At 45.9% G+C, this 144,179-nt stretch overlaps 1 protein-coding gene across 2 annotated transcripts; it reads left to right on the top strand.

The window, feature by feature from the left end:
• The first annotated feature begins 68,305 nt into the window (after window positions 1–68,305).
• Window positions 68,306–125,801, top strand: PELP1 (proline, glutamate and leucine rich protein 1). 2 transcript variants are annotated; one of them, XM_068274104.1, is made up of 17 exons: window positions 68,306–68,641; window positions 76,775–76,842; window positions 79,053–79,158; window positions 81,641–81,790; window positions 83,570–83,641; window positions 87,115–87,174; window positions 93,474–93,624; window positions 99,040–99,169; window positions 100,106–100,193; window positions 101,457–101,545; window positions 103,540–103,662; window positions 106,023–106,173; window positions 106,583–106,709; window positions 108,879–108,934; window positions 117,083–117,289; window positions 118,346–119,860; window positions 125,332–125,801. In XM_068274104.1, the coding sequence occupies exons 1-17, from the start codon at window positions 68,510–68,512 to the stop codon at window positions 125,416–125,418; spliced, it is 3,312 nt and encodes a 1,103-aa protein (XP_068130205.1). In that variant the 5' UTR covers window positions 68,306–68,509; the 3' UTR covers window positions 125,419–125,801. The 2 variants fall into 2 exon arrangements, with proteins under 2 accessions (XP_068130205.1, XP_068130206.1); XM_068274105.1 differs by having other exon boundaries at window positions 68,309–68,327.
• Window positions 125,802–144,179: the final 18,378 nt, after the last annotated feature.

Here is a 144,179-nt window from a genome sequence, read left to right as displayed (position 1 = left end):
GCTGTTCGGCTTCTCCCAACAAGAGCACAACTTCACTTCAAGCTGAATTCATGACAAAAATATAGGCAGAGATATGAAAGGGACTTCTCATTTTCACCCCCCACCACAAAAAAAAAAACAAAAAACAAAAAACAAAAAAAAAAAAACAAAAACAGTGGAGCCCCAGCGGATCCGTGGTACTGTGCAGGCTGCTCGACTCATTCATCTCTCCTCTCGCTCTTCCTCTGCAGCTCCTCTCTGTCAAGCTCTTCACTGGCTGCCAATTAATGAGAGGATCCAGTTCAAACTCTTAGCTCTAACTTACAAAGCTCTCCATAGTCTCTCCCCTGTACATCTCCTCAGGGTGAGCAAAAGCAAATACACTTTCAGGCCTGGTGCACACCAAAAACCGCTAGCAGATCCGCAAAATGCTAGCAGATTTTGAAACGCTTTTTCTGTAGCGTTTCAGCTAGCATTTTGCGGTTTTGTGAAGCGTTTTTGGTGTAGTAGATTTCATGTATTGTTACAGTAAAGCTGTTACTGAACAGCTACTGTAACAAAAAACGCCTGTCAAACCGCTCTGAAGTGCCGTTTTTCAGAGCGGTTTGCGTTTTTCCTATACTTAACATTGAGGCAGAAACGCATCCGCAATCCAAAATCTGCAGCAGCCCGGGAGTATGCGTTTCTGCAAAACGCCTCCCGCTCTGGTGTGCACCAGCCCATTGAAATACATTACCCTAGCGGATCCGCACCCGCAAGCAGATCGGAAACCGCAGCAGAACCGCTCTGGTGTGAACTACTAGGCCATAGTACCACTGCGCTTCAGACAAGTGTAATACCACAATGTACGTAAGGCTTCCACCAGGAGCTGCTCCAATATATACTCTGGGACCAAAGTAATTGTGCTGGGAAGGAACAGAAACAAAAAAGAAAAAAAGGAGCGCTCTCTGGTGTATTAACCTTTTTAAATTTTTCTCTCTTTCGCAAGTAAAAAATAAAACTCACATGATGCAAATATCAATAAAACTTATCACACTCAAGGTGTATATCACCATGTCCTGGGGATGGTATCGCCTGCTCTTTCGCCTCCACTCTATGGCCAGTAGCAGTGGGAATCCGGAAGTCCGGTAGCGCCAGCGGGAGCAGGAACACGGGGAAGTAACTGCAGCTGCCCTGCGCCTAATACGTCATTGGATTCCCACTGCTACTGGCCATAGAGTGGAGGTGAAAGAGCAGGCGATACCATCCCCAGGACATGGTGATATACACCTTGAGTGTGATAAGTTTTATTGATATTTGCATCATGTGAGTTTTATTTTTTACTTGCGAAAGAGAAAAATTAAAAAAGGTTAATACACCGGAGAGCGCTCCTTTTCTTTTTTGTTTCTGTTCCTCCCCTGTACATCTCACTACTATGATTTCCAGATACCAACCCAACCGCGATCTCAGATCTGCACATGAGCTTCTTTTATCATCTTCTACAATTACCTCCTCACATTCACGTGTACAAGACTTCTCACATGCCCCACCCCTCTGGAATACCCTTCCACAGCACATCAGCCACTCTCCCACCTTTGAAATCTTTAAACACTCCCTCAAAACCCACCTTTTCCGACAAGCATATTCTCTAGCTTAGGCCATGCACCCACTAAATAACCTAATTGCGCATTGCCTGTACATATACTGTATACTTCCCCACCTCTTGTTTCCACCCCATTCCTTTAGATTGTAAGCTCGCAAGGGCAGGGCTCTCACCCTTTTGTGTCATGGAATATTAATGTAATTGCTTGCACTCTGTTAGACATTTATACATTTTAGTTTGTTAAATTTGCTATTGTGATCAGCAGTGCTGTATTTTGTATCAGTGTTCATATTTGATGTACTGTATATTCCTGCGTATACGACTACTTTTTAACCCTTGAAAAATCTTCTGGAAAGTTGGGGGTGGTCTTATGCCGGGTGTCATGCCCTATCCTGTTACAGCCTCTCAGATCTCCCTGCTGAGGGAGCGCAATCTATTCTTCCATACCGCTCTGATAAACAGGTAGACAAGGAGAGCTGACCAGTCTACTTAAGGAGAGTTGACCAATGCAACAAGTCAATTGACTATATACTGTTATATACTGGGTAACACATACAGTACAGCACCAGTATCTGTTCATACACAGCACCAGTACATGTTTTTTTTTAAATTTTAATTTGGTGTGTGTTGGAAGAGGGGTAGTCTTATACGGCGAGTATATCCCAAACTATATTTTAACTGGAAAAGTTGGGGGGGGGGGGGGGGGGGGTAGTCTTATACGCCGGAATATACGGTATATCATTGTCTGTATCCCTTGTTTGTTTTCTTACATTATACAGCGCCACAGAATATGGCGGCGCTAAAATAATAATGTCACCCTCAGGACTTCTGATCCTACAGCTGCAGAACTGTCTGCCCCAATTTCCCTCTACTCCTCCGGTAGAAACTCCTACACCCCCCCCCCCCTACCCCACATATATAAACAATCAGGAGTGTGCCAAGAACCAAGCCCAGAGCAGTACAAAGTCCCAATTGTTTACCTGCTGCGCCACAGACCTACACACGACGCTGGCAACATTTCTGGCACAAGAGATCAACAAATAGTTACAATTATTTACATGATCATTGATGGTGATGAAATGTAATGGACACTTCATGTTCTGCTGTAACAATGATTTGACAGCGGCTGATTACTCCGTCTATACAGAGATAGAACGAGGGCCGCACAGGACTGGATAGGTGACCAGGCTATTTTCCTGTGTCGTGAGGAGGGGCCAAGCAGCCAACGCCAGGACGAAATGTGTTGACTTTGGCAAAACCAGTAAAGTTATAAGAATAGAGTGTTGGGCTTACAGAGCTCTGGAGTGCTGAGCTCCCTGTGTACTCAGGCAAAGGGTTTATTAGTTGTGTGCAAACATTGTTATCCACTTAGCAAGGCTCATTTCCCTTCCAAATACAGCAACTCTTCCACATCCTTGCTCAAACACCAGCTCTGGCCTATTCACATACAGGTAAGAGACCTCAGCAAGGTCATACATCCCACGAAAAACGTCAAACGCACTTCAGGGCGACAGCTGATGCAAATAACTGCGCAATACAAATACAGGGCTGTCAGCCAGCAATAAAGACCGAGGCCTGGGGTCACTACAGTGATTACAGCATGCACAGAGTGCTACTCTGATGAAAGTGGATTGAGACACACACACACACACACACACACACACACACACACACACACACGATTGCCATTTGGTCAAATCACAATTGTGCGCCTTGCTGCATTTTTTGGAGCATTTGTGCTCCAGTGAAATATAGGAGTGTTAAATTTTAAAGAGGAACTCCAGTAAAAATAATGTAATAAAAATAGTGCTTCATTTTTACAATAATTATGTATAAATGATTTAGTCAGCGTTTGCCCATTGTCAAATCTTTTAAATCCCTGATTTACATTCTGACATTACATGGTGACATTTTTACTGCTGGCAGGTGATGTAGCTGCTGCTTGCTTATTTGGCAGTTGGAAACAGCTGTAAACCGCTTTTTCCCACAATGCAACAGGGTTCACAGACAGGAAACTGCCAGGAGTACCATGGTACTCAGAGTTTCCCGTGGGAGGGGTTTTACCACAATATCAGTCATACAGCGCCCCCTGATGGTCTGTCTGTGAAAAGGAATAGATTTCTCACGTACAAGGGGATATCAGCTACTGATTGGGATAAAGTTCAATTCTTGGTCGGAGTTTCTCTTTAAGTACCTGCCAGATCTGATGTCAATTTCCTCTGGCTTCTGGCCCCGCCCCCTCGCAGTCGGTCATTGGCACGTCTATTTGGAAATAGAGAAGTGCCAATGTCCTTTAATTCAAGGGGGCGGGGCCCATACTCCCTACACAATTAAGACACAAGCACAATGATCAACACGACTCCAAGGTTTGGGTCTGGTTCTCACTGCGAGAGCTTTCTAAGCGCTAGTGATTTAAGAAAGCTCTTGCTAATACAATGCTATGGGGGATTTTTATAAAATTCCATCACTCAAGTGGGATCACACCCATAGCATTACATTAGCAAGAGCTCTTAATCACAAAGCGCTTAGAAAAATATCTATTAGCATGAACCAGCCCTAATGAAATCACAGTTACCATTTCTTGATCTGGTCATTTTTCTTCTACAAAGTCACGTCTACAAAACTGACCTGTAAAGCTGGCCCGGCACTTATAGATTTCCACCCATTGCTCCAAAATGTGTTGTACTGCCCACAGTGTTGAACTGTTAGACCACTGGGTCTACCAATGCTCTCACCCCACCCCAGGCTTCTTTTCTGTGGACGTCTGACCTGCTCATCTGTCGAGCAGTTCTGCGTCTCATCTGCCAACCTGAATAGATGCAAATACCTTCTGTTTTATAGAGTAATTTAAAAGATTTTCCAGCAATTCTATAAAAACACTACAAGACCCACAACTGTGATTTCGGGAAATCACTCCCGTGACGTCATTAGCCCAGCGCTTATGGAATCGCTGGCAATTCCAAAGAGTGGCTAAAACAGTCCCGGTGTGACCCAGACCTGCTGCAGATCTGACCCCATAACCTATTTCCCCTCCCTGATAAGAACAGAGTAGTAAGAAGTGGGGAAGGCTAACAGAGGAAGTTTTGTTTTCAACCTATATAAGAAAAAAAAAAAAAAAAAAAATTAAATTAACCAACACGGGTGACGTTTGATAAACTGATTAACAGGTTTCTAGTTTCATAAAGGTGTTATTTTTCTTAAAATGAAGGAAGTGGTTAAAGCCAGAGAGACAGCACCAGCCGCATTTGGAAAAAGATGCGAAATAAAACTTTGACAAGGTTTGCACTATAAAGTATCTGAAGTGAAATTTAACATGTGGCGCTTACTGGAAGGTCTCATATGGCCTTATTTTTATTTAAAAGAGCTGCAAGGTGAAGAGAACATATGTAGATTTACTTACCTGGGGCTCCTCCAGCCCCTAGAGGGCTATCTAGTACCTCGCAGCAGTTCCATCCTCCTCAAGGTAAGCTTTGTAATGACTGCCGACACAGCCGGTGGCTCTGTGCGTACACGCTCCCATCACCAGGTGCATTCTGTGCAAGCACAGTACTACTGCTTTTTACGGCGTCAGGAGCACGAACGTAGGCGGCATGCGCAGAAGACATCAGCAAGAACTACGAGCCTGACAGGAGACTGGAGGAGGATGGAACTGCAGTGACCAGAGTCTTCTAGGGTCTGGAAGAAGCAACTGCATTGGTTATCTTCACCAAGCAACTCCTTTAGAAAATTACTATCCTGCCATGCCACTTTATAAAGCAAAGTACACACAGACCAACTGGATCATCATCTGACTATAATCTGTTGGATGATAATCAGGCATGTGTATGTGTGCATACAACTTGGCGAGCAACTGATAACAGGCAGTTTGCCCGATCCAACTGTCGGATCTATGTTGCTTTGATATCATGCAGTTGGTACGCGTGTACACGTTGTTTGAAAGACTTCTACTTGTTTAGAATGTGTAGTCCGTCAGTCCTCTTGCATGCACAGTATGTTAATTGAGTTGGTTGTTTAGCTGTCTAGGTGTGTGGACGTACAAGTCATGTTTGTCGAGTGGTTGTATGAATGTTGGACGTGTGTATGAGCCTCAATTCCTGACCTGACCACTAGGAAGGAAGTTCAGCTTTGCCTCTATCGATTCCATGCAGTAAGGTTGCTACCCATTCGCTATCAGGCACAGCGGACAGGGAGTCACATTACTGCATGGGAAAGCCAGGCGTCCTTTAGCGAGGACAAGGCATCCGTACTGCACGTGTGCGAGTCCAGTTTGTGCAGGCACAGTTGGGACGCACTGCTCCTTACAACTGCTCAGGAACGTAAATATTTCTGAAGAGCTCTTCAGGCAAGTAGCTAGCCTGGAAGACAGCGCTGGAACGATGGACCAGATGGAGGAACGGGAAGGATCAAGGCTAGCCACAGCCTTCCCTCTACTAACAAGTGTCAAACAGGAAGTAACCTCTCACCTCATGGTTTGCTTTAAACCACAGACCCAAAACAAGTATGGAAATCAGGTACTATGAATAAAGACCACAATGGCTGCACGCTTCTCATGTGTGTGATTCACACACTACTGAAGCCAAATCAGGATAGCCTAGCAATGGTTTAAAAAAGGTAATATGGAAGCCTCCACATCTCTCAGAATCATATTTCGCCAAGCAGGGCTGTGGAGTCGGAGTCGGAGTCGTGGAGTCGGAGTCGTGGAGTCGGGCAATTTTGGGTGCCTGGAGTCGGAGTCGGGAAAAAAATGCACCGACTCCTAATGAATTTGTAACTGTAATTAAAATAGAAAATATGATAAAATGTTCTATTTCTCAGATAATAGTCATTAAAAATAATGTATATATACAGTATATATACAGTAATAGCTGTGCTTAGTCCACAAAAATAAAACAAACCAATCAAAATTAGTTACTTGTGCTGCTTCAATAAAGCAGTCCCCGTATTGTTAAGGTCAGATATACATATCTGATTGTGACTGTATATATGATGTGTACACAGGAATCTCATATATACTAAATAACATCTATGCTGTAAGAATAAAGCCTGATGTGTAGCTGTGTCACTAATAGAGATGGTCAACGAGATGGAAATAATTCTGCATTGATGCTGATTTATGCAAATGTATGCACTCCCTTTGCTGATGAAATCAAATAATTTGATGTGTTATTAAAATTTGGTTTGGTGACTACAAATTAAAGGGTAACTGAGACGGATGAAAAGTTTTATACATACCTGGGGCTTCCTCCAGCCCCCTTCAGGCTAATCAGTGCCTCGCTGTCCTCCACCACCCGGATCTTCTGCTATGAGTCCTGGTAATTCAGCCAGTCAGCGCTTTCCGGCCGCATGCCGCTCCCACAGCCAGGAGCATTCTGCACCTGCGCAATAGTGCTGCACAGGTGTAGTATGCTCCTGGCGGCGGAGTGTGTGCATGCGCACTACGCCTGACTGGCTCAAGTACCTGGACTCATAGCAGAAGATCCAGGTGGTGGAGGAGGACAACGAGGGACTGATTATCCTGAAGGCAGCTGGGGGAAGCCCCAGGTATGTATGAAACTTTAATTTCATCTGTCTCAGGTTTACTTTGTTACACAGTAGTACTATACTCTACATATGCACTCCCCACAGAGCTACAGGGAATCCACTGAGAATGCTGTGCACATTGAACACAGAGGTGTTGTCTGTTTACAATCTCCTCATTCCCCTGCAGAGTACCTGCACATCATTCTTACATGTACCCACACTTACATTGCCTAGGGCCTGATAGAGGTTCTTTGTTCCGGTTTGTACCTTTTACAAGTACTCTTACCAAGGACTAGTTTTAGTCTAAAGGGAATAAATATAGTAGTCTACATATCCTTCTCACTTCAGTTGTCTTGTAAAATTCCTAAGCGTTGGCAGTTAAGAGACGAATTTCATGTTACATGCTTTTAATCAACAAAATTGTAATATGCAAATTAGAGGAGTCGGAGTCGTGGAGTCGGAGGAATCCTAAACTGAGGAGTCGGAGTATTTTTGGACCGACTCCACAGCCCTGTCGCCAAGTACAACGGGGGTTGTACCCGGAATTATTTCTGGCTCTACAGGGTCGGAGATGGTACAAACACATACATGCAATCCAACACATGCAATCAGGTACAGTAGTACAAGTAAGCATATACCTATATATACTCAGTACAGGGTCATCACTAAGATGAAGCACTGCTGGGGTAGATCTTTCTAGCTACGGTATATTTTGTTCATCATGTCACTGCCCCTCTCCATGGTGAACAGACGACCATAACACTTCCTTTGCAAAGTCTGTCAGACTTAGAGAGACTGAAGCGGAAAAAAAAAAAATTATGATATTATGATTTGTATGTGTACTACAGCTAAGGAATAAAACATTAAGATCAGATACATCAGTCTAATGGTTTCCAGTACAGGAAGAGTTAAGAAACTCCAGTTGTTATCTCTATGCAAAAAAGCCATTAAGCTCTACGACTTTCAAAGTCGTGGAGAGGGCTGTCTTCTGACTTTTATTATCTCAAATGTCAGTGAACAATTTTCTTTTTCTCTGCTAGAGGAGAGGTCATCAGTTCACAGACTGCTCTGAAAGAATCATTTTGAATGCTGAGTGTTGTGTAATCTGCACATATTATAGAATGATGCAATGTTAGAAAAAACACTATATACCTGAAAATAAAAATTAGAATATTTTCTTTGCTGCTAATCTTCTAGTAATTATTCATAGTACACAACCAATTCACTATATCTTTTTTTTTCGCTTCAGTGTCTCTTTAAAGTGGAATTATACTCTGGCGTAATAATAATAGCAGTATTTGTATAGCGCCTTTCTCCTGTCGGACTCAAAGCGCTTGCGAGGCAGCCACTAGCGCGCACTGAGTAGGCGGTAGCAGTGTTAAGACGACTTGCCCAAGAAACTCCTTACTGAATAGGTGCTGGCTTACTGAACAGGCCGAGCAGAGATTTGAACCAAGATCTCCTGTGTCAGAGGCAGAGCCCTTAACCATTACACTATCCAGCCACTGCAGTAATAGCCTCTAGACTCCTACCTGCCAGTATAGTTTTCCTGCCTTTACCCAAAAGTAATGTTATCCAGTACAAACAGAAGCATGCAGTAAAGAAAGCATAGTGTTCTGCTGCTTACAATCTGATTAGTGGTCACACACAAGCCCACATAACTGTTCCTCTGCTTGCTCACCTTTATCACGCAAACACTTCTGCATACAGACATTTCTGTTGCCTGCAGGGATCAGGACATAATCCCTTGAGTGACCATTCAGGGATGCATTGCTGTACAGATCCGTAGCTAGTCTCTAAGCTAGCAACCAGTCATACGACTCCAAATGAAACCACCGACTCCAGGTATCCAAAAATTGCTCCAACTCTGCAGCCCTGCTAGCAACAGATAGTGTTCCTGTGAAAAGGGTGGACTGCCAATGGTATGGTGCTTGATGGAGAAGACTAGGTAAGCTAGAGAGCATTACGGCAGGCAGATCGCTCTACAATGGATAGCGGAGAGGGATGGAGAAACTAAGGGCCACTGTGCACACTCTAGGTTCTCCGCACCTGACCAAGAACCGGCTAGTGTTTACAAGGCTTTGAGGTTAATTCACCCAGACAGCTGAGCTACACACATGTTCAAGCTGCCAATCTGCAGTGGCTGGATGGTGTACTGGTTAAAGTGATAACCAGGTGAAAAATAAGCTGATGAGATCATTTATCCTCCTACTCCTAAAAAAGGACTAAAGGTGGCCATACATGGTACAATTTTTCACGATTAGATAATTTAGTTCGATCGAATATAACGATTTTTCCAGCATGTCCGATCAGATTTTTCTCGAGAGGAAAGAAAAAAAAAATCGTTCGAATTTGAGCAAAAAAAAAAAAAAAAAAAAAATTTCCAACTTTCATTCGATTGAACAAACGGGAAAAAAAAAAAAATCGAACGTTTATTGTATCATGTATGGGCACCATAAGTATCCATTTTTTTACTATTTTTTTTTATGTGTGTACATTTACAAAGTAGATTCAATGTTTTATAGTCTAATCAGTGGTAGCCTATTAAGTGTCCCAGACTCAAAAGACATGAACTATTGTCCTTTTTATCTCTCTCCCCTGAGCTCAGAAGTTGTATTCTGCCAGGAAAACTTTTATTGCTGTAATTTGCTGATCAGTGAGGTTTACTGCATTTCCAACAAGGTACCTATAAGGCAGAAGCTGTCACTTCCATGCCTAGAAAGTAACTCTTTCAGGCAGCAAAACAGCCCGGTCATTAATAAGTTTTGTACTGGACAGACACGTTTATCTCATGCCACCCTGGGTACACTTTAACCCCCTTGGCGGTACAATAAATCCGCCAGGGGGCAGCGCAGCACTTTTTTTTTTTTTTTTTTTTTTTAATAGCATGTAGCTAGCCTAGCGCTAGCTACGTTTCCCCCCCCTCCCTTCGCTATCCCTCCCATCCCTCCGATCGCCGCCGGCGTTTTTACCCTGCAGGGAATCCCGTTCTGAACGGGATTCCCTGTATGGGCTTCCCCGTCGCCATGGCGACGATCGCGATGATGTCATCGACGTCCTGACGTCAGCGGGTGTTCCGATCCACCCCTCAGCGCTGCCTTGCACTGATTGGCCAGGCAGCGCAGGGGTCTCGTGGGGGGGGGGGGGGGGCGGCAAGGCGAATAGGCGGGTGGCAGCAGCGATCGTTATGCACACGCAGCTAGCAAAGTGCTAGCTGCGTGTAGCAAAAAACAATTATGGAAATCGGCCCAGCAGGGCCTGAGCGGCACCCTCCGGCGGCTTACCCCATGTCACACACGGGGTTACCGCTAAGGAGGTTAAGGACTCTGCCTCTGACCTAAGAAACCAGTGTTCAAATCTCAGCTCTTCCTATTCAGTAAGGAGACCTAGGGCAAGACTCCCTAACACTGCTACTGCCTACTGAGCGTGCCCCTTGTGGCTGCAGCTCAAGCACTTGGAGTCTGACACACTTGAGCTATACAAATGTTTGCATTAATGGATTCAGTTGCAGGAATGGCAGCGATTGTAATGACAAGTGTCAGGTTGACACACAGTGCAGATACTGAACAACAATTAACATTTGTAAAGCGCTTTTCCCCCGTAGGACACAAAGCACATATGCATGGATCAGACCAAGGATTGGTTGATTGTGGTAAAGAGGAAGAACTATGTTCGGTATGGCTTTTCAGTCTTGATTTGAATAACTTCAGGGAAGGGGCTGTCTTTACTGTGAATTGGTAGGGACTGGAGTTCCAAAGGGTAGGGGCAGCATGACAGAAAGCTCTGGCTCCAAAGGTTTCGAGGTACTGAGATAGCACCTAGTAAGTGGCTATTACCAGCACAGGTGCACATGCAGGAATGGCCACACTCCCACCGCCTGGTCCATGCAGATGCAGGGAAGTAGTGATCAGCGATGGACGCACCACTGTCAGACGCCTGTGTGACGACCAATAGATAAAAGGAACGAATTCCTCACAGCAGAATCTCAGGGAACAGCTATGTGACAACTGCCTCCAGGGAGAGAGGAAGTGTTATTAACCATTGCAGGAATACAACACTAGAGTCTCTTCTTAGCAATCATTAGTGTGGCCAATCTATTGGAGAAGGGAAATTGTGACTGCAAATTCACTTTAAAGAGAAACTCCAACCTAGAATTGAACTTTATCCCAATCAGTAGCTGATACCCCTTTTACATGAGAAATATAATGCTTTTCACAAATCGACCATCAGGGGGTGCTGTATGACTGATTTTGTGCTGAAACCCCTCCCACAAGAAGCTCTGAGTACCGCAGTACTCTGGGCAAACTGCCACAATGTAACAATGTTCACAGACAGGAATTAGCCGTTTACAGCTGTCTCTGAGGGCCCTTTCACACCAGAGGACTTTTTCGGCGTTTTAACGCCACAGCCGAAGTTGGCGTTTTCCAAGGTAAAATGAAAGTCCATAGACTTTCATTTTACCTTTCACATCTAACTCGGCGTTTTGGAGCGTTGCATTTCAACGCTCCCAGGAGCTTTTTCAGGGCTGTTTACAGCCGAAGTTGGCTGTTGGCGTTTCAATGATAGTCAATGGAAAACGCCAACTTCAGCGTTTTCAAAGCGTTTTACAGCTGACTTGTTCAGTTATTTTTATAGAAGAAAAAAGTTTTCATATGAGCTGTAGAACGCTTTGAAAACGCTTTGAAGACGCTATGTATTGGCGTTAAAGGGGAACTGAAGTGAGAGGGATATGGAGGCTGTCATATTTCCTTTTAGACAGTACCAGTTGCCTTGCAGCCCTGCTGATCCTCTGCCTCTAATACTATTAGCCATAGCCCCTGAACAAGCATGCAGCAGATCAGGTGTTTCAGTGGTTCAGACTCTGATCTGACAAGACTAGCTGCATGCTTGTTTCTGGTTTAAGGGCTCGTTCCCACTATCGCGAATCCGCATGCGTCCAATGCATGCAGATTCGCACATGTAATGCAAGTGGATGGGCCTGTTTCCACTGTAGCGTTGTTGAGGTGCGTTTTTTTCAGCGGTAAAAAAACGCACAAAAGAGCCAACGAATTCGCCTGCGAGTGGAATGCATGCGAATCGCCGCTAATGTATTGAATAGTAAAAACGCATGCGTTTGTTACATGCGTTTTTACCCGCGATTTCGCACCTTTTTCAATTTTATTTTGCCCTGGCAGTGTCATGGTTAATTTCGCATGGCACCCTGCCATGCGAAATCGCACGCGAAATCGCGGGTAAAAACGCATGTGGAAACGCATCCGCATGCGTTTTTACAAGCGTCGGAATGCCGGCGAAATCGCGTCGCAACAGTGGAAACAAGCTATGAATCAGATACTACTGCAGAGAAATAGACCAGCAGGGCTGCCAGGCAACTAGTATTGATTAAAAGGAAATAAACATGACAGCCTCCATACACCTTTCTCTTCAGTTCCCCTTTAAGCAAAAGGCTGAGTTTCAGCCTTTTCTACCGCAGCCTCTAGTGTGAAAGAGCCCTAACAGCCAGAACAGCGAGGAGCAGCTACATAACCTGCCCACAGTAAAAATGTCACCATGTAATAAATGTCAGAATGTAAATCGGGGAGAGGAAAGATTTTACAATGAGCAAACACTGACTAAATCATTTATACATAATTATGGTTAAAAATAAAGCATTTTTTTTTACTACATTATTTTCACTGGAGTTCCTCTTTAAGAACACACTGCTACCACTCATTCATTTTTTGTGCGCGTGCTTCCAATGCATACTATGAGGCAATATAATGCCTTTGATTGTACAATGTGCACGCCAATTAAAAAAAAATTCAAGCTTACTTGAAACCATAGCAACAGCATAGTATACACAGCCCAAAGCTAGAGACCAAGGTGCTGAAAATATTACTAGTACCCAGGTTTAAATTGATCGATCCATTTTCAAGCTGCATAAATTTGCATCAACTCGGAAACATTTGCATATCTAATCATCCCTAGTTACTAAGGACTTTGTTCCCAGCAATTTTGGTCAGCTTTACCACACCTCCATGTAATAGGAGATCTTACCTACACAAGCCTTTCATAGTACTCAAAATGTTACAACTGGTACACACAATGCAATGTTCCATTAAACCGATGATGAAATCTATCATTTCCGACAGCTTAGTTCTGATTTCCTAATTTTTTTTTTGTATAGAAATGATCGTAAAAATCGATTTGGATATGTCGGAAATAAATCAATTTGCTCAGTCTCCCAGAGGCGATCGCTGCTAGAAGACTGTTAGATGGCAAAACCACCATCTACAGTATGCTGTGATCTACGGCAGCGCTGTACTGTATTCACAGCCAAACAAGGTGATTGGCGGAGGGGGAGGGAGGGCTGGCCACCATATTTAAAAAAAAAAAAAAAAAAAAACCCTCGCTCTCTATTTTATTTAAAAATAGAACAAATTCACACAAAAAAGGAAACATTCTGGGAGCAATCAGAGCCCACCAACAGAAATGAGGGGGGGGGGGGAAAAAAAAAAAAAAAAAAAAAAAATCACTTGTGTGCTGAGTTGTACGGCCCTGCAGCGAGTCCAAGATGCAGTGGCCTATTTAGTATAAGATACACTAGGGGGGTGTAAGCCCAGGGTCCTGAAGTGTCAGCAGTGATAGGCAGCTTCCTGCAACATGCAGGCAGTGACTTAAAATCCAGCGACCGCATCCCCTAGGAATGCTGCAGCTCTCCTGTAAGATGACAACAGCAAGCCCAAGTCTGTAGTGTGGATGTGCTTCTAAACCGGTCACCCTGCAAGGACGGCATCAGGCACATACGACTTCTGGACACTGTTACACTACAGTATAAGGCACAGCATACACCCGGGTGCATACACAGTGCATGCTGCCCCTATACTACACACTGTTACACTACAGTATAAGGCACAGCATACACCCGGGTGCATACACAGTGCATGCTGCCCCTATACTACACACTGTTACACTACAGTATAAGGCACAGCATACACCCGGGTGCATACACAGTGCATGCTGCCCCTATACTACACACTGTTACACTACAGTATAAGGCACAGCATACACCCGGGTGCATACACAGTGCATGCTGCCCCTATACTACACACTGTTACACTACAGTATAAGGCACAGCATACACCCGGGTGCATACACAGTGCATGCTGCCCCTATACTACACACTGTTACACTACAGTATAAGGCACAGCATACACCCGAGCGCACAGAGTGCATGCTGCACCTATACTAGACACTGTTACACTACAGCAGGCATGGGCAAACTTGGCTCTCCAGCTGTTAAGGAACTACAAGTCCCACAATGCATTGCAGGAGTCTTACAGCCAAAATCATGACTCATAAAGGCAATTGCATTGTGGGACTTGTAGTTCCTTAACAGCTGGAGGGCCAAGTTTGCCCATGCCTGCACTACAGTATAAGGCACACTCAACATACACCGGGGTGCATAGACCGTGCATGCTGCCCCCTATACTAGACATAGTTACACTACAGTATAAGGCACACACTCAGCATACACCCGGGTGCATAGAGAGTGCACTGTTGGCACAGGGATAGCATTTGCTTAGATCCTAACAAATGGAGCTACGCAACAGGATTTCGACACCCAGAAGTATAACAAGTAGTGTTGGGACACACAAAGTATACAGACACACCCTTGCATACACATAGTAAACATCTTTGCTGGGACACAGTATATAGAGTACAGCATGCAGGAAAACTATAGAGTAAAGTACATGCACTGCCCAGTAAGGGCCCATTCACACTGGGGAGCTTTCTGAGCAACTTCCGCAGCACTGTGAACCGCTGGTGATCGCTAGTGTAATATATAGTATATGGCAGGGGACTGCAGTGATCTGTGTCTTTCCAGAAACTGCATGCAGCACTACTCAGAGATTGGGGAGCGACCCTGGTTCAAAAGTTGCCATTGCTCAAACACAAACCACACTGCAAAATGCTACAGATATTTCGATCCCCAGTGTGAATGGGCTGTAAGGCCCACGGGAGACGTTTCACCCACGCTTTGTAATCCCCGGTGATCCCAAAAGCGCTAGGCTAATTAAAGTTAATTGGGGGTCCCCCAATTCCAGGTCCTGCAGAAGATTTACACTTCAATTTAGAGTAAATCATGTATTTTAGCTTTTCCAGCAGTTTCTGGCATTTGTCACACTGTGACCAGTACTGAGGGCTGCATTACAGTACAGCAGCGCTGGACAGGAGAATACGCTGTATCCTGTGCTAATGGCAAATGCTGCTCGCCTCACAGAACAGCAGTCTGTACAGTACTTAACTCCTCTAGATTCTATGGGTAAAGCACAAGAAAGTCACAACGCACAGCAGATCTTCAAGCGCTCCTATACTTTCTACACAAATGCAAATAAAGAAGAAAAAAAAATCCAGAATTGACGTTTGCAGTCATGCCAAACTGAATCGCACTAGTGCAATCGTGTACCCCAATCATCATAGAGCCTGCATTCTTGCAGATCACAAACTGTGCAAAATGCATTAAAGCGAGTACAGTGGAAGACCGTCCGTCAGAACGTCCTCTCTGTTCTAAAAGATACAGAATTGCATAATAACCTTTAGACAAAAATATTTGTGTTACAGCTGATACAAATACTAAAATAAATCTTCACCCCTTCTACTTCCTGATTCATGGAAGCAGACATTGGCCTCAATTCACTAAGCTTATCTCCTGTCTTTAATAACTCTTCTAGAGTTGTTACCATGGTGATAAGGCATGTAGTATTCAGGAAACATTTTACCTCAGGCAAACCTAAAGTTAACTCTTCTGTCTTTAAGTTAACTCTTAAATCCTTAAAATAACTCCAGAGTTAAAGACAGGCTGTTTATTAACTGCGTGTGAAAATAACTACAGAGGAGGTAACTTAAAGGGATACTGTAGGGGGGTCGGGGGAAAATGAGCTGAACTTACCCGGGGCTTCTAATGGTCCCCCGCAGACATCCTGTGTTGGCGCAGCCACTCACCGATGCTCTGGCCCCGCCTCCAGTTCACTTCTGGAATTTCTGACTTTAAAGTCAGAAAACCACTGCGCCTGCACGCCCGTGTCCTCGCTCCCGCTGATGTCACCAGGAGTGTACTGCACAGACACAGACCATACTGGGCCTGCGCTGTGCGCTCTTGATGACATCAGCAGGATCGAGGACACGGCAACGCAGGCGCAGTGGTTTTCAGACTTTAAAGTCTGAAATTCCAGAAGTGAACCGGAGGCGGGGCCGGAGCATCGGTGAGTGGCTGCGCCAACACAGGATGTCTGCGGGGGACCGTTAGAAGCCCTGGGTAAGTTCAACTCATTTTCCCCTGACCCCCCTACAGTATCCCTTTAAGGAATGAAGAGATAAAATAACTCTCTCACTGTGTGGAGGTAAGTTATCTCTTGCCTTATCTCCAGCATGATCTTAGTGAATTAACGCGAGTCAAAAGAACGTAATAACGTTATTGGTCAGTGGTTGCCCATTGTAAAATCTTTCCTCTCTGAGTTACATTCTGAAATGTATTACTGGTGGTGACGTCTTCGGTTCTACCAGGTGATCTGTACTGAATGCTCGTTACTGAGAGTTCTATGCACAGAGGGAGATATTGCTTGTTTGGCAGCTGGAAAAAGCAGTTATTTTTCCTTCAATGCAACGAGGTGGGAGGGATTTCCACAATAATATCAGCAATACAGATGTCCCTGATGTATTTACGAAAAGGTAGAGATTTCTCATGTGAAAGGGGCTATCGGCTACTGATTGGGACAAAGTCCAATCTTGGTTTAAAAGGGAACCGAGCTGTGAGACCTATGTAAGCTTTTAGGCTAGTTACACACCAGGACGTTGCGTTTAGGGGACGTTATAGGGCACATAACGTGCCCCTAACGCAACGCCTGGTGCTCTCTGGTGTGGACGTCGGTGTGAGCCGCGTTGTGCAGCTCACTCTGGCGTCCGTGATGCGTACTCTTGGACGCATGCGGCATCACGTGGTCCCACCCGGCCAATCGCCGCACACAGAGCGGCCGCTCCAGGAAGTAAACACTGCACGTCACTGAGTGCAGTGAATATTAATTAGCCATGTGCCCGGCCGCTCTCCCATCCTCCCCAACATGACTGAGCATGTGCAAACAGTCTAAAGCGGCTTAGCCGTGGAGAGCGCACAGCATGCAGCACTTTGCTGCGTTACAATGTAACGCAACGTGGGCAGTGTGAACAGCCCACTTGTGTTACATTGCTGTGCGTTGGGGGAGCGTTACAGGCTGCACTAACGTGCGCCTGTAACGTCCATCTGTGCAAGAAGCCTTAAACAATACTATATCAGTTGCCTGGCAGTGCTGCTGATCTCACTGGTAAGTAGTGTCTAAATATCTAAACTGTTACGAAAATTGTAATATTTTAAACACATACAAATAAGCAGTTCATTTCTTCCAGAGTAAAATGAGCCATACAGAACTTTTCTTCTATGTTGCTGGCATTTACAGTAGGTAGTAGAAATCTGACATTACCGACAGGTTTTGGGCTAGTCCATCTCTCTGTAGGGGATTCTCAGCATGGCCTTTCTTCTTTATAAAGACGTTCCTTGAAAAAGATTTATATAAAGATGCTGGCCAGCCTCCCTGCTCACCGTACACTTTTTTTTGCCAGTTGGACGGAGCAACTGCCATTCACTTAGGGCCCTTTTCCACCAGCGCGTTTGCGCTGGCTGAATCGCAAAAACGCAAACCGCTAGCGATTTTACAATCGCTACGGTTTGCTTTTTAACATAGGAATCGCGGTAGGTCATTTCCACTAACGCGATTCGCTTTTGACGGGAACGCGAACGCGCAGCGGAGCGATATTTGCCGCGATTTTGCTATGCAGTGCATAGCAAAATCGCGGACGCGAGCGTCGGGGAATCGCCGGTTTTGCGATTCAGCAATCGCTAGCGTTCAGCGTGAACGCTAGCGATTGCTAGTGGAAAAGGGCCCTAAGAGCTTTTAAAAATAATGAAAACCCTGAGAAACCCCCATGAGAAGATGGGCTAGTCTAAAATCTGTAGGTAATGTCAGATTTCTACTACTTACTGGAAGTGACAGCAACATAGGATAAAAAGTACTTTATGGCTCATTTTTACTCTGGAAGAAACATACTTCTTATTTGTATAGGTTTACATGTATTTTAAAATTTCGCGACAAGCATGCAGCTAATCTTGTCAGACATCTGATATGCATGCTTGTTCAGAGTCTATGGCTTAAAGTATTAGAGGCAGAAGCAGCAGGACAGCCCGGCAATCTGCATTGTTTAAAATGAAAAACATGTCAGCCTCCATGCACCTCTCACCTTGGGATCCCTTTTAAGAAAGGAAGCTGAGACAGGGGAATAGAAGTAGTTTATATATACACCTGAGGCTTCCTCCAGCCTTCTTCGGCCTGATCCATCCCGATCCTCTGTAAGGGCTCCCATAAGTCTGACCAGTCGGGGCTTACTGCGCTAAAGCACCCACGTGTTGCGCACCTTTGGCTGGGAGTGTTCTACGTCCGCTCAAGTGCTACCGTGCAGGTGCAATAACACTCCCAGTGACGGGAGTGCGCACGGCCGCACTGCACCGACTGGCCCAACTTACAGGAGCCCTTACAAAGGGTCCAGAAGGTGGAGGATGGCGGCGAGGGAGCGAGCAGGCCGAAGGGGGCCCCAGGTATGTATACATGTATTTTCTATCACCCTTCTCAAGTACACTTTAAGGACAACTGAAGTGAGAGGGATATGGAAGCGGACATATTTTCTTGTAAACCATGCACATTGCCTGGCTATCCTGCGTATCCTCTGCCTCTAAAAAACCTTTAGCCACAGCACCTGACCAAGCAAGCAACAGATCAGGTTTTTGACATAGTCAGATCTGACAAGATAAGCTGTATGCTAGTTTCTGGTGTGATGCAGACACTACTGCAGCCAAATACATCTGCAGGACTGCCAAGCAACTGGTATTATTTAAAAGGAAATAAATATGGCAGCCTCCATAGTCTCCTCATAACAGTTGACATTTTAAGATGCACAACTACCTGGCTCTTGTGATTTGGAGAGCCCTGCTTTGCACAATGTACTAGATATTGTGACAGTATTGCCTCACATGCCTATATGTACTGCTACATGATTGCCATAATGCAGGGTACTGTAAATAGTGACAATTTACACACCCATTCACAGAGGACATACAAGACTATCCCTCGTTAATTTAAAAACAAGGTGTAAAGCTACATGTAGTTAACTACAGGCTCCATCATATCGATACATGTTCATATATAGTGGTCTGTCAATGCTATTACAGCCATTCTAAATACTGACAACTCTAAGGGCTGGTGCACACCGAGCGGCTTTTTCAGCGTTTCTGCAGCCGCTTGCGGCTGCGGACCTGCTTGGTCAATGTATCTCAATGGGGTGGTGCACACCAGAGCGGCAGGCGTTTTGCAAAAACGAAAAATGCCTGGGTGAGGCATTTTTTGGATTGCGGGTGCGTTTCTGCCTCAATGTTAAGTATAGGAAAAATGCAAACCGCTCTGAAAAACGGCACTTCAGAGCGGTTTTGCAGGCGTTTTTGTTACAGAAGCTGTTCAGTAACAGCTTTACTGTAACAAGATATGAAGTCTACTATACTGAAAACCGCAGCAGCAATCCGCAAAACGCCATAGAAAAAAAAAAAAAGTTTCAAAAACTGCTACCATTTTGCGGATCTGCTAGCGGTTTTTGGTGTGCACCGGGCCTAAATCAGATAAAAGTCTTTGGAAAATGAAAGATCACGGACCAATTTTACCCCCTTCCATGTAGTATGAGAGCCATACCTATACAGTCTATTCTATTGAGCTGAACTCCCCATCAGCTAAAAATCGTTGCACATGCAAAAGATCAGTATCTGCAAAAGATCAGTATCTGCAAAAGATCAGTATCTGCAAAAGATCAGTATCTGCAAAAGATCAGTATCTGCAAAAGATCAGTATCTGCAAAATGCATTCATAGTCTATGATATCTGCAGATCCTCATACACACCTTGTTTTACGGACATTCATCTGCAGATCAGATCCACCAGGATGGATCTTCGGATCCGCAGACGGTCTGATCTGCAGATGAATGTCCATTAAACAAGGTGTGTATGAGGATCTGCAGATATCAGAGACTATGAAGGCTTTTTGCAGGAACAGATCTTTTGCAGATACTGATCTTTTGTGTCTGTACGGCATCTGTGTGTGCAGCATCTTGCAAAGATTTTTATCTGATGGGGAGTTCAGCTCAATAGAATAGACTGTGTATGGCTCTCATACTACATGAAAGGAAGGAAGTAAAATTGGTCTGATCTTTTATTTTCCAAAGACTTTCATCTGATGTGTGTACTCACCTTAAAGTTACTCTGAGTGACGCTTGTGTAAATTACATGCTGCATTATGGTAAATACTATAACTGTGTCCTATAAACACATTCAGAATCCTCACATTGTAGACTGGTGAATGAACAAAGAACCTTCCTGCGCAGTTATCAGTGCAAAGTAACGTCACACAAATTAGGGCCCGTGCACATAAATAACTGATCAACATGCGTATCAGCTGTGTAGCTGCAGAATCGCTGTATTGTGGGGGAGGGGACAACTGAGGGATGAGGAGCGGCACATGCATGACATCATGTGGCGGGCAACCAATGGGATCGGCGTCGCTGGGGTTGGGTGGATCCATCCGATCACTCGCAGGTTAGGTGTCATCAGGCGCTGTACACATGCTTGATTGTCAGCTGATGCAGTCATTAGCCACCTCAGCCGACTTAAGTCAGCTGTTTCCACGAGGCTTTGGGCCTCTACACACTGAGGAGCGCCAAGTGCAATCGCAGTGCTGTGCAATTGTGTTTTTAATCATAATACTACTTGCCATTTTGTGCATTTGCAATGCAATTTTTCTGTGGGCATCTTTTCCTGGTTTCATGATTTATTTATTTTTTAGTAAACGAAGCAAGCATCACGTTCAAGAGTGGTGCTTAAAAAGCACAGCAGTCACTGCGATCGCACCAGTGTACAACTCATTACGATTTTTCTAAAGACCTTGCAATTAAATGCATGTGATTTAAAAAGATGCAGCCAGTGTGTAAAGGCCTTTTATAGTAGCTTGGGAAGCGCAGTACAATAGATAGTGGAGACATTACAGCACTAAACAATGTTACACAGGGACATTTCAGCGTTAACGGCACGCAAAATAGTGATGTGATGTAACAAATAGCTATGGTACGCAGATTGTACTCTTACATGTACCAGGCATAACAGCCGGCAGAGATCGGGACCCCATCTCCCAGACAGACTGAAGGTGGTCACACACGATACAATTAAATGATGCCATTTTATGGCAATTTAATATGATCAGATCTCGCAAAAAAAAAAAAAAAAAAATATGGATTTCCAGTTTTTCGATTTTTATCGATCTTAAATGCTAGAAACGTCTCTAATTTTACTAAAGATTGTATGATGTGTTCGATTGTCAATACACACCCTAGCAAGTTTCCAACCATCTTATAATTGGGCAGCACGGTGGCATAGAGGTTAGCGCTCTCACCTTGCATCGCTGGGTCCTCGGTTCGTATCCCAGCCAACATCTGCAAGGAGTTTGTATGTTCTCCCCGTGTCTGCAGGGGTTTCCCCTGGGCACTCAGGTTTCCTCTCACATCCCAAAAACATGGATAAGTTAATTGGCTTCCCACTAAATTGACCCTAAACCACGATACATACACTCCATGGTACATAACAGACATAACCATAGTAGGGTTTAGATTGTGAGCCCCTGAGGGACAGTTAGGTGACAAGACTATATACTCTGTAGAGCGCGGCATAATATGTCGGCGCTATATAAATCCTAATAATGATAATAAAAAACCTGGACATTGTATCATTTCAAAAATATGACCAGTCAGAAAAATGGATTGCAATTCTTGAATTGAACAGATAAAAAAAAAAAAAAAAAAAAATTGTATGGTGTGTGGCCACCTTGAGGCTGCACAGGGCCGATGAAGTGGCGGACGAGTGACATCACATGGCCAGAATGCTCTTGACCAGCACTCAGTTGAGCAGATTGCTGGTCAGCTGACACACACTAGATTCTTGGCAGACAGTCATTAGCTGTCCCAGTCGAGTTTCTTCTACCTTGTCTATGCAGCTTTCCACGGGCCTTTAAAACATGGCAGTGAAATCTAACATGTTCAGCATCCAGATGGCACTCATGAGGTCTTAAGCAATACAAATGTTTCTATTATATTCCCATTCAATTCATCTGCTAGGAATTGATACCCTCAAAATGTCCAATCAATGAACTATCAATCCTTTTTGAACAAAAATTGGACAGGACCAAAGATCTATTGGTTGTTTGGTAAAGGGGCATCAAATAAGGTAATGCTGCGGTTCAATAAATCTTCAATAAATTGCCTGCTACGATCTACTAAAAATAGATGGGATGTGTGGTAGGAATGGATTCCTACCCGAATAGAGTCGGATCAGTGAGAAAGCAATCATTTTGCCACATCGGGTGGCAATCTATACGTACGGCCAGCCTAAGTGAATTGAGTAAATCTATGTGAGCACTATAGCCTTTCCGGATCATTTCGTTCAGGAATCTTAAGTGTGTGCAAGTCACTCGTTGCTGGCGTTCCTCCCAGAAATCTGCCCAGTCGGATCCCAATAGCCCATTCCTGTTGTGCCCTGCTGGAACTTCCTGCAGTATGACTACTGTAGGTTCGAAAACCAACCCTCCACCATTGGTGACCACGGAGCCACCCCCAGGGCACTACCCTCATCCACTTCCCCTAGCGAGGACAGGGCCCTTCCAGTACCGTTAGAAGTCCAATCGACCGACGTTCTCGGGAACCTCCGGAAACTGAATCCAAGGAAAGCCTCTGGCCCAGACGGCGTGTCATCCATGTGCCTGAGAACATGCGCTAGCCCCTGTACTGACTGCCATTTTTCAGAACACCCTGGCAAGGGGTAAAGTACCCTCCTGCCTCAAAAGGTCCACCATCTTCCCTGTTCCAAAAAAAAAAAAAAAAAAAACAGGGGACACGGACCTCAACAACTACAGACCCGTTGCCCTGACCCCAACTGTCATGAAGATCTTTGAAAAATTGGTCCTCAGACATCTGAAAGCCTCCACCGATGCTCTCCTAGATCCACTTCAATTTGCATACAGCGCAAACAGGTCCACAGAGGATGCCATCAACATCAGTCTGGAATTCATCATGGAACATCTGGACAGACCCAACACCTACGCTAGGATCCTCTTCTTAGACTTCAGCTCTGCCTTTAATACAATCAGTCCGGTCATCCTGCATAACAACTTAGCGCAACTCGGGCTTGATCGAACTCTCTGCAATTGGATCAAAAAGACTTTCTCACAAATAGGACGCAACGAGTCAAACTAGGCAGCTGCCTCTCCCGAGTGAGGACCACAAACACTGGGGCCCCCCAAGGCTGCGTACTGTCCCCGATCCTTTTTTCCCTATATACGAACGGATGCACCTCAACTGCCGACTGTGTAAAGGTCATCAAATTTGCGGATGACACCACCATACTGGGACTCATCAGCGGTGAGGATGAACGCTCCTACCACAGGGAGATCGAGCGCATCTGCAACTGGTGCAAGGATAACATGCTCGTCCTAAACACGGCAAAGACTGTCGAGCTGGTTGTGGATTTCAGGAAGCGCCCTCACCCACTTAACCCGATCTTCATCGCAGGCACAAAGGTCACCAAAGTATCAAGTGTTCGGTTCTTGGGCACTACCATCACCAATGACTTGAGATGGAGGGAAAACACCACTAAATGCCAAAAGAAGGCTCAGCAACGGCTGTTCTTCCTAAGACAGCTAAGGATGTTTGGCATGCCGCAGGAGCTGATGTCAAGCTTCTACACTGCCACCAGCGAGTCAATCCTGTGCTCCTCCATCATAGTCTGGTATAGACTACATAGAGTAATCAAGGCCGCAGAAAGGATTATCGGTACACCCTTGCCACCACTGGACCTCCTTCATACTTCCAGGCTGAGAACAAGGGCAAATAGGATCACGCAAGACCCCCTCCGCCCCAGCAGTCGCTTTTTCAACCGCATGCGCTCCGACCACCGCTATAGAGCTATTTCCACCAAAACCTCCAGACATAGAAACTCCTTTTTCCCCCAAGCAGTGCGCCTTCTGAACTCGAGCCACGCACACAGCAAAGCTAAATAGCAGGTCTGTCACCCAGACCTAAATAGCCTGTAGGTACTCAACCTGGGGCAATTCATTTCATTGTACTTGCACCTAGGACTAATTAACCAAATTGCAGGACCAGCTGCTACGTTCTACGTCTGTTCATTTTGCACATGTACTTGTACTACTATGTTCCTTGTTCTTCAATGCGTTTCTGTATTGCTACTTGCTAGTTATGTTCGGATGTTGTTCTTGCACTATGCTCTATGACAATGTGTACCAAATAATTCCGGGTGCGGCAACCGCTGCACTTGGCGAAATAAATTGATTCCGATTCTGATTTTCTGTGCCCACAGGAGTACATACTGTTTGGCTGGAGCTGAACAGCATGCCTGTACACAGATCATTCCAAAACTGCCACCACATACAATCTCTAAAGATCATTTTGCACAACAGAGCATTGGACTGAGTATGTAGCTTTAAATTTACAGGAGGTATGCCCTTCACGAAAACATGTGTCATTACTTATCGTCACGTTCCAGCACCCCCAATACCCTTGCGTAACGCATGTTATCTTAAAATAACTTATGCAAGTTAAAGAAAATACCTGATCTTGCAGATTATGTTTCAAATGTACGCAAAACAAAACATGGGAAGTAAAAAAAAAAAAAAAAAAAAAAAAAAAAGAAGAAGAAGAAATGCCTGCATAGTGACAGAAAGCACAAGTGCATAAAGACAGAGCATTATAGGCAACGTCCACATGCATGTCAGTTTAGAGCACTGCCTACAACACAGCCACCAAATCAATACTTAAGGGGAACCTAAAGTGAGTAAAATTATTTGAAACACACACATGACGTAGCTGCAAATGAATATTACATGCTAACCTCACCATCAGTTCCTTTCAGAAGCTCACCATTTTTTTTTTCTTACAGCAATCCTCTCCAGTTCTGACAATATTTTGTCAGAACTGAAATGCACCAGTTGCTGTCAACTAAATATCAGCAGCTGTCAGTTACAACTGAATGTGCAAGGTAATGTCCATGTTTCCCTATGGCTCAAGTGGGCGATATTAAAGTTTAACAGTGTGCTGACGAGGAAGCTGTTATGGGGTAACAACCATTTTTAAAACGGAGGACGGAGAATTCCATTGATCACATTGGACAAATGGGATGCAGGAGAGGAGAAAGATTATACAGGAGGAAAGTATGACCTGTGCATGGTTATTTTGACATTTTTATTTTCAGTTCAGGTTTTCTTTAAAGATGCACATACAGGGAATTGCATATTCATACAGCACAGTATGGGTCACAAAAGCATAAGGTATTGGCTTTAGTATGCGCAAACAGTACACACCCTGTAACGGGACACAGGTACACAGCACAAACATGGTGCAGTACTGTACTGAGAAAACTCATCTATAGAGCAGGGCAGTAAATAGTGCACACAGTATATAAAACAAACAGTATATACTATAGCTGTATGCAGTGTATATGCAGTGTATATGCAGTGTAGCTAGTCTAAGTCTAGGACAAAATAACCAGTTAAAGCAGTGTAAAGCAAATGTAAACATTACATTATAGCAGTACACACTGCATATTCAGTATAGTGCAGCATTGTACAGGACAGCAGTACACACAGTAAATACACAGAAGTGTAGAGCAGAGGCACAAAGTACAGAGCATAATGACAGTTTATAGAACGTGCACTACAAAGGTAATGGGCAGAGGTAAATGGTGGTACACAATGTACAGTCAGTAAAAATAGAGATAGAGAGTGTGTAAACAGTATAGGGCAGATATACACAGTACAGTGTATAATGACACATACAAACAGTATATATGTAGTGCAGTGCCGGGTATAGTGCAAAGATACAAAGTACATAGGGGTGCAGTGTAGATGTACACAGTGTGACGTACACAGTATAATATAGGGCAGAGATATATGGTACATAGTGGTCCAGGGTATATACAGTGCAGTGTAGGACAGAGGTACACAGTATAGTGACACTATATATACAAAGTGCAGTGGAATGTATTGTGCAGGGGTACACTGTATAGTCAGAGCAGATACACAGCAACAGTGTATAGTGATACACAATGCAGTGTAAGGGAGAAATACACAGTATAATGACATACTGTACATACACACACAGTGCAGTGTGAGGTATAAGGCAGAGCTACACAGCACAGAGTCTAGTAATACACATACTGTACACACTGTTGTGTAAGGCAGAAATACACAGTATAGTGATACAGACAGTACATAGTAGCACCCAGGGCAGTGTAAGGCAGAGATACACACAGTGTGGGGCAGAAATACACAGTATAGTGATACAGACAGTACATAGTGGCTCACAGTGTAAGGTGTAGGGCAGAGTATGACATACTGTATACACAAACACACACTGCAGTGTAAGGTATAGGGAAGACATACACAGCACAGAGTACAGTGATACACACAGTACACAGTATAGGGCAGAGGTACAGAGATACACACAGTACACAGTGGGTGGTACACAGCATAGGGCAGGGGTACACATATACAGGGCTCGCTATAGATAAAGGCATGCCCCCGACTCACCGGGTTCCCGCTCTCTCCCCCATCATCCCGTCCCTCCGCTTCACCCACACGGGATCGAGCGCTCTGCCTTCCTCCCTTTCGGGAGCGCGCACGGTAGCCCGCTCGGATTGTGCAGGCGACGCGCCTGACCCGTCCCCGCCCTTCCGCTGTGCTGATTGGCTGTGGGCATCTCCGCCCTCCTCCTCACCCTCACTCGCACTCGCACGAACCGCACCCTCCCCTGTAGAAGGTGTGCGCGCCGACGTCATGGCGTTAGAGCGATGAAACGTACGAGATGCGATTGGCTTGCGTGCTTTTATGTAAATCAGCTCATCGGAGCCGCCTTGTCATTGGATGAACTCGAGCTGCGCCCTACCTGTCAAAATAGAGCCTTGTGCGCGGGCCGATTGGCTGGGGGTCTGCATGTGACGCGCACCTGTTCCTGGCTCACCTAGTGGCGCTGATATTCTGTGGGCTGGACCATTATTTATTGATATGGGGGGGGGGGAAGCATAGATAGTTACATGGACATGAGGGGTAAGGACTGTAATAAGAATGCACATAAGCTAGAGGGGAAAGAAGAGGGGAGACACAATTTTGTTTTACAGAGTAACCAAGCAGCTCAGGGTGACCCAAACTACTAGGAATGTATAGGGGGATAAAAGGGACCAAAAAGCCCTCCAACTAAAAACAGCAAAGTTTGGTTGCCCTCTTAAAACAGAAGGAAATCTGTATTAACTCAGCTATAAGTGAACATTTGTGGTTACCCGCAATGCACTACTACTGAATATGCAAATTATCCCTTTTCACCCTTGGTAAGCCAGCAAGCATCCAGAACCGCTGGTGTGTAGCAAGCCTATAAAGCGCCAACACATACCGTGGAGCTGTGCAAAGTAAGGAACAAACATGCGGTACAAAACAATGCGTACAATGATATACACCAATATATAAAATCATGGACGTCCGCAGAACATTTTCCAGGGGGGGGGCAAAAAGGTGGATAAGAAATAGCGCGCCGAAGACTTCGGTGAAGTTGTGGCCTGAAAAATATGAGGGTTAAGTTGTGCACTGTGCTGAAAAATGGGTGTGGCCATGGACCAGAATGTGGGTGTGGTCACGGGTGGAGACAAATTTACATAAACTTAGCAATGGTGGGACATTAGATTAGGACAGCGGTGGCAAACCTTTTGGAAGACGAGTGCCCAAACTTCAACCCAAAAGTCACTTATCTATCGCATAGTGGCAACAGCAATTTAAACTAAATACAAACGTTTTAACTCATACATGAACATTATAGAAAATCCAAGTTGAAAATAAACTGTAAACAATTTCATCCATCCTACTCCTGAAAAATGTATTCATCTTTTTAGAACCTCCCAGTTGTATTTTTTGTTTTAAAAAGCTAAAAAAAAGTACAGTAGGTTTAATGCTATTGTCTCCTATGATGATGATTCAGCTTTTCCCATAGTCTCGCAGTTAGCAACCATGTGACCCCCAACAAGACAAATTCAGCAATCATGAGACCCCCATCAAGACAAATTCAGCAATCATGAGGCCCTCAACAAGACAAATTCAGCAATCATGAGGCCCCCAACAAGACAAATTCAGCAATCATGAGGCCCCCAACAAGACAACTTCAGCAATCATGAGGCCCCCAACAAGACAAATTCAGCAATCATGAGGCCTGCAACAAGACAAATTCAGCAATCATTAGGCCCCCAACAAGACATATTCAGCAATCATGAGGCCCCCAACAAGACAAATTCAGCAATCATGAGGCCCCCAACAAGACCTATTCAGCAATCATGAGGCCCCCAACAAGACATATTCAGCAATCTTGAGGCCCCCAACAAATCATGAGGCCCCCAACAAGACAAATTCAGCAATCATGAGGCCCCCAACAAGACAAATTCAGCAATCATGAGGTCCCCAACAAGACAAATTCAGCAGTCATGAGGCACATACATAGACAGCATTTCACATAAATAGGCAGAATGCCCCCTTAATATGGTAGACACCTCTCACCTGGCTTCTGAATTCTCCTCTACTGGCTGCTGTACCTGGCAATACTGTTTTTGGCTGGATTGGGGATGATGTGTGGGCTGAAAGGCCTTGCGGTGATGCTGTGGCCTGGCTGGCGGTGATTCTGAGCCTGGCTGGCGGTGATGCTGTGGCTGGGTTGGCGGTGATTCTGAGCCTGGCTGGCGGTGATGCTGTGGCTGGGTTGGCTGGCGGTGATGCTATGGCTGGGTTGGCTGGCAGTGATGCTGTGACCTGGCTGGCGGTGATGCTGGGCTGTGCTTGGCTGGTTGAAGTAAATGCTGGCCTGACTGGTGGTGATGCTGTGGCCTTTTTGACAGTGATTCTGTGCTGGTTGGCTGGTGGTGATGCTGGGCTGGCTGGCCTGGATAGTTTAGGTAGTGACAGGTGCCCCCTAGTTTAGGTAGCACCAGGAGCCCCCCAGTTTAGTTAGTGACAGGAGCCCCCCTGTTTAATACAATAATAATACAATAACATTTGTAAAGCGCTTTTAGTGACAGGTGCCCCCTAGTTTAGGTAGTGACAGGAGTCCCCCAGTTCAGGTAGTGACAGGAGCCCCCCAGTTCAGGTAGTGACAGGAGCCCCCCAGCTCAGGTAGTGACAGGAGCCCCCCAGTGTATGTAGTGACAGGTACCCCCCAGTTAAGACAGGGACCCCCAGTGTATGTAGTGACAGGAGCCCCCAGTTTAGGTAGAGACAGGAGCCCCCAAGTTTAGGTAGTGACAAGCGCCCCCCCCCCCAGGTTAGGTAGTGACAGGGACCCCAGTTTAGGTAGTGACAGGAGTCCCCCAGGTTAGGTAGTGACAGGGACCCCCATGTTAGGTAGTGACAGGTGCCCCCCAGGTTAGGTAGTGACAGGAATCCCCAGTTTAGGTAGTGACAGGTGCCTCCCAGGTTAGGTAGTGACAGGGACCCCCAGTTTAGGTAGTGACAGGTGCCCCCCCAGGTTAGGTAGTGCCAGGGACCCCCAGTTTAGGTAGTGACAAGAGCCCCGAAGGTTAGGTAGTGACAGGGACCCCCAGTTTAGGTAGTGACAGGGACCCCCAGGTTAGGTAGTGACAGGGACCCCCAGGTTATGTAGTGACAAGAGCCCCCAGGTTAGGTAGTGACAGGAGTCCCCCAGGTTAGGTAGTGACAGGTGCCCCCCAGGGTAGGTAGTGACAGGGATCCCCAGTTTAGGTAGTGACAGGTGCCCCACAGGTTAGGAAGTGACAGGGACCCCCAGTTAGGTAGTGACAGGTGCCCCCCCTCACCTTGACAGCCAGCGTCAGACCTCAGTAACAGCCGGCGACCCGACCAGTTAGAGCGGGCGCACGGACACACCACGCTGTATATGAGGAAGTGATGTCACTTCTGCATATCAGTGTGGTGTGCTAGACCCAAGCGCCCGCACTATTGGTCGCCGGTTGATCGAGGTCTGACGCTGGCAGCGGGGACGGGAGCATCGGCCTGGGGGGGCAGCGGCCGCCAGGGGGGGGGGGGCAGCGGGCGTCCGGGGGCAGAGGCCCCAATTTGCCCGACGTGCGGACACCCGTGTATAAAGTACGGAATGGTACAAACTACAGAATTGGCAATTATAGTGACAAAAATAACATGATTAATGGACCTCTCCAGTGAAAAAATTAAGCAGTTAAAACAGGTGCGTAACTAGAAATCCCAGCCTCCCTCCTGCAAGAATTTGGATGCCCCCCGGGCTCAGGGCCGTTTATGGGGGGCCAGAGGGGTCGCAGCATGAGGAGAGAGCATGGGCACACATCAGCAGGGAGGGGGGACACCTCAGGATTTCCCCTCAGCGCTCCCTTCCAGCATCTATCAGGGGAAGGAACACATACCTCCATCCACCGCGTAGGTCCGCTCTCTAATAGTGTTGTCCGGATCATGAACGATTCGGATCTTTGATCCGAATCTATTTTGTGAGTCGAATCATCCGAATAATCAAAATGAGTGATTCGGATCGCAAAAGGGGCGGGGCCAGGAGCAACACGCCCCCTCTCAGCGGGCAGCGGGGTCCTGGAAGCAGAGCTGAGATGGATCGCTCTGTTGGATGGGAGCCAGCCTTGCAGGGACAGGTAGATGAGAGAGAGGGGACATGGGTGCCACTGCCAGATATGTGTAGAGCACACATACTGGCTGAAATGTGTCTGTTCATAGTTGTGCAGTGAACACATTGGAAGCTTTTGGATCAGCTCAGCACAGCTCAGTAACTTTGCAGGCACTGTGATTGCAGCGCAATATGATCCTCCTGCACTGCTCTAAACAGCTGCACTTTACTTCTGGGAATGCTTTGGGGAATGCTTTCTTTCACTGTGCGACGTTTGCATTCAAAGTACACAGATGAGCATATAGGTGAAATACATGTAAAGCATATGATTTCAGCATGTGGGTATTGTGTGCAAACATTTCTGCTCTCTGCTCGTCCCTCCTCCCTTCTCTGTCCACTCCCTGCCCTCTGTCCATCTTCTCCCCTTCTCTCTGTGTGTCCACCCCCCTCCCCTTCTCCTGTCCACAGCAGGGAAAGACCTGTCCTGCTATTCATTTCACCCCCGAATGCTTCGGTAGTAAAATGATCCGAGATTCGGATCAAAGATCCGGATCTTTTCAATGATCCGATTCGAATCATCCGGAACATTGAAAAGATCCGAACTTTCCATCTCTACTCTCTAAGTGCCTCACGCTACTTCCTGTTTAAACAGGAAGTAGCAGCAGACATTTAAAGGAACCTCAGGCGGTGGAACGCATGTATGTATGTGTTCCTGCCTGCTGCCGCTGATAGATGCTGGAGGGGAGAGAGCTTCTTCCCTCAGGCGGTAGCCATGCTTAATGCAGAACCACGCTAAAACTGCTAGGACTTGAAAACCTTACAGCACAGAACTAATAATGAACACACTTGTCACCCTGTGCTACCACTTTAACTAATATATACAGTCCTTGACTTGTAATATCTATACTGTCTGTCCTTGTATCGTATCACTTGTGTCTTAACCTCCCTGGCGGTACGTAGATGCAGTGGTTGCGTCCGCGGGAGGGATTTTTTTAATTAAAAGTGTTTTTTCATGTTAGCTAGCACTAGGCTAGCTAACTATGTGGCCCAAGTCCCCCGGCTCCTCTCTGACCCCCCCCCCCCCCCGCTGCCCCAATCGCCGCCGGCAATACATACCGGTCTGCGATCCCGCGAGAGCCACAGCTTCCCAATTAGCTTCACTCGTCGCTATGACGATCGGACATGACGTGATGACATCATGCGCAGTTCTTATCCTCCCCATAGCGAAGCCGGGTGCTGATTGGGAGGATGCGCCATCACGGGATCCCTGGGGGGTATGTATTGCAGCGGCGATGGGTGGGGACTGGAGGCACTAGTGGGGCATAGTTAGCTAGCCAAGTGCAAGCTGAAAAATATAAAACAAATTTTATTTTAAAAAATCCTCCCGGGGCGATGCGATCTCCTGCGGCATCTAGCCCAACACTGTGTCGGGCTTACCGCTAGGGAGGTTAAGCAACTGCCAAGTCAAATTCCTGTGATTGCAAATGTATTTGGCCAAATATAATTCATTCAGATTTGGAGGAAATATACTATTTATATTTATGCACAGTGCAATTCCAACAGTGAAGCATGGTGGTGATATCATCATGTTGTGGGCAGGGGTGCTCGGATACCCCTTTTTAAAATCTGAATTGATTTGGATCCGGATACCCAGCTATCCAGATCCGATTCGGATATCCGAATCCGAACATTTTGGTATCTGAGTAAACTCGGATATCCGAACCCAATATCCGTCCGGATTTGGATATCCGGATAGAAAACCGGAAGAGACCAGAAAATGGCTTAAAATGCTTCCAAAAGCCTCTTCAAATGGCAAAAACCCCTTTTGGAGGTCTCTCTTTCTCTCTCTCTCTCTCTCTATCTATCTCTCTCCCTTCGAAAGGGATTTTTGCCATTGAAGGTGATTTTGGCTTCTGCTCAGATATCTGAACTAACTATCCGCCTGGATTTCGGATTTCAGATGGGAAATCCGAGTTTGCTCGGATAGTCTATTCGGATTTTAAAAAATATCCGAATTGCTTTTTAAAGTTCGGATAGTGGAAAAAGTATGGATTATCTGGGTAGTTCGGATATCCGAAATCTTGCTGAGCACCACTGGTTGTGGGTTAATTTTTCTGTGGTAGGGACTAGGGACTGTCAGACAAGTAAAGGAAAGATGAACTGAGTGAGTGAAAATCTGTTCTACAATACTGTGGACTTCAGACTGAGCCAGAGGTTTAATTTCCAACATGACAATGACATTAAGCACAAAGCAAAGACAAAGCAGAAGTGCCTGAAGAAAAACTCTAAAATGTTCTTCACTTGAACCCAGTGAAACACCTCCACAGATGGTCTCCATCCAGTCTGACAAAGCTTGACACGGTTGCAACCAAATGTAGGTGTGCAAATCTTGTCACATCATATACATAACGACTGCGGACTGTGGTCACTACCAGAGATTGCAACTGAGTAAAGAACCAAGTTGACATTTCAGTTTGTTAATTAAAAACTGTGCAATTCAAAAAAATCCAATTACTGAGGTTAACACAGTGTAGTAAGATAAGTAAAATACAAACCTGAACTACCCCCATATATCTGACTTTATTCATCACTAAAGGGACCCATACACTCAGCCGATTTTTTGGCCGACCGATCGATCGATCGATTGATCGTTTGCAAATCGGTTGGCCAATCGACCGATCGGTGGCCAATTTCGATGGATTTCGATGGATTTCCATCGAACTGGCAGGGTGAAAAATTTAGGTCGATCTGATGAGATTGCTTATCAGTTTGCATTGGCCTTAATGGAAAGCTGATGGCAAAAAAATGCCATCAGATCGAATTTTAATAGATTTCAAACTGAAATCTATTGGAATTCTATCCTGGTAAAAAATGTTCTAAAAACGCATCAGATAGATCATCAGATGCATTTCTTATCTATCTGCTGCCAATCTGACGAGTGTATGGGCACCTGAGCTCAGGACCAGGCTGGAAAGGCACCAGCCTCTAGGCGCACAGCCATGAGGGCGCAGCACTAACCCCCTCCCGGCGATAGCTTTTATCACTGTATTGTGCAATGTGTCCATGCACATTTCTTTTCCCATAAAGAGAACTTGGTACAAAAAAAAAAAATGCACAAAACTTGCTAAAATGTTTTCTCTTTGCTATTACAGGGTATGAAGTGTTGCAGAACTATTATTATTATAAATATAGAGAACACCATCATCTGCTGTGACGCTGTACCAAGAAAAATGGGTACATAATACAAAGGTTGTAACACCATAAATGTGACAATAATAGTATAGCATCTAATAAAACCTGCAGCAGTTACAAGAAACAAAGACGGAGGAACCTTGTCCTGACAATATCATTTCCTCCCTGCCTCTTTATGAGTACATATGAGTAGGCTGTGAGTTTCCTGTGTTATATTCTATAGGAGGCAGAGCTGGCCAGTGAGTGAAGGTTAGATTATACACTGATCAGCTAAAACACTTAGGGCTTGATTCACAAAGCCGTGCTAACTGTTTAGCACGGGCGTGCTAAACAGTTAGCACGTAAAGTGCCGCTCGCTGACTTTTGCGCGCACAAAGTGCTGCGATCGAGCAATCGCAGACATTTGCGCGCAATAATGCGGACTTTTGCACGTGATCACACAGACTTTTGCACGCGATCGGTCGCCGATCACGTGCAAAAGTCCACGTTATCTCGCGCAAATGTCTGCGATCGCGGCACTTTGCGCGCGCAAACGTCCGCGAGCGGCACTTCACGTGCTAACTGTTTAGCACGCCGATGCTAAACAGTTAGCACAGCTTTGTGAATCAAGCCCTTAAAGGACAACTGAAGTGAGAGGTATATGGAGGCTGCCATATTTATTTCCTTGTAAAGGAAACCTGAATTGACGTAAAAAAATAAAGAGTTTCACTTACGTGGGACTTCTGCCAGCCCCCTGCAGTCGCCCTATGCCTGCGATGTCGCTCAACGATTCTCCGGTCCCCAGCCGCGGCTAAGTTTCATTATTTCCACTGCGCCTGCGCGGCCCTGGCCAACCGCATCCTCATTCGCATTCCCGTTGCTGGGAGCATCCTGCAGGCGCACTACAAGGTTGTCTCATACTGCACCTGCTCAGGATGCTCCCAGCGACGGGAGTGTGAACGAGGACATGTGCAGCCAGGGATCAGCAGGAATGCCAGGCAACTGGTATTGTTTAAAAGGAAATAAATATGGTAGCTTCCAAATTCCTCTCAATTCAGTTGTCCTTTAACCCCCCTGGCGGTCTATGAAAAACCGCCAGGGGGCAGCAGAGCAGTTTTTATTTTTATTTTATTTTTTTAAATCATGTAGCGAGCCCAGGGCTCGCCACATGATAGCCGCTGTGCAGCGGCATCCCCCCGCCCTCTTCGATCAGGAAATCCTGTTCAAAGAACGGGATTTCCTGGAGGGCTTACCCCGTCGCCATGACGACGGGCGGCATGACGTCACCGTCGTCATCGACGTCGTGACGTCATTGGGAGTCCCGATCAACCCCTCAGCGCTGCCTGGCACTGATTGGCCAGGCAGCGCACGGGGTCTGGGGGGGGGGCCCGGCGCGGCGAGCGGCGGTGGCTAATCGGCGCGGAGTGGCGGCGATCAGAGTGCACACCCAGCTAGCAAAGTGCTAGCTGCGTTTTGCAAGAAAAAAGGTGTGCAAATCGGCCCAGCAGGGCCTGAGAAATCCTCCTGCGCGGCATAGCCCGTGCTCAGCACGGGCTTACCGCCAGGGAGGTTAAACTAATGTTGTTTAGATTCCCCCTTTTGCCTCCAAAACAACTACCACTCCTCCAGGCATGTGCAGGCTCCCGAATGGCTGATCACAGCAGTCATGGCCGGGAGCATTTTGTGCATGTACAATTGTTTATAAAAAAGTGATGGTCATGTCTAGGAGAACTCACAGAGAAGCATGTGACTTGTTTGATCAGCTGATGGATTTGCAAAGCTCTGATTTGCTGTGATCACATCCTGCTTTAGCACATGACCATGACGAGCAAATCAGAGAGTTAAATATATATCACCTAAACAAACCAATCACATGCTTCTTTATAAGCTCTCCTAGACATGACCATCACTATTTCTGAGCTGCAGATGCCCAGGATGCACCCCGCCACGGCTGCTGTGCAGACCCAGTTGGGAAGGTGCATGAGAAAAGTATGCAAAGGAGTAAGGGCAGTCACAGCTTTTAACTGGGAAGGAGCAAAACAACTGAGGAGTGGCTGGCAAAGCTTCATTAATGTAGTAGCAGCCTCGCTAGTGAAGTACGGTGGTCGCCAGGGTCGGATTTGTACTTTCCAGTGCCCTAGGCCTGCTGTCACCAAGCGCCCCCCCCAAAAAAAAAAAATTGTCCAACACTCTGACTAGCGATCATCGGTTTGAATGGGCTCATCTCAGTTGTGCTGCTCTGCCTCCCATTCAACAAATAATTCCTGTAATTTGCGCTCCTGCCCGAATGTGCACAGCAGCCAATGGTGTTCTGGGCATGCATACTTGAGAAATGACGCTGATGTATGACCGGTACTTGTCAAGAATGCATAACACTGTACCGGCCTCGGCTGCTGTGCACATCTGGGCAGGAGCGGGAAATTACAGGGAGCGCGAGTGACCAGAGCATGCGCTGCTTCTTTGTCCTCTGTGCGGCTGGCTGCAGTCATAGCCACAAACAGGTGACAGGGAGCGTGAGTGACCAGAGCATGCGCTGCTTCTTTGTCCTCTGTGCGACTGGCTGCAGTCAGAGCCACAAACAGGTGACAGGGAGCACGAGTGGCCAGAGCATGCGCTGCTTCTTTGTCCTCTGTGCGACTGGCTGCAGTCGGAGCCACAAACAGGTGGCAGGGAGCGTGAGTGGCCAGAGCATGCGCTGCTTCTTTGTCCTCTGTGCGGCTGGCTGCAGTCGGAGCCACAGACAGGTGACGGAGCGTGAGTGACCAGAGCATGCGCTGCTTCTTTGTCCTCTGTGCGACTGGCAGCAGTCAGAGCCACAAACAGGTGGCAGGGAGCGTGAGTGGCCAGAGCATGCGCTGCTTCTTTGTCCTCTGTGCGGCTGGCTGCAGTCGGAGCCACAGACAGGTGACAGGGAGCGTGAGTGACCAGAGCATGCGCTGCTTCTTTGTCCTCTGTGAGACTGGCTGCAGTCAGAGCCACAAACAGGTGACAGGGCAGTGCAATGGAGAGAAGCCCATCCAAAACAGAAAACAGGTAAGAAGCAAACATCCTGTCAGGACCCACTTTGGATGTTTGGTTGTAATTACAGTGGACCTGAACTCAGAACTTCCTCTCTGCACTAAAAGATACGCAACAACATAACCTTTCAATAAAAACATTTTTGTTACAGCTGATACAAATCCTGCAATAAATCTGCAGTGTGTCTACTTCCTGCTTTTATGGAAGCAGACATATTTTTAACATCCTGTGCTTTCAAATGAGCTTAGCTGTTGTGGCAGTCGGGTGACACAGTGTAGAGATCAAATTACAACTTGTGACACAGAGGAGGGGGAATTAGACAGGCTCTCTAAATACATACATGGTACATTTCTCTGTTTTCCTTCTGTCCTGTGCAGGAGTTCAGCTCCACTTTAAAGCATCTGAATGACATTTATTTATATTTGCAGAAAAATCTATGCATCTCTTTTGAATGCTGAATGTACATATGGTGGTGTGCTCTAACATACTGACAGTATACGGGAACAAAGTCTGAAGAAGGCTTATTTAAATTGCCTTTAAAACATTTTTTTTAGGGTAAATGAGGCATGTAGCATCATGTTTTTTTAATGATGTGGGGCTTCAAATCCCCCTTTCTCTCTCAGATGGGAAATCCGAGTTTGCTCGGATAGTGCTATTCAGATTTAAAAAAATATCTGAATTGCTATTCAAAGTTCGGATAGTGGAAAAAGTTCAGATTATCTGGGTAGTTCGGATACCCAAATATTGGATGAGCACCACTGCTCAGGTGTATTTAAAATGACAGTTTAGCAATGAAAGGGAAGAAAACAGCATTTTGTATCCTGCAGTCTCATAGATGGTAGGAGCTGGAGGACAGAAAATGAGTCAGGAAAGAGTTAACTATGGAAGAGAAGCGACCACTGCTACTAGGAAAAAAAAAAAGAAAGACCCGTCATAAATTAGGATTAGATAAATTAACAACTGCTGGGGTCAGTGTCAAAGCTGCAAAAAGAGGTGAAGAAACTGCAGAGCTCTCTGATGTTTAGGAATGCCTGCATTAAAACTCAGCGGAACTTAGTTCTATCTGCTTTGTAATGTAAATCTCTGGTATTTCTCACACCGATCTGTAAGTCTATCATACAAAGAAAGGAATGGATTATCAGATGACCGTTATGATTGATCCTGATTTTTTTAACACATCAGGAAGTGAGAGAGAGATGCAGGGATTGGGGAACTCTGGAATTCAGCTATTAGTGCAGAGCAGGGCGCTGGATGGCTGCGCTGCAGGACCAGAAGAGATGATTTACTTTGACATATGACCTCTTCTCTCTCCAAGTCCTGCCGCCCTTTTTATCTTATCTAATTTATCGCCCTAGGCCGTGGCCTTACTGGCCTTTCCAGAAATCCGGCCCTGGTGGTCGCGCTACAGCACATCACGCAATAATCACAAGGATAGCGCATAACTAAAGAGCACACTCTACGCAACAAGACCGCACGTAGTGTGCACGTGCTAACCTTTACCGTGCTGCACGTTAGCTTAACCACTTCACATTCAGTCGTTTTCACTTTATGCATCCGAGCAATGTTTACCTCCCATTCATTAGCCTATAACTTTATCACTACTTATCACAATGAACTGATCTATATCTTGTTTTTTCTGTTACCAATTAGGCTTTCTTTGGGGGGTACAGTTAGCTAAGAACCACTTTACTGTAAATGCATTTTAACAGGAAGAATAAGAAAAAAACTGAAAAAAATCATTATTTCTCAGTTTTTGGCCATTATAGTTTTAAAATAATACATGCCTCCATAATTAAAATCCACGTATTGTATTTGCCCATTTGTCCCAGTTATTACACCATTTAAATATGTCCCTATCACAATGTATGGTGACAATATTTTATTTGGAAATAAAAGTGCATTTTTTCCGTTTTGCATCCATCACTATTTACAAGCTTGTAATAAAGAAAAAACATAGAAATATTTCATCTTTACATTGATATTTAAAAAGTTTAAACCCTTAGGTAAATATTTACGTGTTGTTTTTTTTATTATTATTATTATTGTAATTTTTTATTTATTATTATTAAACATTTTATGTGGGTATTTTTGGGAGGGTGGGATGGAAATAGTATTTTTTTATATAAATATATGTGTATTTAATTTTTTTTTACATTTAGATGTAGTTTTACTTTTTGGCCATCAGTTTGTTTACATGACATCACTCTAAGTGTAACATGTACGCTTAGAGCGACGTAGGGGGATGCAAGAGGCAGAAAAAGCGAGGCTTCCGAGAGAAGCTGACACTTTTTCTGCAGGGGAGAGGAATCAATCATCGGGCACCATGTTCCGATTGATTGATTCCTGGGCTAACGATCCGCGGCCGGGAGCGTGCGTGCACGCACGTGGTCGGCCCCAGGAGCGCACATGGCCTCCTGGACGTAACTTTTACGAAGCTTACGTCCAGGAAGCTTAAATGGTTAAACAATAGTAAGTGAACCAACCTAAAGGGGCCCATACACTCAGCCTATTAGCAGCCGATCAATCGATCGAAATCGATCGATTGCGAATCGATTGCCCGATCGCTCGATTTGTGGCCAATTTTGATCAATTTCAATCGATCTGACATGCTGGAAAATTTAGGTCGATCTGTTGAGATTGCTTATCAATTTGCATCGGACCTAATGGAAATCTGATGGCAAAAAAATGCCATCAGATCGATTTTCAATAGATTTCATACTGAAATCTATTGGAAATCTGTTCCTAGTAAAAAATGTTCCTAAACACATCAGATAGATCAGAAAATCTATCTGATGATCTATCTGCTGCTAATCTAATGAGTGTATGGCCACCTTAAAAGGGAGGTCCGCACACCACAGGAGCTTGCATATATTGTTCAATCACCATAGATATCCGACTGTATTGCCAACGATCCTTTCGGTACCACATAGGGTCCCCTTTGTCAAGGCACAGTACAGTATCTCCACTGTGCCTTGACAAAGGGGACCCTGCATGACCCCCAAAACTTTGTTAGAAATATGGTTGGATGTGTATGGTAATGGAACAATAAATGCAAGTCATGGCTGAGCGAGGCAGAGGTGAGAGAGGCTCCAGCCTCAGGGCGCAGTGTAGGAGGGGGCACACAACTCACTCAGCTATCATTCCCCTACATGGCAGTGAGTGCAAGCCAGATAACTAGAGATTAAAGCGGATCCGAGATGAAAAACTAACTAGAACAAGTAACTTGTCTATATCTCTTATCTAAAGTTTAGATAGTTTACACAGCAAATCTAGCTGCAAACAGTTTTAATAGAAAATTATTATTTCTTCCTGTGATACAATGACAGCAGCCATGTTGTTTGTAAACATTACACAGAGGCAGGCTTATCTGTATCTTGAGCACTCAGCCTGTGAAAAATACCTTATCCCCCTCCTCCCTCCTCCCCTTTGCCTCTGAAATCAATGGCTAGTAACACCTCCTCCTGCCCAGACTGAGCTCCCATGAGCCCTTGCTACTGCCAAGGCTCTCTGAAAACCTGTGGGCGTGGGTTGTTTAGTTTATAGGGAATTAGAGTATTAAAACAAAAACAAAAAAAGTATTTGGCTTGAGGAATGCCCTATAAACAATAGGAAAGAAACACAATTATGCAATGAGTAAAAGTTCATCTCGGATCCACTTTAAGGTGTTGGGGGTTGGGGGCCCTGGGGTGCCTCTTAGGGCCCGTTCAGATCACAAATGCGGATGGCCATGCGTGCGGAACGCGTGCGGACCGCAACGCGTACGAACGCATGGCCAGCCGCGTTTGTGTGCGTTGCGTGGCTGATCCCATCACTGAAAAGTGAATGGGACAGCCACGCGTTTTAGCAAAATCTGCGTGCAGATCCGGAACGCATGCAGTGTGAGCATCAGACGTTGCACTCTATGCAATGTCTGATGTCGTGCGTATCGGCCACCTGCACGCGTTTCCAAAACGCGGCTGGAAACGCGTGCAGTGTGAACGGGCCCTTAGTCTAATAGCAATCAGTGTGTGATGGCTGGGGTGGGAAGGATGGAGGGGCGCACTTTGGTGTCTCAGCCTTGGGTGCTGGAGGACCTTGTCTCGGCTGTGATGCAAGTTCTTAACCTCCCTGCCGTTATAAAAATTTGCTGCGCACGGCAGGGAGGGTGTTTTTTTTGCAATTTATTTTTTGTTTAGCATGTAGCTAGCCTAGCGCTAGCTACATGCTTCCCCCCTCCCTGCGGCGTCCCCCCGAATGCGCCGATCGCCGCCGGCGCATATACCCATTCTGAACGGGATTTCCATGAGGGCTTCCCCCATCGCCATGGCGACGGGCGCGATGACGTCATCGACGTCGTCGAAGTCGTGACGTCAGAGGGAGTCCCGAACCACCCCTCGACGCTGCCTGGCACTGATTGGCCAGGCAGCGCACGGGTCTCGGGGGGGGGGCACCCTCTGATGCGGCGGGTTGCGGCGAATCGGCGCGGAGTGGCGGCGATCGTAAGTTACACGCAGCTAGCAAAGTGCTAGCTGCGTGTAACAAAAATAAATTATGCAAATCGGCCCAGCAGGGCCTGAGGAATCCTCCGCGGCAGGTTACCCCGAGCTGAGCTCGGGATAACCGGCAAGGAGGTTAAAGGGACACTAAAGCGAAACAAAAAACGTATGATATAATGAATTGTATGTGTTGTACGGATAATTCATAGAACATTAGTAGCAAAGAAAGGAGTCTCACATTTTTATTTTCAGTTATATCCCTTTTTTTCTATAACGTTGCATCATTCTCTAATATTTGCAGTTTACAAATTACACTCTGTATTTTAAATGATGAAACAGAGCAGAGCTAATGACCTTTGAACTTCCTGGCAGAAAAAAACTTAAACAAACAAGAAACAGTGAGAGACAGCTTGAGATAAGTGCTTCAGAAAACAGCACTGTAGCCACCCAAGTTGGGTTGGAGAGCTCAGAGAAGCTCTTTTGCATGAAGTTTCTTAACTCTTCCTGTACTGGAAACAACATGAGACATATCTGTGCTACTAACGTTCTATTTCTTAGCTGTACTACATATACAAATCATTATAAGTTTATTTTCAATTCAGATTCCCTTTTAGGCCTGGGGCCCACTAGCAACGCTTTTCTAAGCCTTTTCTAAGCGCTTGTGATTTAAAAAGCTCTTGCTAATATACAGTAAGGCTGTGGTGGATTTTTAAAGAAAAATCACATCGCTCCAGTGGGATGACACCGATAGCATTACATTAGCAAGAGCTTGTCATATTACAAGCGCTTAGAAAAGGCTTAAAAAAGCACTGATAGTGGGGTCCAGGCCTAAGGGCTCAAACCCACTAGCAGCCTATTCTCGGCACTAGTGATTTGAAAAAAGCTCTTGCTAATGCACTGCTATAGGAGATTTTTTTTTATAAAATCACATCCCTCAAGTGGGATCCCACCCATAGCAGTACATTAGCAAGTGCTTTCCAAATCACAAAGCGCTCAGAAAAGCGCTCCCAGTGAGGTCAAGGCCTAAGGGCTGGAACCCACTAGAGCGATTTTTTGAGCGTTTAGGGAGCGATTTAAAACACTATCGATTTCCCTAAACGCTCAGCTAATGTTAATGGATGGGCCAAATTCCACTGGAGCGATTGCAATTAGCAAAATCGCTATCGCAGGATATGCAGCGTTTTGGTGGCATTAGCGTTTGTGTTTCTGCAATGTCAAGTACATAAACGCTGTCGTAATCTCTCATGAATCACTGCGCATAGCGATTTGAGTGCAATTTTAAATGAATGCAAACTGCAAATAAAATGATGATACATTGAAATCAAAATTAAAATCGCTAATCGCAAATCGCTACACCAGGGCTTTTCAGCCCTGTCCTCAAGTACCACCAACAGGGCATGTTTTGCAGAAAACCACAAACATGCACAGGTGAGGTCATTAGTGTCTCAGCAGAGCTGATTATCTACCTCTGTGGACTTCCACAAAACATGCATTGTTGGTGGCACTTGAGGACAGGGTTGAAAAGCCCTACGCTACACAATCGCTGGCAAAAAGTTGACACTTTTTAAAATCGCTAACAAAATTGCCAGGAAACGCTCAAGAAATCGCTTACAAAACGCTCATTAAAAACGCTAGCGATTGCGATAGGGATTTGTAGTGGGTTCCAGGCCTGAGAGCGTGTTGTGTGGACCTTATTATCTTATGCTTGACAAAGGGACACTTGCAAGATGTGTTTTTGAGAAGATGAAGATGTATGTATGAGGGAAACATACTCTGAATACTTTCTAAATGAAATCAATGTACTGTATGAACACGACAAAATGAATACTGAAGGTGAATCAACGACCAGTATAGTTTCCCTTTGACTAAACCGACTCGTGCTGCAGAGGTCATCAGTTCTCACGCGCCCCAAAATATGGGGGAAGTAGCTGAGGCTGGTGATGAAAACGTGTGTGGGTGGCTGCTTCCTCTGCTTCTGCGACGCTTCCTGAATCGATTGCGCTATGGGCCTGTGTGTGTAACAGCCACCCCGTGCTGCGATTACCACACTTGTCAGAAACAGCCCTTGCCCTGTCACACAGGCTGTTACTGGGCGATCGCTCGTTAGTCACGCATTGTCCATCATTTATGGTACATTTATAATCCTTGATGTGGGGAGAAAATAGCCTGTAGCAGCAGACGTGTATGTGGAAGTGGCGGAAACAGGAAGTCACAATGCACTATGCCCTTCAGACTCCCCAGAGGGACACCTCTATACAAGACCATCCAATAGTTCCTCTTTGGATTACATTATTGTATGAGGAAGTGCAGAGGGAAATGTGGCAATTCTCAGCACAAGCTGAATTCTGTTAATGGCTAATTTAGGAAGTAAACTCTAGCAATCCGCTATGAGGACATAGTCCAGAACCTGTCCAAAGCAGGGGCGGAACTAGAGGGGGAGCAGCCCATGTGATCAAAGGGGGGGGGGGGACCCCACTCACTGCCTATGTTAATTAAGGGCGTCTGGAAATTCGGGTGCGCAGTAAGGCCGATTATTAAATACCGATATTTTACTATAAAAGTGTACAATATCAATAGTAAATACCAATACTATGGTCAAACCTAACCTTACTCTCACACAAAACCCTCCCCTCCGACGCCTAACCCTTAAATCCCCCCCCCCCCCCACACACACACACACACAAACTACCTACGTAATGCCTAAAACTAGTTGTGCTCCCCCCCCCCCACTACCAACCTTAGAGCCTAAAACTAACCCCCTCCCCCCACACACACACACTTCCTGCCTGGTGCCTAAAACTAACCCCCCCCCCCCCCCCCCCGAAACACACTACCTGCCTGATGCCTAAAACTAAACCCCCCCCCTCCCCCCTCTTAACACACTACCCATCAGAGGCCTGGTGCACACCAAAAACCGCTAGCAGATCCGCAAAATGCTAGCAGTTTTTTAAACCCTTTTTCTTATTTTTATGAAGCGTTTCAGCTAGCATTTTGCGGTTTTGGGAAGCGTTTTTGGTGTAGTAGATTTCATATATTGTTACAGTAAAGCTCTTACTGAACAGCTTCTGTAACAAAAACGCCTGCAAAACCGCTCTGAACTGGCGTTTTTCAGAGCGGTTTGCGTTTTTCCTATACTTAACATTGGAGGCAGAAACGCCTCCACAATACAAAAAATGCCTCCCCCCGGGAGTATGCGTTTCTGCAAAACGCCTCCCGCTCTGGTGTGCACACCCCCATTGAGATACATTGACCAAGCGTTTCCACATCCCAAGTGGATCTGAAAACGCACAAAGGGCTGGTGCACACCGAGCGGGTTTTTTGGAGTTTGAGCAGCTGCTTGCGGCTGTAGATACGCTTGGTCAATGTATTTCAATAGGCTGGTGCACACCAGAGCGGGAGGCGTTTTGCAGAAACACATACTCCCGGGCTGAGGCATTTTTTGTATTGTGGAGGCGTTTCTGCCTCAATGTAAAGTATAGGAAAAACGCAAACCGCTCTGAAAAACGGCAGTTCAGAGCGGTTTTCCAGGCGTTTTTGTTACAGAAGCTGTTCAGTAACAGCTTTACTGTAACAATATATGAAATCTACTACACCAAAAACGCTTCCCAAAACCGCAAAATGCTAGGTGAAACGCTACAGAAAAATAACAAAAAGCGTTTCAAAATCTGCTAGCGGGTTTTGGTGTGCTCCAGGCCAAAAAGTGTGAAATATCGGGCGCAGCAAGATATTGGCATTTGGGCGTCCACGGTGCCTGATATATAACGGGCACTGTAGCAGAGCACGCTATTTACCAGGCGCCCAAATTTCCGCTTCGGCTCCTAAATTGCAATATTTTCTATTGTCTACGTCCCTGGTCCAAAGGATGCAGAGACCAGGGCTCAACCTTACATAGTTACATAGTTGGATTGAAAAATGACATACGGTACGTCCATCGAGTTCAACCGGAAAATAAGGTACAGCCCTATCCTGCATCGTCCCATAGAACAGATGATCCAGAGGAAGGCAAAAAACCCTTACAAAGCTTGGACTAATTACCCCTAATAGGGAAAAAAAATCCTTCCCAACACCAGACAAAATCCCTGGATCAACACCACCAGGAAATGCCTAGTTATTATAGCCGTGGATGCCCTTCAATGCAAAGAAAGCATCTAAGCCCCTTAAATGCCGATGTACAATTTGCCATAACTACTTCCTGTGGTTATACATTCCACATTTTCATCACCCTTACGGTAAAGAACCATTCTCTGAACAGATGGCTAGAACTTATTTTCCTCCATACGCAGATCATGTCCCCTCGTCCGTTGCACAAGCCTAAGGAAAAAAAAGCTTATCTGCCAAAACTGGTTGGTGTTGCTGTATATTTCTGATCCTGGTTACTGTGCGAAACGTTTCACACGCCTTGTATGTGGAGGTAATTGAATAGAACGGTAGAGGTGGTAGCTCTACCCTATATCAGGTGTCAGCCAGGGCTGGTTCTAGGCGTTTTGCTGCCTGAGGCAAACTTGTGAGGATGCGCCACCACCCCCAATTTTGGAATGATTGCACAGCACCAGACAATTTACTCTGCTTCATTTATTGTTCTCACATGACATGCTGCAGCTTAACACAAGAGCACACTGGCTGGCTGTGAGTCTGTGACAAACAAACTGCTCACCCTCAGCCACTCCATTCCTCCTCAGTTAGGACAGCAGTGCCACCTCCTCCCTTGTGCTGTGCAAGTCAAATGAAACACTGCTGCTCTCCTGCCTCCCCCCTCCTCACTCACTGTCAGACTCCTCACACAGCACAACAAGCTGCTTTTCCACAATGATGACCTCTTCACCTCACTCTCCTCTCGCTTCTCCTACTCTGACTAGATGCTGTTAATGTAAACATGGCGGCCCTGTAATCTCTGCGCCTGGTGCAAATGTTTCACCTTGCTTCATGTGAGAACCGGCGCGGTGTCAGCTGTTTGATTACTATGTTGAATAAGGATAACAATTGGATTTGTATGGCAACCACTCTTCTGGGGGAAAAAAGCTCATCTGCCAAGCTTGTATATTGCCCTGTGATGTATTTATACATGTTAATTAGAGAGAAATTCTGGAGGCGTGCATGAGACTGGGTGATGCGGGGGGGGGGGGGGGGGGGGGGGGGGGGTCAGGCAAAGTTCATTGGAGGAGCGGAGTAATGTGGTGCCCAGAACTGAATTCCATATTTCAGATGTGGCCTTACAAGAGAGCTAGACAGTGGCAATATTATACCAGCATCTCAAGTTTTCATCTCTCTTTAAATGCATCCTAAAATATAATTTGCTTTAGCTGCAGCTGCTTGGCATTGAATACAATTGTCTAACTTGTCAGCAAGTACTCCTCTACCCCTCTCCAAGTATGATGACCCCATCTGTATCTATTTTGTATGGTTCTAGACCGCTGGTACAGCCAGGATGCACGACGATTTTTCAACATTGAATATAATCTGCCTTTTACTTGCCCATAGAGCCAGATTCTTCTGCGGTATGTCACTATTTTCCTGTGTGTTCAATTCTTTTACAACTTTGTATGATCTGCAAAAATAGAAACATTACTTTTTACTTCCTCTATGAATAAACGTTCTACTTCCTCTATAAATAAATTAAAGAGTACTGGTGAGGAAATTATTTCCTTATATTGTGTCATTACACAGCGATGCACCAACAGGCCACCTTAACGTTTCAGGCAGATGGTCATGGAGCATCTGACAAAGGGCTTATCTGCCTGAAACTTGTTCGTGAATTTCGGTGTAATGGCAATAAAAGGACATTTTCCTGAACAAAGTTGAGCCTCGGTCTCTGCATTCTTAGGACATTGGCCTCAATTCACTAAGCTGATCTCCTGTCTTTAATAACTCTTCTAGAGTTGTTACCATGGTGATAAGGCATGTAGTATTCAGGAAACATTTTACCTCAGGCAAACCTAAAGTTAACTCTTCTGTCTTTAAGTTAACTCTTTAATCCTTAAAATAACTCCAGAGTTAAAGACAAGCTGTTCATTAACTGCGTGCGAAAATAACTACAGAGGAGGTAAATTAACTACAGAGAAGGTAAATTAACTACAGAGGAGGTAAATTAACTACAGAAGAGGTAACGTAAGGAATGAAGAGATAAGATAACTCTCTCATTATGTGGAGGTAAGTTTTCTCTTGCCTTATTATCTCCAGCATGATCTTAGTGAATTGAGGCCTATGTCTTAAAGGATACCCGAAGTAACATGTGACATGATGAGATAGACATGGGTATGTACAGTGCCTAGCACACAAATAACTATGCTGGGTTCCTTTTTTTCTTTCTCTGCCTGAAAGAGTTAAAAATCAGGTATGCAAGTGACAATTTCTGTCCCGGTCAGTCTATAGCGTAACCCTCACTGATAAGGAATTACAGCCATAAAACACTTCCCTGGCAGAAAACGGCTTCTGAGAGCGGGAAAGAGATGAAAAGGATCAATAGTTCATAGATTTTAGCAGAGCCGGATCATCCACAAGGCAAACCTAGGCAGTTGCCTAGGGCCTGGAGAAACTGGGGGCCTGGTGGATGCTAGCACCCGCCAAATCTTATTTAACCATTTACTGACATCCTAACGTATTAAAACGTCATGCTTACCGCTATTAACGGCAACATGGCGTTTTAATACGTCGCGCGTTCCTGCCGCTGCTACCGCCGTGTGCGCGCTGCTGCCGCCACTGTTTCCGTCGGGATCCCGTGCTGGGTGATTGGGGAAGAAGACCAATCGCAGTGCCTGGAGTGAATGGACGTGACCGCGAACAGCGGCTACGTCCATTCACAAAAACAAGAAATATAACAAGTAAATAAAGTGTAAAAAAAAAAAGTGAACACTTCCTATAACGAGTGTTCACTAGCGCCATCTTGTGGCCAAAAAGTATATTACACCTACAAAATACATACAATTTCAAGTACATACACATTACACTTCCAACCCTCCCCCCCCCCCCCCCCCAAAAAAGAGAGATAGAGACTCAGCTTTTTTAATATATATTTTATGGGGGAAAATTATTTTTAATTTATTACATAGGGGCTTGTAATTATGGCCAGAACAAAAAAGAACAAAACAGAAAAATAACACTTATATTTCAAAATAATATACTGTCGCCATACATTGTGATAGGGACATAATTTAAACGGTTTAATAATCGGGACAACTGGGCAAATAACACGTGTTTGTTTTATCCACTGGAGAATGTTAAATTTTAAAACTATAATGGTTGAAAACTGAGAAATAATTATTTTTTTTCTTTTTTTCTCATTAAAACGCATTTAGAATAAAAAAATTCTTAGCAAAATGTACTATCCACAGAAAGCCTAATTGGTGGCGAAAAAAACGAGGTATAGATCATTTTCTTGTGATAAGTAGTAATAAAGTTATTAGGGAATAAAAGAGAGGAGCACTGACAACTGAAAATTGCTCTGGTCCGTTAGGATAAAAACCCTTGGGGGTGAACTGGTTAAAAAATAAATAAATTTAAAAAAAAAGTGATCATCAGCTGTGAGCAAAAACTGCCCATTTCCTGAACTCAGAATGCCCTCTCTGCTCTAAAAGATACACAACAGCATAATAACCTGTAGACAAAAAAAGCATTTCTTTGTTACAGCTGATACACATCCTGCAATAAATCTGCACAGTTTCTACTTCCTGATTCATGGAAGCAGACATATTGTTAACCTCCTGTGCTTTCAAATAAGCTTATCTGCTTGTTTGCCATAGACAGTCATATGACACAGGGGAGAGATCAGATTACAACTTTTGATTAGACAGAAATGAGGGGGGATTAGACAGGCTAAACTCTCTAAAGACATACAGGGTGCATTTCTCTATGTATGTATCTATGTATTTCTTCAGTCCTGTGCAAGAGTTCAGGTCCACTTTAACCCTTTTCTGGATTTGAGCTCTGCCATTCTTCAATTAATGTGTCATTGATCAGAGACAATGAAGCAGTCAAAACTTAAAAAGTAGATAAAAAAAATGATAATAAAACTGTGGGAAATCTAAACAAGTCATTTTTAGGAGGAAGATAGATACAATTGATATCTCATCAGTTAATTTTCACCTCGTGTTTCTTTTAAGGCCTTGGCCGGGGCCTTTATGCCGGTGTAGCTCCCGACCAATCACTCATTAAAGGACATCTGAGGTGAAAATAAACGAATGAGAAAAACAATTGTATCTATCCTCTTTCTCTTATGCTGGGGATACACGGTACGTTTCTGTACCGTGTATCGACCAGCTGATCCGGCCAGCTGATAATATTCAGCTGGTCCGATCACGCCGCTCGACCCCCGCCTGCTCGATCCCCGCCGGCGGACAATGGCAGGGAATCGAGCGCTGATAAGGAAGCGCCGGTGGGGACGAGCGGTAATAGATCCGCGTGGACGAGAGGGGACGCGGCGGGGGTCGATCCGGGGGCTAATCGCCCGCTGGATCGACCCGTGTATGCCCAGCATTAAAAAGGCCTTTTTTTTAAGATATTGCATTTTATATTTAAATCTAGTTTTTAGGTTTTTACTATTCCATTGTCTCTGCTCAATGACACCTTCATTGAAGTATGCCAGAGCTCACATCTATGAATTCTTGATCCTTGTTATCTCTTTCCTGCTCCCAGAAGCAATTTACTGACAGAAAAGTGTTTTATGGCTGTAATTACTTATCAGTGAGGCTGCATTTCCACTTGTGCGGTGCGAATCGCCGCGGTAAAAATTTGCATGCGGATGCGAAATTCGCATGCGGGTCCATGCGAATTTTCATGCGTATTCGCACGCGAATTTGCATGGATGACGATGTATGCGAATTTAACCATGGCAGTGCTGGTGTGCTTTTCCATTGTTTCTATGCGAATTCGCATGCGAATTCGCATGAACATTCGCATGCCCAAACCTCATGCGAATTTCCTATTAAATACATTGTATGCGATTCGCATAGCGGTATGTGATATGCGAATTCTGATGGCTCTGCCATGAGAATTTTTTCTGCACAGAAAAACGCAAAGGAATCCTGACAAGTGGAAACTGTCCCATTCACTTGTATTACTATGCGAATTTGCAGATGAAAAACGCATGCGAATTCGCGATAGTGGAAATGAGCCCTAATGCTAAAGTCTGGCCCAGTCCGGCCCAGTCCAGATACAGACAGAAACTGTCACTTGCATATCTAATGTTTAACTCTTTCAGGCAGAGAAAGAAAAAAAGCAACACAGCCTAGCTATTTGTGTGCTTGGCACTGTACATAAACATGTCTATCTCATCATGTCACATGTCAACTCGGTTGTCCTTTAAAGAGGAACTCCAGTGAACATTTTAGTGTTGGCAGGTGATGTAGCTGCTGCATGGTTTTTGGCAGTTGGAAACAGCTGTAACAGCTATTTCCCACAATGCAACAAGGTTCACAGACAAGAAACTGCCAAAAAAGTACATACTTTTCTTGTGGGAGGGGTTTCTTGTGGGAGGGGTTTCACCACAATATCAGTTATACAGCGCCCCCGATGGTCTGTTTGTGAAAAGGAATAGATTTCTCATGTAAAAGGGGGTATCAGCTACTGATTGGGATAAAGTTCAATTTTTGGTCGGAGTTTCTCTTTTAAGTAGGAATCTGCAGAATCAGTGTGTTTTCTAGTCCTGAACCTGTCAGATTTATAATACCCAGGGTCGGTTCTAGACTTTCTGCCGCCTGAGGAAAACTTGTGAGGATGCCCCCCCCCCGATAGGTAGTATAATTGCCCCCTGTATAAGTAGCCTAGTGGGGGTAGCAGGCAGGAAGTGGAGCAGCAGGCACAGTGGTGGTGGTGGTGGTGGGGGTCGGCCCACTGTACAGTACAGTGGGCGGCGTTCAGGAAGTGATGAGAGGTGGAACGCACACGCTGGAACGCGGAAGGTGAGTCAATCGCTTCCCCGCCGGCTGCCTACTACACTGACTGCGGTAATAGCTGGAGGGGGGGGAGTGGTCTGACCACCCTCCCTGCCGCTGCCCCCTTCCTGCCTGCTATACCCTCCAGCTCGGTGCCCCTCACACACACACACACACTTCTGTCGCCTGATGAACCCGCCTCACCCCGTCTCATGGGCGGCCCGGGGCTGATAATACCCACTGTAAGTGACAGTAACACAGGAAAAAAGTAACAGTCATAAGCACGCCCATGTAACACCACATGGAGCGCGTGTATGCGGATTTCGAACACAGCCCAGAGCCAGTGGTGGACACGGACAGGTATATTGTCCCGGGGGTTACATTTTACATTGCAGGGGATATGGCTGGTGGTTTCATCATGTTCGTTGCTCGTCTCGATATCGCCCACCGTTCCCGGCGTGCACCTGATTGAGCATGTGGTCCTACATCTTGCAGCATGTCCGATCCATACATGCAAACAATTCAGGTCCGAAATCAGTCGCATCGTCAATCGTGCATGCTCTTGTCGGCACCAATTTTCATCCATTCAGATTACAAAAATCGAATCAGATGGTCGCCTGGCTGCCAAATCGCCTTATGTATGGCCATCTTTAGTTTACATGAAATGTTATGTAATTAATTTGACATTTAAATGCAAATTTTTGCATTTGGAATGAAAAAATTTGCAATTCCTATTGACTTGCATGATCGGCACAGAAAAAAAAGCATTAAGGGCTCACTTCCACTAGTGTGTGTACTCACATTACACCAAGTGCCGGTGTGTGTCTAACATGAGTTCACATAAACGCAATTCCCATGCAAATTCTGTTATGTGCAAAGCAGGGGGGCGCACTTATCAAAAATTGTTAACGGTTTCTGCGCTATTAAGTGTGAACCATGCTTGAAGGTTTTTGTGCCAATCCCAATACTGTCAGCCATTTCCCAACTGTTCAGTAAGTTGCATAATGTGGCTGCAAGCTCCTGTTTCCTGTTCACATTTACCCAACACTGACAGGCCGGAGGACAGACCATGCTGCAATCTCACGCCTAGCACATACTTACATATAGTTACTTAGTTATTTGGGTTGAAAAAAGACATACGTCCATCGAGTTCAACCAGTACAAAGTACAACACCAGCCGGCTCCCTCACATATCCCTGTTGATCCAGAGGAAGGCAAAAAAACCCTTACAAGGCATGGTCCAATTAGCCCCAAAAGGGAAACATTCCTTCCCGACTCCAGATGGCAATCAGATAAAATCCCAGGATCAACATCATTAGACATTACTGATAAGGTTACATGGTTAGATTTGCTAAAAAAACAACAACAACTGTTCATCAAGATGAAAAAATAAATATGAAAATGAACACAAAGGAGGTAAGAGGTGCCCAGGAATGTATAAAACGGAGTTAAAGTGTAACTGTCGGGCATAAAATAAAAAATCAATTCTTTATTTTTATCTGGTAATCAAGTAATACGGATGGACAGCAGGAAAAGAGTGAGGGACGCATCCATGCTTATGGGCCTGGAGGAAGCCCGGGGTAAGTAAAAAAAACTGCCTTATGACTTATCTCTGAGTCTCTTTAAGTACAAAACAAGTTTCTGGCCTGCCTGTGCTCTGGCTGGCTGACTGTGTGTGCGTCCGGGGACCCCCCCCCCTTGCTACATAAAGTTGTCAGTGCACTTTGCTGGACGTGTGTACGAGACTTTAGAAACAAGCCTGACAAGAATTACAGGGATGTTTGAAAAACATTTAAAGAGAGACTGAAGTCTCCCAAAATACTGTATATTCCTGCGTATAAGACTACTTTTTAACCCTTGAAAATCTTCTGAAAAGTTGGGGGTCGTCTTATACGCCGGGTGTTATTGACGCCGGGTGATACGCCCTATCCTGTTACTGACTCTCCGATCTCCCTGCTGAGGGAGAGCAATCTATTCTTCCATACCGCTCTGATAAACAGGTAGACAAGGAGAGCTGACCAGTCTACTTAAGGAGAGTTGACCAATGCAACAAGTCAATTGACTATACACTGTTATATACTGGGTAACACATACAGTACAGCACTAGTATCTGTTCATACACAGCACCAGTACATGATTTTTTAATTTTTATTTTAATTTGGCGTGCGTTGCAAGAGGGGTAGTCTTATACGGCAAGTACATCCCAAACTCTATATTTTAACTGGAAAAGTTGGGGGGTCGTCTTATACGCCCAGTCGTCTTATACGCCGGAATATACGGTACCTGTTTTTCTTGTAAAATCATCTTTAATATCATTGCCCTAACTGAAACTCTGCATCCCCGCGGCTGAACGCTAACTAAATCCCCCCAAACTCCCCAGGGCACACTGCGGGAGCGCTTCCGTGAAGAGGCAGAGCTTTGGGCTGTAGCTCTGCCTCTACACGAGTCCATCTGCACAGATCACCACCTCTCCCCGCACCTCTCAGTCTTCTTTCACTGAGAGGGGCGGGGGAGAGGCGGAGATCCGCCGGCAGATTGATGCACATGGAGGCAGAGCTACAGCCCAAAGCTCTGCCTCCATAGGGCAGAAAAATCCACAACCAAGAAAGTTGTGGATTTTTGCCCGGCAGTTTGGGGTGATTTAGTTAATGTGCAGCCGCGGGGATGTGGCATTTCAGTAAAGCCCTGTTCAGACTGTCAGCGTTTGCAGAATGCGTATAAATTGAAGGAAACGCAAGATAAAAAACGCATGCGTTTGCATGCATTTTCTATGCGTTCCAATGCGTTCGTGACCCGGAAAACAGAAAAGAATTATGGGAACCGCAAAGGGAAACGTACGCTAAAACCGCAATAGTACGCGTTTTTGATACGTGTCCATAGACTTTCATTGCCTCCGTTTCTGTGCGTGACGCACAGAACTGCGTGCAGCAATGCGGATGAGAAACGTATGCGTCTCATACGCATACATGTGAACGAGGCCATTAGAAAACATTAGTAGCCGTTTATATGCGCAAAATCTGTCTGTACGCATTCTTACAAAACGGCTAGGAACACACATAGTCTGAACAGGGCCTTAGGGCAATGATATTAAAGATGATTTTACAAGAAAAACCTGAATTTTGAGAGACTATAGAGTCTCTTAAACACAGTTATGAAGTACTCCTAACAAACATATGTGTGTCAAGAGTTACTGGAGATGATGTCACCACTACAGGCAGTACTGAGCCAATACAATCATTAGAAACACTGATGTAAATCACACATCTTTTGATACATTTCATATATGTGCAGCTTCGCCCTCTAGTGGCATGCTCGGTTATCACAGCCATTAAAGGACACCCGAGGTGACATCAGAATCAGAATCAGTTTATTCGCCGAGTACGACAGGTATCGCACCCGGAATTTTTTGTGGTACACACGGCATGGAAAAGTTTGTTACATGTGAAAGGGGCATTTAGACAATAGACAGACAGAGAATGCAAGATAATAATAATAATGACATCTATATTGTTTAAGCAACAGCGAGATTACATAACAGGTAAAACTAGATAGAGGGTGCAACTTGATTTGGGCCGCAGTGCGAGAGTATCGTGTTTCGTGAGGGTGGTAGCTCGAGTTCAGCAGGCGGACGGCTTGGGGAAAGAAAGTGTTTAAATGTCTAGTGGTCTTGGTGGGGATGGATCTGTAGTGGCGACCCAAAGGCAGGCGGTCAAAGTAGTGACTGCCGGGGTGGGAGGGGTCGTTCCGTATTTTATTTGCTCTCGACCACAGTCTAGAGGTGTGTAGGAGGTCCAGAGGTGGAAGGGATGACATGTGACATGATGAGATAGATATGTGTATGTACAGTGCCTAGCACACAAATAACTAGGCTGTGTTCCTTTTTTTTCTTTCTCTGCCTGAAAGAGTTAAATATCAGGTATGTAAGTGGCAGTTCCTGTCTGGGTCAAGACTGGGTCAGACTACAGTGTGACCCTCACTGATAAGAAATTACAACTATAAAACACTTTCCTAGCAGAAAATGGCTTCTGAGAGCAGGGAAGAGATAAAAAGCGTCTACAGTTCATAGATTTTAGCTCTGGCCTACTTCAATGAATGTGTCATTGAGCAAAAACAATAAAACACCAGTAAAAACTTAAAAAGCAGATTTAACCACTTCCGGGTTTCGGGTGGTTTGGATGATCTGTGCTGCGGGGGCTCTTCAGCCCGCAGCACAGATCAGATAGCAGGCAGGGCGATCAGACTTCCCCCCCTTTTTTCCCCACTAGGGGGATGTCCTGCTGGGGGGGGGTCTGATCGCCGTCGCGCCGCTGTGCCTAGCGGGGGGAGCTCCTCAAAGCACCCCTCCGCAGCGCTATTCCTCCCTCTGCCTCCTTCCCTCCCTCCCCTCTTCATTATGGGCTGCGCAGGACGGAAATCCGTCCTGCACCGCCTCAGATAGGCTTCAGCCTATCAGATGCCGGCGATCCCCGGCCAATCAGAGGCCGGGGATAGCCGATCTCCTCTACGGCGCTGCTGCGCAGCAGCGCCGTATGTATGTAAACAGCGGGGAAGATCTTCCCCTGCATGTTTACATTTACCCTGCGAGCCGCGATCAGAGGCTCGCAGGGTGTTCACGGAGACACCCTCCGTGAACTGACATGGAACGTGAGCGGCCGTTTCCATGAAAACCGCTTCAGGATTCAGGGGCGTACTTATGCGTAAGCAGAATCCTGAAGTGTTTAAATATTAAATAAATGGAATAACTTAAAAAGTAATTTTTATGAGAAGGATAGAAACAGTTGTTTATTTCATTAGTTTATTTTCACTTCAGGTGTCCTTTAAAGAGACACTGAAGCGAAAAAAAAATATGATATAGTGAATTGGTTGTGTACTATGAATAATTACTAGAAGATTAGCAGCAAATAAAATATTCTCATACTTTTATTTTCAGGTATATAGTGTTTTTTCTAACATTGCATCATTCTATAATATGTGCAGATTACACAACACTCAGCATTCAAAATGAGTCTTTCAGAGCAGTCTGTGAAGTAATGACCTCTCCTCTAGCAGAGGAAAAGTAAATAGTCCAGGAACAGTTGAGATAATAAAAATCAGATAACAGCCCTCTCCGACTAACTTAGTCGGAGAGCTTAATGGCTTGTTTGCATAGAGATAACAACTGGAGTTTCTCAACTCTTCCTGTACTGGAAACAATTAGACTGATGTATCTGATCTTAATGTTTTATTTCTTAGCTGTACTACACATACAAATCATAATATCATCATTTTTTTTCGCTTCAGTGTCCTTTAACCACGTGAGCCTATCTGGACGAATATGTTCGTCCAGATAGCGGCTGCCTGAGGTGCGCGGTCGCATGCCCTCCCACCACCTGCCGTTAGCCCACAGATATAATATAACTCCCATTCATCGATCTAAGTCTACCGCAGAAAAACCAACGGCCTCCTATCAGAGGCTGCGGTCTTTATGCATAAAAAAAAGTTCCCATCCTCATTCTAGTTCCTGGAAGCGTGATCCTTCCAGGACTTTTTGACTGTGGCCATCTTGTGGCCAAATAGTAGAACTACACCCACATACATTTTTTAATAAATGAATACATTATTTTACATTTAAAATGAGCTGTTTACCTCCCACAGCAAAAATTACCCAAATAAAATTTTTAATAAAAAAAATTAAAAAAAAACTAAATAACATAAATAGTTACCTAAGGGTCTGAACTTTTTCAATATGCATGTCAAAGGAGTATATTAATATAATTTTTTAAATTATAGGCTTGTAAATAGTGATGGACGCAAATTGAAAAAATGCACCTTTATTTTCAAATAAAATATCGGCGCCATACATTGTAATAGGGACATAACTTAAATGGTGTAATAAGCGGGACAAATGGGCAAATAAAATACATGGGTTTTAATTACAGTAGCATGTCATAATTTCAAACTATAATGGCCAAAAACTGAGAAATAATGATTTTTTTCCATTTCTTTCTTAATCTTCCTGTTAAAATGGATATAGAAAAAAATAATTCTTAGCAAAATGTACCACCCAAAGAAAGCCTAAATTATGGCGGCAAAAACAAGATATAGATAATTTCAGTGTGATAAATACTGATAAAGTTATTGGCGAATGAATGGGAGGTGAAAGTTGCTTGGATGCATAAAGTGAACAACACTGTAGGTTGAAGTGGTTAAAGGATACCCGAGGTGACATGTGACAGGATGAGATAGACATGTGTTTGTACAATGCCAAGAACACCAATAACTAGGCTGTGTTCCATTTTTTCTTTCTCTGCCTGAAAGAGTTAAACATCAGGTATGCAAGTCACAGTTTCTATCTGTGTCCGGAGCGAACTGGGTCAGACTATAGCATAACCCTCACTGATAAGTAATTACAGTCATAAAACACTTTCCTGTCAGTAAATGGCTTCTGAGAGCAGAAAGGGGATAAAAATGGTCAATAATTCATAGATTTGAGCTCTGGCATACTTCAAAGAAGGTGTCATTGAGGAGACAATGAAACAGTAAAAACTTAAAAACTAGATTTTAAAGAGACTCTGTAACAAATTTTTCAGCCTTAGTTCTTCTATCCTATAAATTCCTATGCCTGTTCTAATCTGCTCTGGCTTACTGCAGTCTTTCCTAACTGCACTGTCTCTGTAATAAATCAATGTATCTTTCCTCTGTCCTGTTTGTCGGGCTAAAGCTTGATTGTGTGGAATGTGCAGGGCTGCTTGTGATTGGTAGAAGTGATACACACCCTCTGCAGGCCCCCTGCATACTCTGAATGACTCATACACTATGCTTAGCTGAGCCTATTAGAAGCTGGTTAGTTTGTTTGTAAACACTGCCTAAAACTGTTAATTACAAGCCAGGATTGCAGCAGAGAGTGACAGAAACAGCACAGAGGGGCACAGGAGAAAATAATGAATAGAATGGTATGCTTTTTATTGTAAGAATATTAGAGTACAGATTCTCTTTAATATAAAATAGAACTGTGAGATATCTAAAAAAAAGGTAATTTTTAGGAGAAGGAGGACAGATACAATTGTTTTTCTCTCAGTTTATTTTCACCTCAGATGTACTTTAAAGTGGACCTGAACACTTGCAAAGAACAGAAGGAAAACAAAGAAATGCACCCTGTATGTATTTAGAGAGCATAACCTGTCTAATTCCCCCTCATCTGTGCCTAATCACAAGTTGTAATTTGATCTCTCCCTGTGTCAGCTGACTGCCACGGCAGATGAGGCAGATATGCTCATTTGAAAGAACAGGATGTTAATGTCTGCTTCCATGAATCAGGAAGTAGAAACAGTGCAGATTTATTGCATGATTTGTATCAGCTGTAACAAAGACATGTTTTTCTGTAAAGGTTATTATGCTGGTGCATATCTTTTAGAGCAGGGAGGAAGTTCTGAGTTCAGGTCCACTTTAAACGAGGTGAAAATAAACTAATGAGATAAACAATTATATTTATCCTCCAACTCTTAAAAATGAACGTTTTTAAAATTTTCTCATGGTTTTATTTTATATTTAAACATGTACAAAGTAGGTTAAATGTTTTACTGTCTATAATCAGTGGCAGCCTATTATAGGAAACCAGAGCTGAAGATTAATCAACGTTTTATACATACCTGGGGTTTCCTCCAGCCCCATGTGCACGGATCGCTCCCACGCCGCCGTCCTCAGCCTTCTCTGTTGCTGGGTCCCATAACCATACCTCCCAACATTTTGAGTTAAGAAAGAAGGACAATTAACAACCTGAATTATCGCAAATTCTTTCTGTTTTAAGAAAGTAAACTTTTGTTTTTCTTAACATCTTAGTAAGGGGGCTTTTAGGACCATTGTAGCCCCTTACACACTCCAATGAGTTCTGGGTCACCATGAGCTTGCTGGTTAGTCTGTACCTCTCGGTGTTACAAGCCCTACTGCATAGAGCCAAATTAATCCATGCCATGCGCTGATGAGGATCAAACAATCCAAAACAGTCTGTATGCATGTTGGATTATTATGGCTCTGTACAAGCTGACACATCATTGCAACTCAGCGGTTCTGGAGGTGTGTTTAGCTTCTAAGGGTAACAATGGTTAATTTGCATATATTCAGCAGTGATGCACTGGGCGACATCTCAAGCTCACGCCAACCTGAATTATTGCAAATTCTTTCTGTTCTAAGAAAGCAAACTTTTGTTTTTCTTAGCATCTTAGTCAGGGGGCTTTTAGGACCATTGTAGTCTCTTACACACTCCAATGAGTTCTGGGTCACCATGAGCTTGCTGGTTAGTCTGTACCTCTAGGGACACTTAAGCCACACTCCTGCCACTCCCTGAATTACGCCCCCGGCATACCCCTAGTCACATATACCATAAAGATTTAATAAGGAAAATTTGTTGTTTTATAATTCAAATCACATTGATCTTTTTTATCCTGGTTCCTTTTCCTTAACAATACCAGGAACAAGCATGCAGCTAATCTTGTCAGATCTGACAATAATGTCAGAAACACCTGATCTGCTGCATGCTTGTTCAGGGTCTATAGCTAAACGTATTAGAGGTAGAGGATCAGCAGGACTGCCAGGCAACTGGTATTGCTTAAAAGGAAATAAATATGGCAGCCTCCATACAACTCTCACTACAGTTCACCTATAAGTCCTGATTCTAAAAGAGGAACAAATGAGGAAGAAAGAGGGACAGTGTTCCCAAAGAGGGACTGTCCCTCCAAAAGAGGGACAGTCGGGAGCTATGCATAATTTCTGTCAGTCGCGGCTAGTCTGCGCAAGAGAAGTGTGCCCTCTACATATCGCTTTGGCAGCTGCTGGAGAGATACGTAAAGAGCGCACTTCTCTTACGTCAGACTGGCCGCGACTGACAGAAGTTACGGGGACCCGGTACCGGCAACAGAGAAGACTGAGGACGGCAGCATGGGAGCGATCTGTGCACATGGGGCTAGAGGAAGCCCCAGGTATGTATAAAACCTTGAGTGATCTTCAGCTCTGGTACTACCTGCCGTCAGAAGTTGTATTCTGCCAGGTAAACTTTTATGGCTGTAATTAGCTTCTCAGTGATGTTTACTATATTCCTGAAAAGGTACCAACAAGACAGAAGCTGTCACTTCCATGCCTAGAAATTAACTCTTTCAGGCAGCAAAATAAAGCAGGTAAAAGAGCCTGGTTATTATTATGTTTTGTACAGTACATACAGATGTCTATCTCATCATATATAGCCTCATCACATATAGCCTCGGGTACACTTTAACAACTTCCACAAGGCAAACAGTTGTGTGGTGCAGTACGTGGGTGGGCAGGCTGTAAGTTACGTGTCAAAAATATAGACTGTTCTTAGAACTGCAGTTTAACAGCCATTTTAATGGTTCTATAAAGCTAGCACAAGGCCAGAATCAGTAAATAGGTGTGGTGACAGTAAAGGTGACAGTTGTTTGCATTTCTTTGCAGGTGGTAATAATCTGGGCTAAGAACACAGCAGAACTATCACCTGTCACAATAAGGGCTTGGTTTTGTCACAGAAAAGTCTATCTGAAGCAACACTGAAAAGAAGAGTGAGATACTCACCTATGTAAAGAGCGCTGGATCTCATACAGCCTGCCGGTCCTTTCTCTGTGCCCTCGGTCCATCGCTGTGTCCCATTGAAATTCTGTGCTTACCCTAGCACACAGAAACTATAACAACCAGCAGCCTGCCTAGCAACCAGAAACTGTAGCAACCAGCAGCCTGCCTAGCAACCAGAAACTATAACAACCTGCAGCCTGCCTAGCAACCAAAACTATAACAACCTGCAGCCTGCCTAGCACACAGAAACTATAACAACCTGCAGCCTGCCTAGCAAACATAAACTGTAACAACCAGCAGCCTGCCTAGCACACAGAAACTATAACAACCAGCAGCTCGCCTAGCAACCAAAACTATAACAACCAGCAGCCTATCTAGCAACCAGAAAATATAACAACCAGCAGCCTGCCTAGCACACAGAAACTATAACAACCTGCAGCCTGCCTAGCAAACAAAAATATAACAACCTGCAGCCTGCCTAGCACACAGAAACTATAACAACCTGCAGCCTGCCTAGCAAACAAAAACTATAACAACCTGCAGCCTGCCTAGCACACAGAAACTATAACAACCTGCAGCCTGCCTAGCAAACATAAACTGTAACAACCAGCAGCCTGCCTAGCACACAGAAACTATAACAACCAGCAGCTCGCCTAGCAACCAAAACTATAACAACCAGCAGCCTATCTAGCAACCAGAAAATATAACAACCAGCAGCCTGCCTAGCACACAGAAACTATAACAACCTGCAGCATGCCTAGCAAACAAAAATATAACAACCTGCAGCCTGCCTAGCACACAGAAACTATAACAACCTGCAGCCTGCCTAGCAAACATAAACTGTAACAACCAGCAGCCCGCCTAGCAACCAGAAACTGTAACAAGCAGCAGCCCGCCTAGCAACCAGAAACTGTAACAAGCAGCAGCCTGCCTAGCAAACATAAACTGTAACAACCAGCAGCCCGCCTAGCAACCAAGACAAGACAAGACAAATAACACTTATATCGCGCTTTTCTCCTGGCGGACTCAAAGCGCCAGAGCTGCAGCCACTAGGGCGCGCTCTATAGGCAGTAGCAGTGTTAGGGAGACTTGCCTAAGGTCTCCTACTGAATAGGTGCTGGCTTACTGAACAGGCAGAGCCGAGATTTGAACCCTGGTCTCCTGTGTCAGAGGCAGAGCCCTTAACCATTACACCATCCAGCCACTGCCAGAAACTATAACAACCTACAGCCTACCTAGCAACCAAATCTATAACAACCAGCAGCCTGCCTAGTAATTGGAAACTACACTAAGCAGAATCCTGCCTAGCAACCAGTCTTTATAGCCGCCAGTATCTTGCTTAGCAACCAGGCTTCATAGCATCTTGCCAAGCAAACATTTGAATCCTATTAACTACAAATGCCCATACATGAAAAAAGATGTGCATGTGCATGAGCCCTTCCTTCCACTGCACATGCTCAGTTCACATGTACTTGTTCATGCCTCAGTGAACGTCCTTTGCAGAGTGGGGAATGGCAGGGACCCTGAAAGCAATGAACAGCAACAGGAGCTTCTCAGGGAAGTGCTTTGGCCCACCACAGATTTTATTCTTTAGTTTCATTACACTTTAGGTGTGCTTTAAACTTCTGGCTGCCGTGCACGAGTTATGTCGTGGCAGACACCTTAATGCAGCTCCGCTGCGGTCGAGTCTACTCACAAAGCCTGAACAGTCACTTTGGACTATACAGGATTTGATAGCAGAAGTCCTTTGCTATCTGTCTTACTTTCCAACACTGCCATCCAGTACGTGATTGCACTATGATACTTCATATTTTGTATTGCTACAGTCTTTGTACTGTAGCTTGAGCCTAAAAATTATTAGCTATAATCAGAGAAAGAACATGTGTGCATCAACCAAGTGAACCTGACAAATCTGGCTTTGCAAATTTGGCCTATTGGCTAATCACGAGACATTGCTCATGCAAATAAGCATTTGCTTTCGCATGCCTAAATATGCAGGGTCAAAACCAAAAACCGCAAAACAATCGCCCTGCGGGAATTGGTTCATGCTATACAGCACTATCCAGGGGCGCCACGAGGAGGCTTCCCATTGCCCCCATACAACCGGGGGGCCGCGGGGGTCCCAGGCACTCTCACCGCCTGGAACCCACACAGCGGCACGCCGGAGGCGGAGGCTGGGGGGTGCAGGCGATCTCCCCAGCGTGGCCAGCGCCGGGAAGAGCCGCCCGCACACACCTCCCAGGATTAAAAACAGGCACTTACCTTAACGTCCATTGCGTTCTGCTATATGCGCATAACCTGGGCGCGACACATAAGGGGCGGACAGGCGTAAATAGCCTGCTCCAGGGCTCTCACCTCCTAAAACAAGCCACTCACTACCTGCCCTCAGAAGAAAGAAATGCAATGCTAACTATAATCAGAGAAAAAGCATGTGTGCATCAACCAAGTGAACCTGACAAATCTGGCTTTGCAAATTTGGCCTATTGGCTAATCACGAGACATTGCTCATGCAAATAAGCATTTGCTTTCGCATGCCTAAATATGCAGGGTCAAAACCAAAAACCGCAAAACAATCGCCCTGCGGGAATTGGTTCATGCTATACAGCACTATCCAGGGGCGCCACGAGTAGGCTTCCCATTGCCCCCATACAACCAGGGGCCGCGGGGGTCCCAGGCACTCTCACCGGGGGGCAATGGGAAGCCTCCTCGTGGCGCCCCTGGATAGTGCTGTATAGCATGAACTAATTCCCGCAGGGCGATTGTTCTGCGGTTTTTGGTTTTGACCCTGCATATTTAGGCATGCGAAAGCAAATGCTTATTTGCATGAGCAATGTCTCGTGATTAGCCAATAGGCCAAATTTGCAAAGCCAGATTTGTCAGGTTCACTTGGTTGATGCACACATGCTTTTTCTCTGATTATAGTTAGCATTGCATTTCTTTTTTCTAAGGGCAGGTAGTGAGTGGCTTGTTTTAGGAGGTGAGAGCCCTGGAGCAGGCTATTTGCGCCTGTCCGCCCCTTATGTGTCGCGCCCAGGTAATGCGCATACAGCAGAACGCAATGGACGTTGAGGTAAGTGCCTGTTTTTAATCTTGGGAGGTGTGTGCGGGCGGCTCTTCCCGGCGCTGGCCACGCTGGGGAGATCGCCTGCACCCCCTGGCCTCCACCTCCGGGGTGCCGCTGTGTGGGTGCCAGGCGGTGAGAGTGCCTGGGACCCCCGCGGCCCCCCGGTTGTATGGGGGCAATGGGAAGCCTCCTCGTGGCGCCCCTGGATAGTGCTGTATAGCATGAACTAATTCCCGCAGGGCGATTGTTTTGCGGTTTTTGGTTTTGACCCTGCATATTTAGGCATGCGAAAGCAAATGCTTATTTGCATGAGCAATGTCTCGTGATTAGCCAATAGGCCAAATTTGCAAAGCCAGATTTGTCAGGTTCACTTGGTTGATGCACACATGTTCTTTCTCTGATTGTAGTTAGCATTGCATTTCTTTTTTCTGAGGGCAGGTAGTGAGTGGCTTGTTTTAGGAGGTGAGAGCCCTGGAGCAGGCTATTTGCGCCTGTCCGCCCCTTATGTGTCGCGCCCAGGTTATGCGCATACAGCAGAACGCAATGGACGTTGAGGTAAGTGCCTGTTTTTAATCTTGGGAGGTGTGTGCGGGCGGCTCTTCCCGGCGCTGGCCACGCTGGGGAGATCGCCTGCACCCCCTGGCCTCCACCTCCGGGGTGCCGCTGTGTGGGTGCCAGGCGGTGAGAGTGCCTGGGACCCCCGCGGCCCCCCGGTTGTATGGGGGCAATGGGAAGCCTCCTCGTGGCGCCCCTGGATAGTGCTGTATAGCATGAACTAATTCCCGCAGGGCGATTGTTTTGCGGTTTTTGGTTTTGACCCTGCATATTTAGGCATGCGAAAGCAAATGCTTATTTGCATGAGCAATGTCTCGTGATTAGCCAATAGGCCAAATTTGCAAAGCCAGATTTGTCAGGTTCACTTGGTTGATGCACACATGTTCTTTCTCTGATTGTAGTTAGCATTGCATTTCTTTTTTCTGAGGGCAGGTAGTGAGTGGCTTGTTTTAGGAGGTGAGAGCCCTGGAGCAGGCTATTTGCGCCTGTCCGCCCCTTATGTGTCGCGCCCAGGTTATGCGCATACAGCAGAACGCAATGGACGTTGAGGTAAGTGCCTGTTTTTAATCTTGGGAGGTGTGTGCGGGCGGCTCTTCCCGGCGCTGGCCACGCTGGGGAGATCGCCTGCACCCCCCAGCCTCCGCCTCCGGGGTGCCGCTGTGTGGGTTCCAGGCGGTGAGAGTGCCTGGGACCCCCGCGGCCCCCCGGTTGTATGGGGGCAATGGGAAGCCTCCTCGTGGCGCCCCTGGATAGTGCTGTATAGCATGAACTAATTCCCGCAGGGCGATTGTTTTGCGGTTTTTGGTTTTGACCCTGCATATTTAGGCATGCGAAAGCAAATGCTTATTTGCATGAGCAATGTCTCGTGATTAGCCAATAGGCCAAATTTGCAAAGCCAGATTTGTCAGGTTCACTTGGTTGATGCACACATGTTCTTTCTCTGATTGTAGCTAAAAATTATTAGAATTGGATACATGACTGTGTAATATTGCAGACTTTTTTTTTTTTTATCGCAATCATGTTTTTGTTTGCCTTTTTTTTACATAAGTCTTTTATTTTTTTTCGTGTTCGATTTCGTAATTGTGCAAAACACGATAGAATTAGCAAAATGTGCGGTATGTAGGGAGGAAGCATAAAGTTGTCTGCAGGAAATGGAAAAATGTAAACGCAAACAAATCCTCATGAATCATGATCAACCCATCGATTTTCATTAACCGTGCGACAGGTGGGATGAAATGCGCATGGTTTTAACAAGTGTGTGCCCTGCCTAAGCGTGCTACTTAAAGAGAGGAAATGCCACTCACAACAAATAAAACTAAAGATTTTAAAATAAATCGGCCTGGAGCACTTGCAAGCCACCAGTTAAAGTGTACTTGAGGCAAACCTCATGTCATAAGTCAAATACTTACCTAAGTAGAGGCTCCTACACTGTCCACTGTTGCCTATCACAGACTACCCAAAGGAATCCAACAAACGCTTGTCAGATTCCAAACTCGGGACTGTGCTATTTAAAGCCTGGTTGCTAAGCAAGATGCTGGTGGTGGCTATGAACCTATTCAGTAAGGAGTTCTTTGGGCGAGACTCCCTAACACTGCTACTGCCTACTGAGTGCGCTCTAGTGGCTGCCTCGCAAGAGCTTTGAGTCTGACAGGATAAAAGCGCTATACAAAAAAATAGAATTATTATTATTATTATGAAGCCTGGTTGCTAGGCAAGATGCTGGTGGCTATGAAGCCTGGTTGCTAGGCAAGATGCTGGTGGCTATGAAGCCTAGTTGCTAGGCAAGATGCTGGTGGCTATAAAGCCTGGTTGCTAGGCAAGATGCTTGTGGCTATGAAGCCTAATTGCTGGGCAAGATTCTGGTGGCTATAAAGCCTGGTTGCTAGGCAAGATGCTGGTGGCTATGAAGCCTGGTTGCTAGGCAAGATGCTGGTGGCTATGCAGCCTAATTGCTGGGCAAGATTCTGGTGGCTATAAAGCCTGGTTGCTAGGCAAGATGCTGGTGGCTAATGGCTATGAAGCCTGGTTGCTAGGCAAGATGCTGGTGGCTATGAAGCCTGGTTGCTAGGCAAGATGCTGGTGGCTATGAAGCCTGGTTGCTAGGCAAGATGCTGGTGGCTATGAAGCCTGGTTGCTAGGCAAGATGCTGGTGGCTATGAAGTCTGCTTGCTAGGAAAGATGGTGGTAGCTATGAAACCTGGTTGCTAGGCAAGATGCTGGTGGCTATATGATGCCTGGTTGCTAGGCAAGATGCTGGTTACTATGAAGTCTGCGTGCTAGGAAAGATGCTGGTAGCTATGAAACCTGGTTGCTAGGCAAGATACTGATGCCTGGTTGCTAGGCAAGATGCTGGTGGCTATGAAGCCTTGTTGATAGGCAAGATGCTGGTGGCTATGAAGCCTAATTGCTGGGCAAGATTCTGGTGGCTATAAAGCCTGGTTGCTAGGCAAAATGTTGGTGGCTATGAAGCCTAGTTGCTAGGCAAGATGCTGGTGGCTATAAAGCCTGGTTGCTAGGCAAGATGCTGGTGGTGACAAAGGTTGTTATGTTTTCTGGTTTCTAGATAGGCTGCTGGTTGGTATAGTTTTTGTTTGCTATGCAGGTTGCTGGCTGTAATAGTGTCTGGTTGCTATACGGGATGCCAGTTGCTGTAATATCTAGTTGCTAAGCAGGATGCTAGTTGTGATAGATTGGTTGCTATACTATATGGTTGCCAGGGATTCAGCTGTTGTTTATACCCAGCATACCTGATAGATGTTTGACTTCCACATAACCATATGATATATCAGTTCTCTATCAGTTATCAATGCACCTCTGGTAACATGACGTGTCTCTCTTTGTCTATGAAACCTGGTTGCTAGGCAAGATACTGATGCCTGGTTGCTAGGCAAGATGCTGGTGGCTATGAAGCCTTTTTGCTAGGCAAGATGCTTGTGGCTATAAAGCCTAATTGCTGGGCAAGATTCTGGTGGCTATAAAGCCTGGTTGCTAGGCAAGATGCTGGTGGCTATGCAGCCTAATTGCTGGGCAAGATTCTGGTGGCTATAAAGCCTGGTTGCTAGGCAAGATGCTGGTGGTTATGAAGCCTGGTTGCTAGGCAAGATGCTGGTGGCTATGAAGCCTGGTTGCTAGGCAAGATGCTGGTGGCTATGAAACCTAGTTGCTAGGAAAGATGGTGGTAGCTATGAAACCTGGTTGCTAGGCAAGATGCTAGGCAAGATGCTGGTGGCTATATGATGCCTGGTTGCTAGGCAAGATGCTGGTGGCTATGAAGCCTGGTTGCTAGGCAAGATGCTGGTGGCTATGAAACCTAGTTGCTAGGAAAGATGGTGGTAGCTATGAAACCTGGTTGCTAGGCAAGATGCTGGTGGCTATATGATGCCTGGTTGCTAGGCAAGATGCTGGTGGCTATGAAGTCTGCTTGCTAGGAAAGATGGTGGTAGCTATGAAACCTGGTTGCTAGGCAAGATGCTGGTGGTGACAAAGGTTGTTATGTTTTCTGGTTTCTAGATAGGCTGCTGGTTGGTATAGTTTTTGTTTGCTATGCAGGTTGCTGGCTGTAATAGTGTCTGGTTGCTATACGGGATGCCAGTTGCTGTAATATCTAGTTGCTAAGCAGGATGCTAGTTGCGATAGATTGGTTGCTAGACTATATGGTTGCCAGGGAGACAGCTTTTGGTTATACCCAGCATACCTGATAGATGTTTGACTTCCACATAACCATATGAATGGTCAGTTCTCTATCAGTTATCAATGCACCTCTGGTAACATGACGTGTCTCTCTCTGTCACTGTGACTGCCAAGCCGCCCTTCGTCCCGTTACCATGGAGACGGCTGGAGACTGAGGCGGTGACGCCACGGCTGAGCCGCGCCGGCTGATGACGCGTGAATTAGTGGCGGCGGTGGCGGGAAGATGGCGGCGGCGTGTGTGGGGGTCCGGATGGTGGAGGCGGCGGTGGCCGGGCTGCTGGACGGGGAGCTGAGTGAGGGGGAGCTGGGGGAGACCATCCGGGGGCTGCGGGAGCACGGAGCGCTGCGGGGAGAGGTGAGAGGAGCGGCCCGGTGCAGCGTGTCCTCATTACTGCGCGCGGCTTTGTGTGTGTGTGACCTGTATGTGTGTGCGCCTCTCCCTTCACTGTGTGTGACCTGTATGTATGTATGTATGCCTGCCTCTATGTACACGTGTGTGCCTGCCTCTCCTTCATTGTGTGTGTGTGTGTGTGTGTGTGTGTGTGTGTGTGTGTGTGTGTGTGTGTGTGTGTGTGTGTGTGTGTGTGTGTGTGTGTGTGTGTGTGTGTGTGTGTGTGTGTGTGTGCGCGCGCGCGCCTCTCCCTTCACTGTGTGTGACCTGTATGTATGTATGTATGTATGTATGTATGCCTGCCTCTATGTACACGTGTGTGCCTGCCTCTCCTTCAGTGTGTGTGTGTGTGTGTGTGTGTGTGTGTGTGTGTGTGTGTGTGTGTGTGTGACCTGTATGTGTGTATGTCTGCCTCTATGTACACGTGTGTGTGTGTGTTGTGCACGTGTGTGCCTGCCTCTCCTTCATTGAGTGTGTGTGTGTGTGTGTGTGTGTGTGTGTGTGTGTTGTGCACATGTGTGTGTCTGCCTCGCCTTCATTGCCAGCCTGTGTACATGTGTGTGTCTGCCTCGCCTTCATTGCCAGCCTATGTACATGTGTGTGCATCTGTCACTCCTTCACTGGCAGCCTGTGTACACGTGTCTGCATCTGTCACCACTCCTTCACTGCCAGCCTGTGTACACGTGTCTGCATCTGTCACCACTTCTTCACTGCCAGCCTGTGTACACGTGTCTGCATCTGTCACCCCTTCACTGGCAGCCTGTGTACATGTGTGTGCATCTGTCACTCCTTCACTGGCAGCCTGTGTACATGTGTGTGCATCTGTCACTCCTTCACTGGCAGCCTGTGTACATGTGTGTGCATCTGTCACTCCTTCACTGGCAGCCTGTGTACATGTGTGTGCATCTGTCACTCCTTCACTGGCAGCCTGTGTACATGTGTGTGCATCTGTCACTCCTTCACTGGCAGCCTGTGTACATGTGTGTGCATCTGTCACTCCTTCACTGGCAGCCTGTGTACATGTGTGTGCATCTGTCACTCCTTCACTGGCAGCCTGTGTACATGTGTGTGCATCTGTCACTCCTTCACTGGCAGCCTGTGTACATGTGTGTGCATCTGTCACTCCTTCACTGGCAGCCTGTGTACATGTGTGTGCCTACCTCTCCTTCACTGGCAGCCTGTGTACATGTGTGTGCATCTGTCACTCCTTCACTGGCAGCCTGTGTACATGTGTGTGCATCTGTCACTCCTTCATTGCCAGCCTGTGTACACGTGTCTGCATCTGTCACCACTCCTTCACTGCCAGCCTGTGTACATGTGTCTGCATCTGTCACCACTCCTTCACTGCCAGCCTGTGTACATGTGTCTGCATCTGTCACCACTCCTTCACTGCCAGCCTGTGTACATGTGTCTGCATCTGTCACCACTCCTTCACTGCCAGCCTGTGTACATGTGTCTGCATCTGTCACTCCTTCACTGCCAGCCTTTGTACACGTGTCTGCATCTGTCATCACTCCTTCACTGCCAGCCTGTGTACATGTGTGTGCCTACCTCTGCTTCATTGCCAGCCTGTGTACATGTGTGTGCATCTGTCACTCCTTCACTGCCAGCCTGTGTACACGTGTCTGCATCTGTCATCACTCCTTCACTGCCAGCCTATGTACATGTGTGTGCATCTGTCACTCTTTACTGGCAGCCTTTGTACACGTGTCTGCATCTGTCATCACTCCTTCACTGCCAGCCTGTGTACATGTGTGTGCCTACCTCTCCTTCATTGCCAGCCTGTGTACATGTGTGTGCATCTGTCACTTCTTTACTGCCAGCCTGTGTACATGTGTGGGCATCTGTCACTCCTTAACTGCCAGCCTGTGTACACGTGTCTGCATCTGTCACCACTCCTTCACTGCCAGCCTGTGTACATGTGTCTGTATCTGTCACCACTCCTTCACTGCCAGCCTGTGTACATGTGTCTGCATCTGTCACTCCTTCACTGCCAGCCTGTGTACATGTGTCTGCATCTGTCACCACTCCTTCACTGCCAGCCTGTGTACATGTGTCTGCATCTGTCACCACTCCTTCACTGCCAGCCTGTGTACATGTGTCTGCATCTGTCACTCCTTCACTGCCAGCCTTTGTACACGTGTCTGCATCTGTCATCACTCCTTCACTGCCAGCCTGTGTACATGTGTGTGCCTTGTGTACATGTGTGTGCCTACCTCTCCTTCATTGCCAGCCTGTGTACATGTGTGTGCATCTGTCACTTCTTTACTGCCAGCCTGTGTACATGTGTGGGCATCTGTCACTCCTTCACTGGCAGCCTGTGTACATGTGTGTGCATCTGTCACTCCTTCATTGCCAGCCTGTGTACACGTGTCTGCATCTGTCACCACTCCTTCACTGCCAGCCTGTGTACATGTGTCTGCATCTGTCACCACTCCTTCACTGCCAGCCTGTGTACATGTGTCTGCATCTGTCACCACTCCTTCACTGCCAGCCTGTGTACATGTGTCTGCATCTGTCACCACTCCTTCACTGCCAGCCTGTGTACATGTGTCTGCATCTGTCACCACTCCTTCACTGCCAGCCTGTGTACATGTGTCTGCATCTGTCACCACTCCTTCACTGCCAGCCTGTGTACATGTGTCTGCATCTGTCACCACTCCTTCACTGCCAGCCTGTGTACATGTGTGTGCATCTGTCACTCCTTCACTGCCAGCCTGTGTACACGTGTCTGCATCTGTCATCACTCCTTCACTGCCAGCCTGTGTACATGTGTGTGCCTACCTCTCCTTCATTGCCAGCCTGTGTACATGTGTGTGCATCTGTCACTCCTTCACTGCCAGCCTGTGTACATGTGTGTGCATCTGTCACTCCTTCACTGCCAGCCTGTGTACACGTGTCTGCATCTGTCATCACTCCTTCACTGCCAGCCTGTGTACACGTGTCTGCATCTGTCATCACTCCTTCACTGCCAGCCTGTGTACACGTGTCTGCATCTGTCATCACTACTTCACTGCCAGCCTGTGTACACGTGTCTGCATCTGTCATCACTCCTTCACTGCCAGCCTGTGTACACGTGTCTGCATCTGTCACCACTCCTTCACTGCCAGCCTGTGTACACGTGTCTGCATCTGTCATCACTCCTTCACTGCCAGCCTGTGTACATGTGTGTGCATCTGTCACTCCTTCACTGGCAGCCTGTGTACATGTGTGTGCCTACCTCTCCTTCATTGCCAGCCTGTGTACATGTGTGTGCATCTGTCACTTCTTTACTGCCAGCCTGTGTACATGTGTGGGCATCTGTCACTCCTTTACTGGCAGCCTGTGTACATGTGTGGGCATCTGTCACTCCTTCACTGGCAGCCTGTGTACATGTGTCTGCATCTGTCACCACTCCTTCACTGCCAGCCTGTGTACACGTGTCTGCATCTGTCACCACTCCTTCACTGCCAGCCTGTGTACATGTGTCTGCATCTGTCACCACTCCTTCACTGCCAGCCTGTGTAAATGTGTGTGCCTGCCTTTATTTCACTGTCAGCCAGTGTACATGTCGGTGAGCGTGTCTCTCCCTTCACTGCCAGTCGGTGAACATGTGTGTGCCTTCCTCTCCAGCTTGTGTGCTGTGTACCTGCCTCTCCCTTCACTGCCAGCCTGTGTATGTGTACATGTGTGTGCCTACCTCTCCCTTCACTGCCAGCCTGTGTACATGTGTGTGCCTACCTCTCCCTTCACTGCCAGCCTGTGTACATGTGTTTGCCTACCTCTCCCTTCACTGCCAGCCTGTGTACATGTTTGCCTACATCTCCCTTCACTGCCAGCCTGTGTACATGTGTTTGCCTACCTCTCCCTTCACTGCCAGCCTGTGTACATGTGTTTGCCTACCTCTCCCTTCACTGCCAGCCTGTGTACATGTTTGCCTACCTCTCCCTTCACTGCCAGCCTGTGTACATGTCTCTTCCTTCACTGCCAGCCTATGTACTTGTGTGTGCCTGCCTCTCCTATATTGCCAGCCAGTGTATATGTGTATGCTGTGTACATGTATCTGCCTCTGCCTTCACTGCCAGTGTGTGTACATGCCTGCCTATTCACAATCGGTGATAATTTTTACCACCTCAATGAGGGCCAGCAGACTTTGAATACTATAAACAAATTGTGTAGGCAAGCTCAATTTAGATAGAAGGGGTAAAATTGGCAAATCAAATGTTGGTGTGCACCAGGCTTACAGTGGACCTGAACTCTTACATAGGACAGAAGGAAATCAGAGAGAAATTGACCCTGTGTGTATTTAGAGTTTATCCCATCTAATTCCCTTTCATTTGTGACTAAGCACAAGTTGTAATTTGATCCCTCAGTTATCAGCTGACTGCCATGGCAGAGAGTTAATTGGTAAACACAATATGGCTGCTTCCATGAAAGCAGGAAGTAGACAAACTGCAGATTGATTACCGTATTTGTATGAACTGTATCAAAGAAATAGTTTTTTTTTTTTGTTCTTAGTTCAGGTCTGTTTTAACACATGTGGTGTAGCGCTGTCACTGTCAGACCCAGAGTACAGATGAGCGATATCTCAAATATACATCACTAAAAAATGTATCTGGTATCTCATACACACCTTGTTTTTTTATCAAATTTTTTTTATTATCAAATACAATAAGTGTATACAAATACAAGAATAAAAGTGGTACAAACTTCTGCATATGAGTATTTGTACACGCTTTGAAAACATACATACATGACATGTTAAGTATATAAAATACAAAAAAACAAACACAAACTAACTTAGAACAGGCTATCAAAACCTCTGCATTAACAGTCACAGGCACTTGGCAATAGATTACAACCTAGCAATGCATACTGCCTCTCTAGATGGCAGTGTCTACAGTATGCCTAATTGTAGGTGGGTGTCGGCAGCACTAAGGCGTCAGTTACCGCCACCCTCAATGGTAACCGTAGGCTGGACTTTAGATGGGTAAGCTAAAACAGGGTCCACCGAGCAGGGGGGGGGGCTAACAAATCGTTGATATGGCCTTGGAAACCGGAGAGGCTAGGTCACATTTGTTCTAAGAGGGAAGGGGGCAGACCACATAGGTTGCCTCTCACTTCCTGAAGAGTCCAGACTAGTGTCTGTACCTGGCACAGAGAAGGAGATCCAAGGAAGAAGCAAGGAAATAGTGAGAGAAGTAGAGAAAGAGTCGTAGATGAGAAGGAAGAGCAGTAAAAGTTAGAGAGGGGAAAGGAGGAGTAAGGGGTGGCCAGCCCTGGCTGCACCAGAAGTCCTGGATGACTGCAAAATGGGCCTTTGGGGAGGCCAAATCATGAGCCAACACTAAAGTGGTACTAGCCCATTAGACTGCTGAGAGGGATGAGGAGAGTCCCTGGTGACCTTGTTTAACGGACAATAATCTGCAGATCAGATCCACCAGGATGGATTTTCAGATCTCCAGATAATTGTCTGATCTGCAGATGAATGTCTGTTAAACAAGGTGTGTATGAGATGTTCAGATATAGACTATGAATGCATTTTGCAGGAACTGATCTTTTGCAGATAATGATCTGTTGCATGTGTACAGCATCTTTGTGTACATCATCTTGCAAAGATTTTTATCTGATAAGTTCAGCTCAATAGAATAGACTAGGGCTGTGGAGTCGAAGTCGGAGTCGGGGCAATTTTGGGCCCCCGGAGTCGGAGTCGTTGATTTCATAAACTGAGGAGTCGGATGATTTTTGTACAAAATCCACAGCCCTGTTAAGTATTAGACTAAGGAGTCGGAGTCGAGGAGTCAGAGCCATTTTGGGTACCCGGAGTTGGAGTCGTGGTTTCATAAACTGAGGAGTCGGAAGATTTTTGTACCGACTCCACGGCCCTTAAATAGACTGTGTAGGTATGGCTCTCGTACTACATGGAAGGTGGTAAAATTGGTCTGTGATCTTAAATTTTCCAAAGACTTTTATCTGATGTGTGTACCCACCTTTATGAATGGAAAAATGCATTAGATGTGATGTATTTTGCAGACATACTGTGTCTTTGCGAATCCATTCACAAAAATCATGCAGCAATCAATGCTGTCACTACAGCTAAGTTAAAAGCTGGGATCTTCCTTACAAGAATAAAGTCTCTTGCGTAGTCCCATACACCGCGTAGAGGTAGCCCAGTGTCGTATGTGTCCTAACTCTGGCCCTGTAACATGCATAGCACAAACATGCACGCATTCAACTCATCAAAACCTATCTAAGAAATAGGTTTTGATGAGTTGAATGCGTGCATGTTTGTACAATGCATGTTACAGGGCCAGAGCTAGGACACATACAACACTGGGCTACCTCTACGCGGTGTATGTGACTATGCAAGAGACTTTATTCTTGTAACGAAGATCCCAGCTTTTAACAGAGGATTTGCATGAGTGTGCGGAAGTTCATTTTGACTTCCCTGTTTTGCTTGCCACACCCCTTCCACCTCCCTATTAAATCTGCAAGTGTTTAAATATCCTAGTTCAAGGTGCGGAGCCTGGATTTTGTGTTTTTTGTTTTTTTTTATATGGTAGGTCCAAACGCATTTTAGTCTGAATCTGCTCTGCCCCATTCAGTGTTTTTAAACGTGGCTTGCGCCACTCGATGAAATGTAGGAGCTTTGCGCTGCCACCTGTGGGTTGCAATAGAGAAAACCCCTTATTGCAGCTCGTCCGCTCCTTTCTTTCTGCGATCTGATTGTGAAGGGTGGGGAGTTGCAGCTTGGTCACCATTCTCCTCCCTGAAGTTAGTGCACCTCTGCTTGGGGTGAGTGGGCTCTCTAAAAACACACAGGGTGCATTCCTTTCAGTTTTCCTTGTGTCCTGTGTAAGAGTTCAGAACCGTTTTAAAGCTAGGTGCAAGTCTGATGGGATGAGAGAGGGAGTCCAAGAGTTTGAGGGCAGCCTTTGAGAAGTCTTAAGATGGCCATACACTAATATATGGCCACTAGATTCGACCATCAGATCGATCCCTCTCAGTTCACTTCTGATCTAAGAGGGATTGAATCCCACACACTGTATGCAGATTTTCGAAAATCTGTGGAGCCGCCTGCTGGACCATCCAGTGAACTTTGCCCCACTGTTTGTTGTCAGCGGAGCTCTCACCGGTGCACTGGCACTCCTCCCTGTGTCTTCTCTCTCTCGGGGCGTCTGGGTCATGTGACATCCACCAGAGACCAAACACTAGAGGTCAGGTGTGTATGCTACGGTGCCTCTAGGGTTTGTCACATGACACAGGTGTCCCGAGAGAGGAAAGCTGCAGCATGGAGAGAAGACACTGGACATGGGAGGAGGCACGCCGGCAGATAGGTGAGAGATAGCTCTGCTCAAACAGTCTGCATCAATTGTCCCAAAACCGGACAACGTTACTGCCGCGCTCCTGACCTGCTGTCTTCTGTCTGCCACAATCGACCTGTTCAATTGATTTTGACTTTAATTGGAATGTCTACGTACCCGATGCTAGAGGAAGTCCCGGGCAATTAGTAGATTTTAAAAAAAAAAACCTCGAACATTTCCTTTTAGATTGGTCAGCACCATTTGTTTGTGCCATTGATTTTAGCAGATTTGATCACAGTGATCGAATCTGCTGGATATCTATGTGAAAAATCAGTGTATGGCCACCTTTAATCTCAGATATAGTGTTCCAACAAAGTATCAACAGGGATATGTGAGGGAGCAGGCTGGTGTTGTACTTTTTCTGTTTGAACTAGATGGACGTATGTCTTTTTTCAACCCAAATAACTAAGTAACTAAATGGGACTTGTTTACACACCCTGGCAGAATTTATGATTTCTCAACCATTTTCTAGTGAGAAAAAATTCATTAGAAAAAAAAACACATTAGAAATCATTTGTAAAGTGTCTATTGTGCTTTGTCCATTATGTTGCTTCAGTGAAGAGGTCCTCATGCGTTTTGTTTAATTGATTAAATACTGATTCTTGTTGATTTTCTTGTTTGCTTGATTCTTGAAATATTGGTCTGTGGATTTTCTAATGCACAGGCTGTACATTACATTTCTCTGGCTTCTAACTTGCTTGTTGACTTTCTCGGATGTTTGCAGGAATGACTCGTTGGTTTGTTGTGTTTTCAGGCATCGGTGGCGGCGCTGCCAGGTCTGCTCTCCAGCTGTAACTCCCGATTGCTGTCAGCAGCTACCAGGTATGTGATGCTTCCGCAACTTATATGTGTGATCTGTTATCTGCGAGTACTGGGGTGGAGGTGTCTGATATCTTGGGGTAGGGCTGCACGATTTTGGGTAAAAATTGAAATTGCGATTTTTCTGTCAGAAATTGTGATTTTGATTTCTTTTTTTCCCCATTTTTCCAAAACAAGCTTTAGCTTGTCCTAGTGTACAGTGTCGTGCGCAGCGGGTTTTGGGGGGGGGGGGGGGGGACTGGGGTGCAGTGGCATAGCTAGCATAGTAGCCCCAATATAGGGAGTTTAGTTGCCCCAGTGTGGCTAGTATAGTGTTCCAGTATAGCTAGCATAGTGTTCCAGTATAGATAGTATAGTGCCCGGCAGTATGGGTAGGTAGTGCCTCAGTATAGGTAGTGCCCCAGTATAGTTAGTATAGTGCCCCAGTATAGCTAGTATAGTGCCCAGTATGGGTAGGTAGTGCCTCAGTATAGTTAGTATAGTGCCCCAGTATAGCTAGTATAGTGCCCACTATGGGTAGGTAGTGCCCCAGTATAGCTAGTATAGTGCCCACTATGGGTAGGTAGTGCGCCAGTATAGCTAGTAAAGTGCCCCAGTATAGCTAGTATAGTGCCCAGTATGAATGGGTAGTGCCCCAGTACAGCTAGTAAAGTGCGCAGTATAGGTAGGTACGCCGTTGCGGCCATGCCCGCGCCTGGCCATGATCCGCTTACCACAGCCGCTGCGCCGTGCCACTGAAGCAGTGCTTATTTATGATGTTAATGAGCCGGGCAGCGGGGGGAGGAGAGTTCAGTCCAGAGCGGCACACAGCTTCTCCAATCGCTGGATAGCAATGGAATGACTGAGGCAGTAGGCGGAGCTGTATGCTTTAGTACAGCTCCGCCTACCGCTGCCGTCATACCATCGTTATCCAGCGATTGGAGAAGCTGTGTGCCTCTCTGGACTGAACTCTCCTCCCCCCCGCTGCCCGGCTCATTAACATCATAAATATGCACTGCGTCAGTGGCACGGCGCAGCGGCTGTGGTAGGCGGATCATGGCCATGCGGCCAAGCACTTAAAGACCGAAAACCGCCGGATCCAGACGATCCCAAAATCGTCTTCACAGGAACCGCGGTTTCGGTTTAAAACCGAGAAATCGTGCAGCCCTATCTTAGGGTTATCTGTCAATAGCTATAACATGAATACAAGAAATGGAGAGGCAAAAGCTTACCTTTCTAGAAGGTTTCACACCAGTTCAACTGGAAAGAAGAGTTTTCAGCACAAAATAGACAACGCGTTTCACGTCGGGTGCTATCCTGCTTCTTCGGTTAGTATAAAATGTGCACATTTTTACTGACCTGAGGAAGCGTAGCACCAGTGAAATGCGTTGTCTAATTTGTGCTCAATAAAAATCTTTCCTGTTGAACTGCTTTGAAACCTTCCAGAGAGGTAAACCGGGCGGCTCCACCCCAGTACTAGTTACCATAGACCTCTATTGGAGGATTGGCTTTTTTTAGATTTTTCTTTGCTGGAAAGAACGGGGGGGGGGGGGGGGGGTGTGTAATAATTGGCGCAGGGTAGCGGGTAGTAGGAGTAGCTAGGGGGACAGGTAGTGTTGTGCTTTTTTTTCCACGGACTGCTCAGCTGTTTGTGGCGCGGTTCAGCCACCCGGCTGCCGGCCACAATCATAATTGAATGTAGCCGAATGGCAGTGTGGGTAACACACTTGGCGGCATTACCCGACGGTGAAAAAACATCTCTTGTTGATCCTAAGTACGGCAACCACAATGCTCAGATGCTACTACAGTGATGGGGGGAGGGGCATGCCTGTCACCGCCTTCATCGCCTTCATCTGCTTGTGGAGAATAGACTTTAGGAGTAGGTAAGGGGAGGGTCAGTGTAAGAAGTAATGACCAGCCAAACAAACGTAGCAACATGCAGATTGCTACTTACCCAGGAAGTAGATTTGGTAACGAGTTAGTAGCAGCATTGCTGATCTACTAGCAGCTTCATCCGGTGGTCAGATTGCCCAGCGCCATTTTCTCATGCATGCTGGGAGGAGGGCCTGTAGGGTGGCGGACAGGCATTGGCCAAGATGATCCACCAGGCTGATCTCTCTCTAACACATTGAGGGGAGTCAGGGCCGCTGTACATACACTAGAGAGGCATTTAGCGCACATGTCAGGCTTTAGTTTTCTCTTCCATGAGGTACCATGTGCTTTCTTGTGTGCAGGATTGAAGGGCTGTCTCTCCTGTCATTGGTTGTGGAGGAGTCTTCTACAGAAGTGTTCCAGCACCATTGCATCTCCTGGATCCGCACCGTCCTGCAGGTCATACAGGTGAGGGGGGAGCGTCCACTGACTGAATAGGACACGTCATGCATCTCTCGCCGGCACAGAGGTCCATGTGAAATATTATAAAGCCTTTATCAAAGGAAACTGAGCACTTGGGTGCGCCAAAGTTCACAACTTAACTACTGAGGGTTTTTTCCCCTTATGGACTAGAGCAATTTTCACCTTTCTGCGCTTCTTCCATTCAATCGACAATAACTTTATCACTACTTTTCACAAAAAAATTATCTCTATCTTATGGGGGTTTTTTTTGCCAGCAATTAGGCTTTCTTTGGTTGGTATGTTTTGCTATGAATAATTTTATCCTAAATGCATTTTAGCTGGAATATTAAAAAAAAAAAAAAATTCTCAGTTTTTGGCCATTATAGTTTTAAAATAATAGGTGCTACTGTGGATAAAACCCACACATTTTATTTACCAGTTTGTCCCGGTTATTACGTTTAGAATATGTACTTGGTACAATGTATGGAGACAATATTTTATTTGGGAATAAAGCTGTATTTTTTCAGTTTTGAGTCCGTTGCTAATTAAAAGCCCTTATTTGCAAAAATAACACTAATATACCCTCATGACATACATATTAAAAAAGTGAAGTCCCTAAGGTAACTATTTATGGGTTGTTGTTTTTTTAAGTCATTTGAGTTTTTAGATATATATAGGGAGGTAAGGGGTTAATTTTAATGGGGAATTATTGTATTTAATGTATGCAGGGTGTAATTTTACTATTTGGCCACTAGATGTGTCTGTGTCCCAGTCACACGATATGACTAGATCAGAACCCAGAGGATGGTGTCAGCGTTACTGCGCTGCCCAGTGGTGGAAGAGTCCCTTCCACCACCCCTATTCCATCACTGAGTGGCACTGTAACGCAGACTCCATCTGAGCCCCGATCACGTCACACCATTTGATCGGAAGCCAGAAGGCGATGTCGGGAGTGCAGTACTGCCATGGGTGGAGAAGAAGCCGTTCGAACCAGTAACCGATACCTCCCTGCCGCTCTGCATAGCCTGCCAGGGTGGGGGAAGCACACTTCCCCAGCAGCAAAAAAAAAAATGTGGCCTTGCAGCGCACGTATAGTTTACTATATGAGGCTGCTATAAGGTTAAAGGACACCTGACCTGAGGCAAAGCTTCCGGAGATGAGCGCCAAGGTCTGTCCATGCTGGATCCACATGCCTCTGTGCATTGTTAGTCTCTTGTCCGCCTTGCTGGAAGAAGTACTGTGCAAAACATGCTCTGAAGAAGCAAGCTTAGTCATTTGGAAGTGCATTAAAAACAAAAGCAAAAAAAACAGATACTTACCTAGGAGAGGGGAGGCTCTGGGTCCTGTAGAGCCTTCCTGCTCCTCTCCCGGTGCCTGTTCCAGCGCTGGCTCCCCCAGTTTGGTCAAATACTGCTATGTCCACTGCCACCGGAGCGCTCAGAAGACATCAGGAGCCAGAGCCGCCTGTCTTCAGGAGGACTCGGCTCCCGTTGACTTCCGAAGTCCCCCGCGGCAGGGAATTCAAACTGGGAAGGTAGCGCTGCACCAAGCGCTCTATAGGATCCAGAGCCTTCCCTCTCATTAGGTAAGTATCTGGCTTTTTTTTTTTTTTAAGAGATTCCCAATGACTTTAACCTTGCGAAAGAACTGTCAGACCTTTGCACCCCCACTGCTTTATACCGCTGTGTCTACCCAGCCAAATTAAAATGACACTGAAGCGGAAAAAAGTGATATAATGAATTGTATGTGTAGTACGCATAATGAATAGAACTTATTAGTTTCTTTCTTTTTTTTTTTTTTTTTTTTTCAGGTATATAGGTTTTTTTTGTTTTTTTTTAATAACATTGCATTATTCTCTAATATTTGCAGTTTACAAACTACTCTCTGTATTTCAATCTATGAAACAGCAGAGCTAATGACCCTTTGAACAGTACAGTACTACAGTAAAACCTTATCTGACGTTATCTTTCATTGTTTTTGATGTATAAGTGCTTTAAAAATAGCATTGCTTTATGACTAAATTAGTCGGAGAGCTCAGAGGAGCTCTTTTGCATAGGTAACAAGTGAAGTTTTAACTCTTCCTGTATTGGAAACAATATATCGTTGCTACAAATGTTCTATTTCTTAGCTGTACTACACATGCAATTCATTATATCATAAGTTTATTTTTACTTCTGATTCCCTTTAAAGGGGTTCTGAAGCAGCAGTGCCTTGATCTCTGTATTTCCTCCATGATTACTTCTGTATGAGAGCACGCTGCAGGTGACCCAGTCCGGCTGATCCATCCCTGCTGCATGCTATTGCTGGTGTGCACTCCTAGTCGTCATGGTTAGTAAAGATGTGGCGTATGTATATAAATAAAGCCTGCCTTCATGAAAGAATTTTGATCTTTGTTTAGCCCTCCCCCACATGTTAGAACTGGAGGTGTCCTGTCTGTATATTCTGCCTATTGCCCTGTACTGATGTCCTTGTATTCTTCTCTCTGCAGTCCCAGGATCCTCCCAGGGTGATCAGCCTGGCAGTGTTTGTCTTACGCTCTCTTCTGGCCCACTCCTCTGCGCTGCCCGAATTATCCCGGGAGATCTCCACCAATCACATCCCAGGACTGCTCACCTCGCTGCTGGGTCTCAGACGCCAGGTAACGCTGTTATTATTATATGCTAGCTGGTTGCCCAGTTATGTATTTGGCTGGTGATGGCCCGCTTTTTCTAACACTAACACACAATTGCGCAATGAGCAAGTTTGTGAGCTTTGCAGTCTTTGGCATCAATAATTTGCATTGAAATGAAACAAATCTGAATGGCTGTGGCTCCACCCCTTTTTCTGAATTTGAACCCCAGTCACCCAATGACCAACTGTACCAGGTTTAAGACTTGTGCCATTAACAGTGCAAGAATGGTAGCAATTAAATATTCCCCTTGAAAATCAATAGGTGAATTTTGATTGGCTTTTGTAGGCTCCACCCACTTTTCTGAATATTAATCCCAGTGACCAACTGGGCAAAGGTTGGAAACCCTGCCATTAACAGTGTAAGAATGGCTGCAGTTTACATTTTCCCAGTGAAATTTGTATTTGTCTCCGCCCACTTTTTAGTTATGGGGATAAAAAGTATCCTTTATGTTATTCCAGGTAATGTACTATGTGTGTGCCAAATTTCATTCAAATCCGTTCAGCCATTGTTGCTTGATAAACAAACATCCAAACGTTCGCATTCATAATATTAGGTATATATAGCCCCATCATCTTCCATGGCACTGTACAAAGTAAGAGCAGAGATGGTGTTAGTAAAGGTGAGTGAATATTCAAAAAAAATACTACCGCATGAGGTAATTAACCTCACATGAAACTTTTGCCAGACAGGTCTTAGTGAATTGGGTCCCATGTCTGCTTTGATTAACCCCCTTGCCGGTCCAATTCCTCCGGCAAGGGGGCAGTGCAGCACTTATTTTTTTATTTATTTATTTTTTTTAAAATCACGTAGCGAGCCCTGGGCTCGCTACATGATAACCGCTGAGCAGCGGCATCCCCCCACCCCCTCCGATCGCCTCCGGCGATCAGAGTAAGCAGGAAATCCCGTTAAGAACGGGATTTCCTGCTGGGCTTCCCCGGTCGCCATGGCGACAGGGCGGGATGACGTCACCGACGTCATGGACGTCGGGACGTCAGAGGGAATCCCGATCCACCCCTCAGCGCTGCCTGGCACTGATTGGCCAGGCTGCGCAAGGGGTCTGGAGGGGGGGGGGGGGCGGCGCTGCGGGTAGCGGCGGATCGGCGACGAGCGGCGGCGATCGAATGTTACAAGCAGCTAGCAAAGTGCTAGCTGCATGTAACAAAAAAAGAAAATGTGCAAATCGACCCAGCGGGGCCTGAGAAATCCTCCTACGCAGGTTACCCTGGGCTGAGCTCGGGATAACCGGCAAGGAGGTTAAGCTACACAACCTAGTATTTCTTCTTTGCTCTAATACATTTAAAGCATATTCTATACTACCACATTTTTTTTCTTTTTTTACTGGAACAGCATTCAATTAAACACAGAGCTTGAAAGTTCAGTGCAGAGAAATCTGGACGCATCCGAACTTTAGATAATGTTATCTTGTGTTTACATAAATGTATCATGAGAGGAATGTGACACATTCTCTGACTGTGCAGAAGCTCACGGGACACAGAGAGACACGGAAAGCATTTCTGCTTTCAATACAACATGAAGAACACCAGTTATGAATAAAATGCCAAGTCAGTTCTCGAAGCAAAAAATGTACTTTTGGGAACTTGTAATTTCTAAATTAATAATACTTATGCACAAAATCAAATATAACCGTATGGCATATAAAAAGTAGGCAAACATGTTTTTATTGAATATTATGTCAGGGTTTTATACCGCTTTAATAGGCGTGTCACTGACTTCTCTTTTGTGCAGTGTCTAATGCCAGCGCTGGAAGGGATCCGGTCGTGCCTGATTGCCTATCCCCGAGCCTGCGGATCCTTACGGGTAACGTATCCATGCTTTCTATGCTGCTCCTGCCAACACAACCCATTACCTCACCTCACAGCATGGTGTCATTTTACTGATGGACACTGGGAAAGATTCATTTGGAACGATTGGCTGAGGCAAGGTGGTCACACTCGGCAAATTTACATGGGCTTTCACATAATGGGAAATCGCACAGAAAAATACAAAGTATTTCCTATGGGCCTACTATGATTTCTGATTGCTTGCAGGCAAACCACACACCAAAGCATAGATGCGCAAGAAAAGCACGTAGCGATCGCACCATTATGCAGTAAAAAAGAAATTGTTTTTGCGATTTGGCAGTTCAAAATATTTTTGCTCCTCCTGTCAGAAATTTTGAACACAGCGGGTCCGCCGTACAGCAGATGGACTGGACAGAAATTGGCACGAACGCAATTGTAGTATAAAATTGGAGATCTGCAAGAATATTGCAGCGCAATCATATTTCTCAGTGGCAAAAAGCCCTTAATATTTTTAGACTTATCATGTGCTGTTTAGATTTGGGCCAGAGATATTCTAAGCAGAAATAGTTCTCCAGCCTCAGGGCACAGTGTAGGAGAGGGGCGCTGGGCGGAGGCAAGAGAGGCTCCAGCCTCAGGGCGCAGTGTAGGAGGGGGTGCACAGATCACTCAGCTATCATTCCTCTATTGTATTTGGTAAAAAGAGAGATACGGAGAGCCCGATATGGTGTAGTATGTATTGGAACAAGGAGAAATGGTGATAAGTAAGTAATATACTCACAAGCATGGGTTACCGCTTAGGTAACCACTGTATATGCAGGTGGGGAGATTAGACCTGTCCCCACTCAGGATTAAGATGTCGCTCTCTGAAGAAGGAAAAGAGGGTGTATCACCCTTCCACCCAGGGTGGATATCTTGATCGATTGGATGTACAGAGGCGCCAAAAGGATAAAATATGCTAAAATGTTTAAAATATTCGGGTGGCGGCGGTGGGCCGACCACTCACAAATAGAGACGATGCTGTCGTTTAAATTTCAGACAATTTATTTACATACTCCAAAAACAATGTCGCAACGCGTTTCACAGGCACAATCCCGCTTCATCAGGCATTAAACAGACGGAGTATCACACTGGAAAATGACAGAGACAAAGGTATATCAGAACACTGCAGGTGTATGGTAGTATCCAGGTATAGAAGTTCATAGTAATTGATTATATCATATCTTGTAGTGGTACAGTGTGTTGCCGGTTGAGAGTGCTATAGCAAGGAATAGCTTTTATTCACTGTGGTAGTAAGCGTGAGTACGTATAGGGCGTGCAGCGGTGTGGGGGCAAAATAGAATATAATGCCGTGGCGTATTGGTCACATAATATAGCGGGTGATAGAGATTGGAATGGTATGGTAAAAATGACATATCATGGCAAATAGTAAGAGACCCAGTGAAGAGAGGGTATATACAAATGTGGAGGGATAATAATCCCATAAGTAATTCCCCTCTGTATATATACATATATCCCCGAGTGCATACACCTGTACCCCTATGCACAGAGGGGACTTCCGGAGGGTGGGGGGGGTGAAGGTTGTATTTGTTACATTGGGAAGCGGGGGCTTATTGAGAGGTAACCATAGTAGCATGTAGGGGAAGTAGTGAGGCGGGAGGATGAGTAGAAGGAAAGTGAGGTAAGGGACATTGCGCAAAACATACATTAACAACATGAAGCACTAGAGGGTAGTAAAAAAAAAAATCATGTGACTTACCAGCTAATGGTCCAATATACGCTTGGCACCTCTGTAGTTACGAGCCAGCGTGGGACCTTTTAAATAGCTGGAATTCAATTGGGTCACGAGTGGTGGGTGTCAGGATGAGGAGTGCTATTGGCCTATGGGTGACTGGGGGGGGGCGAGGGTTAATGGAGTGAAGTCGTGGGGAGCGACTAGGGAGCCGCGTTGCTGAGCGGCAAATGTGAATAGGGGCATGACGTCACGCAGGGGGCGTGTGACGCCGTCCGTGCTCAGAGCGCATGCGTACTGCGTGAGCGTATCCCCGTGTCTCTTTTAGACGGTGGGTAGCTCCTCTGTGTAAAGTGCGCATGTGCATGATCTATCTGGGCGGCTGTGGCCATATTTGTTGTGGGCAGAACTGGCCAAGGAATACCCCCTGTATGGACCCGCCGGCGGCGATCGGAGGGGCTGGGGGGATGCCGCTGAGCAGCGGCTATCATGTAGCGAGACCTCGTCTCGCTACATGAAAAAAAAAAAATTAAAAACCGTATTTGCTGCCCCCTGGCGGATTTTGACAAACCGCCAGGAGGGCTAATGCCTGATGAAGCGGGATTGTGCCCGTGAAACGCGTTGCGACATTGTTTTTGGAGTATGTAAATAAATTGTCTGAAATTTAAACTACAGCATCGTCTCTATTTGGGAGTGGTCGGCCCACCGCCGCCACCCGAATATTTTAAACATTTTAGCATATTTTATCCTTTTGGCGCCTCTGTACATCCAATCTATTGTGTTTGAAGCAGAGAGAAATAAGAAAAGGGGATACATGGCAGTGACTGCAAGCCAGATAACTAGAGAGTAAGGTGTTGGGGGCCCTGGGACGCCCCTTAGTGTAATTGCAATCAGTGTGTGACAGCTGAAGTGGGAGGGATGGAGTCATTTCTTAAGACCTTTCTCCGCACGTAGCTTAAAGGAGACCAGAGACCACGCTAACTGCATGATATATACTTACCTGGGGCTTCTCCAGCCTTATGCGGTCTGTGGGCTCCATTGGTGTCCTCCTCGGTCGCTCTGTTCTCCTGTCCTGAGCTTTTTTAGATTGCCTAGTTGCACTGTTATGCGCATGCTTGGCCATGCTGTTCGTGCTCCTCCTGTCGCACTCCCCCAGGGGGCGTGTGGCCGTGCTCCCTGCACATAAGAGCACATGCATAGAAGAACACGACCAGCCGCACCTGGCCAGACCAACAGATCTCAGAATGGGAGAAAGGAACAGCTGGGGAGGACTGCAATGGAGCCTGTGGTCCTCATGGGGCTGGAGGTGGCCCCAGGTAAGTATGATTCATGCAATTAATGTGCACACAGGTACACTTTATAGTGGTAATATAATCAAAAATGTTTTCCTCTGAAACATAAAAAATACCATAAATCTAAAACGCTGAGATACTATGAAGCTGGCTGTTCCTCTTTGCATACAGCAGAAGCTTTTCTGCCTGTGTACAGTGCAGTGTACACAATTCCAGCACAATCTGATAATTCTGCTCTGCAATGGCTTGTCAATTAGCAACTAAATGAAGTGTAAAGCTTCAGTTTTAACCCTTGAAAACCAGTCAGATGGTTTTAGCTTTTATTGTTATGCTGTTTTTATTGCTTTAGACTGTAGATGAGTTTTGGTGACAATACCACTTTAACATGTTGGTGTCATAAAACAGTGTAATGCTCTTGCTAGTTATTGCTTCTATTGTGAATAATCTCACTTGTGTGTCTACCTGCAGGGCAAGCTCACAGCCTTTCTCCTCAGCCTCTTGGATGAAGAAAATGTGCAAGTTCGAGAGGTAAACTGTTCTCCTATCAAGTTCCAGATCTGTAGCAGAGTTTTATTTCCTCATCGACCATCCTATATCTCCTGCACATGTAGAGACGCCAGTGTGCATCTTAAAGTGCGAGACGAATGTTTAACAAAAATATACTTGCTTAGGTAAAGGCAAGCCTCTGGATTCTGTAGAGCAGGGGTAGGGAACCTATGGCTCGGTTTTGATTGGCTGCATCTGGCTCACAGACAAATCGGTAGGGGTTGACTCACTAAGCTACATTGCTCAAGAAGCGCAGCTTAGTGTGGCAGCGCAAGTAAAGTTTTCAAAGTGGGCACGCTACTGCTGTAGTTTGCACCACTAACTTGCTTGCGCTACCCCCAAAACGAACGGCCGCTCCAATTGTCCCACCCAAGACTTTGTAGGATGAGATCCCCACACTTTGATTGGCCCAATAGGCTGCCTGTCACTTGACAGGCAGCCTATTCGGCCAAAGTGCGGGGATCTCGTCCTACAAAGTGAATCAATACCCAAGTCAGCTAGCTAATTGTACAAGCTGTTAGTCTGTATTTCTCCTGTCTGGCTCTCTGGAAAATTGCTGATGTTGCTGAAACCCAAGAGAAGCTGAAGACGTGTCTGACACTTCTGCTGCCCAGGGGCTCAACTGTATACACATCACCATGGCAACAGGGATGTGAGCCCTACTGTCCCAGTTTGAAACATTGTATGGCTCTCACGGAATTTTAAAATATGTGGCGTTTATGGCTCTCTCAGCCACAAAGGTTCCTGACCCCTAGAGGCTGACTATATTCTTTTGTCCCTGTCACCACTGTGTATGCTACTCTGGAAATTCACAGCCATGCTCCTCCTTATACGCCAGCGCTGCTGTATTGTGTTGCACGAGTAAGGCGCCCTGCACATTGCAAATTCATTTTGCGATTCCGTTTCCGATTTGCAATTCCGATTTTCCCTGAATGCAATCAACAGAAAAACAGAGGTAAAAAAGCAGCATGCAGTAACTATTAAAAATCGGAATCGGATGTAAAAAAAACTATTAAAAATTGGAATCGGAATTGCATGCAGTGTGCAGGGAGCCTAAGGCTGCACCTCTGCAGTAGCACAGAGCCGCTTGTGCACGCTTTTGTCGGAAGTGTTCTGTGGGAAAACTTGTGGCAAAGGTGAGGGTGAGGAGGATGTGGGAGCACTCTGCAGAATCCAATCAGAAGAGAAGATGGGCACAGCTGCTAAAATACCCTTTATTGTGGCTGGGTTGACACAAAAAACCTTACAGCAGGGGGGGGGTTGGACAAGTCTGACAGCTGTTTCACAGGGACTAGCCCTGCTTCATCAGAATCCAGATGCTTTCTGTTTTTTCTGTTTTTTTTATTTAGCCTCAGGTACGCTTTGTAACGTGAAACCGAGGTGAGAGTGATATGAAGGCTGCCATATGTGTTTCCTTTTAAAGGGAACCTTAACTGAGAGGGATATGGATGTTTCCATACAATACCAGTTGCCTGGCAGTCCTGCTGATCTCTTTGACTGCAGTAGTGGCTGAAGCACATGCCTGAAACAAGCATGCAGCTAATCCAGTCTGACTTCAGTCAGAGCACCTGATCTGCATGCTTGTTGAGGGGTTGTGGCTAAACGTATTAGAGACACAGGATCAGCAGGCGATTCAGGCAACTGGTATTATTTTAAAAGGAAAAATGCATATCCTTCTCAGTTTAGGTTCCTTTTAAGCAATACCAGTTGCCTGGCTGTCCTACTGATCTATTTGGCTGCAATAGTTTCTGAATCACACCAGAATCAAGCATGCAGCTAATATTTTCAGATCTGACAATAATGACAGAAACCTCTGATCTGCTGTATGCTTGTTCAGGGTCTATTAGATTTAGAGGCAGAGGATCTGCAGGAAACCAGGCAACTGGTATTGCTTAAAAAATGGGGAAAAAATATGGCAACCTTTATATAACTCTTACCTTGGGTTCACTTTAAGGAGTGTCTCAGAATCCCAGAGCTCTCTAACAAGGGCATACATGACTCTTGCAGCTGCAACAAGCACCACTGTTCCTTGCAACCAAGCTGTAATACTTACAGCTGCCTCATTAAGTATTTGGGAGACAGGGAAGGGGAGGAGCTAACTGGAAGTGTGAATTCTAACCACTGCTGCAATATTTTGCTTCTTTAGAGCACTGCATTATTCTGCACATTCAGAGAAGATTGGTGTGTAGTAATCCTAGGGGTCTGTGGAGAATCAGGAAAAAAGGGTGCAGGTCATGGACAGACACGTCCATCCAGAAAAAATCGCTGCAGACCCAAATTTGTTCGGTAGAACAGTCTAAATGGCAATGTGATTCAGAAATCCATTATGCCACCAAAATGACTGCAGCAGACCCAGTACTTAAGGCTCAGCCACACTATATGCGCTCTAGGGCTCAACACACTAACAAAATAGTCTCTCATTGAGCAGTTCAATATTGTAGTATTGCAATCTTCATAGTATAGCAGTCTATAAATACGCTCAACAGATAAATATGCCAATCAACAAAGATCAGCTAATGCGTTTTTGGCCAAGCCAGTTACGATGCCTTTCTTCCTGCTTGTAATCCTGGATTACTCATAAAAAACAAGACAAAGCACTTATGGTGTAATATGTCTGTACTAGGGCCACTCCAAATTACCCCACACACACAATCTGCTCACCAGATCTTATGGCCAATCGTTAGACCGGCAATCTAACTTTTGGCCCAGCCAGTATGTGGTCCAGATGCCTCTTCTTACTTTCCCAGCAGTCAGGCCCTCAGACGTTCATAGAAGGAAAAAACAGGTACATATGGCGTAGTATGTCACACTATTCACCCAACACAGTGTCCATGCGTAGCCGAATGTGCTCACCAGATAATGTGGATAATCATTCGCATCAACTGTTGCACGGGGAACAAGTGTATCTAGTCTTATGAGACCAGTATGCTTGCCGGTACCTTGTTTCAGCCGGATTGCCCAACGGCTACAGATGAACGTCCTATTAGCAATAAGAGACTGCACACCACTGGCTGCAATGATTTTGCTGTATTGGATGAACAAGTACACTACATGTTACGAATATTACATTCTTCTTCAGGTGTTGGATGAACAAGTACACTACATGTTACGAATATTACATTCTTCTTCAGGTGTTAAACACCTGAGGAAGAATGTAATATTTGTAACATGTAGTGTACTTGTTCATCCAATACAGCAAAATCATTGCATCCAGTGGTGTGCCGTCTCTTATTGCTAATAGGACGTTCAATGTGGATAATCACCCTTAGGGATCAGCAATCTATGTTTCAATAGGTTTTTATTGAACAGTTTTTGAAAATTTTTTACAATAACAGACTTCAGTAATAAGTCATATAACTTTACAGAAAGGTAGTATACTTTACATACATTTTGTACATACTTAATAAAATAAAAACAGTATCTCTTGTTTTTAAGATAGAAACATTAACTAATACACATATATGTGTCTGTTTGGATTGTATTTCCATAGGATTATCTATATGCAGTCCAGAACACCAAGATGTTAAATAAAGCAGGTCTATGAATGGGTTCAGCTCAACCTGGGAAATGGGGGATTAAAACCACCCTACAGAGATCCCAGGGAACCGAAACCATTTTCTGTAGTGTTAAATGTCCCACTATGAACCTAGTTGTCCCTATTAGGCAACTTACCAGCAGCTACCCAGCTAGGGCCCTAAATTATTTTTGTCTGTGAAGAGAACAGTGGGACAGGTGGACTAGGCCACACAGTATATACAGTTATATGGAAATCTAGCCTATATTAATCTATTAGACAAATATCTAAAACAAAAATGATCTAAATCTTATCTTATTCTTTATCCATGTGTTTTTAAAGAAAAACAGAGTATTAATAGCATTAAGTTGTATAAAGAAAGGATTAGCAATCTAACTTGTGGCCCAGCCAGTATAATCCTCACACGACTCTTCATCCAATCCCGTAAACTCACAGCAGGGGTATGATGAAATATACTGCTCATAAAATGACACCCAGGTGCTGATATCCACTTTCCAAGCGCATGTGTATTCCCCCACCACATACACTGCAAGCCTCTCACTGGCTTAATAGAGTTGTTTCCTATGCAGCCCAAGAGGCCAGCGGATTCGTTTTCAAAACATCAGCCTTTAAACTCAGAAAGAAGTTTCTATAGCATAATACCGTTTAATAAAACGGCACGTAAAAAGTAGTGCACTTACAAATTCCGTATCAATATGCGCATTAAAAACAGTCAGTTGCAACAGCTACGTCCAGCGTCTCACGTTCTGCCAGGCTCACCCGACTAGTTTTGTCAATATGACTCATCAGGGGCGATTGCGATTGATTAGCGATTTCTGATCGCTTTTGAATAAATCGCTCCCATTCACTTTCATTAAAATCGTGGTAAAAATTGCCTTTCCTTTCAAATTTCCTTTCAAATTTGATGATTTTGAGCCTCGGAGGACAGGAAGGAGAACGGCAACCGACATCTGGATCCCCCGGGAGGTGAGTAAAAACGCTCGCTGCACGCTATACTCTGCATAGAGCTCCCGGCGCCTAGCCCAAGCGTAGCTCTGGGTTACCGCCAGGGAGGTTAACATAGGATCTATTCAACTCTGTTAGGGTCCGATCTGTTTAGCTCCACTTTAAGGCCAATGTGAACTGGTCCTAAGACATTCATTGTTGATTTCCATAAGGATTGTGATAGTTTTGGAATATAGTCTGTCCAGCATCCTCTGGCACACTGGCAGAACTATGCTCTCTGTTCCATGGAGAGGAAAGGGGGAGCAGAAGCTGTGGGTGGGAACAGTGCATCGCCTGATGAAACCTGGGGCCATACGTTGCTCTTCCTCCTCTATATTGACTGTCGATCTGTCTATCAAATGTGTGATGTCTGTGCAGGGCTCTAGCTTAACCACTTCAGCACCACAGGGTTTTTTGCTTAAAAACCAGAGCAATTTTCACATTTCAGCGCTCCTCCCATTCATTCACCAATAACTTTATTGCTACTCATCAGATGTAAATGATATATATCTTGTTTTTTGCCACAAATTATGCTTTGTGAGGGTGATATTTGCTTTTAGTAATTATGCTATCTGTGCATTTTAAAGGGAAAAATGAGAAAAAAAAAAGAAAAAATACACTATTTCTCCATTTCCATGCACTATAGTTACCATAGGTAAAACCCACACATTGTATTTGCTAATTTGTCCTGGTTATCTCAACATTTAAATAATGTTCCTAGTACAATGTATGGCGATAATATATTAGTTTCTGGTTTGTGTTTTTTGTTTTCTCATTGTACTCTATCAGTAATTAAAAGCCCTTATCTTCATGATTAACATTAATACACTCTCATGGCATACATATTTTAAAAGCGAAGTCCCTAGGGTAACTATGTATTCTCTTTTCAATGCTGTCACTTTTGGTTTTTTTTTTTACAAGTATTTATTTAGAGGTATAGAGTACATGAAAATAACAGTTTTATTGCTTTTCATTCAGTTTTCCGGTAAAAAAAATCACATAACTTAGCCCTCAGTTGTCAAACACCACAAAATCTATTCTCTCACTTGTCACAGTTAAAATGATACCCTATATACATAATCAGATAGCTTATTGGGCATACAGCACACTGTTTACCACAAGTTTGCCTATCTACTCCCCTGAGCTTCAAGTAAAGTTTTGTGGGGTGTAGATAAGCGTAGCAAGGGAGGTAAAGTGGTTAAAGGATACCCGAAGTGACATGATGAGCTAGACATGAGTATGTACAGTGCCTAGCGCACAAATAACTAGGCTGTATTCCTTTTTTCTTTCTCTGCCTGAAAGAGTTAAATATCAGGTATGAAAGTGGCTGACTCAGTCCTGACTCAGGCAGGAAGTGACTACAGTGTGAAGTGTGGAAGTGACTACCCTCACTGATAAGAAATTCCAACTATAAAACACTTTCCTAATCCTAGCAGAAAATGGCTTCTGAGAGCAAGAAAGGGATAAAAAGTGGTATTTCTCATCAGTGAGGGTCGCACTGTAGTCACTTCCTGTCTGAGTCAGGACTGAGTCAGCCACTTGCATACCTGATATTTAACTCTTTCAGGCAGAGAAAGAAAAAAATGAACACAGCATAGTTATTTGTGTGCTAGGCACTGTACATACACATGTCTATCTCATCATGTCACATGTCACCTCGGGTATCCTTTAAAATACAAATGATGTTCACTTTTCCTGTTTGGTTTACGTGACTGATTCATTGCTTCACATAACTTTTTCTTCTTTCTGTCTCTGGTAACAGCTGGCCTGTCAGTGCTTCTCCCTCCTCCCCACCTTGGGATCCGGCTTCTCTCAAGGGGTGAAACACACAGAGAATTGGGAGCGGGAAATCCAGGGAGTGCTGTGCTCCTTGCACTCGGTCTTCCACCAACTCTACCAGAATGCTGAGACTGGTGAGGAGCACTAAAGCCTTATCATTAACTTTACTCCACGCACCATTTTTGTTTGTATTTGCTTTTCAGGAAATCAGACTGAATTTGAAAGCTGGTTAACAAGCTAAGTTGAATAGATAACTCTCATTTTCTAACTCTTCCGTTGCTTGAAAACAGAAAGGGACTTCAGACAGTTTCTTAGTAGGGCTAGTACTACATGTACCTATATTTATCTCCTTGTGTCACATGTTGCTTAAAGGGGAACTGTTGCAAAAATCTTAAAATTTAAAACTCCTACAAATAAGTGCGATTCTTCCAGAGTTAAATGAGGCATAAATTACTTTTCTCCTATGTTGCTGTCACTTACAGTAGGTAGTAGAAATCTGACATTACCGACAGCTTTTAGGCTAGTCCATCTCTTCATGGGAGATTCTCAGCATGGCCTTTATTCTTTAAAAATACATTCCCTGAAAATGACTAACACAAAGATGCTGGCCAGCCTCCCTGCTCGCTGCACACTGTTTTGGCACTTAGTACTTTTAAAAATAAAGAAAACCTTGAAAACCCCCTATGAGAAGATGGGCTAGTCTGATGTTTAATGTGAGTTTTCTACTACCTACTGTAAGTGACAGCAACATAGGAGAAAAGTAATGTATGGCTCATTTTACTCTGGGAGAAACGTACTTCTTATTTGTATGTTTTAAATTTTTAAGATTTTCTCGACAGGATGTAGATGATTGATTGGATATCGCAAGCAAGGGGAAGATGATCACTGATGTAAGTAAAGGGGAGAAGGGTGGGTGCATTATCTCTACAGTATTTAGCACACATTTCTAACTTCCCCTTTAATGCTGGCAAGATCTATCACACCAAAGCACAAGTTCCAACCACAGTTTATAAATGCGCTGCACAGCTATGAAGTGCTCTGCCACATGGTCACCCTCCCCGAGGTCTCTGCTACCAAATCCATAGAACTGTGTCCATTACACTGTGCAGCCTGTCACCCTGCCGGTGGTGATGTATGAGAGCATCCAATCTCTGTGCAGCCTGTCACCCTGCTGGTGGTGATGTATGAGAGCAAGCAATCTCTGTGCAGCCTGTCACCCTGCCGGTGGTGATGTATGAGAACATGCAATCTCTGTGCAGCCTGTCACCCTGCCGGTGGTGATGTATGAGAGCATGCAATCTCTGTGCAGCCTGTCACCCTGCTGGTGGTGATGTATTAGAACATGCAATCTCTGTGCAGGCTGTCACCCTGCTGGTGGTGATGTATGAGGACATGCAATCTCTGTGCAGCCTGTCACCCTGCCGGTGGGGGTGTATGAGAACATGCAATCTCTGTGCAGCCTGTCACCCTGCCGGTGGTGGTGTATGAGAACGTGCAATCTCTGCGCAGCCTGTCACCCTGCCGGTGGTGATGTATGAGAACATGCAATCTCTGTGCAGCCTGTCACCCTGCCGGTGGTGATGTATGAGAACATGCAATCTCTGTGCAGCCTGTCACCCTGCCGGTGGTGGTGTATGAAAACATGCAATCTCTGTGCAGGCTGTCACCCTGCCGGTGGTGGTGTATGAGAACATGCAATCTCTGTGCAGGCTGTCACCCTGCCGGTGGGGGTGTATGAGAACATGCAATCTCTGTGCAGCCTGTCACCCTGCCGGTGGTGGTGTATGAGAACGTGCAATCTCTGCGCAGCCTGTCACCCTGCCGGTGGTGATGTATGAGAACATGCAATCTCTGCGCAGCCTGTCACCCTGCCGGTGGTGATGTATGAGAACATGCAATCTCTGTGCAGCCTGTCACCCTGCCGGTGGTGGTGTATGAAAACATGCAATCTCTGTGCAGGCTGTCACCCTGCCGGTGGTGGTGTATGAGAACATGCAATCTCTGTGCAGGCTGTCACCCTGCCGGTGGTGGTGTATGAGAACATGCAATCTCTGTGCAGCCTGTCACCCTGCCGGTGGTGATGTGTGAGAACATGCAATCTCTGTGCTGCCTGTCACCCTGCCGGTGGTGGTGTATGAGAACATGCAATCTCTGTGCATCCTGTCACCCTGCCGGTGGTGATGTATGAGAACATGCAATCTCTGTGCAGCCTGTCACCCTGCCGGTGGTGGTGTATGAGGACATGCAATCTCTGTGCAGGCTGTCACCCTGCCGGTGGTGGTGTATGAGAACATGCAATCTCTGTGCAGCCTGTCACCCTGCCGGTGGTGGTGTATGAGAACATGAAATCTCTGTGCAGCCTGTCACCCTGCCGGTGGTGGTGTATGAGAACGTGCAATCTCTGCGCAGCCTGTCACCCTGCCGGTGGTGATGTATGAGAACATGCAATCTCTGTGCAGCCTGTCACCCTGCTGGTGGTGGTGTATGAAAACATGCAATCTCTGTGCAGGCTGTCACCCTGCCGGTGGTGGTGTATGAGAACATGCAATCTCTGTGCAGGCTGTCACCCTGCCGGTGGTGGTGTATGAGAACATGCAATCTCTGTGCAGGCTGTCACCCTGCCGGTGGTGGTGTATGAGAACATGCAATCTCTGTGCAGCCTGTCACCCTGCCGGTGGTGATGTGTGAGAACATGCAATCTCTGTGCAGCCTGTCACCCTGCCGGTGGTGATGTATGAGAACATGCAATCTCTGTGCAGCCTGTCACCCTGCCGGTGGTGATGTATGAGAACATGCAATCTCTGTGCAGCCTGTCACCCTGCCGGTGGTGATGTATGAGAACATGCAATCTCTGTGCAGCCTGTCACCCTGCCGGTGGTGGTGTATGAGAACATGCAATCTCTGTGCAGCCTGTCACCCTGCCGGTGGTGGGGTATGAGAACATGCAATCTCTGTGCAGCCTGTCACCCTGCCGGTGGTGGTGTATGAGAACATGCAATCTCTGTGCATCCTGTCACCCTGCCGGTGGTGATGTATGAGAACATGCAATCTCTGTGCAGCCTGTCACCCTGCCGGTGGTGGTGTATGAGAACATGAAATCTCTGTGCAGCCTGTCACCCTGCCGGTGGTGATGTATGAGGACATGCAATCTCTGTGCAGCCTGTCACCCTGCCGGTGGTGGTGTATGAGAACATGCAATCTCTGTGCAGTCTGTCACCCTGCCGGTGGGGGTGTATGAGAACATGCAATCTCTGTGCAGCCTGTCACCCTGCCGGTGGTGGTGTATGAGAACATGCAATCTCTGTGCAGCCTGTCACCCTGCCGGTGGTGGTGTATGAAAACATGCAATCTCTGTGCAGTCTGTCACCCTGCCGGTGGTGATGTATGAGAACATGCAATCTCTGTGCAGCCTGTCACCCTGCCGGTGGTGGTGTATGAGAACATGCAATCTCTGTGCAGCCTGTCACCCTGCCGGTGGTGGTGTATGAGAACATGCAATCTCTGTGCAGCCTGTCACCCTGCCGGTGGTGATGTATGAGAACATGCAATCTCTGTGCAGCCTGTCACCCTGCCGGTGGTGGTGTATGAGAACATGCAATCTCTGTGCAGGCTGTCGCCCTGCCGGTGGTGGTGTATGAGAACATGCAATCTCTGTGCGGATAGTGCCCTTGCTGGTATATGAATCGGGGACCCAGCACTACGAGGCGAGAGTGCTATCCACTACGCCACTGTGCTGCTGGAATGGGTCACAATAGATGGAACACACTGGCCTGGTCACCTCGCAACACACATCGGAAACGTCTTGTATTTGGTTTTAAAGTGTACTTTTGCTGAAGCTCGGGTACAAAATCAAATAACTAAGAGGGAAGCCTCATTAGGATCCAGAGGCTTCCCTCCTCTTGGGTAAGTATGTTTCTGAACACATACTTCAGCTCAGGTTCTCTTTAAGCCCTTTAACCTCCCTGGCGGTAAGCCCGTGCTGAGCACGGGCTATGCCGCCGGGAGGCACCGCTCAGGCCCCGCTGGGCCGATTTGCATAATTTTTTCTTTTGCTGCATGCAGCTAGCACTTTGCTAGCTGCGTGCAGTGCCCGATCACCGCCGCTATCCGTCGCGCCGCAGCCGCCCCCCCCCCCCCCCCCCCCCAGACCCCGTGCGCTGCCTGGCCGGAGGCGTTCGGAGGGGCTGGGGGGATGCCGCTGAGCAGCGGCTATCATGTAGCGAGACTTTGTCTCGCTACATGAAAAATATATTTTTTTTTTTTTTAAACCGCATTTGCTGCCCCCTGGCGGATTTTTAGCAAACCGCCAGGAGGGTTAAAGAGGAACGGTCAGCCATACTACCTCAGAAACCAAAAGCACATACCTTATATACTCACGTATAAGCCTAATTTTTCAGCACAAAAAATGTGCTGAAAAGTTACCCTCTCGGCTTATATGCGAGCAGTGAAGCAGGACAGATGGTGGAGCAAGTTTTGTTACAGGCAGAGGAGCATCAGGATTGTGCACCAGTGATCCTGCTCCTGCCAGCTGGCTCCCTGCTGTGTCCTTGGCCCCCATCTCCTGCAACATGGTGTGCAGAGTGTGCTACTCAAGACTACCTGTGTCCCCTGGCTTGCAGAGTGGAGTGTGCAAGAAACGTGTCAGCGGTGCAATGATCGGGGGTTATTCCTGTGTGGCATTCGCTGTCTCATATTTATGACCCCATCTAGTGGTGTCTTGAGATGCCTATCATCCATGTGGCACATCTAGCTATGGGGCGGGGTGCTGACTTTAACTGGGGGCACATCTGACTACGGGGGGGGGGGGGGGTGACTACTTATACATGAGTCAATCACTTTTTCCTGGTTTCTGAGGGGAAAAGTGGGTACCTCGGCTTATGCGCAGGTCGGCTTATATGCGAGTATATAAGTAGATTAATATTTGTTCTACTTACATATCATATGTATTGCACTGTCTACGTTTTTGATTTTAGTCATTTTTCTATAGTGAAAAAAAAAGAGAAAATCCTTCTTAGGATTCTCCATCTTAACTGTGTCTATCTTGGAGACAATCCTGATGTCATTTCCTCCCTTATTCTCCTCTGCCTGATTGTGTATGCATTGCCCACCCTCCTCCCAGTCTTCAGGCTTTCCCACCCTGCACTGCAATAGAAAGTGCATTGTCTCAGCATGAGAAATATTGGCCAATCCGAGAGGAACAGAGGTGTGGGAGGGGAAAACAGGAGGGAAAGAGGCTTCAGCCAATCAGGCTGCATTAGTTAAGTCCTGAGGGGAAAGTAAAGCAGCAAAAAAGGCAACCCAGCATGCCCTGCAACTTCCTTTGTGTGGCAGATGTACCAAATAAGAGCCATGGAAACTTTGGAATGTTGTTTTATGGATAAAAAAAACTAAGTGATAACTTTTGTGTTGCCTGGTTAGCATCCTTATTACTTGTTTACCAGATAAAAATGAAGAATTGATTTTATGCCCCACAGTTACTTTAAAGCATTATACCTCCATTATAATTTTTAATAACTGCAATTATAACCATTTGTTTTGTCCCATCACAGACACCGCTCATTATGAAGGTCCCGCCTCTGAGCTGGAACTCCCAGCCCTGGACGATGACGGGGCATCCAGCATTCTGCAGCTGGTGAGACGGTTTACAGCGCTGGGGCTGTGCCTGCGGCTGCTGCTCAGGTACTGCAGGCAATACGCATGCATGGCAATCCGGAATATGCTGCACTCCACAGCTTTGTGTTTTCCCTGTTGGGGGTCACTTAGCTTTCTGCTGCGACGATAAGCAATTATATGTTCTTCAGATGTTTGCAATTATATGTTCTTCAGATGTTTTCACCTTAGCCCCACCTCCCCCCAGAACAGCACATGGACATGAAACCAGTGTGGATGGGTAGTGCCAGATCTGTACTGCATAAAATCATTGTTCTATATTTTACAATTTGTGAGATATTAACGCTTTGTAAAGGTCAAAAGTTTACCATTCATATAAGCGTTACCTTATAAACTAAAAGCGAGAATGATTTTTGGAACACAAATGGGCACAAACACAGCACTACCCAAATCATACCAGTTGCATGTCGATGCACAAAACAGCACAGATCTTTTGTAGCACGGATGGGCACAAATGTAGCCACAACCAAACATGATGAAATTTCTATCTGTGCTGATTGTGAAGGGGGGGGGGGGGGAAGCTTCATGCAGCTGTATGCAAAGTCCACAATTCAGTTAACATAATGGCTGCCTGCAGCTGGCCCCGGTGGGATAAAGTGCTATATGCAGCCGCTGAAGATCAGTTGGATTTTATGACATTCACTACCACCAATAACATTCATCAGAGGCTCTGACTGTCATGGCAATGTCCTTGGTATATAGCAACAGGATGAGTCACATGACTTGCCGGCTTCCGTGGAGGCAGGGCAGAAGATGCAGGGAACTCTAGAGAGCTCTCCAGCTTGCTTTCACATGGCATATGTTAATATACATCTTATGATTTGGCTGATGCTTTCGCTTTCTCCTTTTCATCTAGCTGGACTTAAGTTTCTGTTTTTCTGGGCTGTCAATGTCTACTCCTGATTGCACCTCTGCCGTCACTCACCTTCCTTCTTGCTTTTCCAGGGAGCAGTTCCCGGCCCCAGTGCGGGTTCCGGTGTCCGATATTCTGAATCTGGTCTGTCGAGTGGTCAATGTGAGCGCTAAGAACTTGGTAAGTTCCAGCGAGGAGGAGGAAGCTATCAAAGTCCATTTCTTGGCATGGATCTAAAAATATGTAATGTCTGAAAGAGGCACTGCAGTGACATATAGTACAATGCAGTAACTTGTTCAGGATACCCACTTTTAAAGAGACCCTGAATAAAAAAAAGTCTCCTGGGGGGTACTTACCTCGGAAGGGGGAAACCTCAGAGTCCCAATGAGGCTTCCCCCATCCCTGTAGCTGCAGCCAGTCCAGCGCTGGCTCCTCCAAAGCGTCCCAGAATCCGCGCTGGACAAGTCTGAGAAGGCTTGCTATATTTACCTTCCCTGGCTCCAGCGGGTGGCGCTGTTGCGGCTCTCAGCATGGAAATAGACGATTCCAGTCGGGTCCGCTCTACTTTCCAGAGCGGACCCCACTGGAATAAACTACTTCTGTCTATTTCCGAGGCCAGAGCAGCAACTGCGCCTGCGCTGGAGCAGGAAAGGTAAATATTTACATGCTCGCCGTTCCTGGACCCGCAGCAAGATCACGTGGGATGGAGGACGGGGGAAGCCTCGATAGGATCCAAAGGCTTCCCCCTCCCGAGGCAAGTACCCCCTCCCCCCCCCGCCCCCCCCGGGCATATTTTTAATACAGATTCTCTTAAAAAATCCACCCAAAGCAAACTGAGTGCAGGTATATTTTTACTGATGAGGGCCTAACTGATGGGACATCTCATGAGGGGATGAGGGCCTAGCTCATGAGACATTGTATTAAAGAAATGAGGGCCTAGCTGACGAGAAATCTCATGAGGGCGTAGCTGATGAGGCATTGCATGAAGGGATGAGGGCCTAGCTGATAAGAAATCTCATGAGGGGATAAGGGCCTAGCTCATGAAACATTGCAGGAAAGGGATGACTAATGAAGGTCCTCAGATGCGTGCTTGTTGTCCCGCCACCAGTTATATGGGTGCAGGGTGAGTCAATTGACTGCTCTCCCTGCTGCCGCTCAAATCCCCGGCGGCGTTAAATAGTATTCCCCCTCTAGTTACTGGGAGGGAGATGTAATTTGGGGTCTGGCAATCAGGGTGCGTAGCATAGCACCAGTGCTGTGGTGGTGCCCAAGCTTTGCACTGAGTGCTAAAAGGACCTACTTCACCACACCTATTGGTATGTTTTGTTGATCATACAGATTTGAATGTTAGTGTGACTCTGTGTCCAGATTTATTTGTTTATTTTTATTATTTTTGCCATCCAAAAAAATATGGCTGATATTGTCTGCTGTATCTCTCCACAGAGCTGGCAGGGAGAAGAGGCCATCAAGCTGCTGGTTCTACCTAGAGTCCACATGAGTGTCTTGGACATCCTGGAGGCAACCATTCTAGCGTGAGACCTTTACTTATGTCTTCTAGTGCGAAGAAAGGGCCAGCTAATGAGCTAATGTGCTGAGTGTTATTCTGTGCAGCACCTGCACTATTAAGGGATATTGTGTGTTTTGGGAGGCAGATGCTCACATACCTACAGAGCAACAAGAGAAAATATGTGCACACTCTGGTTTAGCTGCCAAATCAAAGTGGACATCTCTTGCATCCAGCAATAGGTCGTGCAATAAATAGGCTCAGATAGTGCATTATCCTAAGTTCAAATGTGGCTTGTGTTTGGGCTCAGGCTGAAATAGCTGAGCCCGATCGGATCCTAATGCACAGGAGCCTGAGCCCAAACAAAAGACGCAAGCGCTCCTGCACAAGCTCTCACTGGATTGTTATGATCCTGGAGCCTGCACAGCCAGGGGCTGTCAGCGCTGGATTGGGGAGGCAGGAGAGGACGGGGAAAGCCTCATTAGGATTCAGTGACTTCCCCCTCTGGAGGTAAGTAGCCCCCAGAGATTTTTTTTTCATTGCAGGTGTTCTTTAGGGCCTTGATAACTTCCAGTTGGACGAAACTGGTCGGTTGTGCTTTAGATAAGCTGTGGGAGGCGCTTGGTCTACGCGGACAAGTGCCATTGCTTTGAATACGGGACCCTCTTTATACCATCTGAGCCTATTTATTGCATGACCCGCCACAAAGTATCAGCTGATCACTGTGTATTTCTCCTTTGAGCCATTGTTGACCAGAGAGGCTTGGGATTTTAACATGAGCGCAATGCTTGACCTTTTGGGATCTCTTCACTCTGAGTGGGGTGAGGTGACGGCATGTTTCTGGAACTGGACTTTCCAGATCGCCGACAGACAAGCACCATGTATTTATTCTCATACCTGGAGTGCATTATTAAAGGAAAACCCAGGCAGTATTTCAAAACAGAGTATGAAAGATACTAAAGGTGGCCTCTAACCGTCCATTTTCTAGCGAAAAATCGTTTGAGTGATCAGGCATTCTGATTGGATTGGTTGTAAATAATCTCTGTTGATGGGTACAATCGATTACGAACTATTATAAAAATAGTCGTCCGATTGGATTGTTAGAGGCCACCTTTAGGAAGGGAGAGGACCTGGATCCCACAGAGCCTTCCCTATCCTGTCTCCATCCCTTAGTTCCACCGCTGGGTCCTGGGGAAGTTCTTCGACCACCTCGGTGGAATATGTCTTCTACCCTCCTCGCTCAGTCGTCACATCCCTCGAGTGCTTCTGAAGACTAGCACTGTGTATGCGTGAGTCCGGCTCGGGCATATGCAGTAGTGATGAATCCGTCCTCAGAGGTACTCTGGGAACCGAGGATATCTGAAGATTTCAGAGGATTCCTGAAGGCACGTGACTTCACCAGGTGGAAAAGCTGTTCAACGAGGGCATGGAGAGTGGACCAGGAAGGCTCTATCGGATCCAGCGCCTTCCTGCTTCTTCTCTATAGCTTATTATCAAACTAATGCTTTTTTTTTTTTTTTGTGCTGCTTCACATTTATTTTAATCTGTAGTGTGGTCATGTGACCTTTTCACCCAAATAGCAGCCGGTACACACGGCACTCCCTGCGAGCCAGTCATTTAAACCGTACCCTCTCTGCTGGCCACACCCCCTACTGTCCATTCTTCCTAGGGCAAGGGAGGTTGAGTCACTGCCTGACCACGCCCACAGCTCTGGAGTCATGACTATATGCAGTGTGCCCCTTCACCCAAGATGAAATGGAGCAACGAGAGTCATGTGATCACACTGCTGATCTTTTTTTATTTAGGCTGTCTCACTTTCATATTTTTTAAAGATGTTTCACATTGTATTATTAGCAGGGGAGCAAGGCATTGAATCAGAAAACGTAAATGGGCTTTTTTTTTTTATTAGACGTTTTTATTGCTTCTCCAAGTATTACTGCTTGTGCTGCAAGGCAAGCTGGACTTCTGTATGGTAATGAATAGTTGTGCCCCTCTTCTGACTGTGAAATGTATCACTTGCAGATGTGGCCCCCGGCTGCTCCCATTCTCTACAGTGATCTGCAGGCTGTTCCCACAGCTCCTCAGCTCCTGGGCAGCAGTTAGAGGGGCGGGAGGATTGCTGCCTGGACAAGAGAGACCCTACAGGTAGGTAACACATTACAGGAAACTAGCAGAGGGGTAAGGGACCTGCATTCTCATAGCTTTATGTGGTTATCTCATTTGGGACAGTCAGGCTCTGGCCCCTTCAGGACCAGAACCTTTTTTTTGTTTGTTTTTCTTTGAACACTGATTGGCTCATAATAATCACAGGATCAGGAGCCAATGAAATTTGCTCCTGACCGTGGTATTGGAGCTCAGCTGTTTTAGACAGCCGAGTTTAGTGAGAGTTATCACTGGTGGTGTGACATCTTTAGTTCTGCCGGGTGATCTGTATGGAATGTTCGTTACTGAGAGTTCTATGCTCAGAGGGAGATGCTGCTTGCTTGGCAGTTGGAAAAAGAGGTCATTTCCCACAATGCAACGAGATTCCCGACAGGAAACTGTCAGTATCATGGTAATGACATCACACTGTGGGAGGGGTTTCACCACAATATCAGCCATACAGACCCCCCTGATGAATCGAATGAGATTAGCCCCTGACCGTGGTATGGAGCTCAGCTGTTTGTAGCCAGCTGAGTTTAGTGCTGACGAGGCAGCACAATCGCGCCCCGTGCACGGGAACTGGTATAGTAAAAACCAAACCACATCCAACCTGGAGGAAGTATAGTGAAAATAACATGATAAAATGTCTTATATGTTTACAGTATTCATTTATAGATTATGTAGTCAGTGTTTGCCCATTGCAAAATCTTTCCCCTCCCTGATTTACATTCTGACATTTATCACTGGTGGTGACAGCTTTTTAGTTCTGCCAGGTGATCTGTATGGAATGTTCATTGAGAGTTCTGTGCACAGAGGGGGATACTGCTTGCTTTGTCGTTGGAAAAGCTGTTATTTCCCACAATGCAATGAGGTTCACAGATGGCAAACTGTCAGGACCATGGTGCTGACATCACACTGTGGGAGGGGTTTTACCACAATATCAGCCACACAGACCCACCTGATGATTTATTTGTGAAAAGGAAGAGATTTCTCATGGGAATGGGGGTAGCAGCTTCTGATTGGGATGAAGTTCAATTCTTGGTTACAGTTCCTATTTACTCGACCACAAGTGTGGTCTAGTTTTTACTATGGTTGGTCCCGATCCGGTCTTAAAGCAAACTTGTAATGTGGGGGGGAAGGAAGGAAGGGGGGTGGCAAAAATTACCTCAGTATATGATTCCTAGTCAAGCCCACTGCTCCAGCACAGGGAGCCTCCTCCTCTTCTGGCCATGGACTGGGCATGCACTGGTAAGGACCACACGTGGCCAGTAGAATGAAGCCACGCATTCAGTTTTTTGGGGTGTTTGCGCAGCGGGTTATGGGGGGAGGGGCTGGGGTGCGGCTGCATAGCTAGCATAGTTCCCCAGTATAGGGAGTTTAGTTGCCCCAGTATGGCTAGTATAGTTACCCCAGTATAGCTAGTATAGTGCCCCAGTATAGCTAGTATAGTGCCCCAGTATAGCTAGTGTAGTGCCCCAGTATAGTGCCCAGTATGAGTAGGTAGTGCCCCAGTATAGCCAGTATAGTGCCCAGTATAGGTAGGTAGTGACCAGTATAGCTAGTATAGTGCCCAGATAGCTAGTATAGTGTCCAGTATAGGTAGGTAGTGCCCCAGTATAGTGCCCAGTATAGCTTCCTAGTATGGGTAGGTAGTGCCCCTCCCCCTCCGCGGCCGCCGCTCCTGTTACCTTATCATGAGCGGGCGGCCGCTTGTCCGATTAGATTCCCCCGTAGCCGCTCTCCTCAGTGGTATCTCCTAATACAGCAGCGCGCTCGGCAGCTGCTGTGACGACAGCGGCTTCCTGTAGCGGCGATATGCATCGGCCACCCGCTCATGATAAGGTAACAGGAGCGGCGGCCCGGTGGTTGGGGACCCCTGCCGTAAGGCACACCAGGCAACATCTCCAGTGTGCACTAGTGTGCCGCGGAACAGCGGTTGAAAAACGCTGCTCTAAACAATTCTGTTAACTTCTCATCACTTGTGTCTGATGCATCCTCTGTGTCTTCTTTACCTATAAGCAGTTCAATCAATAGAAATGTCGATACTGGCATATAAAGCATAATGAGGGGAAGGGTCCTTTTACACTTAATCAGTTGCTCTTAGTTAAAACGGAAAGAAGGCTGATTTTCAAAGTAATGCCCATGTTTTCCTATGGCACCTTTCACACTTAGCGCGTTTTAACTGAAATCTTCTTCCCAATGCACTGCTATGGAAAAAAAGCGTACCAACGCGCACTAACACATACCAACTGATTAAGTGTAAAAGGATCCGAAAGGTGGAGCGAGGTAATCTGCAGAGATTGGATAACGTTCAGTAATGTGATAATGAGCGACTAGTAATGTCTAGCTATTCCCTCACTTAGTGCACTGCGTGGATCAGTATATCGCGTGCTGGAGAGATGGGTGACAATGTGTGGGGTCTCCTCTGGTGTCCTGCAAGGGATGTCGCACCATTCTGATGTGTTACTGGCTCACCTTCTGAATGATGTCAATCCCCCCACAGACAGTGTGAAGGTGAGTGTGCGTCTTGTCCTCATGTATGTATGAAATCGCCGCCGGGAGAGGTGGGCGCAGGATATAGCCGATATATGGCTCACCCTGCTGCTGCACAAGTCCCAGCGGTGCTAATTACTATTCCCCCTCCAGGTCCACGTGGATTGTGGGGGGTGATGTAATTCTGCTTCCAGCGATTGCTGGCGGACAAATTTGTGTTGTTTTTTAAAGCAACATCAGCTCCGTCTTCTAACGGCGTCAGTTACTCACAGTGCGCTGCTATAGCTGCAATTCCTATTACAGTCTATTTGTGGCGCCGGCTGCGCCCAAATCTCCTGCGCTGGATTCCTAGTGTTTGCTTGTCTTCTCCTGCATACTCGCCTGTCCTCACTACTGCCTCCATCTGTCACATCACTCGGTCTTTCTACAGATGGTGGGATTTGTGCAACTTGGTGCCAAGAAGCAGAAAGTGTCAGAGATTGGAAATGGGGAATTCCAAGGCTACAGGAAGAAAGAAGCCAATGCCAACACAGAGCTCTGTGCCGCCGCCCTGAAAGGTGTGTAGCAAACAAAACAAAAAGCACTCATTCACACCGCACTACAGCAGAACACACACTTAACCACTTAAAGTGACACTGAAGTGAAAAAAAGTATGAAACTTATGATATGATGAATTGTATGTGTAGTACTGGTAATGGTGATGTAAGTGACTCATTTTATTAGTATTGTATAAGTATGTATGTGCCTGTATGTGTAATTTCACTTTTTGGCCACAAGATGGCGCAAGTGAACAATTTGCCATTATAGGAAGTATTCACTTTTTTTTTTTTTTTACATTTAACTACACTGTTACTGTTTCCTGTTTTATGAACGGAGTCTGATTCCAGGCATTGCAATTGGGTAGAAGGACCGCTCGGTCCTTTATCCCAATCGCTGAACACGGAATCCCAACGGAAACGGCAGCGGGAGCCGCGCGCGCACACACACACGTGCGAAATGGCGGCGGGAACGAGCAGCGTATTAAAACCTCATGTTGCCGTTAACCGGCTCAATCATGACGTTTCAATACACAACATTGTCATTAAAGGACTTCCAAGGCCAAGTGTTCCCAAAAAAAAATAAAAAAGTTAGATACCTGCATAACTTTGGAGGACACAGAGGACCCAGTCCGCGCCCTCCGTGCGGTTCCGCCGGGTCCCCCGCCGCTCATAGTCCCCCCGAACGTCTCACGACCCCACGGCCAGGGTCGGGCTCTCCTGCCTGCATAAAGATGGCCGGCGGCGCTGGACGCGGCTGCGCACTCCGCATAGCCGCTAGAGTGGCTGCGCAGCTCTAGGGCCAACCAACCTCTGGGATCCACACTACAGGAAACTGCCTGTTGCGTGGATCGGGGGGTTGGCCCTAGAGCTGCGCAGCCGCATTAGCGGCTATGTGGAGTGCGCAGCCGCGGCCAGCGCTGGCGGCCATCCTTATGCAGGCAGGAGAGCCCGACCCTGGCCGTGGGGACGGCGCGGACAGCGTCCTCCGTGTCCTCCAAAGCTATGCAGGTATCTAACGTTTATTTTTTTGGGGGAGCATTTGGCCTCGGAAGTCCTTTAAGTGGTTAAATTATAAAACAAGCAGAGCTAATGACCCTTTCAACTTCCCTGCAGTAAAATTCTTATCCAAATATGTCTCTGTTTCTTTGAGGTACAAGTGCTCCAGAAAATAGCACTGTAGCTGACCAAAGTTTAGTCCGAGAACTCAGAGAAGCTCTTTTGCATAGATAACTGAAGGTTAACTCTTCCTGCACTGGAAACAATATTAGGATCATTTCTTTACTACTAGTACTCTTTCTTAACTGTGCTACACTTACAATTCATTATCTCATAAGTTTATTTTTGCTTCAGTTTCACTAAGTGCCAGCAGTTTCTGGCCCTTTAAAGAGGAACTCCAGTAAAAATAATGTAATAAAAAAACTTCATTTTTACAATAATAATGTATAAATGATTTAGTCAGTGTTTGCCCATTTTAAAATCTTTCCGCTCCCTGATTTAAATTTTGACATTTATCACACAGTGACGTTTTTACTGCTGGCAGGTGATGTCTGTGGAAGGAGATGCTGCTTGCTTTTTTGGCAGTTAGAAACAGCTGTGAACAGCTATTTCCCACAATGCAATGAGGTTCACAGACAGGAAACTGTCAGGACCATGGTGCTGACATCGCACTGGAGGAGGGGTTTCACCACAATATCAGCCATACAAAGCCCCTGATGATCCGTTTGTGAAAAGGACAACATTTCTCATGGGAAAGGGAGTATCAGCTACTGATTGGGATGAAGTTCAATTCTTGGTTACGATTTCTCTTTAACTCTTTAGTAGCCACATATACCATAGTAAAGCTATATGTTCGCTGCAGAGCTGATGGTTTTTTTTCTTTGCCTCTGGGGAAGTGTGCTTTCCCCAGCCTGACTGGGGGTACGCAGGGAGCTGTCATAGTTACCTGCTCCAAGCGGCTGCATCGGCTTCTCCTGTCCTCCACTGGCAGCGCTGCAATGCCAACATCCTCTTCAGTGTTCCTATGACGTGATATGACAAGTCGTGACATCATAACCCAGGGGATGGTGTCAGTTGTGCAGTGCCGCCTGGTGATGGAAGAGTCTCCCTTCTTCCACCATCCTCTGGCAGTTTTTCTCCTGTGTTGGTATTAATAAGGGACAGAATTTGACATACTTTTTTCTTTTTCAGTCTTGTGCTCCATCGTTCTCTATGGAGGATCGCTGATAAAAGAGGACACACATCGGGTGAGTGAGTCACTGGGAGCCGGTACTGTAGAGGGATGTGTCTGAAGAGGTGATGATCCTGTGAATGCAGACAGGCTGCTGTGGAAGGGTTTCCATGACTCGGCCCTCTTTCCTTTACATAAATACATTCTCCAGCATTATGTTCCTCTGCTTCTTCCCTCCCTGATCATATAATGTCACATGTACAGGCTACTGTCTCCTGGAAATATATAAACCTCGGGCGACAGTTCTGGGCTGAGGCTTCAGACGCTCGCTGGCCTGTAGGATGCATGCTAGATTCTCACTATAGGCAGCTTAGGGGAAAATATTTTACATTTGGGGGTTCCGTCACGTTCCGATCGACTACAACAGCCCGACATCTTGCAGCATGTCCGATGGATACATGTGACCAATTTCAGCTCAAAATTGATTGCAACATTGATGGACCGTGTATGACCACCTTAACTGAGAAAGTAAATGATTCTGAAGAGTCCACCCCCACAGTTATAACTGTTCTCGTCCTTAAAGGGATACTGTAGGGGGGTCAGGGGGAAATGAGTTGAACTTACCCGGGGCTTCTAATGGTCCCCCACAGGCGTCCTGTGCCCGCAAAGCCACTCACTGATGTTCCAGCCCCGCCTCCGGTTCATTTCTGGAATTTCAGACTTTAAGGTCTGACAACCACTGCGCCTGCGTTGCCGTGTCCTCTTTTCCCCTGATGTCACCAGGAGTGCACGGCGCAGGCACAGACTATACTGGGCCTGCTCAGTACACTCCTGGTAACGTCAGCGGGAGCGGGGACACGGCAACGCAGGCGCAGTGGTTTTCAACTTTAAAGAGAACCAGAGATGAAGCACCCTCATGTATTTTACCTTATAAATCAGTGGGAACATGACAGTAAACACCTAATCTGCTCTTTGTTACATTGTTCTCTGTTTAATTTGCCTGTTATCACCTCTAAGATAAGAATCCCGACTAAGCAGTCGGCTGGCTTTGCTACAGAAAGATTATAGCTTAGACTGTGTTCTTTTGTGTCTTTTCAAGTCCAAGCCTGCCCCCTGCTGGCTTTGCTCAGAAATCATTATAGCTGAGTCATTATAGCAAAGCCAGACTCAATGCACAGTCCGGGATTCTTATCTCAGCTAGATAACAGACACTTTTAGCAGTGAGGATGAAACAGAGGGCAGGGTAGGTGTTTTCTCTAATGTTCCCACTGATTTCTATGGTAAAATACATGAGGGTGCTTCGTCTCTGGTTCACTTTAAAGAGACTCCGTAACAAAAATTTCATCCGGTTTTCTTCCATCCTACAAGTTCCAAAATCTATTCTAATGTGTTCTTGCTTACTGCAGCATGTTCTACTATCACCATCTCTGTAATAAATCAACTTATCTCTCTCTTGTCAGACTTGTCGGCCTGTGTCTGGAAGGCTGCCAAGTTCTTCAGTGTTGTGGTTCTGTGATGCATCTCCCCCCTCCAGGCTCCTCTCTGCACACTGCCTGTGTGTTGGTTTAGATTAGTGCAGCTTCTCTCTGCTCTATTATCTTTTACAAGCTGGATAAATCCTCCTCTGAGCTGGCTGGGCTTTCACATACTGAGGAATTACATACAGGCAGAGCTGTCTGCACTCTGCAGGAAAAAACCGCCTGACACTTCAGTGGAAGATAGCTGCAGGGGGAAAGAAACACACAAATGATCTCTTAAGATTAAAAAGGAAGGGTGTATACAGCCTGCTTGTGTATGGATGTATTTTCTATGTGTGGACATACTGTACATCAACCTATTTCCTGTTTTGGTGGCCATTTTGTTTGTTTATAAACAAACTTTTTAAAACTGTTTTTAACCACCTTTAATGCGGCGGGGAGCAGCGAAATTGTGACAGAGGGTAATAGGAGATGTCCCCTAACGCACTGGTATGTTTACTTTTGTGCGATTTTTAACAATACAGATTCTCTTTAAAGTCTGAAATTCCAGAAGTGAACCGGAGGCGGGGCTGGAGCATCGGTGAGTAGCTGCGTTGGCACAGGATGTCTTCGGGGGACCATTAGAAGCCCCGGGTAAGTTCAACTCATTTCCCCCTGACCCTCCCTGCAATATCTGTTTTCCCTAAACTTTGCATATTGTTGTAAACCTGACTTTGCTATTGAAAACCCTGCATTGTAGAACAAGTCCTTTTTTTTTTTTTAATGTATTTAAAGCGGAATGAAACCCAGCATTTCTTCTTTGCTCTAATAGATTATTTACAGAATATTATATTCATCCAGCATTTTTTTTTTTACTAGAACAGCATTCAAAGGGTTACACACAGGATTTGGAAGTTGTGTAGAGAAATGTGGACGCATGCGAAGTGGAGATGATGTTATCTTGTGTTTACTTAATTGTATCAAGTGAGAAATGTGACACATTCTCTGACTGCAGAAGCTCCTGGACACAGAGAGACACTCAAAACATTTCTGCCTTCAATACATGATGAATAAAACCAGTTATGAACAAAATGCAAAGGCAGCTCTCAAAGCAAAAAACTGTACTTTTGGGAACTTGTAATTTCTAAATGAATAATAATACTTATGCACAAATGCAAATATGATAACCGTATGGCATATAAAAAGTAGGAAAACAATTTTCAGGAACTGGCCCGCGGCACGCCTGCGTATACGGTTCCCGACTGCGAGTTTGACCAGATCAAGCGGGGATCAGCCTTATTCAAGCTAAAAACAAGGCTGTGACCCCTCAAACGCTTCTTACTGCCACCACTAGCTGTTGCTAGACACGTCCACTCGGCTGTCGAGTGCTCAGCGCGCAATCCGCGTTTTATTCGGGTCAGCTTTGCGCTTTAGGCCGAATACGGGAACGCCACGCACACACACAGTACAGTTGTACAGTAACACGGCACAATCAGGCACTGACTTGTAATGCAAGTTACACTGTAGTGCAGCAAAACCACGAACAGTCGTTCCGAACGATACTGTTAGCCACTCTGCTGTTGAGCGCAAAAGTGCCTCATACACACAATGCAATTACAATCTCATACGGTAGTGTTGCTCAAACGTACAATCAGGCATGGACTTATACACAGTTACACTTCAGTCTGTTCTAGGCTATGAGTGTTAGTACAGCAGAATTCAACCTTATTAAATAACGATTTAATATTCCAGGGAAAAAAAAGTGGAACAATGCAGAAAATAATATATACTAAAGATGTACAAATACAAAGTAAAAAGTTACAAAATAAGTTACGATACACACAAGGATATTTGCATAAAAATGGGATATAACCTTACCGCGTAGGTTAGAACGTGGCTGGCGGGAGAACGCCGTTCCGATTCGCTCGGGATCCCTCTAGCTATGCGCTACCTCCAAGAGAAGATGATTTGTGACTGTCCCAGGCTTGAGTTATATAGTCCACTTGGGGGCCTGGGGCGTTGAATGTTCCATCCCCAAAACTAACGCAATTTCCCCGTGTGAGACATCACGGTCTGCCGATCCGCTTGTCACATCTGGGCTAGCTGTGACATGCGAATTTCACACTTTGCAGACTTCAAAGCAATTCTGTGTTAGTTTGGGATCTTTCAGAGATTTCAAACCACTTCCATAACATCCAATTTCCACAGGTAGAAATTGTATCAAAAGGACTTCAACCCTTCACCCACTTCCAGTAGGCTGTCATATGCCAATTTCAAGCATTCCTGTGTTAGCTTCCACTGTCTCCAGGTTACAGGTGACAACACATTGGTGACAGTATTTCCTAGCATATCAAAGGTAAGGATCTGACTGGCTATTGACTAATTAGCCATCTCCTTGCCAGAGGCTAGCAAATCCATTTAGCATTCCCTGCTCTTAAAGAGAACCCGAGGTGTGTTTAAAGAATGTTATCTGCATACAGAGGCTGGATCTGCCTATACAGCCCAGCCTCTGTTGCTATCTCAAACCCCACTAAGGTCCCCCTGTACTCTGCAATCCCTCATAAATCACAGCCATGCTGTGAGGCTGTGTTTACATCTGTAGTGTCAGTCTCAGCTGCTCCCCCGCCTCCTGCATAGCTCCGGTCCCTGCCCCCGTCCCTTCCCTCCAATCAGCAGGGAGGGAAGGGATGCAGGCGGGGACTGGAGTTCTGCAGGAGGCGGGGAGAGCAGCAGACTGACACTATAGAGATAAACACAGCCAGCTCTGACAAGCTGTTTGTCAGCAGCGTGGCTGTGATTTATGAGGGATTGCAGAGTGCAGGGGGACCTTAGGGGTGTTTGGGATAGCAACAGAGGCTGGGCTGTATAGGCAGATCCAGCCTCTGTATGCAGATAATATTCTTCAAACCCACCTCGGGTTCTCTTTAAGTGTTTCCTAATTAGAAGCAGACAATGATAGTTAATTTACATGTACATACAGGAACTCCATGAAGCCAGCTGTCAGCCTGGCATACCTACATCTCTGATCTAATACCCAGCAGATAGAAAAATGAAAATATACTCCTGTATTATCCCAACATCATAACTAGCTGCTATATTCCTGACACAGGTTTTTATTTAATAATATATCAGTGTTTTATACCGCTTTAAATGTTTTATTTTTCAAAAATGAGCATTGAGCAGTCACAACAAGATGCCATACAGAATCAAATGAAATCAGATAAACACAATGATAGCATAGGAATAACAGTTTGGACTGTTGATTCATATAAGGGCAACAAGCCAATGACTATACCTAATACCTAAAGATCCTTAGGGACCCCATATTCTGTATATCCCAACTCATTCCCACTGGAATACAGAACTAAAGGGGGTGCACTAAGGGGCAGTCCAGCCGGCTAGTAAAGCAGAGAGAGGAATAAGCAGAAGAAATGAAGGAAAAGAGAAAAAAAAAGTCATTTTAATGGACATTCAGAATCTTTCACACCCCTGAAGTGTTGAAGAACATCTGCAGTAAAAGGCATATGGCGATTGCCGCATTTATTGCCTTTTAACCAATACTAGTTGCCTGGCAGAATACACAAACAACTAGTCCACTGCGCTCAAATCAAAAAGAACCATCCAGCACTGTTCATGTGCACATCCACAAGAGTGCTGCTCCTGTCTTACTTTTGGGAAGTAAGTGAACTGTAAAAAAAAGAAAAAGAGAACAAGGAGCGCTCTCTAGTGCATTCAAGGAGTACTATCGATTGAAACGACTTTTTTTTTTTAATACTCTATATTAGTGTACACATTACCACTAGTGCTAGGGGCACTTTATTTATTCACCCAGGTCTCTCTCTCACTATCCCTGCTTAAAAATTCATTTCTCCCACAGCTCATAGTAGTTTGGGTTACCCTGAGCTGCTTGGTTACTCTGTCACACAGCTCACAAATCTATTTCACTGTGTCACTCACAGCATGCAGGAGACATGAGGAGAAATAGGCTGATCTGAGGTGGTAACAGGTAACTAAATGAGCTGGAATATTGCTGGAATATTGCTGGAATATAACTAGCTATAACACTAGTCTGTGTTTACACTGACACTGGCTGCCTGCTTGAGGTGATTCACTCCAGGCTGCATCCACTTTACAAGCTGCTGAGAGGGGCAGACCACTGTCTACAATTAGCATTATTAGTATCTTTATCAGTCAAGAGAAGCAAAGATAATAAACACACATTGCTAGAATCTTTAACCCCTTACCACCATATCAACAAGATTCTTTCAGCAAGGTGATAATTAAACTATAAACTGAGGAGTTGATAGCATCTCCCCTGTGCAAAGACATGGTCTAGCCCTCTGGGAGCAGTCAGTATCTTCTTGCACACTGCAAGCGATTCCGATTCAGATTCCGCTTCTTAATCAGTTTTTACCTCCGATTCAGATTTGCAGTGTGCAGGGAGCAAACTGCAAGTCTGAATCAGAAGTAAAAACAGATTAAAAAGCGGAATATGAATCTGAATTGCTTGCAGTGTGCAAGAGGCCTAAGATGCATTTTGTATCCAACACTGACGCCAAAACTGACGGAGGATTTTACAGCTGAGAGGAACAGCTGTGTGAGGAATCAAATTGCTCCTAGTGCTTGTCCTAATGTGTGCTACAACATACAGCATTTAAAAATAAATGCATGCATCGATAGTATTCCTTTAAAGTTTTTAATATGCCTCTTCTCAAAGCAAAAGAATAAAACGTACAATGTTCACTAAAATCAGCGCATATCACACTATATAGTGTACATCACCGCTCCTTCAGATGTTTACACCGCCCTGCGCGTCTCCTCACTGTGGCCAATAGTGTGGGGAACCGTCAGAATTCCAGCGCCGGCGGGGACAGGACAAACGGTGGAGTCTCGGCAGCTGCCCTGCGCCTATTGCGTCATGACGCGTTTCGGCGTTCCACAACTTCGTCAGATGACGCAATGGCGCAGGGGACGCGTATAAGAAGGCGTCCTATCTCCCAGCAACAGTCGCTCCTACAATACGGCGGCCGCGCTGGGTCAGAAAAGAAATCCAGAGAGAGCTCCAGAGCGCCACCCTGATTGGAGGCGGCGAAAGGGGGAAGGAAAATCTATTAAGGTTGCTAAGCAACCCACAACAACTCCCTTCACTCGTAACCGTGGCCGGGCGGTCCAAAATGAACCTTACCATACGGCAGCCACGCGGGATCAAAAAGGATTCAGGAAGCCACCCTGCTATAGGGCGGCGTGGAAGGAAGGGTGGTCTATTACGGTCGCTAAGCAACCCACAAACTACTCACTACACTCATATCTGCGGGTCATATAATCCACAGGTGAACTCACGATCTGTGGCAAGCGCCCACACAGCATATAAATCAATGCGTTGTATAAAAATGCTATAGATTATATACAACTATATAAGTGAATAAAGGGAAAGATTTAAAAATCAGCAAATAAAAAACTGCACATAAAAAGTGCATGTGTGTACATTTATATTTATATATCTCAACACACATGCACCTATAATCCTTAAATAAATATAAAAAAAATATATGAAGAAAAATTCTATAAATACATAAATGTATAAAATTATAAAGAGCGATGTATAAAAAATATATAAATATATACAAGTACATCTCAAAATCGATCTAAAAATGAAAATGAATAATAAAAATAAAAGTAAACATCCCGAGGGAGCTATTAGTTCACCAATCGATTATCTGGGTTTTTAATGGGGGAATACCCTGTAAGGATAATTTATAGTATACCACACAGATGGGGTCCCCGAATCATTGCTCACAGTTCACATTTAATTGTTGCACAACCACATACATGAACAATGACTATAGACTCTGATCTTATTCTAAGGGTGGAACCTCTCCTAGGATCACACATCATTAATTGATATGCGCTGATTTTAGTGAACATTGTACGTTTTATTCTTTTGCTTTGAGAAGAGGCATATTAAAAACTGTAATGCACTAGAGAGCGCTCCTTGTTCTCTTTTTCCTTTTAGTTGCCTGGCAGTCCTGCTGATCTCTTTGGGTACAGTGGTTTTTTCAGCCCACGCAGCTGAAACAAGCATGCGGGTAATGTAGTCAGACTTCAGTTAGAAACATCTCATCTGCATGTTTGTTCAGGGTCTATGGGTAAAACAGAGGCAGAGGATCAGCAGTTGAACCAGGCAATGTGTATGGTTTAAAAGGAAATGAATGTCAGCCTCCATATCCTTTTCAGTTCAGGTGTCCTTTAACCTCCCCGGCGTTCAATTTTCCTAGGATTTCTTTGCAAAAAGTGATACAATTTATTTTTAAAACTTTTTTTTTTTCCTGTAACTTGCCAAAATGTGTCAAGCAAGGGTCTAGTATACAGTGCAGGAGAGTATTGATGTGTATGCACGTTTTTTATACTGTTCACATCATGTTTTTATGGATGGACATTTCTGTCCATACCGCTGGGGAGGTTAAGGAGGTTATACCAGTCATTTAATTGTGTTGCAAGATGATATTTTAAAGCACTCTTGCATATAGTAAGTTGGTAGCTAGGGTACTCTAGCCTACAGGCTAGTGACATGTCTGTTTAGCACTTTATGTCCTGAACTATCAACCGAAGGATCAAGTCTCGTTCCCTGCAGGCAAGTTATTGTGCATGTGAGCATATTTAATGTTTTCTCTATGATAGACTGTTGTCTAGATTTGACTTGAGATGTTCTTAAGTGCATGATTTTCTCCAATGCCGGCGTAAGGCAATCTTTGTGTTTTCTTCTCCAGCGCCTCCAGGAATTCTCCATTCCCCTACTGCTGCGTCTCCAGCAAGGTTCCGATCAGTGGACCGGCCCATACACCAGCAGTGACTGCCGCAAACAGCTCTACCGACTGCTGCTGTCCTTGACCCTGACGCCAAGCCCTCGTCTGCCTGCCCCTCTGCATTGCGCCGTCAGGATCTTCAGAGGCGGGATTACAGAGGAGACACTTCAGGTGAGGACGTTGGTGAACATTTCTGAAGAAGATAGTAGTAAATGGACCTCATTCCCTAATGCTTTCTGGTGGAAACTCAGAGCTTTTGTTTGCAGAAGAGTTCCTGCCTTTCAGTACGTTCAGTACAAAATCAAACTTTTTGGTTTTGATGGTCTGTAAGGGATAGGAGCTGTTGGGATTTTGTTTGTTTTTTCCGCTGGATATGCCTCTGGTTCAGAATTTGCACCGTTTACTATGTATCACCAGGATAAAGGTGTGAGTGAGAGACTCCCCAATAGACTGTGGCCATGCATTTGACTATTTTACCCGTTAATATACGGCAGATTCGATCACTGTTATCGAATCTGCTAGAAATTACTGCCACAAACGTTGCCCAATCGATTCGGTCAGCGGTGGGTAGGGAGCGCGTCGGTAGCCGCTTTTGATTTGGCGACGACAGACGCAGTGTTGGCAGTACTCTCAGCTGTCCCGCTGGTGCAGGTCCTCCCATGTCAGGCGGTTTACTTCATGGCACAGTAGTTCTATCTGTGTCTACACTTCCTGTCATGTGACACAGGCTGAAGTTCAAACACTTGAGATCTGGCAGCATGTACACAGGACCTCTAGTGTTTGAATTTCAGCTTGTGCCACGTGACCAGTAAGAAAAGACAACATCGATAGGAGGGGAGACCTGCGGCATGGAGTAAACCACTACCCATTAGAGGACACGCACCAGAGGAAATGCTAAAACCTCTGCTGCCAGGGGGAGCACAGATTGATGGTGGGTGACCTGGACAGCCAGACGGGTGGTTGCGGCAGCTGCACAGATTTTCAGTCGATTTCTTGATAAGGTCTATTGAAAATCTGTGTGTAGTGTGTGGGCAGCCAGTTGATCCCTCTCTGATCAGAGAGGGATCTATTTGGTGACCATATACAGGTCGGTGTATGGCCACCTTTACACTGCAGCAGAGCTTTTTGCTTTCCCCTCTTTGGGTTAAAATTACACTTTAATAGCCTGAGGCATTATTGTTTGCTTGATTCAGGCTTCAGATTGTAATATTTTGCATTTTGTTGCAGGTGTCCTCCTTCTGTGCAGAAGCTCTCGCTATCTGCCGAGTGATCATCCATCCCCGAGTGCCAACCCTTCAAAGGCCTCTTCCACAGTACGGGCCCCGTCCTCCTGTGCAGGCCGAGATACCCAGCCAGCGACTTCCTGTTCCGCCACCTCCGCTTTCTTTCCCGGCCCCTTCTCCTGTAAATCACCTTCCCATCAGACTCCCAGTCACTGCACAGCCCGCTGAGCCTCCGGCCGCCCCAGCAGTTCAGTCTCCACAAGATGCCCTCGGGAGGGCCCCACGTCCGATCTTTGTCCACTACGAGAAGGAAGAAGCTTCCGATGTAGAGATTTCCTTAGAGAGTGATTCTGATGACAGTGTAGAAATAGTACCTAAAGGCTTTCTTCAAAAGCCTGTCCCAAAATCTGAACCTTTGCCACCTGCTGCCAAACCCGCAGAGGATACAGTAGAGGCTCCTGTAGCATCTGAAGCTTCATCGCCAAGCGCAGCCGCGCTGCCGCAACAAGCAGCAGCACCGTCTCCTGCTTGCCCGAGTCTCACCGTCCCTCAGATACCAGTTGCAGCAGAAGCGCCTCAACCACCACCCCCACCACCTCCTCCTCCTGCTGTTCAATCAGAAGGTGACATGGTCATTAACATCAACAGTACTGATGAAGAGGAGGAGGATGAAGATGAAGAAGGAATGTATGATGACGAAGAAGATGATTATTATGACGAAGAGGATGAGGAAGACCTAGAAGGTCTAGATGATGAGGAGGAAGAAGAGGACTTTGAAGATGATGAAGGTCTTTCTGAAGAGGATGAAGAAGATGAGGACCTGGAAGGAGAAGAAGATGAGGAGGAAATAGATGATGACGAGGGCTTAATGTCTGAAGAGATGCATATTGTTCCTTCAGTTGAAGCTATCCATGATGTGGACTCTATACAAGATGTACACGATATGGTAGCCGAAAAAGATGTCGAAGCGATACATGATGTAGAGCCTATTCTTCAGGATGCAGAAGCCATGGCAGATATGGAAGCCATACAAAATGGCGAAACTTCACAAGATCTAGAAGCAGTCCAAAGTGTTGAGGCCTTGCAAGATGTGGAGGCTGTACGAGTCGATGTAGAGGAAGCACCGGAGGAGGAGGAGGATGAAGCAACTGTGCAAGAACCTGAGGTAGAGGAAGGCCCTCCACGTTTGTCTCCAGTACAGGATGAGGATGGTGGTGACACAGACCTTCTAATGGTGGTGGAGAGCGAAGATCGAGAGAGCCAAGAGGATGACGCCTTAGATAGGTCCTCAGAAGCAGACCTCTCTTGTAGTGTTCCCCCACCTCCTGTACTGTCACCTCCACCTGATCCAGAACCTTTGAGCCCTCAAGAAGAGGATACCGAGGAACCGGACAATGAAGATGTGCCTGAAGAAGACCTACCAGATATTACTGAAGAACCTTTAAAAGAACCGCTAGAGGAGAGGAAAGAGGAAGAGATTATGGAAGAGGAGGAGGAGGAAGAGGATGCTGATAGTAAGGTAAGTGACTATCGAGAACCTCTAACATTTCCAGGTAAACCAGTTATGTACTGATTAAAAATCATTGGCCGTACTTTAAAGCCATTACCCGAAACAAACTTTTTATTGGCCTACAGTAACCTGCTGCACATCAGGGGCTAAGAGCCAGCTGATCTGCATGTAGACCACTACTTGCAGGCCATGGAGTTGGTAAAATTGGTCAGTGATTAGCCAATTAAAATTGAATGTGTGTACCAGGCTCAAGAGTGCATGCACACATCCAATTTTAATTGGCCAATCATTAACCAATTTTACCACTTTCATATACTATGAGGACCAACAGACTTTGAATAAATTGTGTAGGTAAGCTCTCATATATGTGATAAAATTGGTCAGTGATTGACTAATCAGAATTGTATGCATGTACCAGGCTTTGTTTTGGTTTTAAAGGAATTGTCAGGCAAAAAAGAAGAGTTTCACTTACCTGAGGGGGGCTTCTACCAGCTTCATGCAGCCATCCTGTGCCCTCGTAGTCACTCACTGCTGCTCCAGTCCCCCGCCGCCAGCTGGTTTCGTTTTTGCCGACCTCGGGGTTGGCGGGCCGCATTGCGTACATTTTTACGCATTCCCGCGGGTGCAGTAACATTAACACATACATTTTTACGTGTTAGTGGTGCAATGCGTAAAAATGTACGCGTTACACCACTAACGCTTAAAAATGTATGTGTTAATGTTCCTGCACCCGCAGGAATGCGTAAAAATGTATGCAATGCGGGCCCTAAACCGTGAGAAGTAGTTTTGAAACCAAATGTCTCAAAATGACCTGTGAAATCCTAAAGGTACTCCTTGGACTTTAGGCCCCTTAGCGCAGTTAGGGTGCAAAAAAGTGCCACACATGTGGTATTGCCGTACTCAGGAGAAGTAATATAATGTGTTTTGGAGTGTATTTTTACACATACCCATGCTGGGTGGGAGAAATATTTCTGTAAATGGACAATTGTGTGTAAAAAAAAAAATCTCATTTACAGAGATATTTCTCCCACCCAGCATGGGTATGTGTGACACTTTTTTGCAGCCTAACTGCGCTAAGGGGCCCAAAGTCCTATGAACACCTTTAGGCTTTACAGGGGTGCTTATAATTTAGCACCTCCCAAAATTCCAGGACAGTAAACACACCCCACAAATGACCCCATTTTGGAAAGTAGACACCCCAAAGTATTCAGAGAGGAGCATGGTGAGTCCGTGGCAGATATCATTTTTTTTTTTTTTTTTTGGTCACAAGTTAGCAGAAATGGAAACTTTTTTTTTTTTGTCACAAAGTGTCATTTTCCGCTAATTTGTGACAAAAAATAAAATCTTCTATGAACTCACCATGCCTCTTAGTGAATACTTTGGGATGTCTTCTTTCCAAAATGTGGTCATTTGGGAGGTATCTATTCTATCCTGGAATTTTAGCCCCTCATGAAACATGACAGGTGGTCAGAAAAGTCTGAGATGCTTCAAATGGGAAAATTCACTTTTTGCACCATAGTTTGTAAACGCTGTAACTTTTACCCAAACCAATAAATATACACTGAATGGGTTTTTTTTAAATAAGACATGTAGCAGAATAAATTTGGACAAAAATGTATACAGAAATTTTACTTTATTTGACAAATTTTATCACAGAAAGTTAAAAAAATCATTTTTTTTGACAAAATTCATGTCTTTTTTGATGAATATAATAAAAACTAAGAATCACAGCAGCAATCAAATAGCACCAAAAGAAAGCCGTATTAGGGACAAGAAGAGGAGGTAAAATTCATTTAGGTGGTAGGTTGTATGAGCGAGCAATAAACCGTTAAAGCTGCAGTGGTGTGAGTGGAGAAAAGTGTCTGGTCCTTAAAGAGAATCTGTATTCACAAAATGAAGTATAAACAAACTTCCCTGCCTGTTTGGGGTCATCTCCTATCCCCCTCTGTATTATTTTTGCTGCTCTCCGCTGCAATAAAGAGGGTAAAAAAACGGTTTTATAAACTGTTTTGTAAACAGAGAAGATGGCCACCAAAACAGGAAGTACATCAGCAGAGCAGTGAACTCAGTTAATACACAGTGAGTACACAGAGAATTCAGTGAGTTACGCATTGAATTCAGTCTCCAGAGGTTATGTGCAAGTTTTGAAAGAGCTCTGTGTCAATGAAGCATGACAAGCTGTGTCTTTAGAGCCTGTAGTCTGGGGTCTGCACTGGTGTCAGCCTGACAAGCAGCTTCCTCATCAGCCAGCTATTCTTTGTTCAGTTTATCAGTCTGTGTTTATCAGCCTCACAGATAGCAGACAAGCTGACAGTGAGAGCAGGGACATTGTCTGTGAGGAATAATCACAGAAGCACTGGAGGGGCTTGGAAGGAGTTAACTTGTTCACATTACTGAAGAGTTGGCAGCCTTCCAGACACAGCCTACAAGTCCGACAGGGGAAAGATAAGTTGATTTATTACAAAGACCGTGCAAGTAGAAAGTGCTGCAGTAAGCCAGAGCACAATGGAACAGCCTTGGGAACTTGTAGGATAGGAGAAATACTGCTAACATTTTTGTTACGGAGTCTCTTTAAGGGGTTTTATGACTGTAGACCTTAAAGAGGAGCTGTTAGGTATAGGGTCTCAGAGAAAATAAACACATATATCAGTAGCTAAACATTGGCTGTACTTACATTACATATGCATTTCACTGTCCACGTTTGGATTTCACAGAATCTTTATATAGTATTTGCAGAGAATGATGCTCCTGACAGCTCATGGCAGGTTCCATGTTTGTCTGTCTCCTATGAAGCCAAATGTGTAGTCATGTCCTGCCTGCTTCCTGATTATTCCACTCACAGAAAAGCTCATACTGAATAACAGAACTGTGCAGTGAATATTAATTAGCCATGTGGCTAGGAACAATAGCGGACTCCTGCAGTGTACTCTGCCAGGAGTTTTTTCAATGTTGTGAGCTGCTGCTTTTGTAACACGAGCCCTGTAACTTATCAATAGCAGCCGAGGGGAGGGCCCCAGAATGCTTTGCAGTATGGTATGCGGCTCTCGGCTTCTTAAGAGCTTGGGTCTAACAGCTTTGCTGATAAGCACACATCAAAACTAAGAGAGATTTTTAACTTCAGTATTGCCTTTTTGGCTTCCTTCTAAACTGTTTAACACAGGAGAATAGAGGTTTAAATTAGCTTTTGCAGCCTGACGTTTACTCTTTAAGTGGTTAAGGGTTATACATCTAGACTTTCTTGCTGGTTTCCTGTACCGCTTTTTAAATTTTGGAGTTTCTGAACATCCGCAACGTCCTGTGGAACTTTCTCCTCCTCTTCCCTGCTATCACAGTCTATTTTATGACCTTTTATTAGGTCTCAGAAAGTGAATAAGCAATGACTAGCTGCAGAGTAGCCAGGAATTTAACAGTTAATAAGCCAGTACGATAAAGGACACCTGAAGTGAGGGGGATATGGAGGCGGCCATATTTCCTTTTTATGCCTGGCTGTCCTGCTGATCTCTGGCCGCAGTAGTGTCTGAATCACACCAGAAACAAGCATGCAGCTAATCCAGTCAGACTTCAGTCAGAAACACCTGGGGCCTGATTCACTAACTGGTGCTAACCTAGTTAGCACGCCTAAAGGCTTTGGGCGTGCTAACTAGGGTGCTAAGTAGCTGGCACTCACCAAGCCAAATCAGATCGCCCTCAAATTATCGTGTGCAAAAGTTTGTGCACGCGAAACGTTGCATCGGGTTCACCGGTTTCATTACGTGCACACCAGGCAGCGCTAAACTAATGAGCACGTGCAAAGTAAGTTTAGGCGTGATAAGAGGCTTTTCACAAGCATGCTAACAGCACTGCTTTGTGAGTCAAGCCCCTGAACTGCTGCATGCTTGTTAAGGGTCCCGATTATAGGCTAAGGCAGTCGTTAGCCGACTTCAGTTAAGTGTGTGCATAATGCTTAAAGGAGACCTGAACTCTTATACAGGACCTAAGGAGAACAGAGAGAAATGCACCCTGTATTCACCCTAATTCCCCCTCATCTGTGACTAATCATAAGTGTCATTTGTTCTCTCAGCTGTGTCAACTCTGGAATCTCTGCAGAGCAGCTAATATATAAACACAGGATGTTAACTCTGGTCTGCTTCCATGAAAGCAGAAATGTGTTTTTTTTAATGTTATGCTGTTGCTTATCTTTTAGAGTGGAGATAAAGTTCTGAGTTCAGGTCCACTTTAAAAGCCAACTGAAGCGAGAGGGATATGGAGGCTGCCATATTTATTTCCTTTTTAACATTGCTTGGCATCCTGCTTATTCTCTTTACCCTTAGACCCTGAACAAGCATGCAGCAGATCAGGTGTTTCTGACATAATTATTGTCAGATGTGACAAGATTAGCCCAATGCTTATTTCTGGTGATACCCATACACTACTGCAGCCACATAGATCGGCAGCTCTGCCAGGCAACTGGTATTGTTTAAATGGAAATAAATATGGCAGCCTCCATATACCTCTCACTTCAGTTGTCCTTGAAAGGCTAACAGACTCTATTAGAAGTTAGAGCAGGTTCGCACTTGTTCTAAAAACGTATCCATGGCTCCGGTTTGTAGCCCAGATCAAAACCGGAGCCACGGATACCAAGGTTAAAAATAGCAGCCGTCTTGACTTAAAAAAAAAAAAAAAAAAAAAAAAAAAAAAACACTGATCTGTCTGTGTTCAGGAGGATACATTTTAATAACGTGAGCAAAAGGTCCGGATTTGCAACATTTTCATGGACCGAGGATACATGGAGGGGTAGTGAAAATGAATAGTAAAACGGATCCCCCTCTATCCCCCTACTGTGTCCCGGAGAAGGGGTCGCCATGCTGGAGGGGGTAGCAGGCAGGGAGGGGGGCAGTAGTGGGTCCCCCCTCTCACCTGGGTCCCCTCTTCCCTGCTCCCCCTCCAGCTAGTTTAATTAATTAAATCATTTAAATCAGTGTAATAAAATGTATAAGCAAAGCGGTGAGCGGGTAACTTGCCTTCTTGCGTATCACCGCTCACAGTCACCTCCTCCAGCATAACACAACCCCCCCCCCCCCCCCCCCCCTACGGCCAGTGCTGGGGACGGAGTGGAAATGTAGCTGCACAAAAAATATTTTCTCTCAAAACGGAGAGAATTTTGTTGTTGTTTGAAACGGGCAAGTGTGAACCTAGCCTTACAGATAACCCACTAGATGACAATTGTGAAGCGAGTGGATGCCAGAAGTACAAATAGCAATTAGTAGTGAAAAGCACTATATGCAACTCGGCAATTGATAATTATGGTAAAGGCAGATCATAACCAATGGAATGGGACATACACAAACAATTCTCATAAGATGCGACACGAGAGAAGCTGTCACTAGCAGGCCTGAAGGTTAACCCTTTCAGGCAGAAAAAGAAACATGCACGTTTCCCATCATATTGCCTCAAATCCAGTAGCTCTTTTTAATGTTCAATGTTTTCCCTTCCTCACACAGGAGGAAATGCGTGATGCGGAATCCATGCTGGCGGACTTTATCGACTGCCCTCCGGATGAGGACGAGATTCCCAGGGCCATCACGTGACCCGTCTGAGCTCCTCCTACCTGAACTGCGGCACTGCCCCCTCTCTCACTCTAGATGCCCACTGTGGACTCTGCCTCCCCTTACACAGAGGCGTGCGTACCTTGCCACCAGCGCTGCACCACGGGCATTGCTCTGCTCTCTGACTTCCTATCCACATAGAACTCGTTTCCATGTTTTCTGTTTTGCTGGTGGGTTTTACATTTATTTTTTTTTAAGTTAAATTACCAGCTGGGGTCAAGATTTGTTTTTGTTTTTTTTTTTTTTTGTTTTTTTTTTATGTTGACTTCCTTGTGCCTTTTTTAGGCTTGCAATGTAGTTTTGTTTTTGTTTTTTGTGTTAGTAAAACTCCTAGGTAAAAGTGTAATTAAAATGAAACGATGTAAGAGCTTGCATTGATTATTGCCTTGTATCCCTGTGTGTTACACCCCCACATTTCAACATGTGGACTCTGCAGCTAATATTATAAATGTTACTGCACAGGTGGAGAAAAGTTCCTAAGGTGTTTTATTTTTATTTTTTTATTAAATATTTTACCTAAAAGCAAACCCGAAGTGGCAAAAAAAACTGCCCCTGGGGGGTACTTGCCTTAGGACGGGGAAGCCTCTGGATCCTAATGAGGCGTCCTCTTGTGCATCACCGAACCAGCGCTGGGTCCCCCCGAAAATCTGGCGACAAGCGTGTCAGCAGATGTGTGCAGGTGCAGTAGCGCCTTCAGAACGTGGCGATATTTACCTTCGTGATCCAGAGCAGACAATGTACCATCTTCCCCCTCGGGCTCTGGTGGAAATAGCTGCGCCCAATCGGGTCCACTCTACTGTGCAAGCGAGACGCCTGTGTAGTAGAGCAGGCCCGATAAGGCTCAGCTATTTCAACCAGAGCCTGAGGGGGAAGATGGTACTGCGTCTGCTCTGGCTCACGAAGGTAAATGTCATCTTCTGCGGATTGAGGGAGCCAGCGCTGGATCGGTGCTGTACAGTAGAGTTCCCCAACCCTGTCCTCAAGGCCCACCAACAGAACATGTTTTGCAGGAAACCACACGGAATCACCACTGAGGTAATTAGTGTTGCAGCAGAGCTCATTAACTACCTCTTTGGATTTATTCAAAACATGTACTGTTGGTGGGCCTTAACCTCTTGACGACCAGCTAACGCCGGTTGGCGTAAACTGGTTGTCTGCAGGTTTCCATGGAAACGGCCGTTCCATGTCAGTTCACGGAGGGTGTCTCCGTGAATTGCCTGCGAGCCTCCGAACGCGGCTCGCAGGCGAAATGGAAACGCGGGGAAGAAATCCCCGGTGTTTACACTGCACAGCGCTGCAGCTGCAGCAGCGCCGTAAAGGAAATCGGCGATCCCCGGCCTCTGATAGGCTGGGGATCGCCGCCGTCTGATAGGCTGAAGCCTATCAGAGGCGGTACAGGATGTATCGCTGTTCTGTACCTCCCACAGAGCCAGAGGGAGGGGGGAATAGCGCTGCGGCTTTGAGGAGCCCCCCCCCCACCGCAAGGCACAGCAGAGCGGCGGCGATCAGACACCCCCCAGCAGGACATCCCCCTAGTGGGGAAAAAGGGGGGGGGGGGGGGAGTCCGATCGCCCTGCCTGCAATACGATCTGTGCTCCGGGCTGAAGAGCCCACCCAGCACAGATCAATGAGAAATCACGGTGCATACACACGCACTAGTAAAGAGAACGACGGGTCCGGCAGACCCTCCTGCTGAGCACATTGTTCAAAAACAGCCTTATCAGTCTGCAGATAGACTGTACACACGAACTACTGTCAGGAGAACGACCGCCCAGAGGGAGGGTCTGACGGACCCGTCGTTCTCTTTAGTTATATTGTAGATGGGTAAACTGAGTGTATATACTTTACACAGATACTTTTGACAGGCATACCTATGAAACTGCTGCCGGGAGATTTGGGTGCAGGATACAGCCGGTATATGGCTTATCCTGCTGCTGCACAAGTCCCGGCGGTAGTAATTACTATTCCCCCTCCAGGTCACCATGGATAGTGGCGGCTGAATTAGTGTTTCTAAAGTCATTTGTGCTCAGTCTTTTGATGGTGCCCAAATCACTCACCGAGTGCTGCCTACGGTGGTGCTGGCTGCGCCCAAATCTTTTACAGCGCTCTTTTGATAGTCCTCTTATATTACATAGAAGTTAAAAGATTGTACAATCTAGATTGTACCATTAATGGACACCTTTTAAGGTTACTCATCAGACCATTGTGAATTGAACACCATCCTTTCCTATGCCTATTTCCTCCTCCTATGTAGTTGCCTGCAGACACTGAGGGGGAGATGGAGAGAGTGAGCTAGAGAGCTGCTCTTGGTTATCTGTAGGTAAAAAGTAATAAATGTCTGTTCCATTATTCTGTCAGTTATTTATGACTGTATCCGCATCAGTAAAAAAAACACACACACATCCAGGCACATCGCCTCTAGTTAGGACATTAAAGGGGAACTTCAGCCTAAACAAACATACTGTCATTAAGTTACATTAGTTATTTTAATTAAAATAGATAGGTAATATAATCTCTTACCCACCCTGTTTTAAAAGAACAGGCAAATGTTTGATTTCATGGGGGCAGCCATCTTTTTGGTTGAAAGGAGGTGACAGGGAGCATGAGACACAGTTCCAACTGTCCTGTGTCCTGATCACACCTCCTAGTTGCTAGGTAACGTGAATAACATAGGAAATCCCATCATGCTTTGCAAAGCATCAGGGGAAAAAAGCCTGGGCAGTTTTCTTTGATGGGTGGAGCTTAGCTAAAAATGCAGTTCTGATGCTGTGAAACTGTTGAAGAAACACCAAGCCTTTTCAGTGCTGCTGAGTAGATTTTTAGTCCGGAGGTTCACATTAAATAAGTTTATTAAGCAAAGGAAGGGGGTGTGGCCAGAAAATTAGCAAAAATCAAGCAACCCTATCTGTCCCAGGAGAGGACGTCAGGATGAGTGTTTCTAATCCATTGATAGGTTTGATGCAATAAATGTTTCCATGTCTGCACTATGCATGTTACAGGGTCAGAGTTAGGACACCTACGTTTACCTGGGTTGCGCAGTGTAGGTGACCAAGAGAATGCATTTCTTTGTGAACTAGGACCCTGGATTTTAACTTAGCTGTAGGGATAACAGTGGTGCCTGGATGAGTGAATCTGTGAATGCATTTGTTTGAACATTTGCATGCGAGTGTGCGAAGGGTTACTTGATTTTTGGATCAGCATCATTGCCCCGCGCCCCCTTCTGAATCTTGCATCTGCAACGTGCAGGATTGGTGCATGTGATTTTCCCCCAACGTGGGATGTAAATGATGGTAGATGTTTCTGGCAGAGGGAAACCTAAGTAATCACGTAACTGCCAATAGCCATGTGCTCGCTTAGTTTGAATAACACTGTGCGGTATCTGGCTTCTGGGCAGTTCACAGCAGCTCATCCTCCAACTCAAGCATTCCTCCTTCTCTGACTGGTCGCCTAGAAGTGGAGATAGAGTTCCACTCTCCCAGATTAGTGGCATTTGAATGTATCTGAGCACGTGAAGCCTCATTTAAAGGACCTCGCAAAAATCTTAAAATGTAAGATATATGTAAATGTATACAATTAAGAAGTATGTTTCTTCCAGAGTAAAAAGCCATAAATTACTTTTCTCCTATGTCTCTGTCACTTACAGGAGGTAGTAGAAATCTTACAGGAGCAACAGGTTTTGTATTAGTCCATCTCCTCATGGGGGGGTTCACAGGGATTTCTTAATTTTCAAAAATGCACTTAGTGAATGGCAGTTGCTCCGTCCAACTGCCCAAAAAGTGTACCTGATAAATCTTTATCATGGAGTGTCTTTATAAAGAATAAAGGCCATACTGAGATCCCCCATGAAAAGATGGGCTAACCCAAAACCTGTTGGTAATGTCACATTTCTACTAACTACTGTAAGTGACAACAACATAAGAGAAAAGTAATTTATGGCTCATTTTACTCAGGAAGAAATGTACCGTATTTTTCGGACTATAAGACGCTCCTGACCATAAGACGCACCTAGGTCTAGAGGACAAAAACCAGGGGGAAAATATATATATATATATATATATATATATATATATATATATATATATATATATATATATATATATATATATATATATATATATATATATACCTGGTGCATCCATGGATTATGCCCCCTTTGTACCTCATGCCCCCTTTTGTCCTCCTCTGTCGCCCACTCAATCTCTTTCACCTCTCCTGCATCCCATTTGTCCGCTGTGATTAATGGAATTCTCTGTCCTCCATTTTAAAAATGGCCATTACCCCATAACAGCTTCCTGGTCAGCACACTGTTGAACTGTAATATTGCCCACTTGAGCCATTGGGAAACATGGACATTACCTTGCACATTCAGTTGTAACTGACAGCTGCTGATATATAACTGACAGCAACTGGTATATTTCAGTTCTGACAAAATATTGTCAACTGGAAAGGATCACTGTAAGAAGAAAATTGTGAGCTTCTGAGAGGAACTGACAGTGAGGTTAGTATGTGATCTTCATTTGCAGCTACGTCATGTGTTTATTTAAAAAAAAAAATTTACTCTCTTCAGGTTCCCTTTAAAGGGGAACTGAAGAGAGAGGTATATGGAGGCTGTCCTGTTTATTTCCTTTTAATCAATACCAGTTGCCTGGCAGCCCTGCTGATCCTCTGCCTCTAATACTATTAGCCATAGCCCCTGAACAAGCATGCAGCAGATCAGGTGTTTCAGTGGTTCAGACTTATAAGTCTGATCTGACAAGACTAGCTGCATGCTTGTTTCTGGTGTTATTCAGATACTACTGCAGAGAAATAGACCAGTAGGGCTGCCAGGCAACTGGTATTGATTAAAAGGAAATAAACAGGACAGCCTCCATATACCTCTCTCTTCAGTTCCCCTTTAAGGATTTTTGTTTTGTATTGGCTGGATAGTGTACTGGATAAGGGCACCGCCTTTGACATGGGAGACCAGGGTTCCAATCCTGGCTAGAGTCAGTACCTATTCAGTAAGGAGTTCAAGGCAAGACTCCCTAACACTGCAGGGTGACCTTAGTGGCTGCAGCTCTGAAGGGCTTCCCCCGTCGCCATGGCGGGATGACGTCATGACGTCTAAGGGAGTCCCTGATTGGCCAGGCAGTGCACGAGGTCTGGGGGGGGGGGCGACACGGAGCGGCGATCGAGCGCGGAGCAGCGGCGATCAGAATGCACACGCAGCTAGCACTTTGCAAAAAAAAAAAAAAAGTGAGCAAATCGGCCCAGCAGGGCCTGAGAAATCCTCCTGCGCGGCATAGCCCGAGCTCAGCTCGGGCTTACCGCCAGGAAGATTAACATTTATTGTTCTATCAGGCAGAGAAGTGGATAAGTTTTAAAAAGCAAGCAGTTATAATAGCAGACAAGCAATCAGGAATCTGTATGTGTGAAGAGAGTTAAAGGGAGTCTGAAGCGATTCTGAAAAATAAAAATAAAACCATACCTAAGGAGAGGGAGGGCTGAGTCCTATAGAGCCTTCCCTCTCCTGGTCCCCTTGTTCCAGCGCTGGCTCCCCCGTTAGTCTCCGACCGATGGGTCAGAGACTTCTCTCTGCTGATGCGGTAGGCTTTGGAAGTCTTCCATTGCCTTTCCGCTCCTTAGGTGAGTATCTTAGGAATCATTTCAAACTCACTTTAGGTTGCCTTGTATTGATTAAAGTGTACCTGAAACGAATAGTGTATAAGGATTTAAAGGGAACCTAAACTGAGAAGGATATGGATTTTTCCTTTGAAATAATACCGTTCCCTGACTCTCCTGCTGATCCTGTGTCTCTAATACTTTTAGCCACAGCCCCTGAACAAGCATGCAGATCAGGTGCTCTGACTGAAGTCAGACTGGATTAGCTGCATGCTTGTTTCAGGTGTGTGATTCACCCACTACTGCAGCCAAAGAGATCGGCAGGGCTGCCAAGAAACTGGTATTGTTTACAAGGAAAAATCCATATCCCTCTAAGTTTAGGTTCCCTTTAAGCTTAACCACTTAACGACCGCCTAAAGCCGACAGGCGTCAGCAGGTCTTAAGTGGTTTTACATGGAACTGAGCGGCCGTTCCATGTCCGTTCCATGCGGCTCGCAGGCGAAATGTAAACATCATACGGCGCTGCTGCGCAGCAGTGCCGTAATGGAGATCGGCAATCCCCGGCCTCTGATTGACCGGGGATCGCCGCCATCTGATAGGCTGAAGCCTATCAGAGGCGGCGCAGGACGGATTGCCGTCCTGCGCCGCCCAGGGGAAGGAGGGGAGGGAAATAGAGGGAGGTAGAAAATCGCTGCGGAGTGAGGCTTTGAGGAGCCCCCCCCCCTCGCTTGGCCACACAGAGCAGCGGCGATCAGACCCCCCCCCCAGCAGGTCATCCCCCTAGTAAGGAAAAAAGGGGGGGGGGGAAGTCTGGTCGCCCTGCGTGGTTCCTGATCTGTGCTGTGGGCTGGAGAGCCCACGCAGCACAGATCAGGCAAAAATAGCCCGGTCCTCAAGTGGTTAAATGGGACTTCCTCCAGGCTGGGAGACATTGAGGGACTGAACAGCCTGGAGGGGGCTGGAGCAAGCCCTAGATAAGTATAAATCCTGAGACACTACTTTGTATACAGTTTGTGGAGGGCATAGTGATTTAAAAAAAAAAAAAAGGATGTGTATTTAATCTTGTGTATGTTTCCACTACAGAGAACAAAACTCATTTCCTATCCTCAGGCGACTTAATTCATGTGTCAAGAACTGGAGGAAAATCTCCCTATCTGGAGCTCAAACAGCATTACAAACCTGGCAGAGGTTCTGACACTTCCACCTGCTCTTATCTGTTCAGTGCCCAGCACTGTCCTGTAGGGGTGCTTTGCAGGAGACACTTAAAGAGAACCTGAACTGAAAATTAAAATTCAAAATAACCATACACCGGTCATACTTACCTCCCGTGTCGTCTACTCCTCAATCTCTTTCTCCTCTCCTGCATCCTATGTGTCCCCTGTGATCAATGGAATTCTCCATCCTCCATTTTAAAATTGGCCATTACCCCATAACAGCTTACTGGTCAGCACACTGTTAAAGTGGACCCAAATTAAAAATACAAGATTTCAGAAATAAAATCTATTTTCTAAATTATAATAATAGCAGCCTTTTTTCAGCTGCATGATGACAAATATAAAATATTTTACATTTATAGGAGGAACCCCTCCCTTCCTTTCAAATTGCCGGGACAAAATCCGGCAAACTGGTGGAGTAGGTGGTGTCCGGCAATGGAGGAATTGCTAATGGCTGCCATCTGTATAACCCTAGTAATGAAAAGAGAAGGGTGAAAAGCATGCACTGAAATGCTCATAGGCTTGAAGGAGTGTTTATCTTTGTATGTGTCAGAGTGGTGCAACTAAATATTTTTCATTAAAAAAAATGTTTGGTTTGGGTCCGCTTTAAACTGTATTATCACCCACTTGAGCCATAGGGAAACATGGTCATTACCTTGCACATTCAGTTGTAACTGACAACTGCTGATATATAACTGACAGAAACTGGTATGTTTCAGTTCTGACAAAATATTGTCAGAACTGGAAGGGATCACTGTAAAAAGAAAATGGTGAGCTTCTGAGAGAAACTGACGGTGATGTTAGTATGTAATATTCATTTGTTTATTTTAAATAATTTTACTCGTGTCAGGTTCTTTTTAAAGTGAACCTCCAGACTAAAAATCTACTCAGCAGCACTGAAAAGGCTTGGTGTTTCTTTAACAGTTTCACAGCATCAGGACTTGGGGTTTTCTTACCCAAGCCTCATTTTTAGCTGCACAGAAAACTGCCAGGGCATTTTTCCCCTGATGCTGTGCAAAACATGATGGTATTTCTGATGTTGTTCTCGTTCTGCTGTTTTGGTGCAATTTTTTTTTTAATTTGAGATTTGAATAGAGATGGCTTGAACCTCTGATTTTCGGTTTGCGAACCTCGAACTTACAAAAAAGTTTGCGAACCTGCAGACTTTTCGAACCGCAATAGACTTCAATGGGCAGGCAAACTTGAAAAACTACAAACACTGTTTCTGGCCACAAAAGTGATGGAAAACATGTTTCAAGGGGTCTGACACGGCATGGCGGAGTGGGATACATGCCAAAAGTCCTGGGGAAAATTATGGATTTTTGACGCACAGCAGGGTTATAATCCCTAAAAGGCAGAAATCACATTGCATTGTTAAATTGGAGGCCTAAAGTGCTTGAAAACATCTTGCGTGTGTATACATGGATCAGATAGTGTAAGTAGTGTACTGCTTCACACTGACAGACCAAACTCACTGTGTAACGCACCGCAAACAGCTGTTTGTGTAGTGATGGCCGTGCTGGACTGGTGTGCACCATGGTGAGAGTGCAGGCAATGGCGGTTTTCAAGCCCATATGGTCGGGCTGAGGTAGCTCAATGACAGAACAGCAGTGACTGTCCAGCTGATCTAATTTGGTTTGTCTACAATGAAGCAACGACCTTATTATCTTGGGTGTACCCCCCCCCCCCCAACACACTCATATAGGTCATTGCTTCATTGTGATACGCAACCCCTTCACCACGGCAAGGTAACGATCACGAAGGGGAATTGACACATGTACATGCCTTGTGTTTTGTTGTTGCTGCCGCAGTGCAGACAGAAAAATTAGTCATGTACACGAACGAGAAAAATTATTATTATGTTCGGTAGCAGACGCTGCTAGCAGCAGCGTCCATAAAAATTCAGGAATCCACCTGGAATCCTGGACCCTGTTGGTGGTGGTGGGGAAGGCAGTCTCACGGCATGCAGGCAGAGATGCTGGGTGTGGGGGCTGACTTAGTCTTCGGGCAGGCAGTAGCCCTCCGGGATCCATGCCTCGTTCATTTTGATAAAGGTGAGATTCTGAACACTTTTTTGACCTGACTGCTGGTGGTATAATACAATGTGCAGTCACACAGGTGCAGTGAAAAGGTATGCAGTGACTGCTGGTATACAATGTGCAGTCATACAGGTGCAGGGAAAAAGTATGCATTGACTGCTGCTATAATACAATTGTGCAGGGAAAAGGTATGCAGTGACTGCTGCTATAATACAATTGTGCAGTCACACAGGTGCAGGGAAAAGGCATGCACTGACTGGTGGTAGTATTGTACAATACAAAGTGCAGTCACACAGAGGCAGTGAATGGTATGCACTGAATGTGCTGGGCCTGGCACAGTACAGCAATTAGTAAGGTTCAGCTGCGACAGACAGGGCTGTATATGCAGTGGCACACACACACACAGAAAAAAAAACACATTAGAAGAACATTAGCTCTCAAAAGAGCTGTTTTGGGGTGCTTTTCATCAACAAATATCAGCAAAGAGCAAGCTAACAGACCTCCTCACTAACGCTTTCCCTATCTTTTCAATGTCTCTCCCTTCTCTCACTAATATCAGCAGCAGTCAGAGTGAGAACATGGCCGACGCTGCTGCCTTTTATAAGGGGTTATAAGGGGGGGGGCTCCAGGAGGGGGTGCAGCTTGATTGGCTGCCACGTGTCTGCTGACTGTGATGTAGAGGGTCAAAGTTTAGCCCAATGATGTAGTATAGGGGGCGGGTTGAACTCGCTAAGTGTTCACGGTTCACCGCGAACTTCGCACGAACAAGTTCTCCGGCGAACCGTTCGGGCCATCTCTAGATTTGAAACCCAGCGCATGCAGCTGGGAGGGGTGATCAGGACACAGGACAATTGGAACTGTGTCTTATGCTCCTGTCACCTCCTTTCAACCAAAAAGATGGCTGCCCCCATGAAATTACAAACATTTGCCTTTTCTTTTAAAGCAGGGTGGGTAAGAGATTATATTACCTATCTATTTTAATTAATATAACTACTGTAACTTAATGACAGTATGTTTGTTTAGGCTGAAGTTTCCCTTTAAAGGATATCCATCGTGAAAGTAGATAATATGACTAGTGATTAAAAGTTATAAAAAGATAAGTGTAAACATTATTTTAATAAAACATCTGTATAAAATCAATGTATGATATTTAAGTTTGACAGGGAATGGTCTGTACCATTTGAAAAGGGGAGTATGACTTTTTTCTAGTTCTAGTGCTTCTCAGCTGATTGTAGTTATTTACTGTATAACCGCTGAAGGTCAGGAAGCAGTGATCTGCTGGAAATTCTCAGAGAGGACCCTGCAGGTAGAAACCGGCATTACTGCTGCAAAGCGACCATACAGTACAATGGAAATATGCCTCACTGACACTCAGGTCTGGATTTACCTCACAGGAGCCTATAGGCAGAGATGTCCTGGCACCCTAGACTTCACCCTCCATGAACCTACAACCCCCCCCTGCCAAACCACATAAACCACACCACAAGTGTGCTGGCTGTTCCTGCTGTCACTACTCCCTTGGTTCCCTTTCCCGTCATAGCTACAGCTGCCAGAGGTACCCTCAATATTAAGTAGGTACAGGTGCCCCCACGTGTTAGGTAGCTAGAGGTGCCCTTGACTGAAGGGAGATGTGGTCACTGAAATGCCGACAGCTGGGTGTGTGTAACCTCTTATTTACACTTGCTTGGGATTCAGCATACGTAAGAAAGGAGGGAGACATTTGGGGAGGGGTGTGAGCTGCAGGCGCCTGTAGGCAACTGCCAACAGTGCCTTATGGTAAATCCTGCCCTGCTGACACCTACCTCCGCACCGCACTTGATGTGGATTGCCCCCATAGGTAGATCATTGCATTGCAGTCATATTTCCATTGCAACGCAAAAGACCCTGGAAGGGCCCTAATCCTTATAGCATCAGAATCATTTTGTTTGCTAAGCAAGACTGGGTTGTGCCTGGAATTAGGTTTGGCACATAGAGGACTCTAAGTAAGACACAAAAACACAATATACAAAGTCTACACAGAATACAAGTGTCTACAATGTACACAAGATACTTGTAAAAATAGACAGTCAGGGCTGGTGCACACCAAGCGTTTTTGGTAGCTTTTTCAAAACCGCTGCCGCCCGTGAAAACACTTGGCTAATGTATCTCTATGGGATGGTGCACACCAGCAGTTTGAGGTTTTTAGCAAACCGCAAATGTGGGTCCTGCAGCACTTTTGCCATTTGCAAAAGCGCTTCTGCCTCAATGTAAAGTATAGCAAAAGCTCAAACCGCTCTGAAAAACACTTGATCAGAGCGGTTTTCCAGGTGTTTTTGTTACAGAAGCTGTTCAGTAACAGCTTTACTGTAACAATATATGAAATCTGCTACACAAAAACGCTCCAAAAAACTCTAGGCATGTTTAGAAATCCTCTCTAACATGCCTAGAATTGCTCTGAAAATCTGCTTCAAAAACCTCTAGTGTTTGGGGATCTGCTAGCGGTTTTTGGTGTGCACTAGGCCTGATACAATAACAGTGGCTGCAACCCTAAGGGCTCGTTTCCATCTACGTAATTTTAACCTGTGCTTTTGGAAACGCAGCGCAATGTGTGATTGCAAGGGCATCAGATTGAACTGTCTGATGTTTCCATACATGCGTTGCGATACACTGTGGAATCGCAACGCATGGTTCCATGCAAGTTGGCGTTTGCACAGCAATCCCATTCATTACAAATGAATGTGATCACAAGCACCTCGGGGGGAATCACGATGCAACTCAGAGGCGTGCATCACCACGGCTACTAGTGTTGGGCGAACATCTAGATGTTCGGGTTCGGGCCGAACAGGCCGAACATGGCCGCGATGTTCGGGTGTTCGACCCGAACTCCGAACATAATGGAAGTCAATGGGGACCCGAACTTTTGTGGTTTGTAAAGCCTCCTTACATGCTACATACCCCAAATTTACAGGGTATGTGCACCTTGGGAGTGGGTACAAGAGGAAAAAAAAATTTAGCAAAAAGAGCTTATAGTTTTTGAGAAAATCGATTTTAAAGTTTCAAAGGGAAAACTGTCTTTTAAATGCGGGAAATGTCTGTTTTCTTTGCACAGGTAACATGCTTTTTGTCGGCATGCAGTCATAAATGTAATACATATAAGAGGTTCCAGGAAAAGGGACCGGTAATGCTAACCCAGCAGCAGCACACGTGATGGAACAGGAGGAGGGTGGCGCAGGAGGAGAAGGCCACGCTTTGAGACACAACAACCCAGGCCTTGCATGAGGACAAGAAGCGTGCGGATAGCATGCTTTGTACCACCATGCAGTCATAAATGTAATAAAGATAAGTGGTTCAATAAACAGGGACCACGCGGCAACGCTAACCCAGCAGCAGCACACGTGATGGAACAGGAAGAGGCGCAGGAGGAGAAGGCCACGCTTTGTGAGACACAACAACCCAGGCCTTGCATGAGGACAAAAAGCGTGCGGATAGCATGCTTTGTACCGCCATGTAGTCATAAATGTAATAAAGATAAGAGGTTCCATAAACAGGGACCGGCAACGGTAACCCAGCAGCAGCAGCAGCAGCAGCAGCACACGTGATGGAACAGGAGGAGGCGCAGGAGGAGAAGGCCACGCTTTGTGAGACACAACAACCCAGGCCTTGCATGAGGACAAAAAGCGTGCGGATAGCATGCTTTGTACCGCCATGTAGTCATAAATGTAATAAAGATAAGAGGTTCCATAAACAGGGACCGGCAACGGTAACCCAGCAGCAGCAGCAGCAGCAGCAGCACACGTGATGGAACAGGAGGAGGCGCAGGAGGAGAAGGCCACGCTTTGTGAGACACAACAACCCAGGCCTTGCATGAGGACAAAAAGCGTGCGGATATAGCAGCAATGCTTTTTGCCGCCATGCAGTCATAAATGTAATACAGATGAGAGGTTCAATAAACAGGGACCGGAAACGCTAAACCATCCCAGATGTTCATCGGTCATGTTACTTGGTTGGGGTCCAGGAGTGTTGCGTAGTCGTTTCCAATCCAGGATTGATTCATTTTAATTTGAGTCAGACGGTCTGCATTTTCTGTGGAGAGGCGGATACGCCGATCTGTGATGATGCCTCCGGCAGCACTGAAACAGCGTTCCGACATAACGCTGGCTGCCGGGCAAGCCAGCACCTCTATTGCGTACATTGCCAGTTCGTGCCAGGTGTCTAGCTTCATGCCCGGTTTCAGGTCCAGCGGTGCCAGCCACAAATCCGTCTGTTCCTTTATTCCCCTCCAAATTTCCTCCCCTGTGTGCTGCTTATCCCCAAGGCAGATCAGCTTCAGCAACGCTTGCTGACGCATGCCAACAGCTGTGCTGCACTGCTTCCACGATCCTACTGCTGCTGGTGCTGGGTTAGCATTTCCGGATGAGGTACAGCTTTGAGATGCGTTGGAGGAGAAGGAGTCAGAGAGGTAGGTGCTGCTGTTGTTATCCAGCTGTTTGCGGCGTGGGCAACACCCGCGCCGTAGCAGGTGAGGAATCGCTGCCAGGCTCCACAAGGTTCACCCAGTGCGCGGTAAGGGAGATGTATCGACCCTGGCCGAACGCACTCGTCCAGGTGTCAGTGGTGAGGTGAACCTTGCAGGCAACGGCATTCTTCAAGCTTCGGGTTATTTAGCTGACCACGTGCTCATGCAACTCAGGCACTGCAGAGCGCGCAAAGTGGTAGCGGCTGGGAACCACGTAACGTGGGATGGCCACTGACATCATGCCCTTGAAGCTGTTTGTCTCCACCACTCGATATGGCAGCATTTCGCAGGCCAGAAGCTTGGCTATGCTGGCTGGCTGTTACTGCCACGGCCCGGGGGTCATTTGCTGGCAATTTCCTCTTGTGCTCAAACATCTCAGAGACAGACAACTCAACCGTAGCGCTGCACACCGAAGGGCTGTTGGTTGTTGTGTTTGATGAACACTGGGAGACCTCAAGAGCACTAGTCCGGAAAGTGACAGTGTCAGCATCGTCTGATGTTTGTGAATGTTGTGAACCACGCAATGGCTGGGCTACTGCTGCTGCTGAGGCGGGTCTGGTGGTGAGTCTGGTGAACCCAAGGGAGGCAGTGTTGCTGGTGGTACCCTGTCCTGCCGCGTTTGCCCACAGAGTGGGATGTTTGGATAGAATGTGGCGGCTCATGCTGGTGGTGGAGAGGTTGTTAATACTTTTCCCCCTGCTCAGGCGGGTCTTGCACACCTTGCAAATCGCCATGGTAACATCCTCAGTGCAGTCTTCAAAGAAAGCCCAGACTTTAACTGGCTGAGGACTCGGACCTCGTGCGTGATGTGCTGGTGCTGCTTAACCCACTGCTGGACGCTTGAGAGGTCATCCAAGTAATTATCTGGTCCTGTTCTTTTGGATCTGTGAGGGTTGTTGTCCTGGACAACATGGGCAGTATTGAGTGGGTTTTCTTGGGTGCTCCCCTGTGGCCTGTACGTGAACCGTCAGGGGAAACACCTCTTCCCTTGCCCCTCCCTCTTTCACCGGATTTCTTCCTCATTTCACTTATCCTTAAAGTACACGCTGACTGGCAGCAGTACAGTGGCAGTACAGAAATGCTATACAGTGGTGGGTGAGCGGTGTACCACTATTGTCAGCAGTGACACAGAGCACAATGCTATACAGTGGCGGGTGAGCGGTGTACTACTGTTCCCAGCAGACACAGAGTGGAAGTAAACACAATGCTATATAGTGTGGCTGAGCCGTGTACACAGAGTGGCATTAAACACAATGCTATATAGTCTGCTATATAGTCACCCCGAACAGGGTGATGTTCTGCAGAACCCGAACAGTGGCAAACACTGTTCGCCCAACACTACTGGGAGGGAACGCAGATTTTAGTACCTAAACACACGATACAACATGTTTTCCGGGGTCGGACTCTGAGGCACATACAGATGGTCCCGATCATCATCCTCATCATACAACTCTTCTCCTGAGTCTGACCCACCCACCACCTCTGCCACCCCAACATCCCCAGACACAGACCCCTCATCGTCCTCAACATTAACTTGGGATGCTGGCCTGAGCCAGACCTCCTCCTCCACATCAGGCCCCATCATCTCCTCAATGGCAGCCCTCATTAATCGCTCTGGCGACGGACTGATGGACACAACGTTCTCCTCCGGGGAGGGCTGCTGCTGACCACTGGCTGCTGGGGTGGATGTTATAGCTTGCGTGGGGCGTTGGCTGTTGCTGTTGTTGGGAGTGCTGCTCACAGCGGAGGTCTCTGGGGAACTCATGTTGAGCTCATATAGTGGTTGACGGTGAGTGGAGTATTACTGATCCCAGCAATATACACACTGACTGGCAGAGTACGCAATGCTATATAGTGTGGCTGAGCGGTGTACACAGAGTGGCAGTAAACACAATGCTATATAGTCTGGCTGAGCGAGCGGTGTACTACTGTTCCCAGCAGAATCAGAGTGGCAGTAAACAATGGTATATAGTCTGGCTGAGCGGTGTACACAGAGTGTCAGTAAACAATGGTATATAGTCTGGCTGAGCGAGCGGTGTACTACTGTTCCCAGCAGAATCAGAGTGGCAGTAAACAATGGTATATAGTCTGGCTGAGCGGTGTACACAGAGTGTCAGTAAACAATGGTATATAGTCTGGCTGAGCGGTGTACACACAATGCTATATAGTCTGCTATATAGTGTCAGTAAACAATGGTATATAGTCTGGCTGAGCGAGCGGTGTACTACTGTTCCCAGCAGAATCAGAGTGGCAGTAAACAATGGTATATAGTCTGGCTGAGCGGTGTACACAGAGTGTCAGTAAACAATGGTATATAGTCTGGCTGAGCGAGCGGTGTACTACTGTTCCCAGCAGAATCAGAGTGGCAGTAAACAATGGTATATAGTCTGGCTGAGCGGTGTACACAGAGTGTCAGTAAACAATGGTATATAGTCTGGCTGAGCGGTGTACACAGAGTGTCAGTAAACAATGGTATATAGTCTGGCTGAGCGGTGTACACAGAGTGGCAGTAAACACAATGCTATATACTCTGGCTGAGCGAGCGGTGTACTACTGTTCCCAGCAGACACAGAACAGTAAACAGAATGCTATATAGTGTGGCTGAGCGAGCGGTGTACCACTATTCCCAGCAGACACAGAACAGTAAACAGAATGCTATATAGTGTGGCTGAGCGAGCGGTGTACCACTATTCCCAGCAGACACAGAACAGTAAACAGAATGCTATATAGTGTGGCTGAGCGAGCGGTGTACCACTATTCCCAGCAGACACAGAACAGTGAACAGAATGCTATATAGTGTGGCTGAGCGAGCGGTGTACCACTATTCCCAGCAGACACAGAACAGTGAACAGAATGCTATATAGTGTGGCTGAGCGAGCGGTGTACCACTATTCCCAGCAGACACAGAACAGTGAACAGAATGCTATATAGTGTGGATGAGCGAGCGGTGTACCACTATTCCCAGCAGACACAGAACAGTAAACAGAATGCTATATAGTGTGGCTGAGCGAGCGGTGTACCACTATTCCCAGCAGACACAGAACAGTGAACAGAATGCTATATAGTGTGGCTGAGCGAGCGGTGTACCACTATTCCCAGCAGACACAGAACAGTGAACAGAATGCTATATAGTGTGGCTGAGCGAGCGGTGTACCACTATTCCCAGCAGACACAGAACAGTAAACAGAATGCTATATAGTGTGGCTGAGCGAGCGGTGTACCACTATTCCCAGCAGACACAGAACAGTAAACAGAATGCTATATAGTGTGGCTGAGCGAGCGGTGTACCACTATTCCAAGCAGACACAGAACAGTGAACAGAATGCTATATAGTGTGGCTGAGCGAGCGGTGTACCACTATTCCCAGCAGACACAGAGTGGCAGTAAACAGAATGCTATATAGTGTGGCTGAGCGAGGTACACAGAGTGGCAGTAAACAGAATGCTATATAGTGTGGCTGAGCAAGCGGTGTACTACTGTTCCCAGCAGTGACACAATGACAGGGGGGACCCTGGCTAGCGTGGCTGGAGCGCGAACTACCCTGCCTGCCTACCCAAAGCTAAACCCACAGACAAATGGCGGAGATATGACGTGGTTCGGGTATTTATTTACCCGAACCACGTGACAGTTCGGCCAATCAGAGCGCGTTCGGGTCCGAACCACGTGACCCGTTCGGCCAATCACAGCGCTAGCCGAACGTTCGGGGAACGTTCGGCCATGCGCTCTTAGTTCGGCCATATGGCCGAACGGTTTGGCCGAGCACCGTCAGGTGTTCGGCCGAACTCGAACATCACCCGAACAGGGTGATGTTCTGCAGAACCCGAACAGTGGCGAACACTGTTCGCCCAACACTAACGGCTACCTGCGTTTCAAGTGGAGACGAGGCCTGGGGCAGGTTGGGGTGTGGAGAGTGTTCAAGAGGTTGACAGCAGAGGGGAAACATTTTCTGTGTCTAGAGGTCCCGGTTAAGATGGCCTGATGGGAGCCGACTGAAGAAGCGGTGGACCGCTAGCTGGTTCTTATCTCCTAGAGATGGCCAAATAACAATACGATTCTTCAGACTATTGATTCTTCAGTTTGATTATATTGATTGTTTGGTCCTACAAACAGGAGTAAAGCTGGTATCCAATTCGATCCGATTAATGGAATTGATCTGAAAAGTGGATCGATTTGATTGATATTACAAAGGAATTGGAGAGTCGATCGCCTGTAGAAACGTATCATTTAGAGCCAAAGAATGCCAGGGCTGTTCTCTGCCATTCCTTCCAACTTTTTGATGTAAGAAAGAGGGACACTTAAGCCACACCCCCTGATCACGCCCCTGTCACACATAACATAAAGATTTCATAAGGAGAATATGTTGTTTTACAATTCAAACCACACTGATCCTTTCTATCCTGGTTCATTTTTGATCATGTTTACGTTTGAAAATAAGAAATCTATCAATCAAGCAGGGAAATGTCATCAGATAACTGAAACTGACCCCCCCTCCCTCTCCAAACTCTGGCCATATGGCCGCATAGGGGTGCTATTGTGACTCGGAACGCGTAGTAATAGCCGCGTTCCCCAGCCTGACGGCGAAACCGGAAATGGCTGCCAGCGGGACCCGGAGCATCAGAGCGACTCGTCGTGGGCACCGATCAGCTGCAGGGGGCTGAGGTAAGCCCCAGGTGAGTAAAACTCAATTTATTTTTGACACTTAACCCCCTTGGCGGTATGAAAAATACCGCCAGGGAGCAGCGCAGCAGTTTTTTTTTTATATTTTTTTTTTAAATCATGTAGCGAGCCCAGGGCTCGCTACATGATAGCCGCTGCTCAGCGGCATCCCCCCAGCCCCGCCGATCGCCTCCGGCGATCAGGAAAACCCGTTCAAAGAAAGGGATTTCCTGGAGGGCTTCCCCCGTCGCCATGGCGACGGGGCGGGATGACGTCACCGACGTCGGGACGTCATTGGGAGACCCGATCCACCCCTTGTCGCTGCCTGGCACTGATTGGCCAGGCAGCGCAGGGGTCTGGGGGGGGGGGGGGCCGCGCGCCGCACCGCATAGCGGCGATCGGGCGCGCGGCGGCGGCGATCGGGGTGCTGGCGCAGCTAGCAAAGTGCTAGCTGCGTCCAGCAAAAAAAAAAATTATGAAAATCGGCCCAGCAGGGCCTGAGCGGCACCCTCCGGCGGCTTACCCCGTGTCACACACGGGGTTACCGCTAAGGAGGTTTAAGGTTCACTTTAAAGAATGGAAATAACGTTTAGAGTCAAATAAACACATTTTTTCAGTAAAAAACAAACAAACATATAATCTGTACATCAGCCTTGAAAGAGGGACAAATGAGGAAGAAAGAGGGACAGAGGGATGCGGTTCCCAAAGAGGGACTGAGGTACAGTTGGGAGCCATGCC

The sequence above is a fragment of the Hyperolius riggenbachi genome, chromosome 3, assembly GCF_040937935.1.
Source record: "Hyperolius riggenbachi isolate aHypRig1 chromosome 3, aHypRig1.pri, whole genome shotgun sequence".
NCBI lineage: Eukaryota > Metazoa > Chordata > Amphibia > Anura > Hyperoliidae > Hyperolius > Hyperolius riggenbachi.
The sequence above is the reverse complement of the archived record's forward strand: the minus strand, read 5'-3'. Positions and strand labels throughout refer to the sequence as shown.

Coding starts and splice junctions, on each gene's coding strand:
- PELP1 (XM_068274104.1), top strand. CDS start 68,510: ATGGCGGCGGCGTGTGTGGGGGTCCGGATGGTGGAGGCGGCGGTGGCC. Junction 100,194..101,456: donor ATGTGAGCGCTAAGAACTTG/GTAAGTTCCAGC, acceptor ATCTCTCCACAG/AGCTGGCAGGGAGAAGAGGC. Junction 101,546..103,539: donor CTGGAGGCAACCATTCTAGC/GTGAGACCTTTA, acceptor TATCACTTGCAG/ATGTGGCCCCCGGCTGCTCC.